The sequence below is a fragment of the Meriones unguiculatus genome, chromosome 15, assembly GCF_030254825.1.
Source record: "Meriones unguiculatus strain TT.TT164.6M chromosome 15, Bangor_MerUng_6.1, whole genome shotgun sequence".
Taxonomy (NCBI): Eukaryota; Metazoa; Chordata; class Mammalia; order Rodentia; family Muridae; genus Meriones; species Meriones unguiculatus.
Window position 1 is genome coordinate 75171392 of NC_083362.1, and position 143843 is coordinate 75315234.

The 143843-nt window shown below is 47.5% G+C and overlaps 1 protein-coding gene across 1 annotated transcript; it reads right to left on the reverse strand.

The window, feature by feature from the left end:
- Window positions 1–5653: 5653 nt before the first annotated feature.
- Window positions 5654–120533, reverse strand: Iqca1 (IQ motif containing with AAA domain 1). Its single transcript, XM_021644002.2, has 19 exons — window positions 120235–120533; window positions 111490–111808; window positions 109423–109542; window positions 106851–107042; window positions 105263–105334; window positions 95276–95481; window positions 72877–72961; window positions 67248–67382; window positions 56841–56916; window positions 50558–50664; window positions 50312–50404; window positions 47364–47431; window positions 43744–43826; window positions 37785–37892; window positions 33934–34133; window positions 21037–21123; window positions 15363–15540; window positions 11114–11352; window positions 5654–6244 (listed from the first exon to the last, which is right to left on the reverse strand). The coding sequence occupies exons 1-19, from the start codon at window positions 120243–120245 to the stop codon at window positions 6128–6130; spliced, it is 2496 nt and encodes an 831-aa protein (XP_021499677.1). The 5' UTR covers window positions 120246–120533; the 3' UTR covers window positions 5654–6127.
- Between the last annotated feature and the right edge of the window lie 23310 nt (window positions 120534–143843).

Genomic DNA, 143843 nt, shown 5'->3' on the forward strand with positions numbered 1-143843 from the left:
CACGGCGAGAGTCTGCCTGTGCCGCTGGGGGAAATGCACAGCCACGGCGAGAGTGCCTGTGCCGCTGGGGAAAATGCACAGCCACGGCAATAAGCCCCGGTGCCGCCGGTGACCTTAGCGGATGCTCCCCCAGGAGAGCGCAGGCCCTCCCTGTCGGGGCTGTGCACATGCATGCAACATAGGTGTTGCACGGCGTCCACAGCAGCAGCACACGCAGGGCCCCTCTTGGGGAGAAGACAGAGTCTCTTTAACTGAAGTAAAGATCGTAGTTGCAGTGTCTCCACGGCAGTCCTGTCCGCAATGGCGGTGGGAATGCTCCTGGGTAAGGAGAGCGAAGGGACTCAGCTGCAGTGTGGATGAGAGGAAGCCAGATAGAGGGTGCGTGTGATTGCATCTAGGTGACGTTCAGAACCAGGCGTGACTCATCTGGGCTGACGTCTCGGGTGGGGATAGACAGCATCTGAGGGAGCTGGTCCATCTGGTCCATGGGAGCCCTTTTCTCTGTCGGCCAGCATTCCATAAACATAGGAGACTTTACCCTCCCTAAGGTATTCGCATTTTGGCAAACGATTATGGGAAAGTTTCTGTTTCAAAAGAACAATGATATTTCAGGCAGATGAGGGAGTGATGTTAATTGGACTATCAGAGATCTATTACTTACCTATTATTATCACTTGTCTATCTGTCAATCATCCATCTATCTATCAACCATCTATCAATCTATTTATTACCTGTTTATTTATCTATCCGACCTCCGTTTATCTACCCTATCATGTAACTGTCTATCTTTAGTGCCATGGCTTGGAAATACTGAATTTTCTTGATTCCACAGCCTGAGAACTGCCAACACATCTTCATGTTTCTGCCTGTGGTGGAGGCTGGGTACACAGGCAGCCAGTGTCTCCCCTCCTCTTGTAGTTGGGTGTAGCTATGTCTGTGCTGGGGAGGAGACACAGATATGAAATACATTGCTATGCATCTGTCTCAGAAAGTCTTCCTCGTCCTGCTTATCTACAGGAAGGATACGATGTCCAGGGTGACCTTGGAAGGTGCTGGGCGCAGGTCCCTGAATGAACCCACAACTTAATTGGCAGAGATGTATTGATTGTATGAAACTTTGGGAGTTGATTTGTAATAGCGGAGTTGTGTTAATTTGTATGTTGTTTATCCAGTGTTGACAGCCCACTTCTCTTAGGGTCTGGAGATGTAACAGCAACATAGTCAGACTCTCCTGATTGTCTCCAGCACACCTTGGAGAGCAGAAAGCAGATAGCTAGATGTTGTGTCCAGAGGCGGCAAAGACTGGGAAAACACAGGCCAGGGTTATAACAGATTTGCTCGGTAGGGCCATGGCCAGCAAGCTGGTAGGTTCTGAGCCAGAGCAGGCAAGCATCCTGGGTGACGCAGAGACAGCCCATTTCCCCCAGCAGCCTCCTGGGGCACAGGCACAGCCTGTCCCAGATGGCCGTGTGGGTAGCTAGCAAAGATCAAAGGCAAACATTACCCCTGCTGTCTGGGATACAGGCGGCCTTGGGCTAGAGTGGGCTCCGGCGCAGACACTACAAGCCCAGGCTTATGTGAGCCGGATGCTCAGATGCTGGCGCTCAGCCCTCCAGCTGTGCACACCTTTCCCGAGTGTTGCGTCCTGGCCTTTCAGGATGACAGCCCCAGTGTGCTAGTTTATCATCCGGCGTACTGTACCACTCCTCATGGCCTGAAGAGCCAGTGCCTCAGCCCGTGGCTAAGGCCCTGCAGATCTCTTGTCCTTAGAGTGACAGGAGCTCAGAGGTTGAAGGAGCTGCCTGGAGCTGTCCCAGTCTTCCACGGATGAAGAAGAAAACAAGGCTCCCAGACCACCCAAAGCTCCAGCTGTCCGGTCAGACTCTGGTCTCAGGACTTGTGTCTCCAGCTGGCTTCTCTGATGCCCTCGCAATGTGGCCTCTATCCACGGCGCCCTCCTGCAGCTGTGGCTCCATCCTAGCCAGCCTGTGAGTGAGGTCCAGCTGGGGCAGTTCCTGCGTCAGCCCTTCCTGTGGCAGCTGGGATGTCCTGTGACTCCCACGAGGAACAGGGAGAGGATGTTTACGTAGAGTGCAATGAGTAAACAGTCAACAGGATCGGAACACCTGCCTGAGTGTCTTTCCGCATTTGCTTCATGTTTTGCTGGTTTGCTCAGCGCTGCAGTTCCCGGATGTGTACATAGTTGCACAGGCCAGAGGCATCTCCCATTAGCCCTCTGCGGAAGTGGGGGCCTTGGGTCTGAGTGTGTGCATGTACGTAAACACGTGCACATGTGTGTTTGTGTTTGTATGTCTCATCTGTGCATATATCTGTTTTTTATGTCCATGTCTGTGCACATGCCTGCAGTGGGTGGTATGTTCATGTATGTATGTGTACACAAATTCTGTGTACCTGGGTATGTGAGTGTATTTGGCTTAGTTGTGTGTGTGTGTGTGTGTGTGTGTGTGTGTGTGCATATGAGTTTATGAATGTCACATGTAGTTGCACGTGTAACCTGCACACAAGCGTGCCAAACGTGTCTGGTCTTTTGTGGGGATGTGTGCCTGTATGTATGGGTGTAGCTGCCCTGGCTTACACAGGACTCAGTCCTGCCCCGCTTGGCCCAAAGTAGAGCACAGGGATCTTCCTTGTAGCCTGCCATCTGGTCTAACTTCCTGTCCGGTTGGGGCTTGAGGAGAGGATGGGGGCAGGGCTCCAGGGATGAGGCCAGGGTATTAAAGGGTCATGTAGAGAGGTGTCCTGGACACCAGCCCCCCAAGTGGCTTCCCACTTGAAACTGATATGAAAGGCTTGAGAAGGGGCTGAGTGTGTCTGCAGGGGTCTCCAAGTTCTGTAAGCTGCCCAAGGGCTGCTCTGTAAAACGTTTCTCTGAGGGTGAGCTGCGGTTATGCCCGTATATATGGTAAAAAGCCAAGCTCCCGGGCGGGCACTCGCACCTGGGTAACTGGAAAGGCAGAGACTGGGAGAGATGACGCATTAGCCTGGAGTTTTCTCCTCATGGGCGGGGTTGGAGAAAGGAGCAAACAGGGTTTCATCTCTTGTACGGGGGGATGAGCAGGGGTCCCAAGGAAACACTCTGCAGGTCCTCTGTTCTTCTAAAAGCATGTTCCCACCCCATGCAGGTGGAGATTTGGCTGTAGCACTGTTGTTTTTGCTTCTTGGAAGCTGCTGAATGGCAGGTGACCTTGTTCTGGGCAGTCACTGACTTTCCTGCTTGCCTTAGCTTGCTTCAGTTCCCCCTCAACAGTCCCGCATGCCAAGGCCTAAGTGTGTGCTTAATAAAATGCTGCACATGTGTAGATAGAGCTAGCTTGCTTCATATGTGAACCGTCCTGGGTTTGATCCCCAGCGCTCAAACAAAAACAAAAATGCTGTGTCTAGAGCTGACGGAGCAGGCCGAGATGCCAAGTTGAAGTCAGTCAGAGTCCTTGCTCCATGTAAGCAAAATTGTCTGTCTAAGTTACTTTTAAGTTGCTGGGTCCTTAATCCTTTGGCCAACAACAGAAACAGAAGTTTCTCCGTTTGTTTGTTTCCAAGTGGAGGAACCAAGTTAAATGCCTCAGGCAATGGGAAAGTCAACCAACAAAGCCAGGGTGTGGTGGAGAGGGTCCTCCAGACCCTGGGTTCCCTTATCTCCACAAAGCCTGCCATGAGGAGGGCCCTGCTAACATCTACTCTGGTGGGCTGCATCCCTGCAACCCTAGGTGATCCCTGCATCCCCTTGGTTTCCCATGTGATTACAGAGATGTGGATTCAGGAGAGCCGACTCGTGCCCTTCACTGAGCTCTGCCAGCTGGCAGCTCCTGAGGGGTCAAGCTGGTGGCAGTAAGTCTGACCTCTCAAACCTGCCTCCAGGCTTGCCCAGAGCAGGTCTGTGCCTTCATCCATACGGCATTTCGTTAATGTTCCTGACCACTGGTCAACCCAGCAGCTTCCAGACATCACATGGGTGACAGCCCATGGAGAGATCTAGAAGACAGCTGGGCTGCAACTGAGCCTCCACAGAAAGGGACGGGACCTATGTCAGCCAGTGAATACTCCTAAGAAGGGCTGTTTCAGGTGCTTTGAGCTGCGTGTTTTGGTGCAGGGCCACCTAGGTGTTCCAAATCATACCCAGACAGCTGGCAGCTGGTTCTAGCCCACAACTGTTTCTCCCTTCTGCTTTTACTCACATCGTCCCTGATTCCCTCACAGTAAACGCTTAAAGTTTCAGGAACATCAGGGTCCTCTTATCTCAGTGGCTTAGGTCCTACAGTGATGAGAGAATGGCATAGCTTGGGCACAGTTACTCGGTGATCACCCATCACGGTGCCTGCCTCTCGGTCACAGATGCGGACACAGGCTGAGGGAAAGCCTCAAGAGCAGATTCTCTACATTAGCTTTCTCAAATTTAGGGTTTCTGAGCAGAGGTGCTTGTCAGAGGTCTGATGGTCTCTGGGGCATTTTGCGAGGAATTCTGGGATTGCTAGGCAGTGGTTTGGGAACTTGGATCTACTTTTTCACAAGTGCAGGCTGGGTGTGGAACCACCCGAGAATGCTAATTCCACTCTAATCAGATGCAATTCCATAGAATACTCCCTTAATGAGGGTTAATGACATTAATTACTGCCCCCTTCACTTAGAGCATGCTCAAGAGGGGCTAATTGCTACATGATGGCCTGGGAATAACTTCAGACCCTGGCAGAACTGCAGAGGAGAGTGTCGCCTCTCCTCACCCACCCCTTCACCCTACCCCCAACTCCCACCCCATCACATTGCTTCCTTTTTTCACAAGAGGTTTCTGTGCCTCCTGCATTCACTGTCAGGGAGAGCCCAGGCTGGGTCCTATCTGTGATTTCAGGCAAGTCCCTCAAGTTTGACAACTGTGGCTGCTCTGTGGAATATGGCAGGAGAGACTTCCCACAAGGCCTGAGTGATAGTATTCTCCTCTGTGCCCCTAACCCTGCAAAGCGGGTAACATGGAAGCCAAGGAGAGCATAGTGACTGGGCCAGAATTTTCTCCTCTAGGAATTTATCTGGGACGACTGTACTTTCTGGTGTGAACAGACCATGTCCACGGCTTAAGGGTCAGTTTGTGTCTCTGTGCCTGCTCCTTTGTGCTGCGCGGCACACAGCGACTCAGTCTGAGACACGTGTGGCTGGCTGGAGAACACTGAGCTGCTAGTCTTCCTGTGTGTCACGGGCCATGCTGCTGGCTCCCGGAGAACCTGGATGTTTGGCCTTAACTGTGTGTGCGCACATGTGTTTCTGTGTAGGTATATACAAGTGAGTGTGATGCCTTCAGAGGCCAGAGAGGGTGTTGGGTTACCTGGAGTTGGTATTAGGAATATTTGTGAGCTCTGTGGGTGCTGGTAACCTAGCCCAGGACTTCTGCAAGCATATACACACTCTCAACCATCTTTCTAGTTCCTACCCCATTTTTGTGATGTGGTTTTTGCCGAGCCTTTGGCCTACAGAGGTCAGGTAGCTTCCAGGAGCCAGTGGTCTGTGCAGTGGTCCAAATATCATGTGGGGCCACCACACACTCTCTGAGCCTCAGCTAAATGCTAGGAAACCGGCAGACTCCACAGTGAAGTTCTTGCTTAGCTCCAGCGACCAAATTACAAAGTCAGTTCAAGGATAACAGCTTTATTTCATTATGTGATATTCATTACTACAGCAAATAATTAATTTGTTAAAATATGTGCAACAAAATATACAGTGCATATGGGTTAATAAACAGCTAGCATACCAACAACACAGTTATGGTGCTCTCGTTCCAGGAGAGACCTCCCTATACGTTGTAATCTTGGCCCTAATACTGACAAGTGTGAAAATTGGGGAGAATGTGGGGCATGTGGGAAAGCAGACTTGAATTATAGACAGAATTTGCATGAGTTAAGGAACAGTGGCAAGCAGTAGAAACGGCTGTAAAGGACATCTCGCTTGGTGTTCAGCCTCCTAAAGGATAACCAAGAAAACCCAGTGGTTAGTGCAGTTCCTGAGGCGGCTGCTTGCATCTCTGCTTCTCCATGGGCTTCCCCAGGTGGGCAGGGGTGAGCCTCTCCCCGGTGAGGTGGGGGCCATCGCCATCTCAAGACGCTCAGGGTTGCTTCTGAGGAAGAAATTACTTCCTTTTCTCCTTTTTCACTTTCTTGTTTCCCTTTTCCTTTTCCTTTTCTTTGTTGCCAACCGTTAGTGACAACATTCGCTTTCTTCCCAGGGGGGTTTTGGCATACCAGTTCTGAAATGACAGGGTGTGTAAGAAATGATCAAACAACGTGAGTGTGCTGACGTAATCCTGGCGCTAAAGATGCATCTGCTAAGAAGGGGACAGTAAGTGGCCGCTAGACACTGGGCATTTGATGTGTTCGGTACAAATGTCTCCTCGCATTTCCAGCTTGTGTTTCTGTGACTTTAAACGTGACCTCTGGTGGTTAGTGGTGTTCGGGAACCACACCCAAGTCCTATGTGCAGCCCTGCCTAACTAAGAGTGCCCGAGGGCGTGGCTTTCCAGGGAAAGGAAGGCTCTGGCTCACAGGCTGGCGTTAGCAGCTCAGTTGGTAGACATGTGTGACCACAGGCGTGATCAACGTCCTTGGCGGGAGATGCTGCAGAAAACATGGCACTGATGGTATTTTATCTGAAACCTGAGATGAAGCCTGAGAAACCTTTCAACTTATGATCTTACTGATAATCTCAGCTAACGATAATACTACATGCTATTTATCAGTTTTCTCACAAGTCAGTTAAAAAAGATTCTCCCTCCCTCCTCTGCCTTTCTCTTTTTCTTATGTGTGTGTGTGTATGTGTGCACATGTGCATGCACTTGTGCATGCATGCACCCACACGCGTGTGCAGATATCCAGGGAGGCCAGCAGAGGGCACCAGATCCCTTAGAGCTGGAATAACAGAGGTTGTACATCGCTTGATGTGGATGCTGGGAACCCAGCTAGGCATGGTTTGACTTGCTCTTACCAGGTTGCTCTCTGTGAGCTGGCGGCCATTTCAGTCATTTGTGTCAAAATGTCTTTGTTTCCTCTTGTCACTTGGGTGCCAGTTTAGCTGGGTATAAGTATTAGCTAGATGATCATTTTCGCCAGCACTCTGAAGGTGTAAGTCACTGTTTTCTGGTATCTTTTGCTGTCATTGAGACACTTGGTTGCCCATGGGGTTTCTTCGGGGAAATCTGACAGCTGTTAAGCTTGGTTTGTTTTCTTGTTATTATACTTGTAGTAACTGACAAAAATAGATTTGCTCCTATTTGTCTAGCTGGCTGCCTGGAAATTATTTTTAATCTGATACCTCATGCTTTTAATTTGGGAAATCTTTGCAAGTATTACTTTAGACTTAACTTGTGGGTTTCTTCTTCTTCTGGGAATTCTGTTAATTAAAGGTCAATTCCTTTCAACTTGTCTTCTGCAGATTTGAATTTTACTTTTTATAGATTTTATCTGTTTTGTTTTTCTATGATGCCTTCTTGGGGTAATTCCTCAGGGCCAATTTCCAATTCTGTGATATACTCTTTGACCTTTAGTTTAGAGTTCATACTTCTCTTAGTTTTTGACATTTAATTAACTATTATATTTTTTTCATTTATAAGCTTTGTTTTGTAGTTTTAAAAGAAATTATCTCTTATTATTTAATTTGGTATTTTTTTCTGTTTCAAAAGTACATTTCTAGTGGAAGTCCTGTTTTCACTTATTTTCTTGGACATGCAATTATTTGTATTCAAAGCATTTTGTCATATTATTCTTTAAAAATTTTTTAAATTATTTTTTGAGATTGTAATATAATGACATCATTTACACATTTTCCCTATTTTCAAGGCTTCCTATATACCCCTCTTCCTTGCTCTTTTTCCATTTCATGGCCTCTTTTTTAATGGATTGTTGTTACATAAACACTGTATTAGAACATTTGTTCTAATGGTCTGTGGTTCTCTGTCCATCTGCAGGCTAGGCTTGGTCTCCCTATCTCTTCTTCTTCCCACCCACACAATTAGTTAGTTATGTCTAACCAACAAATAGCATATTCACTGAATTTTTACTTTAATGTTTATTTTCTTTTCAATATCAGACGTTCTATTTGGTTCTTTTTCTCAAGTGTATGTGTTCTTCCCTCTGTGATGATTCTGGCCTTTTGTAATTTAATTGTATTCAATATGTAGTGTCCCTCAGAATTTTCTGTAAGTTCTTAGTGGCTCCAGTTCTGTTACTGGTATGTTCTGGGTGACCTTGTGTTTTTCTTTGTGTGTCATAATACCTTTATTATGAACTTGTCTTCATCGAGAGTCATGTTTCTTGTAGGAACTGGATGTTCCTTGACCTTGGATGCACTTGCACATAGAATGTTTTTCTTTTTTGCTTTTGATGTGATTTCAGGGGTTTTAATGATCATGTAACTCTTTGAAACATGTTAGCATTTCAAGCTGGGATCTGGTGCCCTGGAGCAGTGGGTCCTTCACAGACCATATGACAGTAAGGTCTCTGATACCATGTAGAATGTCTTGAGCAAACTTCCTGGTGTGGCCTGAAGGCATCCCAACTCTTTGCAGGGTCCATTTTGCCTTTGCCTTAGCCAAAGGTTCCTGCACATGTGTATTATGTTCCCAAGCCTAGGCCAAGTGCATTGTTTTGCTAGTGCTTGAGAGTTACCTAAAGACCCTCCTCCTGCTCTTAGCCTTGGCTCTATTTTTATAAGTGAGGTGGTCAAGGACTTCTAGTGCTGAGTTCTTGATTGATAGACTTCGGGATTCTGTGGCATGGGGTCCAGCTAATGAACTTCACTTTGGAGTAAGCCACAGATCACAGCTCTGCTGCTCTTGGCTGAGTGCCCTGTAGAGTTACTCTTTTCTTGTATTGCTTTTCTGTCTTTACTGCTCTTTTGACAAATTGCTCAAACAAGTACTCAGAACAGCATGTTTAGCACCTCCCATGTTTAGCACACCTTCTGGAGTGGTCTTACCGGCCTAGGTCAAGGCAACAGCAGGGCTGTGTGTCTCCTGGAGGCCCCAGAGGAGAGGCTTCCACAGACCCTGCTCTTCTGGTCGGTCGGTGTTCCCTGCCCATCCATACGCTGGTGACCTTGGGCTACTTGACATACCAATGAGTACCCCTTCCGTTGCCCCTTCTAATTCCCTCTTCTGACAGCCTCATCTACTTTCAGGGTTCTGTTGGACTCACGAGAATAGTTCAGGCCAGTCTGAGGATCTTAGGGCCAGCCAACAGCAAACTTACTCTCCCTCTGCCTGGGGAGCTCTGTGTATCAAGGTCTCTTTGAGGGACTCTTATTTATCCACCACACCTCTTGATAGCTCAGTCTCTTTACCCATAAAACAGAAGGCTGTGAGGTCTAAATGATTCTATCATCTTTTGACATGTTTTTTTTCCCTCACCACATCCGAGGAAGGGGACGGAATGTTCATGAGGAGCCATGAGTTCAGTAGATGCATTCTCAGGAGCGCAGTTAGGGAAAAGTCATGGCCATTTGTGCACCATGTCAGCAAGAGTCCTCACAGGGTCTAGGAGCGCGATGATGTCATGCCCATCTGTTTAAAAATGTGTCACTAACAAGTCTATTGAACATCTATTTGGGGGTAGGCACTGTGCCTGTGCTACCCAAGGCCTGGGGAGGAGGCTAGTGGTAGGAAATGGTTCATTTTCTTTAGAGCTGAGTAGAATGACTAAATCCACCAAGAATGGTAGCAAGAGGCATGTGCATTTGTGCCCAGAGTCTAAGTCAGTCCTCAGACACCGTCACACAGACACAAATAGAGATCAATTTGCAAAGTTAAAAAAAAAACAAAAACTAAACAAAACAAAACAGGTTTAGGTTTTGACATACTAAACCACATTCCTCAAAATAAGGAGGAAAATTGGTGTTTAAGAAGGAATAAAAAAATGAAAAGGACAAATTTTAGAAAAGATTATATTGCTGGGAGATAATGAATATTTAAACTGATATGAACAGTTAAGGCACCAGAATGTTAAACAGCTAACAGGCTAGAATAAAAATCCCACCAGGCGGTGGTGGTGCACCCCTTTAGTCCCAGCACTGAGAGGCAGAGGCAGGTGGATATCTGAGTTTGAGTCCAGCCTGGTCTACACAGTAATTTCCAGGACAGCCAGGGCCACATAGAGAGCAAACCATGGGAAAACACAGATATTTATATTACAATTCACAATAGTAGCAAAAGTAGCTACAAAATAATTTTATGGTTGGGGTCACCACAACATGAGAAATTGTATTAAAGGGTCACAGCATTAGGAAGGTTGAGAACCACTGAGCTAAAGGAAAGAAAAAAGCCTTTGAGGAATGACTGTCAGCCTCAGCACTCCTGACTAGCCTTGGCCCAGCTACATGGATGACAGAAAGCATGGCCTTTCGTGCCTCCTAGAAAAGAAGGACATGGGCCAGATGGATGAGAGATCTCTAGATGTCCCCTGGATCTGAAACCTCTCATCAACAACATCAGAATGTTCCCAAACACTGGCAAACTGAATGCAGAGGAGCTGTCTCGTGTTTCTTATTGTAGGCATACAGGAGACTAAGAAAGGAAGGGCACGGTGAGGACAGGGGCCAGATAGCTTCAGCTTGAAGGATAGATAGTTCAGGCATAGTTTTCCCTATCCCAAACTTGTTCCATAATACAAAATGTGAAGTGAAAGCAAATAAAGGATGAAAGAGAGTGGGAGAGGAAGAGAGAGGGGAGGGAAGTGGAGAGTGGAGAAAAAGAGAGAGGCGGGGTTTGTTTGTGGCCGACAGGGTTGGAGACTGAACCCAGGGCCTTGTGCACTCCAGGCAAATGCTGTGTCACTGAGCATCACCCCAGCTCTGAAATCGGTGGCTTTCAGGCTATTGCTTGATCCTGCCATTCGGCTGTTACGCTATACTGTCATAGGTCACGGTCTTTCTGATATCTGGAAGACTGGAGCGCTACCTCCAAGGTGCAAATAAAATTCACAAGACAAATGCCCCGAGGCACAAAAGACTCTGTGACCTCAGAAATTTTCACTTTAGGGGTCAGAACTCAAATCCACAAAACTGGAGGGGGAGTGAGGCCATGTGACAAGTGTTCGCCTAGGATCTGGCTAGCAGGGTGTTCTGTTACCTTAAAACTCTCTTCTTCCTCTTTGTACACTGGATTCATGCTGGTCATCATGGTGATGAATTCCACGGCCGTGAGCGGTTTGTGAGCCTGCTGCCGGACTCTGCGGTCTGTGAGCACCTCTTTGATCACTTTGACGATCTGACCTTGTGTGAAGCCATCAGTGACTTTAGATAGGCAACTGATGTTCAGTGAATTGGTGACCAAACCTCCATTGCGAATAATGATTTCTTTCCACAGAACTGTCACATCCATGGTAGTGGGAAAAAACAGAGAACAAAATTACAGCAACGTCTAGCCAAGCTCTGCATTCAAAGCTGGTCTCCTGGAGAAGAATCTCAGAGACACCCACCCCAGCTGGTTTGCAATTCAAATGAGCAGACAGCTGAATCAGCTAGATGCCTCTCTGGGGACTTTACTGCCCTGTGATGCATACTGGAGACCCTCAAGTCTGTAGTCCCAACTCAGGTGCTTCATGAATTCACAAAGAAAAATGAAACTCATTCAGTTTTAATGTGGCAAATGTGAAGAAATTTAAAAACTTTCAAGATTGGAAATTCACCTTGGGCGTGTGGGAGATGAATGTCTTTCTCTTTTTAATTATAAGGGTGGTTTCTTGTATTATTGTTGTAATGGAATAAGAATATAGAGTCCAGTTTTTATCAGCTGGCGCCAGGCTCCGGTAGTAACCCCACACACTGGACCAATATGGCAAGTGTGTTTTCTGCTTTTTTCCCTGACAGCTGTCAACATGCTGGCAGACTGCAGCCAATCAGATGGGGGCTGGCGTTGGGGGACCTTTCTGTCAGAGCACAGGGATGCTGTGTAAATGAGTCCTAAGAGGCTTGAGATACTTAACTTTAGAGACAGATGGAAGTCTTGGATGATCTTCAAAATAACACCATGTCCAGTGAGCTATGTCTCAGCTGTTCAGGGAGCTTCAAGGGGGTTGCTGGGGCCTATTGTTTTCAAACTGGGCTAGGTAAGCAGCGTTCCTGTGACTGTCCCTTCATTAGGAAGGTCTGGTTTGACCCCAAAACATTTTAACTTCCTTAAGGAACACCAAAACTGCATTTTTTTTAAATGACCATTTTAATGAGCTGTGATGATTGACAGGTCAGGTCAGTCTATTCAATGACTCTGTGAATACATTCACCCAAATCTGGTCAAGATGTAAAGCTCTGCTTACTTCTGTGAGGAATAAAATGGTTGAGGGAAGGCCCATGGTCATGTCAGGGAGTAGTACAGCTCAGATGAGAATTAACCCAGTGTTCCGGCCTATTGGTCTCCTGTGTTGGGAGTATGGCCCTTGAATGAGGCAATTTACAGCAGCTTTAGAAATGATGGTTTTGGAAGCTTGTGGGGAGGCAGCTAGGGCCATAAGGACTTCCTACTGGCTCAAAACAACAGCCAACTTCCTGAAATTCTACTATATCCTTGGTGGATTTATTGGGGTTGGATCCTCAGTTCGTGCTAGTGGGAGAAGGAAGAAGGTACTGCCTTCCTTCAGGGATATACTTGGGTGACAGGGTTTTTTTCTTTACCTGGATTACTGCTGTTACTCAAATTTATTAACATTGCCTTCAAGTTTTTTAACCCTGTAAACACCAACTAGGAAACAGGAATTACCGAACAGTGTGTGTGTGTGTGTGTGTGTGTGTGTGTGTGTGTGAAACAGGGAGAAATTGCATCTAAATTCAACCACCACTGAGTTAGAAGTCAGAAATACAATTCCTAGCAAAAATGGCAGACAGCAGCCTCAGCTAGACAACAGTAGCACTTGCAAATAGTTTCTGCCCGTGCCTGTTCAATCTACAGAAAAGACCAATGGACTCCGGTGGTGGCTGTGGCGGGTGACCCTTGAGCTCCTCTCCCCGGGGCCTGGAGCTGGTATAGAAAGTCTCACTGGAGACAGGAGCTGCACAGCAGGCCCAGGACTGGCAGGTGGCTGGTGTGACCCAGGAGTGCGGATGGGGAGACATAAGCACAGGTGTGTCGGGGCTGGTGTGGGTGGGGTACCTGTCAGGACTCAAGAGTGTTCATGAGAGTAAGGGCTGTTTAAATGTGTGTGTGTGTGTACACACATACGTGTGCGCACATACATACATGCTCATGCAGGAGTCCGAGTTGGTGTCCCATGTCTTCCTCAGTTGTTCTATCCCCCACTTCATGAGACAGGGTCTCTTGATGAACCCAGCTCACTGACTTGGCTAAGCTGGCTGACAGGCAAGAGGAGATGGGAGCTGCCTCCCCAGACCTGTGCAGCTGGGGTCCAGGCTCAGGGCCTCCTGCAGGTACGGCAAGCTCTCCCCTGCCTGCCTGGGCCCTCACTCTGGGCCTGACTATGGCTTCCTCTTTTGGAAGGGAGGGCCCTCACTCTGTCGCCCAACCCACACCCCCTTCCTCTGTGGGAAAGGGTAAGATCTGGTCTCTGCCATCTGGGTTTTGATGCCCCTAACTGACCTGACCCTGGCTGGGTCTGCCTTGACGTAGTATCTTAACTTGCATTTAATCTTGAGCTTCATGGCAGAAGAGCTAAGTGATACGGTTTGGTGAGACACTGACCCTCGGAGGCCTTGAATTCCAAACAAACCTGTCACCCCTGAGCTCACCCACTGCTCTCTGGCTGGGCAGGGCCTGTGAGGAATTGTGTAATTATCAGGCCGATGCTGGGGAAGAACAGCTAGAGTGGAGCATTCATTAGGGTGGTCCAGGGAGCTTCTGAGGACCGCACCTTCGTCAGGCCAGGGGTGGTTTGTAAAGCAGGTCGATTTGGGGACTAGGAGGGAGGTAGGTGCTGAGTTATGTCCAGTGAGCCTTCCTTCGAGCCCCTGACCCCAGCTGCCTTGCTGACCTCTCTGTGCCCACCATATCCCATTCAGCTCTGTGGTGTTTGACAAGTGGTGGGGAGATGTGTTCGCACACCCCTGGGGGTTCTTGCTGCCGGGAGATAAGTGGCAGAGTAGTGGTCCAGCTGTGAATCTGCAGCCCCCACTGCAGGGCTGGAGGAAACCACCACGGTCACCGTGGAGGCAGGAGTCTTCTCCCTCTAAGACAGACGCTCTGCCACACTGATAGTGGAAGCGTCAGGGCCACTGTGGGAAACACAGACAGCATTTATGATGATGGCAAAAAATGGCCTCCAGATGAATCACCACCGGGAAAGAAATGTGTGAGGAGGATGCGCTTGGTGGGGAGGCCCTGAGCCCAGGAGAGGCATCTTCTGCCCAGGAGGGAGGGGTGCCTTCTCCACCATGATGATGAAGCCAGAAAACATTCAGTAAAGAAGCTACAGCATGAGCCGAGTTCTTGGAGATACCTGGCATTTTTGTCATAGACCCCAATTGCCTATGATGTCCCTTGGTAGCTTCCCTTTAAAGGCTGTAATTCTGTCAGACAACTGAAGCCACTCGATACAAAGTTAAGCCTAATGCTGTAGTCCCTTCAAATGAACATGCCGTCTCTTTGCAATAAAGTGATGTAAAATACGTACAATGAGAGAAAAGGAAAAGGGAGTGGGATGAGGAGGGACGGGGGTTCCCTGAGATGAACAGGCTCTTCTATTCTGTTGCGGGGGCAGGGTCCTGACTGCTGCTTGGCACTGTCCTCTCTCCTCTCTGCTCCTCACTGGTCACCTGTCTGCACAGCCTCTTCCTTTCTCCCCCTCTCTCCCTGGTCTCCTCATTTCCCCTCCTCTCTGCCCAGCTTTCTCACTGCTCGCTAGTCTTCTTTTCTGTCATGTCACCTGTGACACCCACCAACCTCCTTGCCTTTGTTTGTCTGGTCCGGCTGGCTGTGGAGGACCACTGTGGTCCTCCATGATAGACAGGCCCTGGATGGGTAGAGGTATAACAGCTCTTCCTTGCTATGCATGTAACACGGATTCTATGAAGCTGGGTAGAGTGACTATTTGCAGATAGAATGACTAGCAACCTTAGCCCTGAAGTGCCCAGGTTCCTCTAAGCCAGTGGTTTTCAGCCTTCCTACTGCTGTGATCCTTTAATACAGTTCCTCATGTTATGGTGACCCCTAATCATAAAATTATTTTGTTGATACTCCATAACTGCAATTTTGCTACTGTTCTGAATCGTAATGCGAATATCTAATATACAGGATGTTTGAAATGCAACCACTGAAGGGGTCGTGACTCCCAGGTTGAGAACCCCTGCTCTAAGCTCGCCTATTCTACTCGCCTGCGAGCATACCCTGGCGGCCAGGCTTGGTGCCTCCTGGAAAGCCTTGCAATACTTGCCATATCTGGAGGCATAGTCGGGCCTAGGAACCAGGATAATCTTCTGGTACACTCTGCAGAATGGCTGGAGCTCAGCATCAAAAGGGCGCTGTGTGGTCCCCACAATCAGGATCCTGTCATTTGGTTTCAGGAGTTTTAGCATTCTGGGAAGGTGTCTTTTTAGGCGTTTTGGTTCATTCTGGGAGGAGGAAAAAGAGGGGAAAGATTAGGCCACGTGGAGAAGAGAACTGAGAGTGGAGAAAATAAAGTGTCATGTGTGGTGACGGGCACACAAGGCTGCCTTAAGGTTCCGCTTGAAGCTTCTCTAAGTGTGTCCCTGGATGAGCCCTGGTAAGCCCCTCCTACTTGGCTGAGTTTTTCTTGTGGCAATTTCCTGCTTCTAGCCTCTGGTATTCAGACTTGGAATCAAGAAGGACAGAAAGGAAGGAAAGAAGGAAGCACCCGATGGAGGACCCAAGACCTTGACTCTCAGTGGGCCACCCCAGAAGGTTGATTTCTTTGCAGAAGGAACCACTTTGATGGACTCAAGTTTTCCTTTGCTGCTCAAGGCACCACAAGGACCCAAAGTCCTGGCTCTCATGTCACCAAGGCCTCTGCAACTGTGTCAGCAGCTCGATGGCAGCTCCAGGCTGTGACATTTCAGTGCCACATCTGCACCAAAAGGGAGAAGCTGGGGTGTGGATGGGCTCTGCTCTGGATGCCAGGAAGAAGTAGAACTGGCCCTGTTGCCATGGGCAATGCCTGCTTTGGAGTTAAGTCTGACTGGTAAAGCTAGATGAAGAGGCTGCACAGGAAGGGAACTTAGGCAGTGATGCCCACACCCAGCCTTGGTCATCATGGCTCCTGTTGATTGGTGACTAATCATATTCTTCATCTTTCCATGAACTTAATGGTCAATTGGTGTCTTCTTTGGGAAGATTTTTAGCTCCCTAGAAATAGGAGGCTTAATTATTTTGGCTGGGTCTCTTGAATTTCCACACAAGCTTTAGGGCTAGCTTTAAGTGTTTGTGAATGAGTCAGCTGCCATGTTTATGGTGACTGCACTGCACCTGTCGGTGGATATTGAGGCAGTGTCATCTGAGCTGGTGAGTTTGACAACACAAGCTAGAGCCATCTGGGAAGAGGGAACCTCAGTGGAGAAACTGCCTCCATCACATTGGCCCATGAGCACAGTGATGAGGCATCTTCTTAACTAAGCTTGACTTGGATGGTCCTAGACGATCCTAGGTCCTAGATCACCTGGGCAGGTGATCCGAATTACTGGGAAATCAGGATGAGACAGTAATGGGGACCAGGCCAGTGAGTAGTCTCGAGTCCTGCCTGAGACCTGTCCTGGCTTCCCTCAATGGACCTTTAAGATGCAATCTACCTTTCCCTTCCCCAGGTTGGTTTTGGTCAGTGGATTATCACAGCTAGCAACCGGCTCCATCTTGACAACATTAAATCTTCAACCCACACATACCTACTGAACTGAATGTCTTCTTGTCTATTTCAGTCTTTGGAATCTCTCAGTGCTTTTATAGTTTTCAGAGGGGTCTTGTGCTACTTTTGCGCCATGGTGCCTTCCAAACGCACTTTCTATGGAGTGGAGATGGGATGGTAGCAGGTTGAGAGGCGAGTGGAGAAGGGAGGGTGGCAGGTTGAGAGGCGAGTGGAGATGGGGGGGTAGCAGGTTGAGAGGCGAGTGGAGATGGGGGGGCGGCAGGTTGAGAGGCGAGTGGAGATGGGGAGGGTAGCAGGTTGAGAGGTGAGTGGAGATGGGGGGGTGGACTAGTCCTTTAAGAAGTGGAGTAGGGCAAACAAGCTTTGTAGGGTGGACAGGACAGGAGGGGCACGTGTGAGCCATGCAAAGACTGGTGGAGAAAGGATTGACCTGAGGGTTCTGGAAGGCTCAAAACAGGGACACACCCGAATAGTCCAGTTGCTATGGTGATGACGGTGCCCACTCTTCTGAAGTGGGATATTACTATTTGCATGTCCTAAAATGGCAGGGAGATCTGAAATTAAGTAGCCTGTTTGGATGACATATGTTGGCCCGAGGTGGGACACCTTCACACCTTGGAGGGGCATTGCCTTGAGTGAAGACTGAGAAAGCAGGGTGGTGTTCATCCAGTTCCCTGGCTCCCCAGTGCTCAGGCCAGTACCGTTCCATTTCAGAGCTGTTCATTCAGCACAAGGCCTGCTCATCAGTCATGCTGGGGAACGTCTCCTGATTAGCTGGCCACCTCCATCCCCCCCCCCACTGGCCTGCCAGTCCCTCACAACTGTATTACTGTGGGCAATTTCAAATTAGTGGCTAGCATCCACACGGCAATTTCAATTTGCTTTTCTGCAGTTAGCTCCACAAAACGAGCATCACAGCCAGCGCCAACAAAGCAAGCAATTCCCTGGTGGAGAACTATTGTGGCAGCAGGAAAGGCTGGGGCTAGATGAAGTAACAAAGGGTAATGATGCAGAAAATGCAGAAGCAGGAGCCCTGGTTCAGTCTTTACCTTCGTCGCTGACGTGACTGACCGGCTGGTAATGGCAACAGCATGGGGCAGGCGCCAGCAAGGGCCTACCAGGGCAGGGCTGGGGTCCACAAAGCACTATAGGCAGGGACCCCTCCCCCAGGATTGGACTTTTCTGAAAATTCTGAGGCCTATGCAGGGTTTGTTGGGGTGACATGAAGGAACAGGAGTGAGCAACAGGAGGAGGAATTTCAGGGCTTTTCATTTTTGGCTCCTAAGACAAGAGGTCTTCAAAGGCAGGTCCCAGGAGGAATCAAATCTAGTCCTAGGGGAGCTATGAGAGGATGAGAGAGCCAGAGGCCTTGATGTGGGGCAGAAGAAAAAGCCAGTTTTGCATTAAGGGTCTTCTAGCCTGTGAGTGGCACCCAGATTGAAGGTGTGCGAGGCCTCCATAGTTAGCCTGGTTCTGAGCATCCTATTACCTCTTCCCGGTTTTGTGTTCTCTCAAACCTCTGCTCTCTTTTGTGAAGGAGGACCTCCTCCCAGGGTTGCTGGGAGTTGCCCTCATGGGTTTATTGTGCCTCTTTTATCTTGCCTCTCTGTCAGAACCCTTCTTCACACCACAGAGGTGTGGCATCCCGACACAGGCTCCACATTCAAGTTTTCTCAGGGCTGGTCAAGCCTTTTCCATCTGTCACCTCATTGTGCAGAATGGGACAATGACCTTCACTGTGGGGGCCTTAATCCGAGGTAAGAAGTACTAGAGGATCTGTCACCATGGATGAGATTTCAAGGGATGTTCCTGGAATCCCCAGCCTGTCAGGTAGCCATTTTGAGCCAAGTGGCCTCGCTCTTTGTTCTGTGACTGTGGTCAGCCAGAACCTGTCCCCTCATGTTCCTGGAAGATGCTTTCTTCTCTGGGCATTTATAGCTTGGAGACCAGAGGAGTCTTTGGGATAGAGGCTGGGACCTGTGAGAAAAAGGACACTGGGCCAGGAGCTACTGAGAATGCTGTCCCTAGTCCTCTTGTCCCCTGTAGCAACTGTTGCCCTGGCTGATCCTCCCCTTCTGAACATGTGTTCACTGCTGCCGGTTCCCAAGACCTGGTGGCTTGAGGAACTTGGGTAGAGCTAGCCTCGCTTCAGCCTCAGCGTGGCAGAAAAGCATGGGGCCCTGTTCCCCTGGGTCAGGCCTGTGCTTGCTATGCCCAAGGTCCTTTGGAGCTTGCCATGCCCATGTGTGGCCCAGCACTCACTCCCTGCTGGGGGGGGGGGGGTGGATCATCCCTGGGCCTTGTGTTCAGACACAAGGGGAAGTTTTTGCTCAAATTCAATGGGATACTTTACATGGTTTGAATGATAACAGCTCCTATAGACTCATATATCTGAATACTTGGTTCCCAGTCAATAGAACTATTTGGGAAGGTTCAGGAGGTAGGGCCTTGTCAAAGGCCCTGTCTCAGTAGGCTTTGAGGTGTCAAGACTCATGCCATGCTCAGTGAGTATCTGCCTGCAGCTCCCAGATCAAGATGTGAGTTCTCAGCTATCTCTGCTGCCACGGCTTCCCTAAGCCGTCGTGGACCAGATGGAATGCTCTCTTTCATAAGGTGCCAGGGCCAAGTTGTTCTGGCACAGCAATAGAACAGTGACTTCTGGGACTTGTCTGGGTGTGATTTGTGGTCTTCAAAGCACGGAATTCTCCTGACAGTCAGGATCTTCTAACCGGTGGGAACAGAGCAAAAGCTCAATTTGTCCACTGTGAGGCTGTGCCCCCATAAGCCTCCGTATCCTACAGAGCAGACCCAGCTATGGATGGTGTTTGTGGCATCAGGAAGACAAGACTGGAAGGGTGGATGTGGGCTCTGAGGAGGTGGTTCATCTGCCCAACAATGTCCCCATCTCTGCCAGCTTCCTGCCTTGCACATTGGTTCCCATTGAGGTATCTCATCTTGCTCCCTGCACCCCCTAAAAGCAACCCCACCCCTCCTCACTGGCTTTGGATCTCTCATTTATAAGCAGGTAACATTCTCCAGAATCTCTGTGGGCTTAGGTTGCTATAGAGCTAAGGGCTCTTGGGAGAGGAAGCCAGAAAAATTTCCTGAACTCAGGCGTTCTTCTGGCTGATGATTAAATAAGTAGAGACTAAGAGAGGTCAGGTTACTTGAAAGACACACAGCCTGCCAAGGTGAATGGCAGAACCAGCCCATTCTCCTGAGTTTCACATCACCCACGCTAAAGTCCTGTGGGAGAGCAAATCGTCATGTATGTTAGCAGTACACACTATGATGACATCACATATATGACCCCGGAGTAATCATAGCCCTGCATTGCTCTTAAGACATAGGACGCCCTCCTAGGTAAATCTGTCATCAGGCAGACTGGGGCTTTTCTTCCTCAGTGTCTCAACATGGCCAGCAGAGGGCGCTAAGCCCCGGCTTCCCGGATGAAGTATAACAAATGAGTCTTCCTAAGAGGTTTTGAAATGACAGGGCAATCAGGGCTCATTTGGAGAAGCAAAGATTGAGCTTTGGGGCTTTACCCAAATCACCTCTACCTGCTGAAAATGATGTATAATACATAAGTGATTAAAATCCTCACCGATTTAATCAGAAATTCACAGCTAACCACTATTTGCTTTGGTACAAATTGGTGTGGAATAACAAGCTGGTGTATCTGTACTTTTTTTTTTTTTAAACTTGTGGGAAATTTGCTGGAGATTTGTGGGGGGAAGTGTGGGGGAGGGGAGCCATTGAAAGGAGAGAAAAGAAGGAAGGAAGCAATTGAGACTTAGCTCCCCAGAGGCTCTGAATGCAGGGCACTTAGCTTTGCTGCTGATGGCCTTTGTTCGTGAATTTCGGGCCCTTTACTATTTATTATTAGGAACAATAGGAAATAGTAATAATAACTCCATGTGTGCCTCTGGCTGTAACTGAGCAGAGTTCTGCAAGTTGTTTCTTTCCTCTGAATCATGCTTGGGCTGAAAAACCTCCTTCCTTCCTTCTTTCCCATTTTTTTTTTCTTCCAAATTATGCCTCATAAAAACCAAGGCACTGGCTTCTTTCAAATACTGACAAGCACTTAGGGCAGAGAGGGCCTACTGTGGAAGGCTCAAAGCCCGTCTCCTTTACTGCCTTGAAAAGCTAAGACTTTTTCTTGAAAGGTAGAGACGGCCCCTTGTGAGGGGCCCCCGTGGAGGAAGGGAGACTGAGAGAATGGAAGACTCACCCGCTTCTCAGCCTGCGGGACTTTTTTGTAGAAGGTTTTCTCTGTGTCTTGGATCCACACCACGGAAGGTTGAAGCTCGCGAGCCACCTGCAGAGGACAAGAGCCCGTCTAGAAGTGAAGGGGTCTCTTCCTGAGGGACACCGGCTCTCTTTCCCCCAAGGATGACTGGAGGCATCTCTGGCACCCCTCGAGGAAGGCAGGTTCTTGAGGTCACCTGTCCACCTGCCCCATCGCAGTATCACCCATCTTAGTACCAGTCCGGGTAGTGGGGCCGTGAGATGGCCTCCACACCCACAGATTTGCCTTAATGGACACATTCCTGGATCAGTGCCCAGAGCCCCAGCGTGGTCTGGTTTGTCAGAAAGCACTAGTTTTCAGCTGAAAGTGAATGGGTTTTAATCACAGCCTACTCACAGTTCCCAGGTTCATTCAAGTTTGTTTGCTACGAGAAAACAGTTTTCATCACAGGCTCCCATGATGCTCTTTGTTCGCCTCTGTCCACCTGTGCTTTGTGACTGAGGCGCCTCTGCAGGCTGGTGGCTCTGAGCCTTTCTAGAGTGAGCAGAGGATTCATGGCAGAGCTGGGACTGGACTTAACCAAGGCATGTGAATAATAGCCACACACCTAACAATCTCTTCAAAGCACCCACCTAGGAGTGGAGTTCACGTATTTTTGCAACAATTTGCGCTTTGTGTGAAATTGTGGTGGGTAAAGGCCATATCAGCCACAGCATATATGCAGTGTTAGGAATTCTTATGTACACATTTCTTAGAACATTGCTGAGGCAATTTCATTTACTCAGTGGCTGACGGAAAGTTCACTAGGGGCACGGTGGCCGAGTCTGTCTCCTTGGCGTTATGTGCCGTGTGAGAAAGTAGATTAGGTGTCTTCCGAGACAAAGTGGATGTTGACTGAGCTTGATCCAACACCTGGTCAGATGCAGCTGTGTCCTCCCAGTGCGCTGGGGACACTAAACTGTTTATTGACAGGGTCCCTGAGGGTCTGTGGGGCTCTGAGCGGCACAGCTGCAAAAGGGCAGAGGCAGGATGGAGGCCAGTGAAGAGTAGGAAGCATGCTACACCTATGGATTCCCCAGCCTACACCAAGGGCAGTTCCAGGGTCCCTGCCTCAGGAGAACCAAATGCTGGCTCTGGAGAAGAATGGTGGAGGATAAAGACCCAAACACTCTCTGCTGATCTGCTTATCCCACAAACCTAGTGCGGTCCCTCTCTCTCTCTCTCTCTCTCTCTCTCTCTCTCTCTCCCTCTCCATGAACACTGCTTCTTTCATTAAGCCCTACCCCAGACCACTGTGACTCTGAACTTAGGGTAACCTCCATCTGTGTGTACTTTATTTTGGTCTGGCCTCCCGTGGTTTATTTTTGGTACCAGAATCCAAATAGATGTTTTCTCTTTCCTAGATTTTGATCACCAGAAAAGAAAAGAGAGATCAAAAGAATTCAGTGAAGAGGCTTAGGAAGGTGGCTCAGCCAATAAGTGCTTGCTGTGCAAGAGTGAGGACCTGAGCTTAGATCCCCAGCACCCAGGTGAAAAGACAGCATGGTGATGTATGTATCCCAGTGCTAGGAGCTAGAGACAGAAGGACCTCTGGGGCTTGTTGGCTAACCAGTCCAACCACAGCTGCCAGATTCCAGCTTCAGTGAGAGAGAACTTGTCTTTAAAAAATAAGGTGGCTCCTGTTCCCTCCAGATCTTTCTGTCTCCCCCTTCTTTCATAAGATTCCCTGCACTCTGCCCAAAGTTTAGCTATGAGTCTCAGCATCTGTTTTGATACCCTGCTGGGTAGAATCTTTCAGAGGCCCTCTGTGGTAGGCTCCTGTCTTGCTTCTTGTTTTCTCTCTCTTCCGATGTCCATCCCATTTGCCTTTCTGAATGAAGCTTGAACATCTTACCCAGGGTCCTCCTTCTTGATTAGCTTCTTTAGGTGTACAGATTTCAGTATGATTATCCTATATTCTATGTCTAATATCCACTTATAAGTGAGTATACTCCACAAGGAGAGCAACAGAACCAAACAATCTGGGCACAGGAGTCTTTTGTGAGACTGATAATCCAAACAAGGACCATGCATGGAGATAACTTAGAATCCCTGCACAGATGTAGCCGATGGCAGCTCACTGTCCAAGAGGGTTCCCCAGTAATGGGAACAGGGACCGTCTCTGACATGAACTCAGGGGCTGGCTCTTTGATCACCTCCACAGAGGAAGACAATGAAGCCAGTCCTGATGAGACCTGATAAGCTAGGGTCAGATGGAAGAGGAGGAGAACCTTCCCTATCATTTGATTGGGGGGGGCATAGGAGAAAAAGAGGGAGGGAGGGTGGGAGTGGGAGGGGATGGAGGAGGGGGCTACGGCTGAGATACAAAGTGAATAAACTATAATTAATAAAAATAAAATTAAATAAAAAAAATAAGGTAGCAAATGATTGAAGAAGATAATCAGTGTTGACCTCTGGCCTCCACATACACATGGACAGATAAGTACTTTCACACACATGCACCCACACCTTTTAGTCTGTCCTAGTAACAGATTAAAACAGTTTGTGTCTGGCCTGGCCCTTCTCATACAACACCCTGCTCCCTAAATCCCAATCCCATTCATTGCCAGTGTCTCCAACTCTGGTGCGACTTTTCATGGATGCTAGTGAAGGTGAGGCTGCCCAGTGTGGGCTGAAAAAGCTCAAGCCAGTTATCTGAGGAGTGACCAGCACAAACCAGGCCACTACCCCAAAGCTGTCACCCGTGCCATGGACATATGCCAGGATAAAGGGACACTCTCTTTCCTTCCCTGTCCCTCATCTGTCGTCTTTTATTTAATAAAACCAGTGGCCAGAGATGTCAAAGCAACTTCTTAAATGTCTCTCCAGGGTCTCCAGGGAAGGTTATATATGCCCTGCAGCTAGAAGGCTGAGGCCAGCGATCCCACCCCAGTCCTGCAGTGTGAAATCCATCATGTTTAGGCACCAAACTCTTTGCTGGGACGGCGAGGACTCAGAGAAAGCCACAGAACAGTGCTGTCTCCCTGATACCACCTCCCTCTGTCTGTCCCTTCCTGGCTAGGAAGGAATGAGAAGGGGCAGACAAAGAGAGACAGTAGCCGGGAGTGCTGGCTGCAGCTTGTGCTTAGAATTTTACTCCACCGTGCGTGTATGTGCTGGTCGGTGGAAGGCGCACGAAGGAAGGAGCCAAGAGGAGCCAGAGGAGGATGCAGCCTCCTCTCCCACAGGATGGCAACTTTCCTTAGGATGGCCAGTGGTTTTCAACCCATGAGTCTTGACCCCTTGGATGTTGAACCACCCTTTCACAGGGGTCTCCTAGGACCACTAGAAAACACAGAGATTTACATTTTCATTCATAACAGTAACAAAATTACCTTATGAAGCAGCAACAAAAATAATTTTATGATCTTGGTCACCACACCATGGGACATTATATTGAGGTCACAGCATTAGGAATAGATGTCCTGGCTGGGGAAGGACACTTAGGGGATAGTGAGTCTAAAGGGGACCAGATGAGGGAGGAAATGATGAGGTCAGCTTGGGCCACCATGAGCTTGACTGACATCAGAAAAGACCAATGGTCCAGGAGGGAGATTATCCAGGAATGGTGTGGAGAGTCTGCAAGGGGAGAAAAGGGTTGGATAGAGTCCAAGCAATCTTCCAAGAAGCCACTGGTGAAGGAAGATGGGGTCTGGGGGGCCAAGCCATCTTGGAAGCAGGTGTAAGACAGAACAGGAACAGTTGGCCACTGGCAATGCTGGTCAGGAAGCCGAGTAGCTAGATGTCACCGGTGGCCCTTGGCAGGAGTGTAGGGGGCAGAAGGCAGGTGGCAGGTTCCTAAAGTGTGCATGGACACAGTCAAGAAGACAAAGGACTATGTGCAAATAGTGCATCAGGTGAGGGGGGGGGGTGTATCTAGGCAGCTTTGTGCATCTGGGACTTAGAGCAAGAAGACCACAGAGGTGGTGTGCGACCAGGTGGGAAAACCAGAAAAGGCAACCCTGGAGGGAGACAAGGGTAGGGCGAAGGAGAGAGAACTGCTACTGTCGGACAGTGTGACAAGAGAGAGACTAGGAGGTAGACTCCCTGTAGGCAGGCAGATAAGGAGATGGGCCACAGCTAGGTAATGAATTGACAAATTGCCAAGATGGCCAGCTTCTCCCTCACTCTCCTGACTTGAGACAAAGCCTGGCAGCTTACGGCAAAGGCCTTGCAGGATTTTGTCTCCCACCAGCAGCAGGCTGCCCATCCTCCAAACAGGAAATACACTTCTCTAAGGTCATGATACCACAAGGAGCTGCCATTCATGGCTATAACCTTATTTGAAGCCATACAGACGGCTTCTGACCTCTTAGGCCTACAAGATGGGCATTTTGGGAGCACACGGTTGATATTCCCCTTAGAATAACTTCTGGAGGGATAGGGCCTGGTGGAAGCCACACATAGGTTGTGTTGTTTTAAAGTCACAGCTTCCTCCCAGAAGCTCTATCTGTCCGTCCGTCCCATCCCCCATCCCCGCAGTGAACAGGTAGGGACCACCACAAGGGAACTAAAAGTATGTACATGCTGGGTCATTAATTTGTCACCTGTTAAAAGTGTGGCATTTTCTTTGTCCAGGTCCTCATCGTCTTTCAAAGCTTTGTTACAAACAGCAGCTTAGGCCACAAGGCCAGAATGTTTACAGAATGGAGACTGACAAAGGCAGCAGAGAACTGTGTGTTTAGTTCAATACCAGCATTGCTGTATTCCAGATAATACCTCTGGGATGGAGATTATGCTAAATAACAGTCACCCAGCTCACCTTGAAAAAGGAAAGCTGCTATGGTATATAAGAATGGCCCCCATAGGCTCGTATATTTGAATGCTTAGTCAGCAGGGAGTGATACTATTTGAGAAGGATTAGAAGGATTAGGAGTGGCCTTACTGGAGGGAGTGTCACTGGGGGTGGGCTTTGAGGTTTCAAAAGCCCATGCCACGCCCAGTCTCTTTCTCAAAGTTCTTTTCAACTTTCTTCTACAGTACTTGTTGACATTCAGTGTCATGCTAGTACTTAGCCTGAGATGGAGTTTATTACCCACATTGGGCTGTATTCCCAACAACCTGTATTCTCAGGTTGTTCCCTGAGTCTGGGAACAACCAGGTCCAGTATGCCAGGGCTGCTACTGGCTTCACAGTAGCCCCAGTCACTGCGTGAATTCTGTTTAAAAGTGTGGCTCTTTGCAAGATCCTGCAGATAGCATACGGGAGCTGGAGCGGCACAGAATGCTAGACAGCTATCTGTTTTCACATCCTATCTGTGCCCTTCCCTGTCTTAACTGGGGCCACCTCAGACCTGCACACAGGCTGGTTGATCATCTCAAAAATGTGTTGCCTAAAATGCTAGCCCAGGGCTAACCTGGCCAGTTGCCTGCTAGAGTGGCTACCCTCCCTCCACCACAAACTTGATCACTGATGCTCAGTGAGCCATCTTAGGGCCAGAACATCTGGGTAAGAGGACATTGGCCTCAGGGCCCAGCAGTTCCTTGATGAAGTTGACCGTTGGCTGACCCACCAGGTACAAGGACAGGCTGTTTCCACCCAAAAGAAGATCTTTTAAAGCCACCATGATGATTACCAAACACTAGCCAGCTCCCCACTCGGCAAACGGAGCAGTCGGGTGACCTGGCCCAGCGCTGACTCCTTTGGCATGAGCTGAGGAAGGCTGAACGGCTGGAATGGCTGGCCTCATGGCTGCCATTTTCAGGTCTTAAGAACTGGACACTCACGGTTACTGGAGGCTCTCCCTGCTTGTACCTCAGCCTTCTAAAGCTTCACCTGTGTAATTATCTCTCTCCCTTGGTGGCTCTGTTTACCAACAGTAAGTAATGGGCCTGTTATACCATATGCTTTTGTGTGTGTGTGAGAGAATTAACAAAAAAAAAAAAAAGATTTGACAATTTGCTAATGAAAAACGATCTCTTTTGCTCTTTTAATTTTCACTTAGTTATGGAGAAGCTTCATTTAAATTATGCAGATAGTTTGAGGTCATGGCCAATTAAATGTAATTGAAGCTCTAAAGTCGTGCGGGATAATTCACTCTGTGGCCAGCAGAGGGCTCTTCAGTTCCATCAAATATCAAATGTCCCTGTCAAGCACTGACCAAGGGGGAGCTTCCTCAAAACAAGGAGGCTTCTACCACTGAGTTCTTTTGAGTCCCCGCGCACACTGCCCAGTGGTCATCATAGGGGTCAGATCTCAGGGCACACCGTTACAACATGCTTACATCACATACATTACAGACACAGGCCTGGGTATTTTAGGACACTCTCCCACAGGTCCCACTTCACTGGGTATGGAGGACCTCAGGAAAACAGCAACAAAATCCAACGACTGCTTTCTAAACTGTTACCTCAGTTTACCAAGCTGGAAAGGACCACTCACACTCATTTCCTTCACTCGTTCTCTCGTTATTCAATGAATACTGGTAGAACTAATGCCTTTGGGAGGAGGGAAGGAACCTTCCATGGCAGGGACCCTCCCTGCCTGCAGATATGCAGTGCCCTGGGCCTGTGTGTGAGGTGCTGCCATGCTGGGGAGGAGTGGAAGGGTTTAGGTATTATTGGGGGTTCACATTCTAAGTCTACTCTACTAACTGGGGGTCTATTAGAATACGATGTGAGAACATTTCCTTCTGCACCCCCTTCATTTTAACATTTTACTGTTAGTTGCTGTCTTCTTGCGTTACCTTTTATACAATCAAGGAAGCAATTTCAAGTTCTAGCAAGAGGCTAACTTAGTTTTGAAACTGAAAAGGATAACCAACAAAAAGAACAGAGGTATCCTAAAACTGGGAGCCTAGCTGATGAAAAGGAGATAAACTGAGGTAGGGGAGAGGGGAAGAGGGACTAGGACGCAGGGACTCACGAGAAGGGCTGCTCGTTCTGATGGGCAGTGTATTGGGGGCAGGCCAGTGCTAACAGGAGCGGACACAGTGGCGCTGCTGCTGTGTGGAAGGGGAGGAGCCCAGGTGGAGGGGTGCTGTGCTCACACACGCAGTGACCGGGCGCTGAGAGTCCTGCCCTCCCATCCTCTGCCCTGCTCCACGAGGGCTGAAGGGCTCACCGCAGGCTGCCCCAATGCGGGGGGAACTTGGGAAGAACAGGGTGTATGTGGGCTGAGTACTCAGGCACACTTAACTCTGCAGGGCGGGTTTAACCACCCAATACCTCATCTTCCCCTAAGTGTCTCCAGGGTGGGGAAGCACCCTGTCCAAGCCTGGCCACCGGCCTGCCGCTCTCCCCACATATAATCAGTGGCCTCCATCCCATGCTCAGGGACTCGAGGTCCATACTGTGCTCCCTCACGCCCTGCCGGCAGTCTGATGCTCTCTCTCTCTCTCTCTCTCTCTCTCGCTCTCTCTCTCTCTCTGGAGCCCCACTCATCCTTGGAGGGCAGTTAAAACTAGTGCCCCCGTGGAGACACTGGCTGCCTTTTTCCATCTGCTGTAACTCCCTTCTCACAGAGCCTACACCGATGAGGCTCTGTGACCAAGGGACCCTTTCATTCTTTTGTTTTCTTTTTTCTAAGCTGCTATGTCCTCAGTTTGGGGTGGACTTTCCCATGGTTCGTTCGGCCTGGGCTCCTTCCTGGATGTTCTCTCCTTTGTCTCTGTCCTCTCAGGACTAAACATTGAAAGCTCAGGTAGTGGAAGGCAAGACAGAGATCCCTCTGGCTACCCAGATGCCCACCACTAAAGAGTATGATGAAGTACGGCCTTAGAGTGATGACACGAACTGTGGGTCCTGGACTGTGGCACATGCGCACTGTGGGATGCTGATGGTGGGAACTATATGTGTGTGGGGAAGAGCACAGAGAACTCTCCACACATCCTGCTTAAACCTGCTGTTGGCTTAAGACTGCTATAAACAAAGTACGTGCATGAAAAGATTTAGGGATCCACCTGTACCCCATCCCTCAATTTGAAACCGCCTATACCACACTGTGCAAGGTGACCTTGGCCTTCGTATAGATACCCTTTTAGGATTTATGCTCAGTGTCCAGGTCTCTTGGTTTTCACACATGATGCTGTACCAAGACAGTAGTTTCTTTCCTTCTTTCCCCCTTTCCCTCTCCTGCTTCTCTTTCCATCCTCACTCTCACACTGTATGTGTGTGTGTGTGTGTGTGTGTGTGTGTGTGAGAGAGAGAGAGAGAGAGAGAGAGAGAGAATATGCATGTGTGCATGTGGTGCCAGAGATCAACCTTAGATGGCATTCCCTGGGTTCATCCTCTTTGTCTCTTGAGACAGGGCTTCTTCTCACTAAGACCTGGGGCTCGCTGATGAGGCTAAGCTGGGCAGATCAGTGAGCCCCAGGGAACCTCCTGTCTATACCTTCCTGGCACTGAATAACCAGCTGGCTTTTCTTGTGGGCGCTTGGGATGGAAATTAAGTCTTCATAATGATTGGCAAGCACTTTACTGATGAAGCCACCTTCCCAGTGAACGCCTTCCTTTCTTCATTTAGCCAGCTCCGTTTTGAGGTCAGCTGTGGCCTGTGTCACATATATGTCACAGTCTTCACAGAGTGGTCGTGATACCACCACAAGCAACAGCAGTGTCCTGGGGTTATTCAACAGTTGTTCTCAGGAGCTGTGGGGCAGAGCTGTCCGGCTTCTCTTGGGACTGTGGCGTAAGCCTTGGACACCAGCACATCTGAGCATGGGTCCTCACCTGGGTAAGGAACTGGGCACAAGGGCTTTGTGCATCCTTTGCTTGCTGGCTGCAGGCTAGTGTGGCTGCACTAGATGTGACAAATCCTCCCTCCCCCCTGCAGAGCAGCCATCGTAGCCCCCTTCTCCTAGGACCTCACTCTGGTGCTAGCCCTTGGCTGGGTCACTGCAGGAGGAGGAAGAACAGAGCCACTGGGCCATCAGGAAAGAGCCAACATCTCCCCTGAGGGCAGGTGCAGGCTGGTGGGTTCTGCTTCACTTGTTCTTTGAACTCTGATTTCCCTTGAGTCTCTAAGGAGAAGCTTGAAGAGTCAGGATCTTTCTTATGAGAAGAGGGAAGTGGGAGGAACAGTCGGAGAGCTTAGAAAGATGAGAATCTCGTGAGAGCAAGTTCAGAGGACTCCATGGCTGGAATGCTCCCAGCTGATGCTTTGGCCCAAGGGTCCTGGCCCGCTAGAGGCCCAGATGCAGCCAACACCATGGCTTTGGAGTCAGGCCTGGCTTTAGGTCTACAATCCAGTGCTCTAGTTCTCGGGGTATGACTTTCCACCTTATTGGATTTGGGCACAATTAGAGAGAACAGTATGTATAACTCCTTTGTGTGTGCCTCATTTCTGGTTAGATATCTCCAAAAGTCGCTTTCAGATTCCTGCCTCTGACTTACTGTCATAAGAGTCCAAAGAGTGTGCCTTCGGAGTCTGGGGACATAGCCCTTCTGCCCAAGCGTACGTATTCAGTGTCCCCCATACATGAAAGCAACCAATTGTTCTGCCTGCCTGCCTGCCTGCCTGCTTAAAACAGAAATGTACTGTTAGAAATTCTTGGGGCTCCCAGTCTGAGATCAAGGCACCTGCAGAGTTGGGTCCTGCTTAGGACTCCCCCATGCCTTTCTCCTAGTTCTGTCCCCTCAGGTTTTCCTTGGTTCCTTGAAGGTAAATGTTCTCCCTGTTTCTCGCCCCTTCCACCCCATCTCCTGGTGTTTCAGTTCTCCCTGTCTACACCAGGAGCTGGAGGTACAAGGAAAGTCTAATTGATCAGATGAGTAATTTCTAATATTTCCTAAAGGTAATATCTTTTTCTCCATCTTACCCCAATTGGACAGAGAATCTGAAATAACAGTTGCTCCCATTTATACTGAAAATGTCTTAAAGAAACCCCTTACCCTACTATCATGTGTAAAACCCAAGAATCCTTCAGGAGCAATGAAAATCGACTTGAATCTATGGTTGTGAAACAAATCAGAGGTTTGTTGTCCACCCAGTTTTCAGGGTGGTGTGGGAGACTGAGCGCCCCCAGCTGGCCAAGAGAGCATAGGGGTTGCAGCTTCTCTCCAAAGGGTAATTAAGGCATAGGGATTAGTCACATGAGGCATGCTGGGTAATAAGATCTTGCTGTTTTGCTGATATTCACCTTGAGCAAATCCCGCAGAGCCAGCCTTGCTGCCCTTGAGCCTGTGACCTGACTCCTATACCCTCCGGCTTTCTGGATGCTAGTGGGCCACGCCCTCAGGCTTCCTGCTCTCCACTCGCCAAAGGGGGCTCCTAATCCTGCCTTCCTCTGGTTAATTAAATGCAGATAGCTGCTCTGTCAGTCATGCCGAAGCACAGTGGCCTCTTGGAGCAGTTTTTAATTGAATGACTCTCACTCCTGAGACTTCTGGGTCTTTCATTAATCAGCTACATACACAACAAAGGTGAAACTTAATGAGGTGTGTGTCAGGCACCCTAGGTGGATGATGTGTTGTTCTACATTTTAATATCATGACATCTAGCATTTCCTGTCCACACAATGGCAGGCTGTGATAATTCTAGTAAGTGTACGATAAGTGTAAGATTGCTTATCCGTTATCAAGACAAGGGCTCTCGCTCTCCTAGAGCCACACCAGGAGCCATGTTTTGAGTGAAGTGACCCGGGCATGTGTGTATTCATAGCTCAGGTTATGAAACCTGGAGGCCCAGCTGGACTTTGTGGTGTCACAGGGCACGAAGACCCAGCAAAGTCACTATTCCCACACTTTGTGCCCTGCTCACAGGCTGCTGTGAGAAGTGAATGCGGTCTTCATTTCCTATTTGTTGCTGTGAGAAAATATCAGGGGCTAGAAGCAAAAGGGTGTTGGGTTTTATTGTTGTTGTTTTGGTTTCTTTTGAGACAGGGTTTCTCTGTGTAGCCTTGGCTGTCATGGACTCACTTTGTAGACCAGTCTTGCCGTAAGCTCGCAGAGATTTGCTGGCCTCTGCCTCCCAAGTGCTGGGATTAAAGGGGTGCACCACCACTGCAAAGTAGGGGTGGAGTTTAGCTCAGTGGTCAAGTGCTTACTTAGCAAGTGGAAGCTCTGGGTTTGGACTTCAGCTGGGGGCAACATAGAGCAGGAAAAAAATATTTGGTGTAGGCTTCTAGGCTGCAGTCCATTATAGCAGGAAAGTGGAGAGCAGAGGGGAATGAGTGCATGCTGCTTTCTCGCTTGCTCATGTTCAGCTTCATCTCTTTATTAGAGTTCAGGACTCCTGCCTAGTAAATGGTGCTGCCCACAGTGGACTATAACTTTCTACATCGATTAACAAGCCATACAATCCCCATAGACCAACCTGATCTAGATAGTTCCTCTTTGAGACTCCCTTCCCAGGTGATTCTATGTTGAATCAAGTTGACAGTTCAAACTAACCGGCACAAACACCCAAGCAGTGTGCACGAGACTGTCTGGGGGTGGACAGGCGCTCGGGAACTGCTGATGCTCACCATTCATGCATGGTGAGGACCAGGAAAAACAAACAACTCCAATAAACCCAGAGGCCGATATCCTATGGAAGCTAAGCAGTGAGGGGCTGGCGAGCTGGCTCAGCTGGTGACGTGATTGCTGAGTAAGCCTGGAGACCCGAGTTTGATCCCTGGGTGTTCCCACTGAAAACAGCTGGGCATTGGTGTGGGCTTCTAATGCTAAGGCTGGGGAGCTGGAGACAGGCAGCTCTCTGGTGCTTGCTGGCCAGCCAGGCTGGCCTACTTGGTGAGTGTGGACCAGTGCGAGGCCCTGCCTCTTAAAGCAATGTGGACGGTATCTGAAGAATGACACCCAAGGTTGACCTCTGGCTTTCACATGCACTCACACACCTACATGCTTAGCCCTACTTACATAAGTGCGTCCCACACATGTAAACAAAAACACATACCCACTCACTCATCCATCTACACAAAGTAGACAAGGTCCTGAGGAGATTTTTTGCGAGAGGAGTCATAGAAGCAGAGCACACCGGATAGGCGCCTGTTAATAGCGTTGTGCCGTAGGGTTCCTTGTGACAGTTATGAAAGAAGGGGAGAGCAACAGTCTCCAGGGTGCGATGTGAGAGGTGGCTGAGGGATCAAAACCCCCTGCTGTCTTCACTCACCTGAGACATACTGGTCAGCACCCCTAGGTGACCACTTCCGCCCCTGTTTCAGTGACCCCTCTATCCCCATACTTTCCAGCTCTGAGAAGACAGGCTTGGCCGGTGCCCAGCCCGGAGAGTGTGTGCGGCCACAGTTGTTTCTATAGTTAAAGCTGACACTGTAACAACTACATGTGGGCTGACCAGCGGGGGATAACCTCACGCTACTCAGCCAGATCGAAATTACGTCTTGTAAAATCTTCATATCACATACAAAAGATTCGTATCTGAGTTCTTTAGGACCCGGTCTGGTGATGGGACCCAGAGGGGCTGTTGGGAACTTAACTAAGGTCACAGAGCTGGCAGTGCGTTTGCTCCTCTGAGATGCTGCCTGACCCTGTGTCATCCTTGTCTGTTACCCTCCTGTGCTGGCTTAGCTCCCTGTCAGCTCCTCCTTCAGCCCAGCTGGAAGAGGCTGCGCTCAGAGAGTGATGGGGTGTCGTAATTTATACCACATGAGAAACAATGCAAGCTGATTAGGACAGTGAGACGAGCTGAGGAAGTAAAACGTGGGTTTGATTTTCCAGGAGACAGACAGGCATCTCAGCAAGGAGCCCTGAGGCCACAGGAGTCAGGTCTGGGCAGCACAGTAGGGTGTTTATGCTCCACAGAAGCTGTTTCTAATTGTGGGAGGTTCAGCCAGATGTGAAAATGAGTTAACTTCCAGGAGGATGCAAAGGGATTTCAACACAAACGTGTCTGAGGGTCCAGGAAAGTGACCTGCAGGAAGAGGGAGAGAGCCACAGCGCGTACCTTGAAGACCAAGTGCAGCATCATCTGTAGGCCGTTTTTGCCAGGGTACTTTCCGGCGATGTTTGAGGCAGACAGGTTGAAGAGGTTAGCGCCTGTTTCTGTGCAGATGGCGTGGACCAGCATTTTCTTCCCTACCCCTGGGGGACCAGCCAACAGCAGAGACTTCACCAAGGGAGCTTTCTCGTGCACTTCTGCGGACCCTGGGAAAGACAGAGGCCAGTGCTCTTGGGTGCTGCCAAGAGAAGCAGAGGCCCCTATGCTAGGGTGCCTCGGGCTGAGGCTGCACTGTGGGAAGGGGTCTCTGTGGCCATGATGAACACATGTCAAGCTCAAGGCTCACCTTCTGCCGGAAGAGGCTCTGGGGCCTCTGGGTTCCTCCACGGCAGCTTTTCTCCCCTGGTCCTGCCTTTTTTTTTTTTTTTTTTTTTTTTTTAAGTAAACTCATAATTTTAAAGAACATTCCTGCAATAGCTTACTCAAACTTGCTTTTTTTTTTTTTTTCCTTTTGGGTGGTGGTAGTTGTGGGGTTTCTCTATCTGTCAACAGCCTCACTAAATCCTCTGACAGCTTGGGAACGGAATGTGGAGAGACAGACAATGAAGTCGGCTAAGACGTGTTCATATTCCTAGAACCTTCTTTTCTACTCTGTATTGAAGTGTGTGAGACAGAGGGAAAGGCCAGGGCCTGGGGGCAAAGCTGGAGGTCTTCCTCCGGAGCTGGCCCCAGACTGTCAGGAGCGAAGGCCGCCTGACACTTGGCAGTAAAGCAGCTTGGATTATCATTGTTCCTATGTCCTCGCCCACACAGTCTGTACCTCAGGCCAGGTGTTCTCTAACACGGGGCCAGGGCTGGGGTGGCAGAACAGAGTGGGTACTCAGCAGGTACAAGATGCATAGAATTCAGTGCCTGTCAGTGTGGTGAGGACAGCAGCTGTCCTCAAGGGGCTCTGGTTTTGGTGACCCTGGGTGCCTATGTCTTGGCTATTAATATGTGATTATAATGATAATATTATTAATAATAAAATCTAAGACAGAGTCTCATCCCAGGATGGCCTGATCCTTTTCCTCTGCCTTTCTAATGTTAGGATCACGACCATGTGCCATCATGCCTGGCTCAATACAATTTATCCTTTCCTTTCAACTGAAAAGATACAGGGAATTGAGTGACAGCCAGAAACATGTTTTATAGTTGTTTACCATTCTCCATATTCTTTTGAATGACACATACAAGTGTGCATTGTTTGTGGTTATTGGGGGCTACGGCAACATGACACAATGAAGGACGTACTATTTTTGGTGGCTGGAGAAAGAGGCCTTTCTTCCTTTTTCATACTTGGCTATGGAAGGATGCTTTGGGGTGGCCCTGGCAAGCCCTGCATGCTCCTGTGGCTGAGTTTTAAATGTGGAAAAGTCTTGAGAAGGAACTGAGCCCTGAGAAGGTGAACCTGCAGTGGAAAACCAGGATGTGGCCGAGCCTCAGAGCTCCCATGGGGAGGCAAAAGTGCTTAAACTCAAGAGCCATAGATGTTGGGGAAGCTAAAATTCAGCTAGGGGCCTCAGCTGGACCCTGAGAGAAGGGGACGTCTGTGTGAGACTTTGGAGAAGGTGAGCCCAGGAGCAGTGTGTGAGAAGGATCTCAGTGATGGAGGCACAGTGGCCAATCAGCTTGGTCTTAAAGGAACAGTGAGGTGTCAGGAGACAGGCAGTGATGGGGCAGGTGGGGGAGACTGGAGACAGTAAGTAGTTGGGTGTCTGAAGGTTGGATGGGAACTGTAGCTTGCCAAGATTGCTTGCCAGGGCCAGGGGTGGGAGAGGTCTGGGAAGGGGTGGCAGAAGGAAAGGACAGCATGGTGAGTGGGATCTGGACAAGGGACAGAGGTCTGGGAAAGTGTGCCAGATGTGAATGTCGGATGTCACTTTTCTAGGCAGGGATCACCCAAACCGCTCAGAGGTGAAGAGGGTGGTCCAGGGAAGGTCCCTGTGCTTGGGACACAGCTAACCCAGGAATCTAGGAGGTTTCACTCAAATGGAATGGCCTAGAGATTCGGGACACTTCTAGTAGCTTTGGCCGTAGCATCTGTCTAATGTCTGGAGGACTGCCGAGTAACAGAGGGCTCATGTTCTTGGTCCTGACTCCATTTCTGCCCTCCCTAACTTGAATACCATCTGGAGGTAATGGTAGGGCTCTGGAGGGTTAAGTAACCAGAGAAGTAAACCTTTAAGACAATGACCCACATCTACTCAAGAAAGCACCCTCCCCAGACCCTCTCACCCCTCCCCCATCTTCCAGGGCCTTATTGAACTTGTCCTGGACGTTCTCTTATACCCTGAGGGGTTTAGGGAGCCTCAACCTGATAGTAGTCACATAGGGTGGGGCTCTATTTCATGACCATCTGTGGAAACTGGCCTACACGGGCTCCTGCCAGTGGCCACCACTGAAGTGATCGGAACAGTAGGTGCTCCCTAAGACTTTGCCTCTTTCCTTTTGTAACAGGACACCACTTTCCTGAGGCTTCCCCTGTGAATACAGGGAGGCAAGCTGCGGCCTCAGGAATTGTGCTGGCAGCAGCCAGCATCTCCCCAGGTTGCTTTTACTTGCAGCTGGAGGTGACATGTGAAATTTAGATGAACTGCCGGAAGGCATATCTGTGCACACAGCTCATCCGCTCTACTCGTGTCTGCATTCCTGACAGGTGACATAAAACTCTCTCAAGAGAACAAACTCTCCAGCTGAGTCTGTGGCCAGGAGGGCTTGGCAGCTGTTAATGACAGCACAGGGTAGGGAGTGGAGAGGGATGGGGATAGGGTGGGGTGGGGTAATAGGGGATGTGCGAGGGGCCCTCCATGACAAAGGGGTGAGGGGAGATAGGAGCGGGGCAGGATGCTTCCGGAAGGAAGGCTTATGAAGCAGAATGGAACACCATGCATGCCAGAGACTTGCAAGCCAAGGGAACAACTGTAGCATACACTCAAGCAGGATGAGTTCCTTACACGCCCACCGGCTCCTTGCCTTTTGTGTCCCATCGTGTTACAATAAGGTGTGAGGCTCCATGTGTCTTGTTAAGTTGGCTCTGTGGATACTACATATTGAGCTTGTTGACATTAAATCATGTGCTCCAATATGTTCTATCTGTATGAGATGCAATATGAAATTTAGTACCTGAACATATACACTGCTCCCAAATTACATTTACTACTTCTGATGTAATGTCAAGGACGGGATTTAAGGCTTTCTTGCCAACAGGCTTAAGTTCTTAAGTCAAAGCGGGACAGAGTTATTGAGGCAGATGAAACAAGGAGTCATTTCTAGTTTCATTTCTAGAGTGGCTGGCAGAGCTCTGCCCCCCAGAGGCAGCCACCAGGCAGAGGGAAGGAAGGAAGGGGCTACATGCTTTCCTGCATCCCTAGACACACCCTAGAGCTGTGTCTGAAGAACTGTGATGGAACTCTTTTTCAGCAGTGAGAGGGGATTTTAGGAGAGACCAGGAGAGCTGGGGGAGGGGAGAGGTCGCTTGATATCCAGAAAAGATAGTCCACCATTTTCAAAGAGCTCTCTGCTCAGGGCCCAGCCACAGAATGAGTGAGTGCAGGCACGCAGCCATCTTAGCACTTGGGCTCAGCTCAAGGACCACCTCTCTCCAGCTGATTGCTGTAATGCAAACCAGACCCAAAGATGGTGCTGAAGCTCCTTTCCCACCATGCCTTTCTATGCTGGGCGGGCACTATGGAAGTGAGACAAGGCTTCTTAGTCTCAGCTGGGAAAGCGAAAAGTAATTTTGGTGTCAAAAGGAACTACCATCAAAGCGAGAGGGGAGGCTGCTGTCCCAGCTTGAGGGAACAGTCAGGTCTTACCCAAAGGCAAGATTCCATAGAGGGTGATGAGCTGTCTGACATCCAGGAGAGAGGGCATGGGCTCTATGGCTACCTGGCGCAGAGTCGTCCCCAGGTAGCTGTACTCACCTGGGGAGGAAGGAAACATGGATGAGTGAGTGGGGGAACCAAGCTGGTCTGAAAAAGATCAGAGAACACTAGTGCAGCATGGAAGAGCCACCATGAAGGGCATGTCTGTCCTAGTCACTGAACTACCAATCGGACACAGCCTAGAGTCACCCGAGAACAAAGTCTTGATCAAGGAATTGCCCAGTGAATTGACCTGTGAACATGTCTTTGGGAAACTGTGTAGACTATTAGTTGCTGTAGGAAGCCCATGGCGGGCAGCACCATCCCTAGACAGGTGGCCAGGGGCTGTTTAAAGAAAGCGAGCTGAGCATGGTGAGTAAGCGAACAAAAGCCAGAACAGCAAGCAGCAAGCAGCCTTCCTCCATGGTCCTGTTTTGAGTTCCTGCCCTGGCTTCTGTCAGTGATGACCTGTGACCTGGAAGTGTAAACCAAATAATCTCTTTCTTCCCCAAGTAGCTTTTGGCCAGAGGGTTTTTTAAAATCTTTTTTGTCACAGCCACAGAATGAATCCACCTTTTCTTAGATAAGGCTTGAAGAGAAACCAGGCAAGAAAGCATAGGTATGCCAGATCTAATGAAAGGCAAATTACATTAACTGTTAAATAATCTCCCGTGTGGTGGGTTGATCCTCAGCTTTGTAGTGCAGAGCTCCCCCCACCCCCACCCCCAAAAAAGGCTTGGGCTGTGCAAAGTGAGATAAAGTCTTGAGTGACATACCAAGAAGCTGAAATGTTACAGGATTTTCTTTAGACTCTAAAAGATTATGTCTAATATTGGCAGAAAGTTTCATAATAAATTATTTAAGATCCATGCGGGATGTGTGCCCCAGCAGTGCAGTGTGAAAGGAAGGGTCTGAGTCTAACCCAGGATAAATAGAAACATCTCCGGTTGAGGGTAATATTAATTTACATTTTTATCATTTTTAAAGGGTTACCAAAGGAATAATATGGAAATAAATCTCTACAGGTTTAATTAAAGATATCAAAGGGCTTAATTGTAACTAGCCATAAATCCGAAGTGTTATTTTCTAACTCATTTAGATAAGGTCACCAAGAAAATTAGTTTGGCTGTCTCCATTTGTCACAGGATGGACCTTTATGTACTGCTCTGAGTCCTGTGATCTGTTTCTGAAAGGGTACTGAGAGAGAATACTCCCAGAGTGAGGCAGGGCATTTGATTGTCCCTACAGATGCTTTCTTTCCTACTTCAGGTGCGCACTGACCTCACTGATTGTGTGTGTGTGTGTGGGGGGGGATTGTCAGACACAAAGAGCGCATTCCTGTGTGAAATGCTGAAGATACCCAATGCTTATAGCATTTCCAAACGTGAGGGAAATTAGAGAGACTGGTGCTGTCTTGTGCAGGGCAGCCTTCCAAATTCTCAGCATTAAAAAAAGAAGTCCTTGGCAAGGACGGCGGTATTGGTCGGCGGAATGAATGATAGTGGACACTTCCATTACGGATCCAGAGACTCCTGCGTTTTAACAAGCAGGTAATAAATAGCAGAATGGTTAATTTAGCCTCTACCAGAAGAGAAAGAGACCCTGTAGCAACCGTTAAATCTAGCGCTTACTGCCAGTAAACATGACATTAGAGGGGCTGTGAAAGTGACCTCAATTTTCTTGCTTATGTAAATGCATATTAATATCCAGGCGGACCATATTTTCTGTAACCTAGCAGATTTTATTTAAACAAATTATATTAAATTAAATTAGTGGGTGTTGGTTCTGATAGAGAGAAGGATCCAACTGGCCTGGGCTGTTTGCCAAGTTACGAGTCTCACTCTGAAAGCATGTCTCCGTGTTTTACGACTGACCAGAATGGGAGCCATTATCCCTTTCCCATCCACAGAGTCGGAGCACAGAAAGTTCTGGTTCCCCTGCACAAGCACGAGGTCTTCCAGAAGGGGGACAGAAGATGAAAGAAGAAGAGAGGGTATTTGAGATAGAGGGTGTGAAAAAGGGCTGGAAAATGCAGGGCAAGGAAAGAAATGGGACGCTTGGCGGGCTGAACTGGTCCAGTCTGTCTGTTGGAGTCTTAACAGAGTCCTTACCATGTGCCCTTACCTGGAAGACACTTTTAGACCATGGGACCACCAGGTGCCTGAATATTAGCAGGATCCCTACCCTTCTAGGAAAGGGGAAATTGGATAGAGAGAAAGTCACACTGGGGGAGGCTAGGATCCAAACTTGCTGGAAGTGTTGAAGTGTGCTTGTGATTGGCGTGAGCTCCCCAGTTTCCAAAAAGAGTGCAAAGATCAAGCGACCCGAGAACATCTCCAGGTGAACTCTATTGCAAGATCATGCCTGTGTGCAGTGCTGGCATTTGCCACAGCTCTAGGACTGGAGTTTTGGAAGTGTGTGGACATCTCCAAGCTTTAGCTGAGGCGATGAGCACCGAGGAGAAGGTGACGGCATTAAGAGGGCTTTGGTCCATTTCTCAGAGCCGTGGTGTGCCAAGGTCACTCGGGAAAATCTCCAGTTGTTTGTAGGTGACTGGCTCTCTGGGTGCTCTGAGCAGATGTGATGGGGGAGGAAGGGGCTGCAGAGCACCCTAAAGACAACAGCCCTTCTCATGGCCACACCCTGAGCCTACCAATGAAGGTGACAACAGCGTTGGCAGAGGGGTAGCAGAGCAGCACTCAATGAAGGGCTGAGAATTTGGGGTGTGACTCACTCAGTGTTGACATCCATTCATTGAGGCTGCTGCTGCTGTCATTTCCATTGCATAGAAGAAGAGATGGAGGCATTGGAAGAACCGAAAAAGGACAGGGATTCCGGGAGGCAGAAGTAGACCAGCCTTGCCAATCCAAGCACTGAGACATCCAGCCCTAACACTGTGGCAAAGGAGTCTGAATGCGAGAAGTGCCCAGAATGCTTTGCATGTGAACCTGGAAGCTTGCAGCCCCTAGGGGTGGGGCATGGGCTCATTGTGTTTGAGCAGCATCGACCTCGAAGTGGTTGCAGAGCCAAATTAGAAGGTTTGTTTCTTGTGTACCTGAGATCTGGCCAGCAGCCTGCTGCTGGGCTTCTGGGCACAGGACCAGTGCTTGGAGCTGAGCATCTGCACAGGGGCAGAGCTGAGAGCGGGGAGGGCAGCCCTCACCTGCTGTGGTGGAGATGCTGCCTGGAGTTTTAAGGCAGCCACAACAGGAGAGGGAGTGTGTGGTTTGCTCCCAAAGCTCAGCCTAGCGTTGTTGAGCACTCCCTGCTGGACCTGCCGTTGTGTCTCTGGTCTTTGAAACGTGTGGGCTGTGCAGCCTGCTGCACACGAGGTCTCTGCTCTCTCCCATTTGGAGGAGGAGTCCTAGAGACCTGGCCCACACACTTGCTCTCCTGTCCATGCACAGGAAAATCAGGCACTGAGGAGGCGTCTCTCACAGGACATGAGTCACCCAGGGCCAGGGGGAAGGGAGGTGCACCTCTGTGTGAAAATGCTAAGGAAACCAAGAAAATAAAGTCAAAACCAGTGATCCCAAGGAGGAGTGAGAGCTGATCATTTTCACTCTCACTGCTGGGTGATGCTGAGAACGAAGCTCTCGCCAGTGGTGGGCAGCGGGTGCTTGAGAGTATCTCACATTTACTTGGCCACCACTCCCCTAACGTGGGCAGTCTGCTTGGCTTTCCAATGTGGGACACCTGCAGACTTGAGGTGGTCTGTCTTCAAACCAGAAATGACCTGGGGAGGTAATGACTGATATCAAAGTACTATCCAAAGCCCCCTCCAGCTGGGTGGCTGCTTTAGGCCCAGTCAGAGGCTGGGAAGTGAAGGACTGGACTATAAAATTGCCTTCTATGTTGTCCAGCTCTACTGGCGGGGGGGGGGGGAGGGAGGGGGTGGGTGGGGATGAGTTGGATGAGTTGGTAAACCAGAGCTGGGGATATGGCACAGAGGGTGAAGAGCTTGCCGAGCCGTTGTGAGGGATTGAGTCTGTGGAGGCTCAGTGCTGTGTGTCTGCTGGGGAGGCAGCTGCGGGAGGGTGTGGGGACTTCATTATCTAGCCCGCCACATCTGTGAGCTCCAGGTTCAATGGGAGACCCTGTCTCGAGAGATAAGGTGGAGGGCAACAGTGGGAGACACCAGATGTCAACCTCAGCTCTCCACACACCTGTGGGCATACTCGCACGTAAACAAGCATGTACATATGCTAACACACGTGCAGAATTTAAAACTTGAGAGTAAGTCATGAGGTGGCAGTATAATGCGGAAGCATGTGAGACCAGAGCACAGGAGAGGAGCCCATAATCAAAACTCAACAGCCAGGCTCAGCTTGGGAGCAAATGAAGGTTAGGCGAGGCTCGCCTGCGGGTACAGGCCTGTCCTGTGACCCGAGAGATGAAGAGGTAAGGGCATCTGGGTGGCAAAAATTCACCAGCATATTCTCAGGCGTTTGTAGGGAAGATGCTCGTATACCCTCTACAGCCCCCGGCCCCACCGCAGAAACTGTTCGCCAGCCGCAAGGGGAGAAGGAAGCTCTCCAAGGAGCTCTGAGGACAGCGCCTTCACCACACTGTTCACCTTAAACGCCCCCAGGTAGGACAAAGAGGTGATTCCAGCGGGAGACCCGAGGGCACAGTAATGCTTGCATTTGGCCTACGGAAACCGCGGAACTGGGACGAAACCCAGCGGAGGGGCAGCCTGTAGAGTAACCCAGATCCTTGGGAAAGGAGAAGTCTCCTGACCCGCTTGGAGCAGGAGGCGCTGCTTAGGTCTGTTTTTGTCAACCTGACAAAGCCAGAGAGAGGAGACCTCAGCTGGGAAAACGCCTCCATCAGATTGGCCTAAGGCCACGCTTGCAGGGCCCTTCCTTGATTAGTAATTGGTGGGAAGGGCCCGGTCTACTGCCGGTGCTGCCACCCCTAGGCAGGGTTATGTAAGAAAGCAGCTCGAGCAAACCACAGGGAGCAAGACAGTGAGCAGCACTTCTCCAGGGCCTCTGCCCTAGGTCCTGCTCTAGGTCCTGCCTTCAGGTCCCCGACTTGCGTTCCCGCCCTGACTTCCATCGTCGTCGTAGGATTGTGACCTTGATGTAAATAAATAAAGCCAAATAAATCCTTTCCTCCCTCAGGGGCTTCTGGTCGTGGGGTTTATCACAGCAAAGGAAGCGTGACTAAGACAGAAGTGATGGTATTCTAGACAGGAGTGGCAGCAGACAGAGCTCCACAGCTACGCGTGTGCCCTACGGGTCTCGGGGCCGGGGAAGACTAGCAGCTGTGAAGCCTACATTCAGGACAGGTGGAGACGCACGCCACACACACGGCAGGCAACAGCGCTGCTCGAATTTTTCTGAGGGTGACTGTCCTCCACCACAGGGATGTTTTCTTTGCCAGAGGAAGCACAACATCTCCATCAGGGCGCAGAACTGTGAGTGATTCCAAGCAGTGGGCATGTTCTTAGGTCAGCATAGATAAATTTTCATTTAAAAAAAAATCATAGAAGCCCTTAGCTGAAGACTGTAGTCACAACCGTCCCACTCTGCCCTCCACCTCCCACCTCGCCCCACCCCCAAGTTCTCTGGGAAGAACGCCCCGTGAAAGGCCCTTGCACCGTGGAAGCACCCGGGGCACTGTGTCTGGACACAAACGCATGAACCATTCATTTCCCCCATCAGGTTGTGCCAGAAAGAACTGGCCCAGGAATTCTGCTAATGCTGGAAAACCAGCTTCTGCCATGATAAGGGACTGGTTTTATTCAGGGAGCCCCTTTGTTCACAGCACCCCCTGAGGTTGTTAAAATCAATTTGCAAGCAGCCACTGTGACCAGGCTTCTGTTAGAAAAGAGACACAAGTGAAATGTATTTCTAGCACCCATGGCACCACATGACAGAGGCAGGACTGTTGGGGTGTACTTTACCGATATAATCAGAGAGGTTGACCTTCACAGCCTGGATCAGCAAGCCTTCTTCAACCAGCTCCTTGTACAGGGACTCAATGGTCCTGGGGACGAAGCACATCGCCTCTGTCAGCACACACTAACACAACTTAGACCTTGACTGCGCTGACATATGCTTTCTTGTATGCAAATAAATGCCTTTTTGAAATATTTCTACAATTTGGGGATAAATTAGGCTTTTTGAAAACGGTATTTTCAGCCAACCATGTAGATACTGGATGTTTCCCATTACCAAGAATTATATTTGTGAGCATCGGAGACCAACTATGACTCCATCAGTCTTTGTGATGGTCCAGATATGAACTAGAAATTACCCAATGATAGCAATACAAGAGGCCTAGAATTTTATATTCAGTTAGCATCTGCGAGCTGTAGCTCATTAGCCTTCATGAAACTTCTGTTTCTTTTCAACTTGATAGTATTGTGGTTAACATATACAAAGAGCAAGGGTGGCTTATACTGGAGATAATTTGTCTGTCTGTCTGTCTGTCTGTCTGTCTGTCTGTTTTTCTCTCTCTGTGTGTATGTGAGAGACATAGTCTCTCACGAATCTGGAGCTTCCTGATTTGCAGCCTAGCCGAGCTGGAGTATGTCCCAGTCCTGAAGATAATTCTTTGTTTTGTTTTGCTTGAGACAGGGTCTCAAACAAAAGGTGTCTGGGAAGCACACCCTGTGAAAGGGTCGTGTACTATGGAAGCACCAGGTGCTCTGGTTGTCCTGGAACTCACTATGTAGACCAGTCTGGCCTTGAACTTACAAAGCTCTGTCTGCCTTTGCCTCCTGAGTACTGGGACTAAAGGTGTTTGCTACCTCTCCTGGCTGAAGATAATTCTCATATGGAGACAAATTGTTCAAAGCTGTGTGTGTGTGTGCCTATGTGTGTATGCGTGTGCATGTGTTCTGTGTTGTATATACATGCCTAAACAACAACAACAATAACAAAACACATCTCAAAGAGGGGAATGGGCATACAGCCAGGACACGGATAATCTATAACAGCTGAAAATGGTCAACATAGGATTCTATTTAATGAATGAAATCCCCAATGATATTAGCTGGGGTTTGGTCCATAGAAATCCAGTAAGTTCAGCTTGAGTCTTATTCAATTATCCTTTGGGATAGTTTATCCTTCCTTTTTCTCTATCCTTCCCTCCTATTCTTGTCTTTGTTTTATGTTGAAAGTAAAAAATATAACTGTATTTAAAAAGCTTTCTCACTGAACAGTGATTTTAATGAGCATGATTAAAATGATTGAAAAAGACCCAAGAATGTTGTTAGAGTCAAGCCACATTCCACCAGGATGGTATTAGTTCAGAGCCCCTAGGCCTCAGTTGTTGGGATCTGTGTTTGCCAATTATATTTAAAAATCATACCTTCTGTTGACAGCTGAAGGTTTGATTACTATGATAGTTGGAATGGCAGTACCCGAACAATGTCATAGAAACAGCCAGTGTACAATTTCCACAGGAATGCGTGTTTAATATAAACATGTAATGTAGGCATAGAATATTAACATGAAATTGAAAAAAAACTCGAACATGATGAAAATATAGGAATTTCCAAACCCAAGCTTGTATTTGGATTTCTTTTCATAGTTAAGTGAGCTTTTGATATGGAAAAAAATAAATCCAACTTGAAAATGGCCTTAAGGTCTAATGAACAAATACTGGTTTAGAAGTTACTTAGTTTGATGAGAGAAACAGAAGTTGTCTTGTGGTATTACTGTAGAGCTAACAGGAGCCGGGAGGCTGGTCTTTAGGATTAAAGCTGAAGGGCTGAGGTGGCTATCGGTGGGTTTGTATTTCTGAACATTGAAATGAATGGAAAAGATGGGTCTTTTCACCAGAAAGCTCTGTTCTAGTTGGCTTTGATCTTCCACTTGATAAGCTTAAGAGTCATCGGAGAAGAGAGTCTCAACTGAAGGGTCATCTAGATCAGACTGACTTGTAGGTTTGCCTGTAGGGGACTGTCTTTATTATTAATTGATGTGGGAGAACCCAGCCCACTGTGGGCGGCACAATTCCTTAGGTAGGTGGTCCTATACTGTATGAAAGCTGCCTGAGTGTGAGTCAGTGAAGGAGCCAGCTAGCAATCAGCATACTCCACAGTCCCTGCTGTACTCCTTGGGTGGAGGTGATGCTGTGTGGAACGGCAAGCAGGCTCACCTGTGAGTTCTTGTCCCGACTTCCCTCAGTAATAGACTCTGACCTGGAGTTTTTAGCTACAATAGCCCTCTTCTCTCCTAAATTGCTTTTGGTCAGAGCGTTTTTTTTTGTTTTGTTTTGTTTTGGTTTTTGTTTTTAATTACAGTATCAGAAAGGAAACTAAAACGAACTGCTTCTGACTTATTTATGACAGATTCAAGTACAAGGAAATATCCCAGGACACCTTCATTGTCTATCAATCATTGTCCACTGTCTATATGCGGGCATGCTGGTCATCACCATTGTATTTGGTGATACTTTCAGTGCAAAGGAATGGGGATGAATGCTTTTAACTAGGAGCAGGGTCCTATCTGGAGACCCAGCGTTAGCTCTCCGTTTCTCATTACTCCACTGTTTGGAATTAAGGCAAGAACGAAGGAGGAAAACACTATGCAAAGCTTCTGAAACACCTGTGACTCCGCGGTCTGCCTCAGCAGACCCTCCTCAACATAACCGCGTGTCTCTGTCCTGGGCAGTTTTAACATTCAAGCAGTGACAGATGTCTGTCTTTCCAAGAATGGGGGCATTGGAGTCTTCAAATGCACCTGAGGAGCCCTATAGGCACCAGGCAGTCACACAATGTGACCTCAGGGCGGGGCTGCTTCCAAGAACGCACCAGCTGTGGGATACTTTGGCTGTCTCAGGGTGAGTGCAGAGGGACTCTGAGAAAATTCAGGTGGGCTTCTTTTCAATGAATGTCGCTCATGTCTACTATGAGCAAAATCCATGGTAAGGGAAGGATGCTTCAGAATGATGCCTGGCAGCGTGTTAACTGAACTCACCGACGAGGTGATTGTCCAAATGCCTGCGTGCTGAGTTTACAAAACACAAGCATTTCAGGCCATCTATAATTTGGGCTAATGAAACTCAAGGATTGCAAACAAGCCCTCGGAGACTCAGCTGCATTGCATCTCTGTAGCAGCTCTCCCACGAGGCAGGGAGAAGTGCCCATGGGACAGGGTGAGGCTGCAAAGGAAGCGAGGCTCTCTCAGCCAATAGGAGCTCAAGCTTGCATGTTCTGAAGTTTCATGATGTTATTTTTTATGCCCTTTTTAATAAACATTACCTAACCCTTGACTTCCATATAAGTATTAGAATTTTCAGAGCTTACGGGAACTCAGATGTAATGGGCAGCTTTACCTCCAGGCAGGTAGTTTTGTTGTACATTTTTTTTTTTCTTCCAATCTAGAGTCTGTGTAGGGTAGTTTCCCCCTGTGCCCACCACGCCCCACACTCTGTCCGGGAAGGTCGTGGTAGGGCTGAAAGTGGCTGCCTCACCCTGGGCTGCTCCAGAACTTAGGGTGCATCTCTGCATTTCTTATTTTCTCTGCTCTCTACTCCCCACATCTGTTACCCCCAAACAAACCCACTCCTCACCTGTCAGCCGTCAGGTCTCTATCCTTTTTTCCCCGTTTCCCTTTCCTGCCCTTCTTCCCTTTACCTTGCTGAAAGAAAATGGAAATAAGCAATGATTTTGTTAAAACAAGCGAGCACATAAGTCCTCAAGGCCTTTTCTCTCCTTTGAATTGCTTTTGCAAAAATCAGTTTATTTGTGCACAGGGCTACCTGGGCCCTCTATCCTTTCCATCTACCTGTCTGCTTGTCAGTCTGTCTGCCTGCCAATCTGTACGTCTGTATCCTCTTATGAACACAGCATAATGTTAAGACAGCTGTGCTGTGTGGAGGTAAATTCCTTCTATACCTAACTTGTTGAGAGTTTTTCTCGTGAAAGAATATTCAACTATGTCACATACTTTCCCCATGTTTCTGAAATGACATGGACCAAAGCAGTTGATATAACAATGAATGATTCAGACTTTTTAATTCCGTTCCGTCAATGCAGTGGGGCGCACAGACCTATCTGTGTGAGTTGAACCATCCTTGCACTGTACAGTCCTGGAGCAAAATCTACTTAAGTGCTGGCAAATTCAGCTTGCTAGTGTTTTGTTGGTGATATGTCTGTGCATTAGTGAGGAGTGTTGACACCTCGTTCTTTTTTTGTGGTGTCTTTTTCTGGTTCTGGCTTAGAAGTCTTCCCTCCTCTATTATTGTTGTAATTTTATTTTATTTTTTAAATTAATTAATTTTTTTACTAACTTTTTTTCTCTTCCACTTTCCCTGGAGTCCAGAGTGTCATACTCTGAAATACTCATGTAGTTTATAGAGACCAATCCCTATAGGAGCTTGGCTTAACAATTCATCCATTCAATATTAGACATTGCGGGTTTTCTCTGAGCCAGAGGAGGTTACTAATTCCTTCGGTTACTCATTCCTACATTGTTGCCCTGAAGTATAAGAAATATATTAACACGGTCTCATCAGCAAATGTAACACCTGCTAGTTATGAAGCATAAATAGGACACAGCACAGAGTCCATGTATACACAGAGACAAAAGCCACTATGGGGTTTCCAGACGACTCCTGGAGGAAGGCTCTCGTTTCTTCCTGGGAGATAGAGATGCCATTGGAGAATGTGAATGAGGAGTGTCCAAATCAGACTGTGTTCAGGAGGATACCACTCAGGATGTTGGGTAAGTTCTAAGCTGCCATCTCCAGTAGGTGCTGGAAACTGTCACATGCTGTGCTGTCCTTCCCTTTGTGTCCCGTTCGGGCTAATGCTCTCTCTATGAGACTCCTTGTAACCAGCTAAGCTTTAGCTCGCCCTGAAGGTCATCCTCAGGTCACCAGGGCTTGGGTCAGCCTGTGCAAATTCTTCTAGCTACAGAATTGTCAGCAATCTCTTGAGAGCACCTGACACCTGTTGTGACACAGGCATCTGGCAGGTGCTAGACTACAGGAAGTGAGATGGGGTCAGAGGAGTGATGTAAGACTGATGTGACCTTGGTCATGGCTGTCGAGGTAGAGGAAACCAGGCACCTGAGAGGAGCTTACAGCCACCTCCAATATGTAGTACCTACTGTGATCAGCTTAGTTTCCATGTCTGGTCACGAACACACCCCCTTTTCACAGATAAGACATGCATGGAGCTGAAAAGTGGTATGAAGAGATGTTCCTGTAAAGGAGAGAGGACTGCACCAGGCCAGTGAGTTGTATCTTCATAACAGAGCTCTGAGACAGTCTGACTTCAGAGCTGTCACACGGCCTTATGTGCAGCACAAAATGGACCAAGACAGGTATCCTAAGACTGTGTGTCCCCTGCAATGCCGAGACTCAACACAGTGAAGCTGAGCTTGTGAGTCATAGGCAGGGTGGCCTAGTGTCTCCAAACCACCGTTCTCTGTGCCTTTGATACCGCCACCGAGCAAGAAGCTTGGATTTATTTCTCTTTTGAGCATTCTGGCCCAGTTGCAGGGCTGAAGCGTAGAATGAAGGTGGAGACAGGAGGCTAAAGGAATAAACTACACACCCTTAAGTCCAGCTGGCTGTTTAAACCACCATGGGATGGATCTGTGGCAATTTAAGAGTTGACTCATCAGGTTCCTTTCAATCTGATTCTCCCACTCACAAGCCCTGCTTGCTGGTACTGGCTTTCACTATAGGAGCAGATGGGAGAAGACGGATTGGGGGGCATTTGTTCTGGCCTTCTGGTGGTACCCGTCCTCTGTAGGGCTTGGGTGATAGTAACCTGTAATGGAGGTCCTGGGAAGATTCTCTCAGATGGCAGGGTTATTCCCACTTAAAGGTCATACAGTTGAGCACTGGGTGGTGAACAGTGAAGTCAGCCAAAGCAGGGATGCTGGTCAGTGTTCTCTTGCTGTGAAGAGACACCATGACCAAGGCAACTCTTATAAAAGAAAGCATCCAATTGGCGCTTGCTTACAGCTTCAGTGGTTTAGTTCATTATCATGACAGGGAACATGATGGCACACAGGCAGACATGATCCTGGAGCAGCATCTGAGAATTCTATATCCACATCTACAGTCTGCAGAAGAGAGAGCCCCTGGGCCTGCTTGGACTTCTGAAAGCTCAAAGCCCACCCCCAAGTGACACATTTCCTTCAGTAAGGTCATACCTCCCAATCCTTTCCAAGCAGCACCATTCTTGATGAACAAGCATGGAAATATATGAGCCTATGGGGGCCATCTTTTGATTGTTTTTTTCAAGACAGGGTTTCTCTGTGTAGCATTGTCTATCCTGAACTCACTTTGTAGACCAGGCTGGCCTTGAACTCACAGAGATCTGCCTGCCTCTGCCTTTCTGAGTGCTGGGATTATAGGCATGCCACACCACACCTGGCTGGGGGGGGGAGGGGCATCCTTATTGACACCACCACACAATGGGGGACATCCTGGGTGCAACCAGCCACCCAAGAGGCCCTGCTGCCGGCGGCTAAATCCGCCATCTAGGCTTGTTAAGTACGTACCTTCTTCGCTTTCTTTGCCTTGCCTGGCAGTTCAATCTCTTTGTTCACAGCTAGCTTAAGGTTTTTCAGCTCTTGTCTCATCAGTTCATCAACCTAGGAGTAAATACACCGCTTTTAGGTGGCTTCACGTGCCTTGTGTTTCCTTGGGGGTAAATTCTTGGATCATGCATCAGTTTGGAAACTGAAGAAAAGTGTAATCATTGCAGCAAATGGCTTTTCCCCTCCTGGATGTAAATGTGGGCATACCTGCACCCTTATCTCCGACTCTAATTCTCTCCGCTTTTCCTCCTTGATAATTTCTGGGTCATAGTCCTGAGGGAAGTTCCAAGATTCATCTTTATGCAGCCACATGTCTGTACTCCACAAAGACAGAGAAAAAGGAAATTAAAAAAAACATGTTCAATATCTAGGTTAACGAGAGCTGTAATCTCAACACACGCCAATCTTTCCTGTTTCTGGAGCAGAAATTTGAATAAAGCAGCAAGAGGGCGATGGGATTTATAGACCTGCCATGTGCTATCCTAACAAAAGAGAGAAATGTAAAGTGAAAACAAAGATATGTTAGTGATGACCGTTTTGTTTTTCTGGGGAAGTCCGAGACAAGACCCCTTGGGAAAGAAGAGCTTCATTAAGACATGGACACAAGGTCTAGTTTCTAAAGTGTGTGTCAGGTGTGCAAGCTACAGACATCACACCAGTGGCTACATGGTCATTTGTGGGAAAGCAGTGGATGCCAGCATGGTCCGCTTTCCTTCCTAGTCAAACTCTGAGGTCAGCAGATGTTAGCTGGGACAGAACCTGGTAGATTTCGGCACCAGCAAGGGTTCTCACACACCTCACCTTAGCCTGAGCGAGCTCAGCTGGGTGATTATCAGAGGACCCATCTTCCCACACCATAGTCTCCACACCAAGATATGTGGGTAAGCCTGCGAGTGATTACAGAGGGAGGCAAGTGCTTGAAAAGGCACAATGTGGACTTGTAAGAATCAGGAAAAAAAAAACCCTCATATTTCAAACTGGTGCATTTTTCATAGACCCAGTTCTTCCATGTGTCCTCCCCTAGACAGGGCACAGGGTGGGCGCGGGGCGGGGGAGGAGGAGACGAGTGGTACCAATGGAAGAAAGTTAGTTTGAAGGTGATAAAATTGTTGAGAATGAAGTTCATGGTGTAGCATCATTTGGTCTAGCAGGGAACAAGTCTGGCAAAAAAAAAAAAAAAAAAAAGATGTCTCTGGAGCTTCACTGACCAACAACTTCTTATAGAAAACTATCCCACACTTGACAATGTGGTTTTCATTTAATGGCATGTGTCTTCTGGTAGACGCTCCAGAGACACCCTAAAAGCAACACAGGCTATGACCATTATTTTTGGTTGCCCATCGTAACTATATGGTTAAGACTCTATTGTTAAAGCCATATAGAAATAAAGCTGAAGTTTCCTCTAGCTTTCACAGAGCTAGATGGTACTATGTAGCTTTGGGGGAAGAAAAGTCACAAATGGTCTTACCCAGAGTTGAACTTTGCAAGCTGCAAGGCGAGATGTGCCCACTGGCGAACCAGTGGCATTGCTATTGTGAGACCAACCACTTTCTGATTGGCTTTGAGGACTGCTCCACAGGAAGAAATTCATGCTTGAAACTGTAAGCCTGATTAAAACCATGGCTATGGAAGTCATAGGCCCTATGGGACTCTGCCACTGTTGTCTTGATAATGGACGTGTCAAACCGCCTCCTAAACAGTTATGTCTATACCCATAGATTCGTGGTGGTGAGAGAAGCTTTTGTCTGAATGGGAAGCTGTTAGCAAAGTGCTAAGAATAAGTGACTGCTGAGTGCTCATCTCTCAATATCTAAATCAATCCCACCAAGGCTCAGGGAACATTATGGGAAAAGGGGAGGAAAGAATGTAAGAGCAGGAAGACGGGGCCGACAGAGAGGAAATTCTTGCTTCTGGACATGATATGACCATTGCGCCCATGAATTCTCGGCAGCTATGTTCACCTGTGCACAATCAAGGCAGGGAGCTTTTCAGCATGGGTGGGGAGGTGGCTCACTAAACCTCACTCCCAACCAGGAGCTACCGGAAGTGCATGGCTGCTGGGGCTGTCATGTTTCTTCGGGGTACTGCTGCTGTGGCCACGCATGCTCTGGTGGATGCTCCCACAGCGGGTGTGTGGGGAGCACTAATTGGACTCAGCAGAATATGAAAAAAAAAAAAAAAAGAGAGACTGTGAAGGTGGGAGGGGTTCCTGCTGAGGGAAGTAGGGAGAGTGGGAGGGAGAGGTGGGTCGAGATGATCAAAATACATTGAATACATATATGAAAGCATCAAGGAATAAATAAAAACATTCTTAGTAAGCTCATTTTCTGAAGTACACATTCTTCTAAAATGTAGAACAGTTTAAATGCAGCGCTTATAGATGCCTCTTTTTTGAGACATGTTCTCAATGACTTAGAGGTCTTCTATTTTAGCCTTCTAAGTTGCCACGACTGACTGCCATGTCTGGCTCACTGGATTCCTTCTCTGTGTTAAAAAAAAAAAAAAATCTTGTTTTCCCCTGACAATAGAAAAAAGAGCTTCAATATGTTATAAAGTGTCATTTACTAATGATAACTTCCCAGCTTGCAGGATTGGTAAGTTTTCAGCCACCACAAAGTTTACCTGTTACATTAAGACATCAGGGGCCAAAGTTGTTTTGCTATTTACAGGGACTCACTTCTTAGCATTGCTAGAGAGACTCTGAGAACAAGGCTTTCAACAGTAGCAGAAGGAGTGTGGAATATTTAACAAGGAGGGACCACAGCACAAGTATCCCCCTAAGAGTCACAGTAACAGGCTCACACACTGGAGCTAAGCTTCACAACAGGGCTCCCCACAAGAAGCCGTCTGATTTCCCCTCTACAAGGTCTCAATGGGCTGATTTTTCCATCGAAAAGTTGCTTTCTCATGACACTTCTGCCAGGGCACTTTTCAATCCCTTCAGGAATTTCATGGGCATTTGTAAATGCAGGAAGCTGTTTGGGACCCTCAGAGGCCACTCACTGCCCTCACTCTCCCGAAGCCAGAAAGAGCTTTTTATCCCTAGGCTGTGAAAAGCAGGCCAGGGCCCTTTCACATGGAAGGGAAGGGGAGGGTGGTTCGGTGAAGAGGGCTGGGAGGGGCCTTAATCTCAGTGATTAAAATGCTAATGTATTATTGAAGAAGGCAAACCTTTGATTTTAATGAAAAGGATTCTAAGATGAAGAGAGCCCTCTTTAAGTTATTGCAGACCTGGGAGATGATAGCCAAGGCTTCCAACTAGCAGACACTTGAGGCTTCTTTCTGCTTCTTGGATTTCTGTGGGTGTTGCAGGTTGCAAGACCCAGCTTCCTATGGGAATACCAAATCTCCCCCCACCACATACACAAATTCGTTTTTGCTTTTTGTCGAAAAGAAACATGCCCACAACTGCTTGCACTCATGTTTAAAAATGACAGTGAAAACTGACTCTGTGCCATCTGCCTCAGTCTGATGTGTTCATTTCTCTATTCATTCCTTCCCAAAGGAAGTAAATTCCGTGTTAATTATGGTGCTGCTGGCTTGATCAGTCTCAGACCAGGCCTCACTTCCAGAGCACGTAGGTGACAGGTCCTGCCCTGTGGGACTTGGGCCCCACTGTGGGAAGCCACACACCCACTACTTGGCATCTGAGCTGAGTACAGAGGGGCGAGGAGGGTTCAGGTGGGGAGAAGACCCACAGCTCTGCAGCAGCCCAAAGGAAGGCAATCCTGGCACTAGGGCTGAAGGGACAAGCCTGGGAGCAAGGGGAGCAGGGGGCATGCTGCTGCTGTGGGAGTGTGCTGCGCATGCCAGGGGAAGACAAGTGAATATGTGGCCTCAGGAGCGCCTTCAGCTCCCGCACAGATTGCTCTCTCAGCTCTGCACAGTGCGCGCCTTGATTCCTCGGTACATTCTGATGGGAGCTTCCGAGTGCCTAGAGTTATGAGGGAGGCGTACCTCCACCATTTGTCCTCCTCTGCCCCCCTTTTCTCTGCATAGTTGTGGGAAAAGGGAAGGGAGGAGTCAGCTCTTCTGGTTTCTGAGGGTGAATGCGTGCACACGGCCCTACACACCTGAAGTCCTTCCTGCTCAGGAAATCTTGGATGGTGGTGCCACCAAGGTGAGGAAGAGGAGTCAAGAGTGGGGCTGGCAGTGAGCAGAGGCCAGGGAGGGCCCATGGTGGTTGTGAGGGCGTGGAGGGCTCCCAGCAGAGGGCCCAGGAGAAAATGAATGTGGCATTACTGGGCTCCTCTGTGTGGAAACCATCCTGAAGGCTGGTGGGAGGCAAAAAACGCACAGCACAATCAGGTTGGTGGAAAGGCCCCAAACCAAGACTGCAGTGCAGTGTCTCGCCAATCATCGTTGTTGTATACGCACACACACACAGGGACATCAATAGAACCGTGTTTAGGCCTGGACTTGCCGAGTGGGTTGCCAAAGGTCCTGCCTGCTCAGGGCACGCCTCTGCTTTCCTCCTAATTCACGTAACTACCCAGCGTGCGCCCTCCCCATCTGCCAATCCAACATACAATGCCCTGCGGGCATATCGAGGACTCACATATTTGTTTCCAGATCAATATTGCACCAGACATGGCGGAGACAATCAGAGTTTGCCAAGTGCATATGCGAATGGGTGGATGTTTTTGGTGGCAGCTGTTGTTCACTGCATGCAAACGTGAATGAAGCCTCAGACTGTAAAGGGCAGGCTTCCCAACGGTCCATTGTGACAAGGGACTGTGTTCATTTCCTGATTCCTCTGAAGACTGCATGACACGGGCTTAGAAAATAATTGTCTTTGCATGCTTTGGGCACCTGGTAAATGTTAGTTGATCCTTTTGATGTCCTTCCTCCTCAATGGACTGAGGTGCTATATGCTAGCAGAGTCTCAGTCACTTCTGGCTTCTCCCAGAGCACCCTGTGCGGCCCTACCTCTGGAGGGCTCTAAGAGGGTTCCTGCTAGAATATACTTAGCAAATGAACTTGTAACTATAGTGAACTTGTTGTTAAGGATATAACTCAATTTACTGGGATAAACACTTTGAATCAACATTAAATTATCTATATATCTATCTACCTATCTATCTCTTATTTATTTGATCCGCTGCTGTCCAGATCAGACTTAGATTGGGAAGGAAGTCCATGATTAACTGACGTTTGATAATGTTCCCCTTTACATCCTTATTACATTTCCCAGGAATTTCCACAACACACTAGGGCCCAGGGCCTCACTGGCCAACCATCCTTTAAGGGTTATCCCGAGGGCACAGTGAGGCTAAGAAGCTGGATAACAGTCCTGACAAATTTGAATGGAGATGAGAGAAAGGGCGGAGCCCATCCGTTGTCACCCTGCCAGGTTCTGGCCACACTAATGGGACTGAACCACGGACAGAGCAATTGTCAGAGCTGAGACTGGCGTTTGTCTGAGAGGATTAAGATTTGTGCCTGTGGATCTCATTTCCATAATGCAATTCCTTTCTTCCTGCCACTACGCAAGAGCATGGTCAGCTGAGGTGCACAAAACTGGGGAAGATTCTAGAACATTTCTAGCCTGCGTGTGTCTCTGTCCTCATTTTCCTAGTTTCATTTCTGTTACTGTGACAACTACCCTGATTGAAAAAACCAGGGTTTATTGGGCTACAGTGCCCCGCTGTAGGGAAGGAGCTCCTCCTTGACAGGCAGGAGCTCAGCTGAATGGCCACGTCACTCCCACAGTCAACAGCAGGGAGAAACAAATCACCCATGCTGCCTTCTTGCTGTCACCAAGCTCACCATCTCAGCTTCTATATGGTCCAGGGCCTCAAATGGTACCACCCACAGCGGGCTGGGCTTCCCACATCAACAGAAGACAGTCCCTCAGAGACATGCTCAGAGGCTGACCCCATCTAGACAGTTCTTTGAGATTCTCTCCCAGGTGGTTTTGGGTTGTGTCAAGTTGAAAATGAAAAACTAACTGTGATGGTTACTCTATTTTCAATTAATTAATTAATAATTAACTAATTAATTTACCAACTTATCATAAGCTAGAGTCATCTGGAGAGAGAGAGTCTTAGTTTAAAAACAATGCCTCCATCAGACTGGCCTGTAACCAAGTCTCTGAGGGCACTTTCTTGGTTGATGACTAATGTGGGAGGGTCCAGCTCACTGTGGGCGGGGCTACCACTGGGCAGGTGGTTCTATAAGAAAGCAAGTTGAAGCAGCTATCAGCAACAAGTTAGTAAGCAGTGTTTCTACAGAGTCCAGGTTCTTGACTTGAGTGCCTACCCTGACATCCCTTCACGGCAGACTGCAAGCTGAAAGAAGCCCTGTCTTTCCCAAGTTGTTTTTGTTAAACTAGGACAGTAGCTACCACACCAACTTATGCTTTGAGGAAGCATAAGTTGCTGGAGATGGACAGGTTTTGGCTGAATTAAGGCCTGTCTACCCACTGGAGCTTGGCCACACATGGCAGACAGGGTGACCCCTTGAGTACCAGGCATTCTATGAGACTGACCTTTGTATGAGCTGTTTCCTTCCTCCATCAATTTAAAGAAAAAACTTGGTGACATTTTCCATTCATCATCTTCTTCCTGTTCAGAGCAGAAGAATATTCTTGTTAGTTACAGGTGCAATTTATCTGTTAAGACCAGACCAAAAGGCGCAGAGGTTGTGTCTGACAGGGCTGGGGATCTTGCCCTGTCCACCAGGGAAGTTCCACAGCTGGTACTGGAAGCAAGGGTGGCCAGGCTACTGAGGCGTCTGTAGGACAGGCACTTCTCTGCATGGTGGCTCTCCAATCTCTGTGTCCACAGCCCTGGACACCACATGACCTTTGTGCCACCAATCCTGACTGCTCCCCCCCCCCCCTGTTTTCATACACAAATGGTGCCAAGCCACAGGTCCTGATTCCAGCACTTCCTGAGGTCTTACTCTCTTCTTATCTCGGTCATCTGATAGGACCCTTGCTCATATACTGTCCGACTCAGGGCCTCCCTCTATGTCCTTCCTGAAGGGACTCAGGCACAGATACGATCAATCTTAAGACTCCCTTCAACTGATGCCCTAGGACATCTGTCCTAAAGTTCCTTGTTGACTTTGTCCCCATAGGACAAAGTGCCACCCTGTAGCAGGCTGCAAGCAGCCCTCCCAGCCCTGTCCCCCGCCCCCAGGCCACTTCCTTGCTCTGACATTGCTGCAGCCACGTGGAGGAGGATGCTGTCTTGCACACAGTGGCATGCTCTCTCCTTGCCTCCTCCTTTATCCGGCTCCTTTTTCTGGCCACTAATGCTTTCTGTCCCCCAGGAACCTCCCACCAGCAGCCAGCTTTACATCCCAGCGCTGGCTGGATTTGCCCACATTCTCATGAGTCTTCCTTCCTGTGAGAGCCCTCCACTTCCCGGCAGACAGAGGGCCATAAATAGTGCTGTCCCTTGGTCTTGGAGCTGGCATTTCTGCCTATCACAAACACTTATTGGGTGAAAGAAGATTATAAAACATGCATTCTCAGCCCATAGGTGAATAAATATTGTGCTCCCTTCCACCCACGGGAAAGAACGAGGCACCAACACCTGCTACAAGGATGCCCTGAGTTAGCAAGTGAGCGAGACACAAAGACCACATTCCAGAAGGCCCCACTTAAGAGAACTGCTCAAACTCTATCTAGTTAGACCCCAGTCAGTTTCTGACCCTAGTTGAGCCCCGTGCTCTGCTTGGCAAAGCTGGGGCCCTCCTCCCACAGGCTTTTGCTAGACTGCAGGTGCTGGGAGTTCCCTGCTCACTAGAAGAGACAGCTGAAGCAAGAGGTGCAGGCTTCTGTGCAGATGCCCAGGGGCCTAGAGAAGGGGTCCCAGGACCACAGCTTGGCAGGCAGGTAAGGAAGCCTTTCAGAGCCAGGAAAGAATTTGGTCCCTGAAGTACCGGAGCACAGAGCAGAGTTGCCGCTAATCGGTGGGGCTGATATTAAAGTAAAGCTCACGGGTTGAGGAGCCCGCCCAGGGGGCAGGGTTACTCAGGGTTGGCCACTGTCCTGCCCTTGGGTACTGAGACACCTCGGCAAGAGACAAAACCCACAAACAGCAGCAGGGATAGCTGGTGCTCAGGGGCAGAAGTCCTGCCTGTGTCCAGAGAGAGTGACCACACTCTCATCTGTTACCAGCCCCTTTTCATCCTTTCCCCTCCCTTCATGTGTCTGTTATTTTAATTTCCTCATAACCATCTCCTTCACCTTCATTTGTTCCTCCTTTCTCCTCCCACTGGCCTCTTCCTTAATTCAAATAACCACCTTCTACTCCATATACTTTTAAAACAGTCTAATTTCTTCATATCAGAGAAAACACACAGCACTCATCTCTCATCTCTTGTCTGGGTTATTTTGCTTCGCATGATGATCTGAGGTTCCATTTGTTTCCTGTCAATGGCACACTATTGTAATTTACAGACAAGCAAAACTTTGTTGTGTGTGTGGTCCACATTTTCTTTCTCTAGTCTGTGGATGGACACGTAGGCTGATTACTGTCTTGGTTGCTATGAAGGTACTTCTGTGAACATGGATGTGCAGGGATCCTTTTGGTGACATAGACTTAGAGCCTTTCAAATGTAGGTATAGGGGTGGCGGAGCCAGACAGTTCTCTTTCAGACATTTGTGAAGGAACTTACATTAGTGTTTATATCATTTTTATCTTTGCTTGTTTCTGTTTTATTATTATTGTTATTATTTATTTATTTATTTTTGGAGAGGGTCTCACTATGTAGCTATTGGTGCCAGGAACTATCACCAGCCTGACCTTGAGCTCACAGAGATCTGCCTGCCTGTGCCTTAAGGCTTGCACCATGATGTCTGGCTTTTTTTTTTTTTTTTTTGTATTCTTGATGAAAGCCATTCTACACATGGTATTCAGTTTTCTTAGCACTACTTGAAGACACTGTCTCTTCTCCAGTTCCTGTTTTTGGTTCCTTTGTAAAATATTTGGTGATTGTAGCTTCGTGGGTGTATTTGTAGGGCTTCTTGTCTGTTCATCTGTTCCACTGCTCAACATGCCTGTCTGTGCCAGTGCCACCCTGTTTTGGTTACTGTGGATTTACGGTACAGTTTGAAGTTGGTTATGGTGATGGCTCCAGCAACATAGCAATATTCTTTTTGTTTAGGACTACTTTGGATGTTTGGGCCTTTGTGCTTCTGTGTGGGTTTTAGGACTTTTGTTTGTTTGTTTGTTTATGTGAAGAATGTCAGTGGAATTTTGAGTGGGATTACACTAACTCTGTAGACTGCTTTGGGTGATAGAGCCATTTCAGGCATGGATTCTGCATTTGTGGTCTTCCTATTTTCTATCTCCTTGGCTTTTGGAGTTCCTTTTGAGAGGCATGATGTTTGCAGGCACGTGTGTGTGTGTGTGTGTGTGTGTGTGTGTGTGCAGGTGACAGACATTTATGTATATGTAGAGGACAGAGATTGACAGTGGATGTCTTCCTTAATTGCTTTCATCTTAGTTTTGAGACAGGGTTTCTTTCTGAGCCTGGAGTGCTCTGGTTTGGCAAGGCTAGCTGGCCAACAGGGCCAGGAACCCTCCTGTCTCTGCCTCCCATTGTGCTTGGCTTTCCCCCCACCCCTTCAAGACAGGGTCTCTCTGTGTAGCCCTGGCTACACTGGAACTCTAGACCAGACTGGCTTTAAACCTACAGAGCTCTACCTACCTCGGCCTCCCAAGTGCTGGGATTAAAGGTGTGTGTCACACCCCCACCATGGCTTTTTTTCCCCCCTCTTAATGTGGATTCTGGAGCCTTTCATTTTTATCTCAGTATGTACATTATGGATTATCGTTTTTGATCTCTAGCTCAAGTCCTGGAGTCTGGCACACTTGTGGTCATTTTTAGTTTTGTTTGCTTTACTGCTGTTGGAGTACAGTGTGTCCTTAATCTTGTCCTCCATCCCTGAGAGTCTCTCTTTAGCTTGATCTAGTCTACTGTTGATATTTTTGTTTTGATTTATTGAGGTTTTCATTTCTAAAATTTTAGTTTCGCTTTCTTTCTCTCTTTTATTTTTCTTTAAAACCTTTATTTTCTCTCTGAATTTTTTATCCAGGCTTCTGGCTTTCTCATCTACTTCCTCTCTTCAGTCATATGTATTTTTGGAGTTGCTGGTGCCTTCTAGCCAGTGTTTTGCATTCTTGGCGTTTTATCGATCTCAGCGTATTTGGATTATTTTCCAAAGGGCTGTGACCTTTTGGAGTGGTCCTACTCTCTTGCTTTTTTTAGGTTCTTACATTTCTGGGTTGCAGTTTGTGCACCTGTTGGGGCAAAAAGCTCTTCTAGAGTTATTTGTAGGGGTCTCAGTGAGGAGCCTATGCTTGAGGGCCCACTCCCTGCACGTCTCAGAGAGGAGGAAAGAAAATCCTGCAATCAACCGAAAACAAACCACACCTAGGCAGCCATGGAAATCAAGTCAAATCATTTCCAACAGTGATTACATTACTAATGACCATGGAACTATGGGGGTCAGAGAACAGGAAGAGGAGTAGAAGGAGTAAAAAAAGGGGAATGAGCAGGAGGAGGAGAGGAAAAGGATCATCAGGTGGATGAGGAGGAACAGGAGGAAAGAGGAGAGAAAGAGGAGAATGAGCAAGAAGAAAAGGAGGAGGATGGGTCAGGAGGAAGAGAGGAAGAGGAAGAGAGGAGGAGGAAGTGGAGGAGGGAGGAGTGGGGTATGGAAGAGGGTTGGGAGGAGGAACAGAAGAAAAATCAAGAGGAGGAAGAAGAGGAAGAAGAGACGGAGGAGGAGGAGAGGATTCCAGGGAAGGGACACAAGTGGTGTTGCAGAGCCATGACAGGAGAGAGAAATGTGGGTGAGTCGTCTGTTTAAACAATGAAAAGTTCATCCATGTTCACATGAAACAGTAGGACACAGATATACAGATGTGTGTAGGAGAAGGCAGGGAAGAAAGCGAGAGATGCACACAGACACGCAGACAGGAAAAAAAGCCAAGCAGAGAGGAAGGGCCTTGGAAGGCCCCAGACCTTGGTCTCGGCCTAAGGGCAGGGCAGCAGAGGCAGGATTGGCCACTGGGACCCTGCTTTGGCTGGAACAGACACAGTGGCGCTGTGGGAGAGGCCTTTCCCACTGATAGAAATCTGTTTCTCTATACACATCACAGGCTATCAGCATGCTTGTTCTCCCTACTCTGGGCCCAGGACCCTCATGGCAACATTGCCGTCTCGCACATGCTTCCTGCTCTGTCTGAAACCAGTGGATAGCTTTGTATGCAACAGGTGTTTGAGGCAGGAACATAAAAGCAAAACTAGAGGCCTCTTTTTATTTCTACAATAAAGCTCAAGTTCTCAGGGGCAAAACCCGCTGTGAGACTGGTTTGGGAAACATCTAATCCTGCTGATTTTAAAGAGAGAACACTAGACATTCCCATGACATAACAGAGCCCAGCCTTCCATGCAGTAATGACATAATCAGCAGTTATATGAGCTGCCTTCTCACTGAAGGGTAAAGGGCAGCTCGGAGCTTCTGCTTCCTCCTCCAAGTGCATTTCTTTCTTCCGCCTCACTGATACATCACTTCTTTGGAGTATTGTAGGATTTTCTTCAGGAAGTTTGACTCTGCCGTCGTAGTCCTAGGGTCATTGATTTCCTCTGAATCTTTGCTTGTAGGGCCACAGAAGTGCACTGCACTAGGTCATGCCATTGTTTTTCTGACAGAAACTTTCCAGCCATGCCCCTGCTGTTCTTAGCTGAGCCAAGAAGCTGGAGATTGTTGTGAACAGAGAAAAGCAAAGCCCTGGCTGCTGTGGGCAAATGAGTGTCATGCACACAGCTCGCTCAGGCTCAGCATCGAGCTGGGAAGGCTAAGGCCGGGTGGGTGAGAAGTGAGAACCTGGGTCTTGGTTGCATACACACACACACACACACACATCTTCAGAGGAGATGGATGAAGGAGCTAACTCATGGATCTGAGTTCTTAGCCACTTCCATGCCAGGCCAGGGAGGCCATCCTTCTTGTCTCTTGCATTTTGCATGCCACTTCTTCCTCCCATCTCATGTTGTCACTGATGACTTTAATAAGCTTGGTTTGGGTGCCCAGTGAGCCCGGTGCTCCCAGTGAGGGTGTGAGCCTACACAAGCCCTATCCTTGCATTTCTTCAGATCTGTTCAGTCAGGGCCTGCTTAGTGTACTCACTGTCTGCCGATGCCAGAGAGCAGGATCTGGCTCCCGAAGGCATTCACAGTACCCTCTGGATCTTCCTGCTGCCTCGCAGCAAAGCCACACACCCCATTAATTCCACAAATGACACCACCACACACAGCACTGTGCAAAACACAAAACTCCAAGGACAAGGGTCACCCTCATTGTTCTTAACAGAAGGAACTTTTCATTGTTCTCTGAACGTGTGCTCACTGTCCTTGAATGCTAAGGAGTTACGGGTTTTACAGTTGAAAAGGTGCAGCAAGTCACTTCTGATTCTTACCTTGTTGTTGGTTGGTGTGACTAAACTTCATTTGCCCCGCCCCACCCTCACTTCATACCCTGACTGTGTGAATGCTTAGGTCTCTCCTCGAATAGCTGAGGGACAGAAGGCAACATTCTCTTATCTTCTCATAGACCGACACAGTTGGGCAGTGAAATACAGTCCTCCTAGTGCTGGGTTTCGTCTTTGTCATAGGCCATTTCTGCCTCTCACCGGTCTTATCTGAAGGTATATGTGATGGCTGTTAATCTTTGTTGCCAACTTAATGACATTTAGAGTCACCACGGAGACAAACCTTTGGATGGGACTATGAGACAGAAGAGGCCGAGCAGGAGGGCCACACTCTGGGTGTGGATAGTGCCATGGCCGGGGCCTAATTGTTCAATACAGAGCTCCTCCTTGTGCCAAGAGACTAGAGAGAAGATTGTGGCTAGTCATGGTGGGTGACACCATCAACCAAGAGCTCTCAGAGCTGGTGGTGTAGTGTCCGGGCACAAAGAGCTGCCCAGTGGCACTCTGGTCATGTTCTGGTCCAGTCAGAGCACTCACAACAATTCACAATGCTGTACAGTGTGGTTTCTGCAAAGTGGGGGGAATTGTAGGCTGGGCCCCTTCCTTGTTTTCCTCCCTGAAGGTAGCATGAGAACCATGAGAGCCACAGCCAGACAAACGACATTACTTGCTGCTGACAGCATGTTTGCAGAAGTGATCGCGCATTGGCAGAAAATGTCCTGGCTTCAGGGTTCCCTCACAGAAGTATCCTATCCCAGAGGTAACCCCTCATGAAGCTGTCTATAATGAAGAATCCGCTCGTTGAGGTATCCCCCGTGAAGGGGTCCCCCATAGAGGTCTCTTCCATGGAGGTAGCCACTAATTTAGATATCCCCCATGGATGTATGGGAGCAGGAATGCACTGCTTGAAATCTTAAACAGTTTAGACGACAAACTAAAAATCCATTGAAAAGTAATTTTTAAACTAGGAAATGGTGAGATTCCATTATATATTCTATACTCTGTTCTGTGAGAGCGTCTCTATGGATCTTCCAGCCACAGCTTGCCATTTCCCGACTAAATCCTCCGTGTCAGGCCGTTCACACTGCAAGGGGCTTTGAATTTGGTGGAGTCCAACTTGTTGCATTTACAAGGGGCTCTACTCTTCCTCCTCCCCAACACACACCATTTTCTTCTGTATGTGTAGTAGTCATGTCTATGTATAGAACACGTGTGTGTGTGTGTGTGTGTGTTTGTGTGTGTGTGTGTGTGTAGGGGATGCGTGTGCGTGCACGTGAGGCCTGAGGTTGACGTGTAATCATCCTGGATTACCTCTCAATCCAACTTAGAGCTCACTGATATCATGTCTCACCAACCAGCTTGCTCTGGGTTCCCCTGTGTCTCCTTTTGAAGCTGGACTGACAGGTATTCTGCTAAGCCCAGCTGGCACTTATGTGGGTCCTGGGGATCTGAACTCTGGTTCTCACACTTCTGTGGTAAGTGCTTGATGAGAGAGCATCTCCTTAGTCCTAAACTCAACTTTAAAAGTTATTTATTTATTTTTTTATTTATGAGTGTTTTGTCTGTCTGTCTGTATGCATGTATGTATGTGTACCGTGTGTGTATGGTGCCTATGAAGGTCAAAAGAGGGCGACTCCCTAGAACTGAAGCTACAGATGGTTGTGACACTATGATTGCTGGGAATTGAAACTGGGTCCTTTGGAAAAGCAGCTCATGCTTACACATTGAGCCATTACTCCAGCCCCTGGATTCTACTCCCCCCTCCCTCCCAGACAGGGTTTCTCTGTAGTCCTAGCTATCTTGGAACTCTCTCTGTAGACAATGCTGACCTTGAACTCACAGAGATCTACCTGCCTCTGCCTCCCAGCTGCTGGGATTACAGGCATGAACCACCATTACCCGGTGTCACCTGTGTTTTAAGACAGGGTCTCTCATTGCCCCGGGACTCACCAAATGGCCAGGCTTGAGCACCAGGGACCCCAGAGAAGCACCCGCTTCCGCTTTTCACAATGGGAGCACAAGTTTATGCTGCATAAAATAGTGAGGTGAATAATGTTTTCTAAAATTCTTATATGAAAATTTAAATTTAGAAGCTCAGATGTGGATTTGTTTTGGGTTTTGTTTTCTCTTCCATTAGCTCCAAAAGGAAGACCAAATTTCCTGTGTGGTTCTTGTTTCTTGTCTAAAAGCTCAATGTGGTGTCTTGAGATGGATCCAGGGACAGAAGAAAAATGTTCCTATTTTCAACATTTCATGATTTTGCTGAGATTCTGATGAAGGGATCAAATGACCTACAGGTGTTTTATTTTAGAACACTCTCCTTTTTTATTTGAAATTTTCCATCACTTGAGAATTTCATACATGTATATAATGTATTTTGAGCAAATCTATCCCACATGTTCTCCCCATCCATGTCTTTTTTGTTTTTTGGGTTTTTTTTTTTTTTCCCCAAATCCACTGGGTCTGCTTATATGTGCATGGGCCACATCCTTAAAGAAAATGGAATCTCCCTTGATGGTCTGCAGCCATCTTGTGGCAATAATTCCTCAGCTAGAGGAATGGCTTTACAAGCTCCTCCCTAGTCCACGCTGGCATTTTGGCTGGCTTGGTCCTGTGCAGGCCTTCTGCCTGCAGTCACGGCCATTGGGAGATCATGTGTGCAACAGCCCTGTCTTCTCTGGTAAATACTGTTTCACTGCAGACATCTGTTTCCTCTGCCTGTTATTATCTTCCTGCCCCACGATCCATGGTGTTCTTATGTGAAAACACAGAGATCCAAGGAAAGTTCCACCCTTCCCTCATCCACTGGCCCAGCAGTGATGGGGTCGTCAAATGCTAGCCAAAAGTCCAGCTGTTCAGATCAGTACTCTGTGCCTGTGCGGTTTTTTTCTTCTCAGTGATGACTCTTTCTGACAATCTCATGGACCTACAGGATGTTCAGCTCTCCGCGTGTGTGATGTTTCAGGAAGAGCATGACTTTTACTAATAGTAGTTAGTGAAAAAGGTAATCGATCATTATTGATATGAAGTCTCTCCAGGTTTCTGAGTGACAACTTCCAACGACTTTGTGAGGGTCAAGGCGGGCAAGCCAGTGCCCATACAAGTATAGTGGAACTCTTCCCCCATCCCTACCTGGCCTTCTAACCAGGATGGATGATGTGCTTGAGGATGAGGACTTGGAGTACTGACCTGAGATAGCATCAAACGCAAACAACCCACCTCCACTCCCAATCGCGCCCTGCATGGGACGTGTGTCAAGGCGCCAACTCTGTGTCCTGTGGGTAACAAGCAATTACCTCCAAAGAGGCAGCAAGATATGTTTGATGGTCAGCTTTAATTGTCAATTGGACACACTCTAGCATCACCTGGGTAGAGAGTCTCAATAGGACATTGTCCAGATGAGGTTGGCCTGTGGGCTTATCTATGGGGATTGTCTGGATGACATTAATTGATGTGGGAGGACCAGCCCACGGTGTGCTGCAGCATTCTTTAGACAGGGCTCCTGAGCTGTAAAAAGTGAAGGAATGAAGCTGAACACAAGCAAGCAGGCAAGCAAGATGTACGCATTCATTTCTCTCTGCTCTTGCCTAGGTGTGAGCAGCTGCCCCAAGCTTCTGCTGCCGTGACAGCCGGCTGTGATGGACTGTAGCTGGGGTTGTGAGCCACAACAAACCCTTTCTCACCTAAGCTGCTCTTTTCTTTCCTCCAGGGTATCTCATTATAGCAACAGAAACGAAACTAAGACAGCATGTAATTAAAACAAAACAGGAGCTGGCAAAATAAGGCAGGGCTAATATATTTTACCCAGCTATCTCCTGGGCTAAATGCTAGTTGCTTACACTTTATTGGTGGTTTCTGAAAGTGCTGTTAAGGCACCATCAGTGTCAGTGTTTTAGTTTAGTTAGTTTGTTTGTTTGTTATTGCTTAGTTATTTTATTTTATTTTTTTTGAGACAGGGTTTCTCTGTGTAACAGCTCTGGCTACCCTAAACTCACTTTGTAGATCAGGCTGGTCTCGACCTCACAGGAATGAGCCTGCCTCTGCCTCCCTAGTGCTGGAACTAAAGGCATGCCCCACTGCACTGGCTAAGTTCAGTTTTATGCTGAATTCAAATGAGCACATTTGGGCTAACAAAGACAGGGGTATTTTCACTTCACAGTGGCTTCTTGATTTGACAAACAGCTTGTCTTGAAGAAAGACAAGTGGGGTGACTTATTTTGGGGGAAATAATTATGTAAATTATATAAACTGACAGTTGTCCTAATAGGTACTTATGAAATGAAGACGAGGTTGTGACTGAACGCTGGTCAACATAAAACAAAATGAAGTCTGAAGCTGCCGATGGTGACCTTAGCAGCTTTCAAGGTTACTCCTTGACCTGAGAACTGAGCAAAGCCAGAGTGAAGCAAAAGAGAATTCTAAAAAAGTTACACACTCTTTACCTTCGATTTTTCTTTTTGGAAGCCTCTCTTCTCATCAATTTTGCGTCTTTGGACCCTAGTCTCCCTTTCTTCTTTTTTCTTTTTCTTTTTGAGTTTCTCTTCCTCCTCTTGGTTAGCTAGGATATCTTCGACAACCTATGGAAAAAGACCAAAACAATCATAGCACCTCAAACACACTGATAAGGAGGATCGGTTCCCCATCCTGTCTGGCTCTGTCCCTGCTCTGCTCTCCTGCTGGAAGGCACCCGAGAGACTGGATGGAGGTCAGACACCTCTCTCCATATCTCCATACTTTTTAGGGGTTGCATTGGCCCTAGAAGAGGCCACGCTTCCTTCAGCCGGCCAGTCACGGCAGGGCATGCCAACCCTCCAGTAATCCAAGCTCAGGACTGCTCTGTTTTCTCCTGGGACCCATGCGTGTGTGAGAGACACATGTGTCCTTGCACACAGAAGCTGGAGCTTTCCAAGCCCTTGCTCACCTTGGTAGGCTCCTAGTAAATAACCCTTTAATACCTAGCCAGGCTGGGTGTCCTCAGTTATCTGTTTTCTCTCCAAAGCATAGAGCGGTCACCCTCACACTCTCCTCTTTAAGGCTCCAACAAATAATAATATACTGTCAGGATTTGTTTTTTTATCAGTTACATCTCTAGACCAATGTTTGGCAGAGCTGGGGGCTTGTGACACGGATCACTCCTACCCAGGAGAGCCCCCGCCCCTGCCCTCATGGCCTATATTGTTCATATATTCTGTATGTAGGACACATCTGCAGGAGATGATCCCTTGCCTATTCCAGTCTGTGTCTTTGCCCTTTGTCCTGTCTGAGAGTGCGCAGTAGCTTTAATAATGGCGGCATAACGACCATTCTTGTATGTTTCTACCGTTAGTGGAACTGTTTCTCATGAACTTAATTAGGCATGACATTGGGTTTCAAACGAAGATGGAAATACATTGTTAGGCTAAAGGGTAGATATATTTTAATTTTATTGATTTCATTTTTATTGAGAATTTCATGCATGCATATTAATGTGTTTTGATCAAGTCCACCTCCTATTCTCTCTCTCTCCAATTTCTCTCCTATCCTCCTACCACTATTCCCTCCAAGCTTTATGTGTTTTCTTTTAAAAACAAACAAACAGACATCAGACAGACAGACTGACGCTGTCTTCACTTAGTGTTTCCTGTGTGTGCATGGGAGGGTATAGGACCATCTGCTGGAGCATGGGCAGCCTTCTCGGGGCCACATTACTGAAGAAAACTGACTCTCCCTTCAGCAGCAGCCATCAAGTGCATGTTGCTCTTTAGCTAGAGATGTGATTTCCTGAGCCCCTTCTCTGCCCAGGGTGGGATTTTGAGCTTGTTCAGGTCTTATATCTGCACTCATAAGTGCTCTGATTTGCTGTGGTGTCCAACAAATAATATTTCTTTGTGGACATGCAGTTCCTACTGCTCTTATAATCTTTCTATCCCTCTTCCTCAATTAAGCAGATTATTACTCTGTCCATTTAGCAGAATAATAGTAGTAGGTTTTCCCTATGCCCTAGGATCCATCCAGCCATTGGATTAGGGCGCAATTAACAGTACCAGGCACAGGCTCTGTCTCACGGAACAGACTTTCGATCTAATCAGGAAGTATTTGGCTACTTCCAGAACATTCATGGCTCTTGCAGCAGAGGGCATATTTTGCCAGGTGGTCAGTACAGTGGTTCATGGGGTTCACAGCTCGGCGATTGCTGACTACTTCTCTCTCTCTCAGTATTGTAAACGGAACCTTCTGGTACTATGAACATGGGGCAGTAAGTATGAAGCTCCCAAGTTAGTACCAGCTTGATTTCTCCATATCCTGTGACTCAAGTGTGTATTATCTGCAGGGTAACCAAGAGCATTAGAAATGACTTACAGTGTTTGAGGGTGTTTTTGGAACCATACTTGACCAACAACTCAAAAGAGGATTTTTTTTTTTTTTTTAGTATCAAGAAGAGACACTGACTTTGGAGTCTCCATATCCATGTGATGAATTCATGTTTTTTTTTTTTTTTTGGGGGGGGGATCAATTCCCACGATGTGGTGCATTCACACATACCTTAAACTCAAAATGTTGTTGCATTCTGAAATAAGTGCTGTTTTTATTGCTGTGGTTTACCTCTTAAGTGTGCTGATAGTTTTAGTGTCAGTATTCCACCCTCCCCCACTCTAGCAGTCCTGGGAATTGAACTTGAGGCTTGGTGCATGCCCTTGCATCTGTTCACACATGGCCCAGTCAGGAAGCTAAGGCCCTGCCTCCATCTCTAGACAGGCAGGTCCAAACTGCAGACACAGTCCGTGGTGGAATGTAGCCTGTAATCACTGGTCTTTTCTCACTTTCCATCATCTGTCATTTAACGCTAAGCTTCCCTGTGGTCCCCTTTGCTTTATCGGAATGTATTAACCAGATGCCCTCAGGGTTGTTTTTAGTTTGACTAGAGTCAGCTCCTCCCTTTCATGTTTCTTGTGAACAACTGAGACATTCCACCAACATTCTTAATCCTGTAATCACTGCCCTCTAAACTGCAATGAAGCATGTTTGGCTGCTCGCCCTCCTCTGACTTTCAAGACCCTGCATGTTCCTGAAGATTTATCTGCAGGGCAAGACCTAAACAGAAAGAGAGGAAGAAAGAAAGAAAAGAAAGAAAGAAAGAAAGAAAGAAAGAAAGAAAGAAGGAAGGAAGGAAGGAAGGAAGGAAGGAAGGAGAGAGAAAGAGAGAGAGAAAGAAAGAAAGAGAAAGAAAGAAAGAAAGAAAGAAAGAAAGAAAGAAAGAACGAACAACACCGAGTTAACGTGATGATTCCTCAGGACGGGGTTACAGTATTGGGGAGCGGGGCAGAGTGTGGTCTACAGGGAGGAGAAAATTGTTGGTCTCTGATGGCATGAGTGTGTCGGGTTAGAGAGGAACCCTGCGCCTCAGCACACAGACCAGAGGACCCACAGTGGGGAGTCTGGCTTCGGGCTGAGGTGAGGTCTCTGACCCTGACCGTATGAGTGGGTTCTCCAGTGCACATGCACCGGCACTTAGCTCCTCATATGACACGAGGTGCCAGGGTGGGAGCTGGAGAGATGGCTCAGCAGTTAAGAGCTCTGGTTGATTTTGTAGAGGTTCAGTGGCCAGCACCCACATGGTGGCTCACAATTACCAGTAACTCCAGTTCCAGAAGATCCAATGCCCTCTTTGAACCACCACATATACCAGACACACATGTGGACTTACATACGTGCATGCAAAATATTCATATACATAAATTAACCTTAAGAAACAAAACAACAATAACCTCTTTGCCCCCCACAAAACCCTGGAGGGCTGGGGATGTCGTCCAGCTGGAAGAGTGCTTGTCTAGCATGCATGAAGTCCTGGCCCTGGGTTCTACCTTGAGCACCACATACAGGCATGTGGTACATGCCTTTATGTAGAGCACTTAGGGAGTAGAGTCGGGAGGATCTGAATTTCAAGGTTGCCCTTGATACATAATGAGGCTAGCCTAGGCTACAGAGACTATTTTCACACACACACACACACACACACACACACACACACACACACACACACACTTTGGTGTTCTTCATCCATGCTACAAATAAGGCAGTCATGACCACGTTTTACAGTCACCTGTGGCAGTGGTCATGAGGTGTGGTAGTCTGGTCAGATCCACACAGCCCCATCACTCACATACCATCGTGGCTGCCTTCTGGCTATCATGGTGGTGCTTTACAGAGGTGGCAGAGAGTATGCATGCCCCATCTAAGGGCCTTATAATTAGGTCCCATATGAAAGAGCCTGCCATTTCTAACTTCAACTGCCTTGTTATTTTCTTTAGTATAAATTCTTCAGACGGTGTCTCTCAGGCGAAGAATGGCCACATTCTGGATGTCAGCTCGGTCTGTGCCTCTTTAAAAAATGCCATGCTAATGAATTCACCTGGCCATAGTGTTTGAGAGTTACACTCTCCTACATGTACACCAGGCTGGTTTTCTAACTAAATTAAAGTTTAGTTAGAAATAAATAGCTGTGTGGATAAAGAGACACAGCAAAACTGTTTTATACTGAAAGTTTTTTGCGAGTAATTAAAACTTTTTTTCTTTAAAATAAAAGTTCTGTTTATTTGTTGTCTTTTCAACTGAGATGTTCAGATAATTTACTATTTTCTAAGGGCTCTAAATATGAACAAACTGCTCATCAGAGATGCTGCAAGCATTTCCCTTAGTTTTTCATGACTCTAACTTCACTCATGGTGCTATTTTTACGGCCTGATTTTTATGTTGTCAGTTACGGCAGTCAGTTTTCTTTATGATTTTTGCCTACTGTAATGTTTCCAAAGTTATCCCCCACCCTTTTGATTATTAAAGATTCTAGAAATTCCTTCTGTCAACTTGTGGTCTAATAGTTTTTACATGTAGGTATTTAATGCAAAAGGAATTTATCTTGTAAGATAGGGGTGGCTAAGGAAATACTGAATTATACCCCAAAGCCTGGTTATCCCTTTACCTGCTGGTCCATTCTCCCTACTTTGAAAGGACCCATCAGGATGACTGACTTCTAATTTGTGTCGGAATTGGCTTCTGAACATTTTATTCTAAAGTCAGCCTCTGTGGTTAGAATTTAAGAACAACAATTTATTAGCTGTGAGTTTGCCCAAGCTGCTTGATCTTCACAGGATTAATTTGCATGTACTTTGCAGAGCAGCTGGCACAGAACATTTTCTCAGCGAGCGAGTGTGCCACTCTTGATGCTCTCTTCTGCCTATTCTTTCTGTAATTCTGTGTTATCGCCACCATTACAAATTCTTTTATTAAAAACCTTCTCAGAGATTTCCATGTATTCTTCCATAAAAATATGTTTGTCTGTATAAAAATTTGTTTTTGGTCAAAACTTATCAAGGATGGTGGCTAATGGACAAAGTATACTTGTATTTTATTGAGTCTTCAGGGAAATGATCCATCAATTTCTTTTGTAATAAAGGCTTTCCTTGCCTTCCCAGTAAAGTTGTTCCCATGTAATTCTGGACAACTGTGTGTCTGTCAATGTGATCTCATGTTGAGATTACAGCATCTTCTAGGAAGTTAACCCATAATGTGAAATAATAAAATATCACTTAAAGCATCTAGAACTCTGTTTTAAGATCTTACTGCATTTTCTAGAGTTGCCAAGGAAATACTAACTAATGTATCTGACAGAAGTCACCTTGGAGCTAGAGAGAGCAGCTTGAGATGTGAGGAGACAGGAGAAAGCAGCCTGAGGGGGACCTGAGAGCGCATGCTGGAGATCTGAAAGAAGGGGGAGTAAACTGCTAGAATTGGGGGCCTGGTGACGGGGAGGAAGGAAGGGGGAGAAGCTCCAGGACCCAGAACTCAGACTGCTTAGAAGTGACAAGAAAAATGGCTTTATATGTCATCACAGCTTTTTTCAAAGACTAGACAGGAGAAAGAATGAATTGATTATGAAACTAAAGAAAATGTGAAGTGATATTCACCCTGAAACCTGTCATGTAAGTAATCCTAGGGAAACAATGGCGATGCAACACACTGTTAATTCATTCACATTCAAGTGTAAGGAAATGTGACGTGCTTTAACCACTTTTTATTTCTCACACATTTCTTTACCTGTTCTGGGGTCTTGTTGGTAAAAATGACAGCTGAGCCCCCTTCTTCCTCATTGGGGTATTCTGGAAATGTACCTGTTAGGTTCCTGCAGGAAGAAAGAATGTGAGATGAGTCTTTTGGTAGTGCTCACCTTGCCAGCCCGTCTAAGTTTGTATCAGTAAGTGGTGGCTCTTCAGGGTGAGGCTCCCTGTACCCACGGCGGGGCAGGGTCTCTGAGCAACAGAGGAAACAGGCCTGAGGTTTCCTGCCTGGGGGACATGTTAGTCTGAGGTGGACATCTCTCTCTCAGACAGATTCTATTTTTCTTCCTGTGTCTTTTTTCCCTTTTAATATCAAGATGCTTTGTGGTTTAGTTTCAGCAAAGACAGAAGCACAAATCCTTCCTTCCTGTTTAAAACACAGGGTAAACACAGGACTTTGAAACTGAACAGAAGGGTGGAGTTGTACAAATGGCACATCCACCAAGTGCCTGAACATTCACATATGCTTTAGGTTTTAGGAAGTTTGGGGCCTCGTGTTTGATGGGTTCAGCAAGTATTTCTTCTGTAGCCACATAATTTCTCCACAGAGAAATCAGGCTGTGGAATTTAGTGTGAGGAATTACCGAAGGGAGATGTGGTCATTATTCATAAGAGAAATAGAGTTTGACATAAGTGTTGCACTTATTCCATGGGTAAGAAAAATAGACTAGCTGCTGAATTAGTGTCTTTCCTTACCAAAAGTAGAGAGCCCAAGGCCTGGAGGAGGTGTCCATGCTTAACTGCTTCTCAAACTCTTGTCTCAAGAGTTTGTCTTTTCACGCTTAACAATTTTCAAAGACCTCTAAAGGTTTCTGCTTATGTAAGCTACACCATTAAAACTCAGAAAATTCTAAAATATGTATTTTTCAGTTTACTTAGAAATAATGAATCCATTATTAGAGGAAGAAAGTAACCATCAATCTTTCTAGCTGTGAATACTTTGAACTATAATAATCAGAGCTTAGCAAGACATGACCATGGCTACAATATTGGACAAGTGTCATGGAGTAATCTACCATATTCTGATTGGATTTAAGTCCCACTTCACAAGTTGGAAACTCATACCTGGCACCATTTTTTAGGCCACAGACCTACAGTAGACGGGTCATAGGTCTTAAGGAAGAATTTACTACTATTACTCTTCTAAATGGAAACAGTGTTAAGCCAACTCCTAAGAACTCATTGATATAACTCATAGATTAGAACGTGTCTCAACTATCATCAGAGAAGCTTCTATTGGAGTAGATTTTGATGGTGCTGGCTAGTTTTCTGACAAGTTGAGACAAGTTTGAGTCATCAGAGAAGTGGAAACACTCATTGAGAAAAGGCCTCCACAAGATCAGGCTGCAGGCAGACCTGTAGGGCATTTTCTTAATTAGCTATTGATTAAGAAGTACCTAGCCTGGGTTGTATATGAAAATGCCAAGCAAGCAAGTAAGCAGCACCCCTCCATGGCCTCTGCATCAGCTCCTGCCTCCAGGTTCTGGTTCTATTTGAGTTCCTGTCCTGACTTCCTTCAGTGATATACTATGGTAGGAAGCGTAAGCCAAATAAACCCTTTTCCCCAACTTGCTTTTGCTTGTAGTGTTTCATCACAGGAAATAGTAACTTTAACTAGGACAATGATGAGCCTAGAGACCCATAACTGGTCAAAGCAAAGAGAGTAAGAGACTGCAGATTTCTCAGCCCTAAATTGGTCATTTAAATCATACTGTTTCCTCCCAAGGTTCAGGAATCACTGTGAAAGCAGGGACAAAAGAGTAAGGCCCAGATGCAGTAGATAACTGCAAGGAAAGAGTGTCTTCTGGAAGGCCACACATCCACAAATACGTGGGCAGCACAAGTGGCCTTGAGGAGTAGAAGGAAACAAAGAGAAAAAGTCAGGTGGGTAGGAAAAGGGTTATGGACCTAGTAAGAGTTGGGGAGGAGGTGGATATGATCAAAACACATTGTACAAATCCTCAAAGAACTAAAACTTAAAAGTAAAAGCAAATAAACAAACAAAACCCAACCAATCATATGTTGCTACATATAGATAATTGCATAAACAATAAATACAGTTTCTATGGAAGCCTGTTAGAGTCTGCTTTAAGGAAAGCTTGCTGATGCTCCGCTCCGCTTCCATGCTCCAGTGTGCTGCAATGTGCTGTGCTCATTGACAGCTCGGGAAGGAAAGCCGGCCTCACATGCACCTGTGAGTGTGACGGAGTGCGCTGACAGTCATCCAGACAGCTTCGGTCATCCTGCTTCCCAGCGGCAGATGCCATGTGGCCAGCTGCCTCAGTTACCACCCTCAGGCCGTCCCTGCCCTCTTAGACTGTGCCCTCAGACTGTGAGTCAAGACAGACCCTTTCTGCCATGAGTTGCTTTTGCCTGGTCTTTTATCGCCATAGGGAAAGCAGCAAGAACAGTTGCTAACCCCTGTGGGCAGTTGCAGTCACCGATGCCAGCGACCGCACTGGCCAAGACCGGGAAGGCTGAGCCCTGGGAGCACTCCATCTCAGGGTGACCGCCCCCAGCTTCACTTCTCCAGCCTGGCACATGATAGCTGTATCTGGACTGGAGGTTGTGACAGTCTTCCTGCCCTGCCCACTCACAGGCCTTCTGCAGCCTCCTTTGCAGGTGACACCATCAGATGACTCTTTCCCTATATTGTCAACCTGTTTTTTTTCTCGGGCTCATAACAAATTTAGTGTCCCCCTCCCATGTGATTTCTCATTGTATGTATTTATATGTGTCTGTATGAGTATATGCTGTATGTGGGTCCTTGAAAGCCAGAGGTGTTAGACCCCCTGTAGCTGGAGTAACAGGAGGTTGGTGCTGGGATTTCTGGGAACTGAACTCAGGTCTTTTGGAAGAGCAATACAAACTCTTTTATTTATTTGTTTGTTTGTTTTGAGACAGGGTTTTTCTGTGTAGTCTTGACTGTCCTGGACTCACTTTATAGACCAGGCTGGCCTCAAACTCATAGAGATCCACCTGCCTCTGCCTCCCTGAGAGCTAGGTTTACAAGCATGTGCCACTCTGCCCACCTGAGCAATACATTCTGTTAACCTAAACTGCTGAGCCATCTCTTCAGCCTCGTGACGTACATGAAAAAAAAAAAAAACAAGTTTACATAATCCCATTTTGCATGTTACCTCTTAATTTTGCAATGTATCAACTTCCATAGTAAGAGTTAATATTTAATATTCCATAGTATTTTTGTAAAATAATACTAAATGTGTTTATCTTGATTGTACTTTACTTCTTGTAATTTAGGTTCTGTGTGTGCCTCTGAGCATTCTCATATCCCATGGATATGAGAGCTGCAGGGCAGAGGCACTGATAATCCTTTAAGAGGGAACTGAGAATGTTATTTATGTTCCCATGGTAATTTTGGCATAAACAGCTGGGGCTTGGCAGCTGTGACTGCAGGTGATGCCCTCCTGGAGCCTCCCAGAAGGAACTGAAGACCCCAAATTATAGTGTCAGGACCCCAAATTATACAGTGTCAGGACCCCAAATTATACAGTGTCAGCACCAAGGCACTTTTGATTAACAGTGGAAAACAAAGTGTCTGTCTCAGGGAATCCTGTTCCTCTGGTTCCCATCCCCCATGGCACACTCTCTCCACAGTCCTGGATTCTATGGATAGTGGAAGCTGCCTTCTTACCTGGACACATGAATCTGTAGTTATACCACCCACAGAACCAGGAAGCCATAGGCCAGTACCTGGACTACTCATCTGTGCTTCAGATTAAAGCACTGAATGTGGGGACCATTTGATGGGCACTTGCTCTTTACAAACTCCCACGGCCAGGTACCCCATCCATCACCGAATGCCACCTTCCTGTCACCTTCAGGCACACTTCTGTCCCTAAGGGACTAGCTTTGCTCTTCCTGCTCTGGCCTTCTCAGGAGCCAGTCAGTCTTCCTGGGGTTCTTTCCCCTTTCTTCCACCCTTCCTTCACTTCCCCTCCCCCACCTCTCAGCTGCAGCACTGTGAATCCTGCAGCCCCTCCTCTGGCATGCTCACTTTCCTTAGCGCTCACCCCGAGAACTCGAGAACTCGAGAACTCGGCTGAGAGAACTGTCCACATCCACCGCCCCACTGAGATAGTTCTCACAGGTGTGGGGTGTTGACCCCCACCCCCACCCCAGAGAGGCTTACACTAAAGTCCTAACCTCACGATATGGAGATGCTTGCAGCTGTGCTTGGTTAAGATAGGGCTCCACCTAGCATTCCCCAGAAAGAACCAACCTGCTGACACTCTGGGCTTCGGGCCCAGAACCCAGAAGATGCATTCCTGCTGCTCAGCCACCCAGACTTAGGACGTAACTGTGGCATCCAGGGCCTAGCATTGTAGTATACGGCTTATGGCCTAGCATGGGTTTGCTGTCTTCTAACGGACCTTTTATCATCGCGCTGTGTCTCAGGGTTTTTATTGCTGTGATTAAACACCATGCTCTTAAGCAACTCGGGGAAGAAAGGGTTTATTTTAGCTTATAGTTCCAAACCACAGTCCATCGCTGAGGTGAGGGAGGGCAGGAACTTATGCAGGACAGGAACCTAGAGGCAGGAGCAGATTTGGAGGCTGGGGAGGGGTGCTGCCTACTTGCTTACTACTCTTAGTTGGCTTGGCCTGATTACCGAGGATCAGAAGCCAGAAATGGCACCACCCACAGTGATTTGGGACCTTCCATATCAATCATCAATCAAGAAAATGCACCACAGTCTTGCCCACTGGCTAATTGGATGGGATAATTTTCTAAATTGAAGTTCCCTCCTCCCAAATGACTCTAGCTTCTGTCAGGTTGACATAAAACCCACCAGCAGCTGCTGTTTTGCAGCTGGAGGATCCAGCTCTATTTCTGGAAGGGTCCTTGCCTCAGTTTCCATGCAATGTACCCCGTGGTCTCCTTTTCTCTTGCGGAGTACTTTCTCTGTTCCACAGAAACAGCTAGTCACATACAGGACAGGCCTAGTCTCTGTCCCCTTCTTGATGGGGACACTCTGTGGGTTCTCTTTTTCCTCACACACATCTGCAAGCCAGTCCTCTCTGCCAGCTCCTTTCCCACCCCTTACCTGTGAGCCTGAAGGCCCAGGGCTCAATCTTAGGGCTCCTCATTCTGTCTGTCCACCCTCCCACCCTGTCGTCTCACCAGCTTTCACAATCTGACTTGCCATCCCTGTGCTCAGCTCTTTTATGTTGACTCCAGTTTTCACCTCTCCCTGGCTCTCACCCATCCCTGGCACTGATCTCCTACATCCAGCTGTCCACCAAAACACCAAGAAGCACAGCAGTTCAGAAACGAAATGTCTGCCGCTCCAGCCTTCTTGCCACTCTGCATCCAAACTTTTCCTCCTCCTATTGCAGGGAATAGACACTCTTATTTATTTATTTAGTCAGTCACTCCGGGGAGTGCTCCAGGGAGCACTGCCTCGAGTCAGTCTCAGCTGTCTCTTTCCCATTGGTTCCACCTTCCAGTATGTCTTGGGGGTGGCTGGTAAGCATCACTGCATTAGGCCCAGGACATGCCACCAAGTGCTTGCATTATAGCATGAGCTGGTGTCTTAGTGTTCTGGGCCCTTAGCCCAGGTGGCAGGCGAGTGACCCTTTTTAAAGCATGAGTCATGCTATGTCATTTATTTGCTCAAAGGTCACCAGTTCTTTCAGAACAAACCTTTTGCCCCTATCATTAGGCTAAGCCTTGCTCCAGCTCACTAGGAGCAAATGATACCAGGGCCCCTATTTTTCTTAAAGCTCAACTGGTTTGGGCCCCAAGTTACACGGTTTCTCCAGTGACCCTGGCCCCGTGTGATGTGCAAACAGGCTCCCTCACCCTGTCTCCTATACTGTTTCCTACATGTCTAGTTCTGGCCACCCTGGCTGCCTGCCCGGTCCTGTTCTCTTGATTGGAAAAAATGCACCAAACGGCGGATTTCTTCCTTCATTTTAAATCTGCCCAAATGTTAAAGCATCGACAGGTCCTGGGTAACTACACTGTATAACATAAACTGACCAAATATAATAATTTTTCTCTCGTTTTACAACCGAAGAACTGGTAGAGGCACATATCTGTGGAACGAAGAAGGGGGAACATCAAATTGTTTGGGGGATGCTAACCTGTGGTCTGGAGAATAGTTTAATAAAAGCAAGAATCTTTTCTATTTAAAATAAACTTTGAGGCATAATTTTCTGCATAGTTCCAAGACGTTCAATATGCTAAGATTGTACATAATTATTAAAATTATAGCTTTCTTTCAACTATGATTCCAAAGCCTTGATTATCTTTAAACTTGCACTGTCTTGCTGACATACAGCATGCTAGAATGCCAGTGCAAAATTCTGCCTCCTCCCCACCTCCCCGCCCATTTCCATTCACCCTCAAATTGCTGCAACAGGCACAGTCAGCGAAGGCTCTTCAAGTGAGCCTGAAAACCACCAGGTGGTACAATCATTGCAGAAAGCTTTGTGGGAAATAGCCAAAGTCCTGTGTGTGAGATCTACCAGCTCACCCTTGTCTATACAACAAAGCATGGGTGTGGAGGGGGGGAGAGGAAGGGAGGGGAAAAACGAGGAGAGAGGCAGCTGTCAGGGAACAGAAAGCTTGAAAATAGATGCTGTCATGGTAAAGCATAAGTCAATACTTAGTCACCTACAAGCAAACACAGGTATTTCATAGGGATGGTGTTTTCTAAAGCAAACTTCAACTTTGAGGGGTATTTATTAGTTGCATGTGTTCATATGTGTGCATGTGTGTACTCATGTATGTGGAGGCCAGAGGACAACCACAGGTGTTGTAACAGGATCTCCGACGGGCCTGGAACTCACTTAGTATGTTGGCTGGCCAGGGAGCCCCAGAGATCGCCTGTATCTTTCCCATTTGGCTTTGGTTCCTGAGCTTGCCAGGGGCAAACACTGTACTGAGTGAGCTATCTGCCCAGCCTATGATATTTAACTTTTATCAAGACAAATGTTAATTTCCAAAGAGAAAATCTTTATTTATTCTTTAGTGGGCTGCCTGAACTGGATTGGGAAAATGAAAACACGACCTTATAGAGACTGTTTGATATTTTTAGCAGGATGAATGTCACCTCTCCATCACTGAGTCCAAATCATGCCTAGAATATGAAAATCACAGCCCAGAAAGCACTGGAGCCAGCCAAGGGGCAGCCTGGAGCGTTATTCCTGCTGAAAGCCAGACTCCAGCTATCTAAGCTGTGGTGGCCTGAAGCTTCGTGGGGAAAGCTCTGGACAATAAGTAGCTTTTGACATTTCCTTTTCTTGTTCTAGCATCAGTCACAGGGCTTGACTGAATGCTTTGATGCCCAGCTTTTCCAGCCCCACTCCTCCATGTGACTGTGGCCTCAGGGCCTGGCTTTCAACCCCTGTCTTGGCTCTCTCAGCTATGGCAGTGTCTTGTCTCAGACAAGAACCCCTGGCCAGACACTATGGAGCCCAGTTCTGCTTCTCACTCCAGCTAGGCCAGCAGGCCTGTCCATGTCTCTCTTCCTACAGGGGATTTTATACCATGTATATTTGTGTAGCATTTGCCTGGCTTCTGGAAGACTTGGACAGTAAATGCTGTTACCCTGTCCTGTGCATTAAAGATCACTCCCCTGTGCCTCTCAGCTCCAAGGTAGAGGCTGGAGACTCTGAACTCCTGTGGGGATGCAGTAGCCAGCTTGTCCTGTCCTTCCCTGTCCAGACCAACGCAGCCTGCCTCAGCCACTTCAGGTTACAGCCTTTAGGCATCTCTGCTGACCATGATAGCCTATTCTACCACATCAGACGCTCTGCGCAAGAAACACTTTCCAAGATTTCAGCTCTCATGTTTTTAAGTGATGAGAACAGAGGTATGCTGTCCAACCACCACATTCTTCCTCCCAGGATGCTGGAAATGCACTGACCACCTGTTAGCTCCTGAAGTGATGATGTGGCTCTTAGCGGGACAGACCCGGCCATGGGCACCATCGCCATGGCCTTGCTTTTGCTTGAGAGCAAAGAGGAGATCCCCTGTGCCTATGTCCTCAGGGCCTGGAGACAAGTCTGCAGCAAGGCGGCTGAGCTCTTAAATCTGCTTCAGTATTGCTTTCTTTAACACAGCAAGTAGGAACAGTGTGTCAAATGAAATAAATCACAGAGCAAGACGTTTATAATCAAGTAGCTGTCGTACTTGGTTGGTCTCTTTCCTTTCTTAGAGTCTTATTACTAAACAGACCTCATAATTTTTGCAGTGCGTTTTTCCAATTTTATTTAAAAGTATTTATGCTTTTTTGGTGTCTCTTCCAGGACATTAAATTCTCTGTTTCTGTTACCAGTCATCTCTAACAATGTAGTTACTGTAACTGTATTTTTCTGTTCTGGATCCATTTTAAAAATGCATTTATCAGAAATTACTTTTTCTATCTATGTCTGTCAGCTCCAGGGCCCCCCTCTCAGTTCATTGATCCATGCATATGCTTTTTTATTAGCACTAAGCAGTTATCTTATTTTTCTTTATAATGTACTTTAGAATACATGGACATTTGTTCTTCCTCATTGTTTTTAGTTTCTTATTTTAATCCTAATGACTTTAATAATTATATTTCACATTCAACAAATAATCCTGTTGGGATTTTAATTGAAACTGTGTTATCCCTATAAATCTCCTGGGGCTGATTCATCGTCTTTTCATTTAGCCAGAAGCAGAGTCCATCTTTCTATCTATTTCAGTGGTTCTTTTGCTTCTTCTGACCATCATCGATGGCTCTCATTTTAGACAGCTCTGACACTTCCCTTGCATATACTGTCCATCAATACTTAACAGTATGTTTTCCCTTTTTCTGTAAGACATTTATTCTTGTTATCTCTCCATTGTACTGTCCTGGATATCAACACTCACTCAAATGGCACCAGTCATGGATAGGTAGGGACAAAGGCTGTCCTCATCGCCTGCGAAGCATGTCTCCATTGAGAATACAGCATCTGTGATTCATTCATTCATTCATCCTGCATCTGTTAGTTCACAATAGGTTCATTGAGTATGTGTGGTGTTCTAGACAATCTCTGTGGCCCTGAGAAAAATCAGCAGGGAGAAAAGATAATATTCTCCGTACAGCTAGCTTATATCTTGTCCTGCTTAAACTAATGCCATTACAGTTTATGCAGTTTAGATTTTCAGGTAAGAAATGGGCAGTTAACTTGTTCAAATGCTTTCTTTGCACAAGAGAAGTGATTGATCATCTGGCTTCACGGTTGGGAATAATTAATGTCCAACTTCCCTACCATGTAACTGTATTTGTAAGGACAAATACTAGCATTCTAACTGTGCCTCTCTTGGAAAGGCCAAAGTGCTTTTGAAGCAACTAAATGACTCACAGAAATTCTGAATGTACCAACAAGTAGGAAGTGAGCAATCAGAACCAAACAGGATGGCACAGACACCTCGGAAACCCATTCAGTCCTGCATAGTAAGAAATGACCACCTTGAGCCCAGCCCACTCCTGCCATCTTCGCCATTGCCTGTACAATGAAAAACAAAACACTAGGGACAATTCTGAGAGCACCATGGTGTGGGCAGGCTCTCCTGAGCTCGGGTTTCCGTGAAGGAGAGGAAACCACATAGTCTTTGCCAAAGGGGGGTGTGCTCCTGTGTGCCTGAGAGTCCAGGATGCATTCTCACAACTGTTCGGTAAACCACACTCGCCTCCAGGGCCTTCAGCGGGGCTGTTCCAGCTGTGCTTGTGAGTGTGTGAGTATGTCTGTGTGTGAGTCTGTGTGTGTGCATATGTGCACGTGTTAACATGGGTGTGTACACAAAGTGCATGTGTGTATGTGTGCGTGTATTGATTGTATGTGTGTGCATGTATATGAATATTGTTTATGCATGTGTATGTGTGTGTATTGGAGATTGAACCCAGAGCTGTGGCGGTGTGTACATTAGGACATACATCTCTATGACTGAACTCCATCCTCAACTGTAAAATGTTTTCTCTTTTGTTTGTTTTGTTTTGAGAGCAGGGCTTACTAAATTGCTCAGGTTGGCCTTGAACTCACTCTGTAGAGCAGACTGGTCTTGAATTTTGGATCCTCTGGTTTCAGCACTGACTCCCCTCCCCCCATCCTGCTCCTTAATAGCTGGGATCACAGGACTGTGCCACCAGCTCCCTCTCTGCTGTAGGACTTTAAAGGATGGCTAGAGCGCCAGGTGTGGTGGCACATTAATAATAGAGTACAGAGGAAGGAATGCCCGGGAAGCACACTGCCCATGGAGACAATAAACTGAGCTTAAAACAAACGTCCTACCGGATCACGGGACAGTTAGAAGGCTGGATATATATAAACAGGTTTGACTGGAAATGAGGAAAGCTATAGGTAGCTGTCACTGGCTATAGATGCAATGGGGACCACGTAGGAAACCCCCCTTGGAGTGGCCTGAGAGAGGGCTCAGCAGGGAACTCCCCCTACTGCAACTCCCAGCCGAGCCTGGCAGTGTGGGCTCAACCCCTGGAACCCAAGGGAAGACAGAAGGAGGGAACTTTCTCCACAAAGCTGTTCTCTGACTTCTGTCTTTGTGCACACACACAAATAACAACAGTAAATTAAGTTTAAAAAAGCTCCACTGGGACTGGGGCATTTCCATCTTTGTAAAACCTTAGGTTTGTTGTTTTAAAAATAGAACCTTGTGCCTGCTAAGCAATTTTGGTATTTCCTTTGACTTCTGGACACTCTGCAATTTACATGTGACAAATGACGGGGGCAATGTTAACCTCTTATAAAATTTATTCACTGACTAATGTTGTCTTTCTCCCCAAAAATATGATGGGCATTGAGTGCTGTTTTCCTGTTCTTTTATCTGGGCAAGCTGAAGGGAAACACTCGGCCTTGTATTTTTATGTTCACAAACGGGAGGTGTGACACCCTTGGTAAAGTTAGTGCCTATTAAAAATTTATGGATATTGTCAAAAATTTCTCATACAAATGTGCAAATGGGCAGTCTGGAGTTCACAGTGATTTAGAAAGCAGAACTTCTCAAATGATAAATTTCCCCCTGAGGCCCGGCACCAAGCTTCGACAGGCCTCACCGTCTCAGACACACAGGACAGAGATTTATCTGTGTTTCATCAAGTATGAAAAATATATGGATGGAGGGGTTTCCGGCCGATCCCCCCCAGTCATCCAGCCACCTCCATTAATGTCAGCGGTCCCATAAATTTCTCCTGAGTTCTAAAGTAAGCAGCTTGTGCCACTGCACAGAAGCCTCCAAAGGTGTCACTTGCTGCCTATAAATTCACAGGCGCTCAATAAAGGCAATGGGCTACACATGGGCTTGATTACATGGCCTCCTTGGGACACCAGTGGACCTGAGTGCAGAGGAGACTGAGACCAGCCTCTTGACCCCAGAGTGCTGGAGAGGACTGATCTAGTCACAGACACCTTGCCTATTAGTGGACGCTGTTAACTGCTACCAGTCAAGATCAAGGCTTCCTTCTTTGGCTCAAGAGTCTAACCTTGAACTCTGCTCATGTTTGAATGTGACAAGTTCCTCCCAACCCCGTACAAGCCATCCTGCCCTTCCCTTTACATTTTAATTAAAAGAAACAATACACTGGGGACAGCATGAGAGCCTATCCTGGTTTGCTCCTCCGTTGAGAAAGTGACAAGTAGGTCTTATTTTTTTTTTGCTTTCCTGTCTCAAATGACATGTGTGTAGGAGAACTAACACTCAGGGCAGAGCTGACCCTGTGAGGATGAAAGGTCTTCATTGTCATCCATTTCCTTTCAGACAACGGCTCCAAACCTAGCCAGCGTCTTCCATGTCCCTTCCTCATCAGAAGGAGCTTCATCTGTCCTGTCCTTTTCCAACGCTCTGCCTTTGTTTGATCAAGTGGCAAGTGAGCGCCTCTATATTTATAAAGCACGATGGTGTGTGGCTGTTTCTGCCCAAGCAGTGTTTACACAAAACCACAGGGTGCAGAAATGAAGCGCTTCCGTCTGTTCAGAACTGGAAGACCCTTTGTGCAAAAACCCGTTCTGTGTTCTGTCGTCTCAGTGCTCAGTTCCCTCAAGGCGGTGGCCCCATTGCCACGAATTTCCTGTCACACACACTGCAGGAGACATACGTGGATGTGAGGTCTCCCACATCTAAAGCTAAGACTGGCTCCCACTTCTTTGGGGACAGAAGGCATGCAAAGGGAGGTGGTAACTGCAGACAGCGGCCACCATGCTCCTGAGAGGCCACTATCATGGGGAAGACTGCTCTGTCCTTTCAGTCTGTGGGGTACACGGAGAGTTCAAAGGGCCCAAGGCTTTTGCCTGGACCTGCTTATGGGTCTAGACAAAGGGAACTAGCCTACTACGTCTCCTGAAGAGCCTAAAGTCTTTCACGGAGCTCTAGAACCTGGATCGGGGACCACGGGAACCCTTAGGTGCTGGGTGCTCTTAATTTAATTTGCCGTGATGAGCCATATCAAAGCATGGGATTTCACAGGGGCTTTGCACCCGCCCCAGACCTCAGTGAAGAGTGCCCATTCTCTGTGAATAACAGTGCTCCCACCTATCCCTTCTCACAGCCCCTGTTCAACCTCACGTATTTTCCAGGAGAGCAATGGCAGAGTGGAAGGCAATTCAGCTTCTCACTGAAGTAACCCATACGTGTGTTTGTATCTCCTCTGCTGACCGCAGCTACTTCCAAAATGCACAAAGAATTCACAATAATGAGCCCTGGACTCATCTCTCCATGTGTGACCATCCCCCTGCCTTCCTTAAATGTCTGTTTCATTTTGAATGTAACTCAGCATCCCTGCAGAAAATACAGAAAACATAAAGAAAGTAACAAATACAGCTTTGTCCCAGCCATCCAAAGGGTATCTGATAGGAGCAGGCTGGTGGGCTTCTTTTGACATCATTGAAAGTTCTCAGAAGGAAGCTCTGCCCTTCCTTTCCTGGGAGACCCACCCTGCATCTCCACAGCACCCACATTTCTAAAGGTCTCTCCCTGCATCTGCGTTCTCCATCTGCTAGCCACTAGGCAGACTTCTAGCCAAGTTGCCTAACTTTCACAAGTCGGCAGTGTCTCGTGTGAAATACATGGGGCAATCCATCGCCAACTTCCTCCTCCTCTTTTCTCCTCACCCTCTTCTTTCTCTCTTGGTGGCTCTCTCTTTTCCTTTTAACTACACTGCAGGAAGCAGCTGAGGGAAGAGGAAGAGTCAGGAATGAGTAAAGACCTGGGCTCCTAGGTAATACCTACTGAGCCCTATGGTGCTGTTGTGGTTTGAACATGGAATATTCTCCACAGGCTTATGTGTCTGAACACTCATCCCGCCTGTGGTTTAGAAGGGTTAGAACTTTTAAAAGGTGGTGCACCGTGAGAGAAAATAGTTGATGAGTGTGGGCCTTAGGTTTGGTAGCCTGGCCCTGCTTCCTGTCTGCTCTCCACATCCTGATGGCAAACTCCCTTACTCTCCCACTCCCAAGCCTTCCCTATCACGATTGACTATGCTGCTCCTTAAACTGAAAGTCAAAATAAGCCCTTCCTCCTTCAGGTCCATTCTTGCCAGCCGGCAAATTTCTGTTCCAGCGTGACCTTCTTGGGGCCAAAGCATGGAGAGTCTGCACTGACAAGTAGGTTCTAGAGTTCCCAGTGTATGATGGAAGGGAAAAGACAGCCCTGCACCCCAGGTCTCCCAGCCCTAAAAATACCAATGCTTAATGCATAGAACTATGCACTGAGATGTAGGGTAGGACAGACTTAACCTCATTTAAATTACACCTTAATTTTAAAAACACAAACAAAAAATATGGATATCCACCATCCTTTTGTACAACAGTGGTGGATATTTCTCAGTCCTTTGTGGCTTAGAGTTGAAGACACTCAGGCCAAGCGCCTTGCTGCTGGAGCCCTTGAGAGGGAGAGATTCTGGCATGGTGGCTAATAGGGACTGTCAACTTGACAGGATCTGGAATCATCTAGGAGACCAGCTTCTGGGCATGTCTGCAAGGGAGTTTCTAGGCCAGGTTAACTGAGCTGAGACCCTCAATGGCTTGAGATCCTGGACTGAATACAAAGGAGGAAGTGAGCTGAGCACCAGCATTTGTCTTTCATTGTCTCCTGACCGTGGATGCAGTGCGACCAGCTGCCTCACGCTCCTGCCACTGTGTCTTTCTTACCCCACGATGGACAGTGATCTCTCAAACCAGAAGCCACAACAAATCCTTCCTTCCCTGAATGGCTTTTGTTAGGCATCTTGTCACAGCAATGCGGAAAGTAAGTGATGTAGTGGGTGTGAGGGATCAACATTGTGTGAGAATTCCAGCCGAGAACTCAGAGAAGGCCCCTCAGAACTTCTGGGGTGTGTTAGGTATGACCCAGGAATTACTTAGCACTTAAAACTTAGATCTCCCCAATCTCTACATCCCTAATTTCAACTTCATGGGTGATCTACCATTATTATGAATAGGGGTGGATTGTTAATCTAATATACTATGTAAAGAATTCAAGGTGACGGTTGGCGGAATTAAAACGAGACCCACAGCTGGGAGGACAGTGCTGATTGCTTCAATGGCTGCCGCTTCTGTTGTGTGGGCTAATTGCGCTGGTTGTTGTGTAAGGTGTACAAGTGGAATAATGTGGAAGACTAAAGAACTAATTAGAGAGAGGCTTATTAGGGGATGCTTATGAGCGCCTGGCACAGACCTGGTCCTTTCTAGCGGAGCAGGAGGCAGGCGGGCTCATCTGAGGGGCATATGGTAGGACCCAATTAGTGAGTTGGACCCAAAGGCTCTGGTGGTCCAGGCAGGCAGCACAAGGGTGACACTGGGGAATATAGGCTTCCATTCCCTCAGGCTAGTGTCAAAACCAAGGTTTGGCTGCACCCTGGTAAGAGCAAGTTTCTGTTTCCAGCCTGACCCTTGAAGGGCCAAAGCATGGTGACTTTGCATTGATAGGTTGTTTTTGCATTAAGGGAGCAAGAAGACAGGGCCCTGAACCCAAGGTCTCCCAGACTTAAGAATATCAAAGCTTAATGCACAGAACTGTGCACTAAGATGGGGGTGGGGAGCAGACTGAGCTTCACTTAAACTGTTCTTTAATTTTTAAAACACAACCCCCTCCCAAATGACCAAAATCTCAGGAGATTCTTCAGGAAAAAATGCACATCTATGGGGATCCCAGACAAGTTGCACCCCTGTCTTGGGGCCTGAGCACATTCCACACTTGCTGTTTTGGGCCACAATCCTTTTATGACCCCTCTCCCATCTGGGCTGACTCCTCCCTCTCAGACCTTCCTCTCTACCACCCTCAGCAGCCTCCTTTGTAGGTTGGTAGGCAGCATTATGACTAAGAGGCCCCAAAATGTGCCTATGGCTGTGGAAGTCAGGATGCTAGACCCCAGAACGAAACATAGGGTGCCAAGAATATAACAAATGTTCAGAACTGTATGTTGTGTGTCTGATGGAGTACCATGGCTTTACATTTTTTTGATGGTGTCATATTTATTAACCCATCTATCCTGTTCATAGAGTAGGCATTAAGACTCTCCCTACCACCAACATACATTTAGATGAGGGAACAGAAGCAGAGAGGGGAGGTATGGCTGAAGGTCACAAAGACTTAAGTGGTAGAGTAGAGATTAGAACCCACACAGCCTCTACTCTAGGGCCTCAACTCCCAAAGAGTGTGAGAGCCCGTGCGCATATGCTGCATTCACAGCGCATTTGTTTGTTGTATATGCAGGCTGCATCACTGCCTCATAACACTAACAGGCAGTGGTGGTAGCTACATCTCCAGCCGCATGGCCACACTGCTGAGGCCCAGCTCCTCCACAGTCATTTCCTTCCACCTTCACAGTGACTATTGTGTCTGCTGGGAAAACAACATAAGCCTATCTACAACTCATAGCACTGTTGGGTTTGAATGCAAATTCTCACCTATAGACTCATGTGTTTGACTTCTTGGTCCCCAGCTGGTGGCACTAAAGGTTGTGGAACCTTTAAGACATGGAGCATCAGTGAAAGATGTGCAGAACTTGGGGTCGGCCTCCAGGGTTCAGAGTCCTGCTGCGTTTCATTTTCACTTCCTGCTTCTTGACTGCAGGCACAATGTGTCTAGCCATGTCCAAGGGTCTACTGCCACGTCTACCCTGCCATGATGGATGTACCCCCCCCCCAAACTGTGAATCAAGGAGATTTTCTTCTCTTAAGTTACTTCTTGTTAGGTCCTTGGTCATAGCACCGAGAATAGTAACATGGGAGTCTGCTGAAATGTGCCTAGAGAGATCTGCAGGCTGATCTGACTCCCACACCGTAGCTCCCTTTGAAAGGTTCTCTGGAAGTCACAGCACTTTTAAACAAGGTGTGAGTTAGTTTTAACTGTAGACTTGCTACAACCTAGAATAATCTGAGAAGAAAGCCTCAGGGGAGGAATTGCCCCGTAGGGTGGTTTGTGGGCCTGGCTCTGGGGCATTGCCTTAATTATTACCTGACTCAAGCCTACTGCCGGGGACATCATTCCTCAGGCTGGACCCTGAAGGAGTGAAGAGAACGCAGCAGAAGTTTAGAAAGAGCAGAAGCAGGAGTTTCCCTCTCCTCTCTCTCTCCCCCACCACCATCACCACACCCAGCTGCATTATTTCTCTTTGTTCTTGAGTGTTTATGATATTATCAATTACTTCAAGCTCCTGCTTCAGTGACTTCTCTGCGATAGTGGACTGTCACCTGGGATTACAACAGACATAAAACCTCTCCTCTGCCATGCTGCTTTTGTCAGGATGCTTAATCACAGCAACAGAAACGAAACTGAGTGAGTAAGTAAGTCATGAACCACAGGAGTCAGAGGCACCATAAGACTTCCAGACGACTTGGGATTCTCATTTGTAAAGGCCTTAAGACCCAGAGTTGTCCAGTTCTCTGGTGATGAAGGCTACTTACACGGTGCTGATGCGGGTGGCCAGGACGGCGAAAGGCTATTGCACGTTGAGTGATGACAGTCCCAGTTCCACAGACTGGCTCCGAGTGCTGCAGCCTAGCTGGGGCTTCAAGGTTCTGCTTTATCTGTGTGTTGGATGAACCTACGGCTGAGATCTCTCCATGAGGCTTTGGGATGAAGTTCACAGTGGAGTCTTGAATCTTAACACAGTGGTGGTGGTCTCAGGTGAAGACACAAGAACAAGTTCTTCCTGGGAACATCTACACAGCTGTGCTTCTCAATATGGTAGCCACTAGGAACGAGTGGTCACCTAAGCCTACATTCACATGAAATGAAAGCTAAGCTGCTGCTTAGCTATGTCCCTTAAATGTACTGTGAGTCGGAGAGCAAGCTAAGTGGAAAATGCATTTAATATACTTGCTCTGCCGATCGTCCCAGCTTGACCACACAGCACACCACAGATTGCCCTTGAGGTCACAGGGCTGACAGGGACTTGTGCCCTGCTCTCTACTCCCTGCACTACTCATTACTGCTCCCCATCAAGGACCAGACCACGTCGCTCCAGCCCAGGACAAGGCCCGTGTTTAAACTGGGAAACCTGTTTCCGTTCCATGTGCCCTGCTTTGCACACTGTATAGTTGAGCCTTTGTAAGTTGGAGCCAGCTCACGTCGCCAGACTAAGCTGACATCTGCAGCTGTGCTAGATGGCGGTCTGGAACATTTCCAGAGCAGCAGAGAGTCAGTCCTGTTGGATGGTAATATCTAGACCAACCTGAAGTCCTGACGCTGCCAGTCCTTACTGTGCTGCCGGTGGGTGGAAGGATGCAGTGTCATATCCCAGGGCTGTGGGTGTGTGCTGGGCTGAACAGTGGACTCCAAAGACCCTGTGTCCTCACCCCTGCAGCCTGTGACACCGTACATGGAAGATGTGATTGAACACTTGGGAGGGTTCTCTGCATCATCTGGTGTTCCCTCCCCGTTGTCCTCAATACCTTGCAGAATGTGCAGAGTGGTCAGAGACACACTGAAGGGAGAACAAGGCGACCATTGGTGTATGGAGAGACTTAGACGCATCAGCCAAGGAGTGGCAGCAGCCATCAGGAGATGGAGGAGATAGTGACTGAATTATCCTTAAGAGTTTCTAGAGGGCACAGCTCTATCCTTTTGCCTCAGACCTCCAGTTTCCAGTTCAGTCACCAAGAAGCAGCGATTTAATATGGTAATGATAGCAAACCAACATAAAGACCAAGTGAGTTCATGTGTAAAGCCATCTTGACACAGAATAAGTATTCAGGAAATAACTGTCTTCCCCTCTTCCCCAGATGCACACCTGAGGTACCCAGGCACTAAGATGGCTACAATTACAAGTGAGGCCCTGGGAGTTACAGTGGGGGAACCCCACATCTGAGTTCTGACCCTGGGGCTAGGAGGAGGGATGAAGGCCAAGCCCAGGAAGTTGGTTCTTGCTTGACGAACCTTGACCAACAACTGAAGCAGCCTCTAGCTAGTTATACTTCGCAGACTGAGATCTTTGACGAAAGCTGCTGCTTCATATCACCCACACTCCGCCAAGGATGATGCACACTCTGCACAAGATCCAGAGATGCAAGGCACCGAGGCCTCCCTTGGCATGATAATGACAGTCATTGTTTTAACCATCATACATCAAGAGCTTAAAGATCATATATATATGTATATGTATATATATATATATATATAATCACATTGAAAATGAAACATCCAACACTATAGCACAGAAAAGCAAATAAAATGACAGAGCAGCTCAGAGATGAAGAACAACAAACAGACAATTCAAATAAGTTGGGGACGCACACTCGTAATCCAAGCACTCAGCAGGCTGAGATAGGAATACACCGAATTCAAGGCTATCCTGGGCTGCATAGTTAGAGCATGTCTCAAAGCAAAAACAAAAGTGAAATTGTTCCCCAACCGCTAAATAATTAAATTAATACAGATTCCAAGATCACCTGATAACCTTTCTTTTTTTATCAGCTCTGCAAAATATTAAAAAGATTATAATCAGTGTGTTAACTAGTGCACCCATGCAATTGAATGCCAAGCATTCATTTAAAAAATATTTTGGAAAGGATTACAAGGCCGTGGGAAAGTTCAAGGCTAAAGTTTTAAACATTAGCAAAAATATGAATAACTAAAACTAATTAAAATATATATTGGACAGAAAAGAGACAGGAAGGAACTTCACCAAAAATGTTCACAGTAGCTGTCTCTGTGTGCTAAAACTATACACAGGCCAACTTCCCTTCATTAAACTCTCCCTTGACTGAATAGCTGTGATTTTGAAGTTTAACTTTTCAGTGGTGGGGGGTAGGGATAGAATAAGACTGAAAACAACCAGAGATCATTATATCCATGTATGAAACTGCCAGGTAGATATTTTTTTAATTATCTAATATAGCTTAAAAAGCAAATAATCAAAGCACGGTGTCACACATCTGTGACCCAGCCCTTGGGAGGACAGTGTTGCCCTAGGCAGCATGGTGGGTTGGAGCCCTAGGCCAGCCTATGCATACTGACCAGATGAGCTGTGAGTGAGCGTCTGAGGGCTTCTTACAATCGCCTGACCAGCCCCTGTGCATCTTTTTGGGATTTATTCTGAGAACTGAGCGTGTTTCATACTTCAAAAGACAATATTTGCTTTTATTTGCCTTTGATTTAAAACAGCAAGGAACAGGCTCTTTATCAAAGTCCATCAGACGACTTTAATGCAATTATGAAAATAAATTTACCCTCGACCTTACATTACTTCAAAAAGAGGAATTTTTATGCCTTTGTGAATTCTGCCCAGTGTATCCATGAGGGGGGCCACTGACCAGCTCCCAAACGGTGGGGTCGGGGACACAGGGAGGAAGTGTCCTTGGAGGACCCACCAGCTGCAGTTTCAAAACTCATAAATGCTGGAATAACTGGTCACTTCCAGACTGACAGCCAGGGCCTCCCACGACTCAGGTAGGGAAAACAACTCATACAGTTGCCATGCTACCCAATTCTGCATCGGGAACGAGAGTCAAGCATGTGATGAAGACGCCTCATTGAGCTACTTTCCTAAAACTTGAGTACCTTCAATATTTTAAATCTTTGGGAGCAGATTGCCTTTCCCCACCTCTCACGTATTTTCAACTGTTTTTTAAATCATAAATACTATACTTACTGAAACAAAAGAATTCTCACAGAAGATCGATTCTACAGCAATCCCTCTCCCTGGAACCCACCTGGAGGCAAACTTCCGAAGCCTTTCCACATGTGCACAAAAAGCTTAGGGTGTTCCATGTGCTCTGAGCACAGCAGGTCCCTTGTCTGTACCTCTGTCCTCTGTGGTTTTGGGTTCCATGACCTGATGTCAACTATGATCTGAAAACACTAAGTGCAGAATTCCAGAATAAACAGCCCCTGCTTTTATACCGTGTACCATTTGGAGTCGTGTGATAAGACACTGTGCTGTGCTAGCCCATGCATGTGCTCTACACAACAACAACAACAACAACAACAACACACATACACACACACACATTATCTAGAAGCCTCCAGGTGTCCAGTCATAGGGAGGCTTGGCTATCCAGATGTGTATGTGTGTGTGTGTGTTGTGTGTACCCCCGTGATAGACATGCAACTGTGCATTCACAAAACACGTAATTTCTCGCCACATGACCCAATATTAAGGTGATAATTAACAGGTGTCTGTGTATGCCCACAGTCTAGTCACTCTTCACCCAGGAACAGCTCTGGGTGTTTAAAGCTTGGACCCTCTATGTAGGCAGGATCCATAAGGAGAGATATCATGCAAGAGTCTTGTGAAGGGACATCTGAACTGGTCACATATCTATGTAGAAAAGACAGTTAACCCACTTAACGACTATTTTAAATCAGAACTGACAAGTGCAACTTTCCCTTATGCTATGAGCAGGTTGGTTTGAGAACAAGGCTAGAAGACTGGGTTTTGGTATTATGAGAAATAGCAAAATATGTGACTTTTCAGAACTAACACACTGCCATATTGCTGGTGCACTACCTGTCTTGTGGCATTCTAACAGCTTGACTTGAGGTATAACTGACAGGTGATAAACCTTTCAGATTTCAAGAGTGGAATTTGATAAGTTTTGACAAATGTGCACATTTGTGCAACCGTCACCAGGAGAGAAGCTAGGGAGAGTGTCAGGAAGAAAAGAGGGGTGTGTGCCTGTCTATATTCTCTTCCCCCAGGAAAAGCCCACCCTGTCTCCTAAGATGAGTTCAGAATTCTCCATCAAGATTCTCATTTAAATGCCCCTCCAAGGAAAAAGAAAGTTCACACAGTCAATGTTGAACTTGAGAAAAATAATTAAATGTGTGGAAATGTCATTTATCGGAAAGAATAGAATAGAATCCTCTCATCTGAAGCATGTGTGTGCCATGCCTAACACCCACTGTGAAGTTTTGGGATAAAGTTTGACTATCATTTGGGGAGCGAGTATTTGATTTTCATGTCAGCACAGGGAGGTGGAGAACGGTTGTGGACAGGGCTTGGCTGTCCAGCTGCTGGAACAAGCCCCGACCCTCCTGCCAGTTGTCACCTGGGAGCCTGTCTATGTCCCTTGCTCTGCCGGCCTCTACAGCCTGACACACACACACTCCCTCTCTTTCTGGTGTGATTTTATTTAAAGAAGAAATCTGATTTTTCTATGTCTATTCAGTTCTCATGTCCCAATGAGCTGACGTGCGGGTGTTTTGAGTGTCTCAGAGCCTAATGTTGGGGTGATACAAAACCTGGCCTGGGACGAGATGTCTGAATCTCCTTCCTCAGCACCTGACTATGACGGAGCACCCTTATTTCTTCCCCCTTGAGATAAAACACACTGTAAGACTGCTCCAGCAAACAAGCCTTAGACCAGTTAGTATTTCATTTAAAAGCAATAAGAAGTCCAATATAAAAATAGGCCTGGGGCCTTGGCCTGAGAACCTCTAGTGACCCACCACTTTAGGGAGTCCTAGGTCCCAGAATTTGGTACTGTGGAGGGCCAGGGACTGAGAGCCTGAAGCAGTGGGTTGCTGGTTCTCAAGGGAAAGGCAGTCAGACCTGGTTATTTCCAGTTCCTGGGGCTTTAGAATCACTTGGCCATTCAGTTTCCTACCTATCACATTCTATTGCATGTGGTCACAGGGCCATGCATGGGCCATATTTCCATATTTAGAAAACACACAGAGGCCAAGAAGCAATTTAATTAAAACCGTTTCTGAATCATTAGTGTTGGATATCTGACTTTTTAAAACCTCACGTCTCCCTGCTGGATGCCTTAGTGTTTAAGAACATAAGCCAGGCTCATGTTTATAATCCCAGGACTCCAGAGTGGAAGCAAGGGGCTTTCTTTAAGTTCAAACAATGAGACCTTGTCTCAAAAAATAACAAAGCAAGCAAACAACAACAAAGGTGCCGAATGAGCTGAGCCACCCCAGAGGACAGTGCTCACCTGCATTCGATGAACCACTGTCGGATCTGGTCTTGAAGGTGCTCCTTGATTCCCAAGCCTTCCATCGCCTTCAGTTCCTCCTTGATGCTTACTAAGGCTTTCTTGTAGTTTTCTTCATGCTTTTTCTGCACCTCATTGCGCAGGCACTGCACCTTTTCAGACTGGACGATGGCGGCACTGATGTCGTTGAAGTAAGGGGGTGGTTTCTGAAAACAAACGCCCAAAAGTTGAGACTCTCTAAGTCACAGGACTAGGGGAAAACATTAGTAGTAAATCAAATGTGTTGTCTTTGGGGGTGCCTCGCCACAGACACATAAAAAATGCATCTAGAGCACAAGATTAGAGCCAGTATGAGCACCCGAAGAACTCATTCACTGTGATGGAGAGAGACCACACACACCACTGTCCACACAGAGGTGGGTGATAGCTCAGAAAAGGCATATTCAGACCCGAAGCAGTGAGGTTATCAACAACTCTGAACCTCTTAGGTAAAACAAATCTTTTATATTTTAAATTGCTCATCTCAGACACTGTGTTATCATGACAGAAAACTAGGACATTCAGGAAGCCTAAAAAGGCCTCCCACACTTCAAAAACTAATACTTCCTGAATTCTCTTGATCAGTGGGAAGAAAGAGAATGTGCAGGAGAGATGTGTTTGTCACAAAGCCGAAAGGAGTTGTATTCTGGTTATTTTTATTTATTTAATTAATTTTTTATTTATTCCCTTTATATCCTAATCGGAGGCCCTCCCTCCTCTCCTCCCAGTCCCACTCTCCATCCCTCTACCTGATAACCCCCTTCTCTACTCCTCAGATAAGGGGAGAACCACTCCAACCCACACTAACATATCAAGTTGCATCAGGACTGAAAGCATCCTCTTTCACTGAGGCTTATCCAGAGGCAGCCCCACCAGGGGGAAGTGATTGAAAAGCAGGCAACAGAATCCATGTCAGAGACAGCCCCCTCCCCTTTCTAGAGGACCCACATGAAGACAAAGCTGCCCATCAGCTATTTATTTGTAGGGGCTTAGGTCAAGTCCATGCATGGTCCTTGGTGGGTGGACCAGTCTCTGCGAAGGCCCCTGGGCCCAGGTTAGTTGGATCTGTTGGTCATCTTGTGGCGTGCCCATCCCCTCCAGGTCATGATAGTCTTCCTCCAACTCTTCCACAAGACTCCCTGTGCTCTGCCCAATGTTTGGCTGTGAGTCGATGTCCTAAAAATCAACTCTGACAATCAACTCTCAACTCTCTAAAGAAAGGCATTGTGTAGCCTAATTCAGACATACATCCCAACACATCTTAAAGAATGTTCTCCTTCCAGATCTGTCAATCAACAAAGCAGAAAGTAGTCAGTGTGGAGCATCTCCCTGGCCTCAGCCCTGAGCCATGCTCAGCATCTATACGGGTGTAGACAGTCAGACCTCAAATGATCTTAGGATAACACTCAGTTCTTCTGAAGCCCCAAGGGAGCAAAATCAGGTAGATTAGCCCATACCTCTATGCAACAATCTAGGCAAGTACCATGATGGAGACTTGGATGGAGTGAAGTAAAGGGGGTTGGAGTGGGGAAGGAGCCAAGCCTGGTGTTTATAATCCCCCAGAGCAGTAATACAAGAGCAGGAGGACAACGTTCCTGTGCAGGGGAAGAGCCTGGCCTCTAGAGGCATCCAGAGGTTCTACTAAGGCTCTCAGGTCAAAGACAGAGTGACTGGGTACCAAAGCCAGCCTTTCACGGGTCTTGAGAACCAAAGGACATTTTTGGGAAATTTGCATTTTGGTGTTAAACACAGGTATTTTTAAACGTAGCATTATATGAAATAATTTAAGTCAATTATGTTGGGAACCGACGTTATCACTACTGAGAACACATTCCTTCCGAGTTCTTTTCCTGCCACCTGCTCTCTTGCAGTGATTTACCCTGTTGTCTGTCCGGCAATGCCTACCGCATTACTTTGAGTAACTTCTTAACTGCCTGGGGGAGTTCTGGCCAGTCCCAGGCAGTGTGTCAATGGGTTTGGTGCGGATGTCCCAGCACAGCCAGGCAGGTCAAAGGGCAGAATTCTAGGAATTCTGTACCCGGGCCACTGGGTCAAAAAAGCTCCCGTGTGTGTGTGTGTGTGTGTGTGTGTGTGTGTGTGTGAGTGTGTGTGTCTGTGTGCGTGCTTAGGTGTGTGGAGGGCAGAGGCTGACATTCAGTATCTTTCTGGAGTCTCTCATCTAAACCCAGAACACACAGATTTTGGCCATTCCAGCTAGGCAGCCTGCTCCTGACATCTATCTTCACCTCCTGAGAGCTGGGAGTACAGGTAGGTCACCACGTCCACCTAGCATTTATGTGGGAGGCTGGGGGCTCTGAACTCCAGTTCTCATGTTTGCACAGCGCATACTTAGACACACTGAGCCATCTCTCCAGCCCCTGTTAAAGCATCTTACAGGCTGATTCAATCATCTCAAAGCTTGGTTGTACTCTGTCTCACAAGCCCTTCCACCGTGTCTCCTCAGTGGTGCTCATGTCCATCTTTGGAAGAAATGAGAGCACAGAGGCTCCCATTGGACAGATGTGAAAGTAGAGGTCTCATGCCAGTGAAGATGGCCGTAGCAAGCTACAAGCTCCTGCCATTCCATGTTGAGTCGCTCCGTGCTGTGTTTTCAGATGGCAGCATTCATGCATGCATGTTCCTCCATATAGATTTTCTCTTGCAAGAATACATCTGGGTCATTTGTAACTCCCTCCTTTTGATGTTTTTTGCATTTGGAGGCTCTAATAAATTTACATCCTATGCTAACGAGCATCCTGTCCTCTGGGCACAAACATCTTTTCTTCTTTAGCGACTCCAGTCACATGAATTCAAATTTGTTAACTGGCCACATAAACAGCAACTCATTTAAAAATAAATTAGGGATATTAAAAGGAGAGGGGGAACATGACAACATACGACGTACTGAAATGCATGGGCTGTAGATTAATGCATCTTAATGAAGGCTCCCCATGTGAGCAAACCATTACATTTGCCAGCGCTCCACAGTTAATGACCCGGAACGGAATAACGAAACCTACATTTCCAGCGAGGTCCTCTGTCAGCAAAACACACACACATTAATAATTGATGTTGCTGTAGAGATGCGATGTGAAGTGACGCTTCCTGAGTTTGGGGAGAGGCAAGACTCCACTTCTGTTAATGTTGATGCTTAGCTAATGCTTGACAGGCTTTGGATTTAAAACCCCTTATTGAAGAAAAAACAGTCTTTATAAAAATCTTCTCAGTGGGTCAGTCCTAAGTAGACTGGGAATTATGATCTTCCAAAGGACTTCTGTCTCAGCGTGGTGGTTGTTACCCAAAGGGGAGGAATAGATCTGAGGCAGCAGCCCTGTCATACCAGCTTTCCTAGGGCCTGCACTTGTGCCCTGGCACTTGGGGATAGGTGCTTGGAAGGGCTGCCTTGGCATCCAGGGCTCTGATTTCTTATGACGAAGACCTCAGGTTGTAGAACATCTAACTCTTCATTGGGTCCCATTGAGATTGTACCAAGTGGTGAGGGTTCCATCATTTCATAATCACCTGTTTGTATGCAGCTGGGGTCACACCTACTCTGTATGAAGACAGGCAGACGGAGAAGCCAGGGACTATAGGGGAGACGTCATTTTTCTTTGGTCCCCTGGGCTGAACAAGTTCAGTGTGAATCTTTAAGATCCACCATTTTGGCAAGTGCCAATCTGTTAAACAGTAAGAATGTTTTCTAAGCCATCAGAATTAATTTCTTTAAGAATTAAGTTTGTTTTTTAAGTGCTTACTGAAGAACCTGTGACAGGCTTGGGTGCTGGTGAGCTTTCAAATTGTTAGTGGCTGAGGCTGAATGTGTGCCCTTGTGCTGTCACAGCTTCAAGTCAGCACTATGAGGCAAGTTTAAGTGGTCTACAAATATGAGCACAATCATTCTTTGAGCAGAGAGAGGGCTACTGTGTTCATCTTATACACGTGGAAAAGAAGGCATGGAGATATCAAGGGCCTCGTCCAGGGTCACACAGGTAGGACCCATAGAAACACTCTTATTCTCTGTGTTTGACCTCTCTTTTTGCTGAATTTTAGACTTAATCTATTTTGTCTAAAAAAAAGAGTTTCTTACAGATGTTGCAGATCATACATTGAAAGCAGTGTGCATTTGAACTTGGTGGCTATTGCTGAACTGCTTTGCATGGTTTTACACAAGCAAGGCACCCTTTCTTTTGAGTCAGTGACAGTGCTGTTTCAAGACTTTATAGTGACATAAACCTTCCTGGTCCCTCTCTAACTTAAATGGGTTAAAACACAAACAAAGAAAAAACTGGCTAGCATTTTAATAACCATGTCTGAGTTGCAAATGATGTTGGTATCTAACCTGGGATCTTCAGCTGTCTGAAGAGCATAACAGAGTAGGCTTGGCCAGTGCTCACTGTGCTGGGAGCTGGACAGTTTACATGATTTGCTCTGTATGGGAGGACATGGTAGCACCGGGCCCAGGAGGCCTTAGCTCTGCCCGCGGTCCATGCAGCACTGAAGGCTCCTGTGAGGTAGGTGAAGGCGTACCACCCACCCGAGGGAGCCCCTGAGGGCCTTCTGGGGACAGAGGATGAAGGCGGAAACAAAGAAAAGAGTTATTTTGTCATTTAGTGTCTGATGACCTAAAAATCTAGAACCATAATTAGGCAGATTAACAACAAGAAGAAATAATATACACGTATACACACACACAGAGACACATATATTAAGAAGACTTGAAATCAAACTAAGGTATGTCGGGTCAGGCAACTGAATGGTAAAATCCTAGTTAATAGAAAAGATGGGTGGTTTCACCATTTCTCCAATGCCTTTCAAGTGTTTGTTTCTTTTTTGAAACAAAGGCTCACACTGTAGCCCAGGCTGGCCTAGAACTTTCCATATCGCTCAGGCTGGCCTGGAACTTGTGAGAGACCTCATTTTCAATGTCCAGGATTGCAGGCATGGGAGATGATGCTTGACTGAAGTCGGCTTTTGAAATCACGAAGCGCTTCAGGGCAGCCTTCTCACCAGAGGGCATGGGAAGCTAGCGGGCAGCCTGCTGACTCTGTAGGCTTTGCTCTGACAGAAGATGCCAGTGCCTCGGGGAATCTCCAGATGGCCCTTTTGCAGCCAGGTGAGGAAGCATTGAACCAGACTCAGCCTCACGAACTTTTCCAGACCAAATTTTGACAGGCCAGTTTTCAGCGCACAGATTTAGTAAGGTGAGACAAGAAGGGCCTGGGTATACAGGATTTTGAGGTCTCTCATGTGAGTGTTTTATATAAGAGCTTATTTTGAAGCATTTTTGTGTTTTTGTACATGAACTTTCTGGCCTTGTTCTTTGTAAAGATCACTCAACTGTCATTACATCTTCTCACTTCCCCGGATGACATAAACAAGGTTCCTTGGAGGACCTGTTTTCTACCTCACCATCCAGAAAAAGCCTCTCCCTTTGAGCTCTTAGGTTGTTCTGCTTGCTGCTCTGTGATAGAGGCAGTACTGTGCTGGCCTATCAAAGAGCAGAGAGGGTGTGTGAGACCCAGGGGCCTGCTCCTGGCAAGTACAGAGCTGGGCTTTGAACCAAGTCTGTCTGCCTCTAAGGTACATGTTGCCAACCAGAGGCCGCAGAGGGGCCCGGCAATCGCAGGAGAAATGCCTGTGGCTGTACACTGCCCCTGCTGGGACACGGAGGGACAAACAACTCTTCTGATGGGAAAAGATACAGCAGGGGCTCCAAGAGCCGCACTCCCAGGGTAGCCCAGCCTGTGCTGGGGTTAATAAGAATAAAATTCTAATTTATTAGCCCCAAAGCTATGGAGGAAATAGCCTGTTTGATGGTAGTGTCTTAAAGTGAACAGGTTTACAGTGCTTTCAGGACTCTGACGATGTTTGTAGAAGCCACAGGACTGTCCCTTTAATAAGTGACCCCAGAGTTCCTCATTACAATGCAAACGGCACTCGATGGCTTCAGGGTAACGTAAAATATGCAGGGCCTGACTGCAGGACGGATGGCTCTGAGGGGTCCACAGAAGAGAATGGATTGTGTTCATTAAGTTTCCTTTTACTGGATCCAGGCCATTGGCTCTGCCAATTAAAATAGCCGTACATGATTTTTAGACCACTATTTATTTTCCTCTGTAGACTTCATAATCTAAATATTTAAAATGGCAATATCAAAAGAATAATTTATATGCCAATGATTAAGGGAAGCATTAGGTTGGGGTGGAAGGCAGGGCGATGGCCTTGCTCTGATTTCGCACTCAGGACCTGGATCGCCACTCCAGGAAGGGTGGCAGGCATGTATGAAGATGGGCGCGCAGCTGGGAAGGACTAAACCGCCGGCCCTTCCATTGACATTATGGACCGAGGAGAACAAATGGAAAACTGAAATTTGAAATGAGGAGGCAACACCCTCGTCAATGACAGAGCGGAAAATACATTCAATTGAAAACATGCCATTGGTTTGGGATAGTGGACTTTTTTTTTTTTTTTTATGGTCATCAGCCAGCAAACTGCAGATAACATTCTTTCAAAAATTGAATCCATGGATTTCTCAGTGGTTAAAATTTCAATAGAACATGTAACATCAAGAGGCGTCATACTGGGCAAAAAAGCATGCAGAGAAAGTCGCATGGAACACACAGCAGGGGAGCTGTTCTCTTCATGTTGTGCAAAGTGTACTGTGGAGAAGTTCTCTTTTGAGCCCAGCACACAGAAATTAGAGAGGAAAGCAGAAAGTCTGAGTTACACAGGAATGCTCCATCTCTTAATGGGACCAGGGTAGGCAGTCAAGACTGAAGGGTGAATGGAACCATCTTAGGCAATTACTTGGTATTCTGTACTTAAAACAAAACAAAACAAAACAAAAAAACAACCAGGTGATACCAGCAATTGGAGGCTGAATTATGTTAAACAGAAGTTTATTCAAATAGATGCTATTGAGTCACAAGTTTGACTACTGTGGAATTTCACTTGTCTCTTAAATGCACGCCGTGAATCTTAGGTTGCTAATTTGATTTTTAAAGTAAAATCAAACGATGTAACTAGTTTGCTAACTAGCTTATTTTTGCATGTGCTTGTATGTGGGGAGTTGGGGGGCGTGTTCGTAGGTATGTAGGCACACCTGTGCATTTGGGTAATATGCGTGGTGCACGAGTGTGGAGGCCAGGGGCTGACAGGTCTCCCCTGATTGCCCTTCACTGCGTACTTGGAGGCAGGCTCTCTGACGTGAACCAGATTTGACTGGTTTAGGCAGTGGGCTCCCCCCAGGGGTCCTTTCTCTCTGCCCCCCTGCACACTGGGACTATAGCAGTCTCAACAGACAGAAGGACTGCCCACATCAGACTGGCCTGTGGCCGTGTCTGTGAGGGATGGCCGCGGTTGATGATTGATAAGGGAAGCCCAGCCCATTGCCAGTAGGTGACATTTCAGTTGTCACGTCGATGTAACCATCTATGTACCATCCATGGCTCATTCAAGTTTTAGTTTATATTTTTCACCTGAAGTCCATAGACAAAATTTGTTTCTCCTGTTTTTTTGTTTTTTTTTTTTTCTTTCTCTGTTTTGTCCCATTGTTTATTGTCCTTTTTCCACATGTCATTTTTTGGGACGGTAGTTAGAAACTGCTTATGATTTATTTTTCAACCATACTTCAAAAGCACATTTTTACAAAAGGCCCAGTTCCTCTCTGCATGAACATTCAGCAACAGCAGCCCTTCACCCGTGTACGCAGGCCAGCGGAGCGGGGAGGGGGCAGCCTGGGGTGTGCGGAGAAGGCGCTTTGCTGAGCGCTGGGGCAGGCCTCGGTTCACACCCCGCTGTTGTCTGCACCGCCCCAACTACGACACAAACGGTGTACGACCGAGGCCACTTCCTGTTGGTCATTCACTCTGCCTCTCAAGTGAACACCAATCATTTAAACAGAAACGTCATATCCAGAGTCTGACTCTAGCTGAGCCTCTGAGACTGATGAAGGGAGCAGGGTGTGGAAATTTTACTTCTTCTCCTTCATGGCCAAATGCTCCAGGAAGCAAGGTCCAGCCAGGCCGGCTTGCTGTGTTCTGGGCAGAGGTAGTCAGCCACACAGGCCGTCATTATCTACTGTGTACACAGTACCACCTGAGCCACCTCCCCTGCACTGACTCGGGTCTGCGTTGGGCAAACGCCACTGTCCTTGGTGCCCAGTTCTCCTGGGCCCTGCCTAAACACAGAAGCTGGAGAATCAGCTGAGCCTCTGCTACTGTGATTGGCTCCACTGAGGTTTCTTATGGCTTCTGTGAGTTTTGATATTTATATTTCCCTGAACAATCATCTCTGCTCAGTGTCTTCTAATTTATGACCACACAGGTTCAAGACATGGTCTAATAGTGTTGTTTTTTGTTGTTGTTTTGCCTGTTAGTGTCTGTGGTTATTTATGGTTATTTATGGTATATTTATATTCCTGTTTCTTCTTTTCTTGCTTGGCCTCACCAGCGCTCTTCAGGCAGTTAGTTCTCTTCGGAGACCCAGTCCTACCCTGCCAGCACTGCTGTTTACAGGGTTTTAATCTGAGGGCACCAATAGCCCCCAGCAGAGCAGCAGGCTCCTGGTGCCCCTGAATGACGCATTGCTGCGCAGCCTGGTGGGACTCTGCTATTCTTAGTGTAAACAAAAATTAACGGACATAACCTCAACAAGTGAGGCCCCTTCAGGAGTGGTCACATCTCTGGCGATGCTAACACCGGAGTTGACCTCCTGGGCTCTGAAGGGATGTCATGAGAGGTCTTCTGAGCTTCCGAGGGGGTGGGGGTGGGGGTGGGGAGAGGGGTTTCAGCTGAGGAAGAGGGGCTACCCTGGGGAGGCATGGGCTGTGTTCAGGACTCATGAGCTCTGCTCAGAGGCTCTGTACTCCATGCACAAAAAATGCTGAGGACCCCTTGGGCAGACTCCAAGGCAGTAGTTCTCAACCTTCCCAGTGCTGCGTCCCTATAATGCAGTTCCTCATGTTGTGGTGACTCCAGTCATAAAATTATTTTGTTGCTACCTAACTGGAATTTTGCTACTGTTATGAATCATAATGTAAATATCTGTGTTTTCTGTTGGTCTTAGGTGAGGCCTGTAAAAGGGTCATTCAACCTGCAAAGGGACTGTGACCCACAGGCTGTGAAATGCTGCTCTAAGGGGATTCTGGTGCCCTGCCTTCCGGTCCATAAATTCTGCTGTCACCCTTCTTTGGGAACCTGTTACTTACTTTTAACTAACAATAGGGCAATGGGGAAGGGACCTTTTTGCTTGCTGTCCCTGGGGAAGCAAGTTGCGACCTGGAAGACTGTAGGGTCCATTACTCCAAGTGCTGGGCTATCTCCGGCTGAGATCTGGCAGAGGACTGACGGTGTTGGTCTGGCTGTCCAGAAGGAGGGATGCTACCACTGGCCACATGGCCTCAAAAGCAGAACCTTCCCCACCCGAGCCTCATATGAGAACCCATCCCCAACTAGTACAATAGTGGCCATGTGACACCCAGGCAGGGAACTGAGCTGTGCCAGCTCTAGCTCAGATTCCTGAGCCACGGGACCCGTGACATAACACAGGTGGCTACGTAAGCTGCCGTTTTGTGTAGACACCACCACACAGTGGTACATAACAAGTGCACCCTTGTATCCAGTGCCTTGCTGATCACTGTGGAAATGGGCCCTTCAACACCATCTGGCCCAAACCAATTCCATTCTCACCAGCAAGACGCTCATGAAGCCAAGGGCTCTGCTGACACCCGGCAGGTGTGGGCTCTTTCCACCTCTGCAGCCTGTCTCCCATTAGGTGCGTTTTGCATTTTGCAGAGTCATGTGAGGTGCTCTCCCCCACCTCACGGGTCCCCTGTAGACTTCCACACAGTCAGACACTTCCATTCTCTCAGTCACCTGTTCTGTTTTCACTCTTCAGGAACCCGAGGGAGAAGACACACACTCTCTGCTCTCTAAATGCCGAACTCACCATGCCCAGAAACACCATCTCGTCTTCCCGAGCCTTCAGCGTCTTCCTGTTCTGGTTGAAACCTCGCCACACCTGCAAAGGCATCGTCACTCCTGTAAGAAGTCCTGGAGAAGCTGCCCATACTGAGCACGGTGTCAACCGACTCGAGCCTACATATGTGAGTATCACTGGGATCATTTTTTAAAATAACAAGCAACAGCTTTCTTTTTTTTTTTTTTGTTCTTTTTTTGTTTCTTTTTTCTTTTTATTTATTCTTTTCTCATACAATACACCCTGCCTGCATCTTCCTCTCCCTCCACTCCTCTTAGCTCCTTCCCCCTCCTCCGCTCTGCTCCTCCCTAGATCCACTGATATTTCATTCCCCTTTAGAAAGAGCAGGCCTCCCAGGGATAGCAACCAAACACAATGAACAGCAAGACTAGGCACGAACCCTAAGCTGGAGGAGCCCACTGTGTTCTTAAGGTCTTGCTGATGCTACACTGACGAGAGTTTTACCTAGTGTATGTCTGTGTAGTACATGGGTGTCAACGGCCACGGAGGCCAGAGGAAAGCATCAGATCCCTGGGGACTGAAGTTACAGGTGGTTGCAAGCTGCCATGTACGTGCTGAGAACTGAACCCAGGTCCTGTGGAAGAGGAGCCAGTGCTCTTAACCACTGAACCACCTCTGCAGCTCCCACAGCCAGTGGTTTTAAAGAAGGAATCTTTACTTTTACTCGGGATTCTTTAAGAGAAACTTCGAGAAGTCAGAAGAGTGAGGCTAGACCCAAGGACAGTACTTCATGGCTATACAATCAAAACCTTCCAGAGTACTGTGGGAAGTATAGCTCAGGCACTTCCAAAATTAACGGTACAACTAACAGCTTGCTTAGGGCGATGAGGCCACAGAGGCAGTAAGAAAGAAAGGAATCTGCCTGTCCTTCCCACTGCTTTCTTCCGTGTCTACCCATGAACAGTTGAGACAGTGTCCTGCCCCTCAAGCTCCAAGGTATGTCCCTATCCTTATTTTCTTTCAAATTTAATTCTGATTTGTGCTACATGACTGCAGTCTTCATTTTCCCACAAGCAACCTTGCCCTCCATTAGGAAAAAGACAGAGTGTATTACTAGTAACACTGAGATGAAAAATTGGTCCCCAAGGGCCCCTCGAGAGTGAACACTGAGGTTCTGGCCCTTAGGCATGGTGGCTGGAATGTGCTAAGTGGTGAGTTTGTCTTTAAGTCCCCAAGAGTGGCTCCTAGCCTTTCCTTTCTGCAACTCTCTCAGCATGGATGCGGGTTTTTAAAAACATCTCATTATGGATCTACATCCTCACTATATCCAGCAACATTCTTTCCAACAATTACTGGTGCCCTTTTGGAAGTCTTTGAACACAGTGTTCTGCATCTTAAACTTCCTAGCTTACAACAAACAAAATAAAAACAAGACCATGTTTTTCCGGGGTAAGCCAGTAAATCTTTGTGGGGTTTACTAACTCAACCCAGCTCTCCTATAGGTAGGGCTTCGCGTTTTGAATTTCACGCTCAGCCCCAAGGCTGCAGCGCGTTGCCTGACCCCTCCCGCCCCTGCTCCCGCCACGTCGGTCCATACTTTCTGAATCTGGAGGGCTGCCACTCCGGTGTCTGCGGCTTTGCGTCCCAGCAGCTTGATCTCCTTGGCTCTGCACTCCTGAAGGTAGATCTGCTTCATGAACATGGCCCTGAGGCGGCCCTGCCTCGCCCGCTCTGCCACCTGGATCAGTTTAACGGCCTCTTCCAGTGGTATGGCCTTTGCAGCAAATTTCTGAAAAAATGAAAAAGTAAAAAAAAAAAAATTAGACAAATCAATATTTATACATGTGAATTGGACCCACGAGATGACTCAGCAAGGAAGGATGCTTGCTGCCAACTGTGGGCCATCACCCTGACTTAAGGACAGTGTCTTAGTTTGCTTTTCTGTTGCTGTGATGAATAGCATGATTAAAAGCAACCTGGAGAGGAAAGCTTCTTTTATTCTTTCACTTTATAAGTTACAGTTCACCATCAAGGGAGGCCAAAGGAGGAGTTCAAGACAGGAGTTTGAAGCAAACACCACAAAGGCATGCTGTTTACTGGCTGTTCTCAGGCTTACCTTTAGCTATCTTTATATACAGCTTAGGCCTATCTGCTCAGGGATGGTACCGCCCACAGTGGGCTGGGATCTCCTTACCAGCTAGCAAACTAGGAAATGCCCCATACTACTGAGAGAGAGAGAACTGGTTTCTTCCAGGAGCAAATTCCCAAATAAGATGACCAATTCCGGGTGGTCATCTTGGGAAACATTTACACACGAGCAATGTTAAGAGAATTTAGTGGGTCTTATATGCATGTATGAATGTGTGTGTATATATATGTGTGTGTGTATGTGCATGTGTGTGTAATGCATTATATATATTATCTACAGCATTATCAATAATATATATACACTATTTTGCATATACTGCATATAGTTAAATAGTAAATATAATGTATATGTATATACATGCAACAATAGTAATTAAAGAAGAGATCATAAATTTGGAATGGGCTGGTGGCATCATAGGAAGTTTGTGGAGTGTGGTGTAAACACAGGGCTCGTGTACAAGTTTCTCACAAACCAAACAAACAAAGAGCCTTCTTGAAAAAAAAAGCCCTCAGAGACATGTCCACAGACCAATCTGATGGAGGCAATTTAATTTCTCACTTGAGGTTTCCTCCTCCCAGGTGTGAAAAATCGATGAACAAGGTTAGCTCTCACACGCCTGGCCACTATCCTCTCAAACAGAATGCTAATTCTCACCGCAGCAGCTTAGCTCCACGGAGACTTAGACTGGAGGTGACCAGAAATGTCAACCAGGCGTATCGATTAATGCTGGAAATTCCATGGTTTGCTTAATGGGAGGAATAGCAATGGAAACCCTGCCTCTGAGAAGAAGACTTCAGTGTTTTCAAGTAGAAGGCTGAAGCCAGTTGTAGACTGGCCACTGGCTTGGATGTTAAACCAATCAGAACTAGTTACTCCTATGTGTGAGAAGGTGGAGGCTACGGAGGTGACTCAGTCACTCTCAAGGTTGAGGTACTGAGTTTGGATTTCCAGCACTCAGCTAAAAAGCTGGGTGTGACAGTGTGGATGTGGGGTGCACTGAGGCATAGCCAGGAGGACCCTGGCGGCTGACCAGTCTAGCTCAACTGCTGAGGCTCCAGGTGTGGTGAGAGAGCTTGTATCGGAAAGTAAGGCAGAAAATGGCTGAGGAATACAGTCAACACACAAGTGCACACACATCACCTGCATGCACACGGACACTACATACACACACGCATTCATGCACGCACACACATACGCTCACACACATTCACACATGCACTCACACATGCACACAAATAGCCAAACATAATGAAATGGGGGTTCATGTTGCAGACTGTGAGGTCTCCGGTGGGATATGTAGCAAAAAAGCTAGGGGAGTGGTGTGTGCCATTTTTAGGGGTACAGAGTCCTGAGAGGCGCCATGGAGACCTGAGGGGGATCAGGGGGAGGCTACTGTTGTCCTGAAAGCAAGGAAGAACATGACGGTACATGACGGTGACAGTGTGTCCCTGCGTGGGTAGGGGTACATTTGTTGCCACTCTTGCTCTACATGGGATCCGGAGGGTTGACCTCAGCTCCTCACATTCATGTAATTAACTCTTTACTCACTGAGCCATCTCCCAAGCTTTTCTAGCTTTCTCAAAGACGTTCTTTTCCAAGAGAGAGTCTGTTCTTCCAGGCAATCCGAATGCCGCTCAGAACTCATAACAGGCTAGGGAACAACTGAGCATGCTCAGGAAGTTTGGAGCTTGTGAATTCTGATTTTAGTGGGTTCAGTGTTTTACTTTACAAGGTGAATTAGAGATAAAGAAGCAAAACCAGCTAGTTACTTGCTCATTCTTATGGACCCGATGTAACCTACAAAGCATTATCATTTGTTCTTTGTTTCTTGTAAAGTAATCATAATGAATCACTAACAACCACCCAAAAGTTATGCTATCCCTTACAGACATCATATAGCAAGCTGGGAAGGGAGGTGCCTTTCTGAACTTGAAAACAGAGTGAATGTTTCTCACACAGTTGGGGCATGGAAGATTAGGTTAGACAGACAGTGAAAAACATGTGTTTAAGTGATACAAACCGAATCGGCAAGGTTCAGGCCACATTCGCTTAAGATCCGAGAGAGGATCTTCTCTCTTTCTTTTATGACTTCCAACCTCTCCTTCACAAAATACCTGGGGATGGGGACGTCCAGCTGTTGCTGAGGAAGAGAGAACAGATGGGAGACTGTTCTGTTAGGCTCCCAAGACTCAAACCCATCCAGAATTATGGTAGGATGAGGCTTGCTTGGGGGTGGGACTAGAGAGAAGGTTCGGGGGTTAGAGGGCTTGTGGTACAAGGATGAAGATCTGAGTTCAAGGCCAAGTGGTGACATACATAAGCATTCTGAGGAACTCACAGGACCAAAAGCAGGTGTGGGGATGAAGATGGCTTGCTCTTCCTCTCTAGCTTTCTTTCTGGCTCTAGTTCTACTTCCTCTGTTCTTTTGAGCTTCCAGCTGACCAAAGCTTCAAGGACTGCCAGCTTGGGAGGTCAGTTAAGACCAGAGACAAGCATCATCAGTTTCTGGCTTCAGATTCTCTCAGGGAGAGTCTGCCTGGCACAACATCCCCAGTGTCCCGATCTTTGTGATGGGGACTTTAGTCCTACCATACAAACAGTGGGGTGCTGGCCAGAAAAACAGTGAGGAGTGTGGACTTTTTAAGAGTGGCCAAGTGCAGAGGACGCTGGCTGGCATGTTCCACCCCAAATGCAGGGATATTCCCCAGACTTGCTTCTCTGCCAGGACACTGTTATGGTCCCTTCATGTCAAAGGCATCATATGGCTTGTCCATCAGTTCTAAGGCTGGTGGAAAATACCGTTTAGCCACCCTACAATGTAGATTTCCTGGGTGATGTCTGTTCCCCTGGCACCCCTCTCTCAGCTGTGCTAAACTGGTTTCTCACAGCAGCAGCATTTCCTAGTTATGAGGAAGGTGCTCAGCTGAAGTCCAGGGAAGAATGACTAGCAGGGAAAATGGAGGGATCCTAGGATGTGAGTCTCCAAACCTCTTTGGTCTGTAACCATTAAATAGCCTTGAAATTAGATTTAGATATTGCATGCCACCTTACTAATTAAATTTAGGAATATAATTCAATAAGTAGCTATTTCACATTTGGCGCAGTCTGTCCTCGCTTTTCTGACCCCACACGGGTGAGCTAAGCACACCTGACTGAATCCTGGGGTTTAACTGTTGCTCTTCTAACTGTGAAATGCACATGCAACTTCTGGAATGTTCTGACTCATTCCAGTTACTCTCTGTAGTCTAATCTGATGTGATCAGACAACAATACGGGAAGAGTCTCCCCCAGAATGAGAAATGACCTTTAGCAAAGTCAGAATATTTTCAAGGTGAGGAGACATTAAGCTCTGTAAAAAGACATTTTGTCTTTTTAACTTTACTTGAGGGAAATATCCTTTAAAAATCAACAATGAGCTCATAGGGCCTACAGCTGGAAGAAATGAAGTGTCTAGTAGCCCTTGGGAGCCCAGTTATCCAGGATATTAGAGACTCCTCAAACAAATGTCTGTCAGCAAGGAGGGAAAAGCTCAGTGGCACAGCCTGACTGACCACAGGAGGTGTCTCAGCCGACAGGTGGCGAGGGAGGCTCCCTGGGCAATAAGGAGGAGTGCTTCCTTCTGTGGTACTCAAGGAGCAAAGGCCATAGCTATAAACCTCTAGGACCAAGCCATCCAAAACTACCATCCAAGTGACGGTGGGAGAATAGAAGGCAGAAGGGCTTTTTGGACCCAGAGAGTTGGGGGCATAGCCCAGAGAAAATGGGAGACTTTGGGCTATGGGGTATTTGTGAGAAGGTCAGTCTACTCCATCTTGACCATCTCGACAGTGCGATGTCCCTGTGGTAACAGGACCTCAGTGTCAAACAGACCCAAGAGCAGTGCAGTGATTGGTCTACATAAACAAGGAAGCAACCAAATCCTATGTCATGATGATGAGATTTAAATGAAGAGAGTGGTCGGGCTTTTTAGGTCTACAAGGTTGTCACATTTAAACCTGGATAAGAAGCCTGCAGATAACTGGACACAACCCTATGCACTTTACTTACAATAAAAGCCTAATAAGGTAAGCAATAACAGAACACTTACGGGAGCCAACTTCAGGTCCTGCAAGATATCATCAAAATAATGGAACTCTGTCATTTCCAACTCTACCATCTCATTCTTCAGTTCCAGAATGCGACCCATCACTGCATCTAGGATCTTGCGGATCAGCAAGCGTTTCTGTGGATGGACTATCTGGTCGTAGACGTTTTCCATGTTCCTGAAGATCTGCACATACTTTATGTAGAAGGTGGCTAACATCTGAAAGACTATGACCTTATTTCTCTGGGGTTCAGTCATCTTCTCATTGTCAAGCAGAGAATTGAGGGCTTCTTGGGTCTGGTGCCACATTTTATTATACATTCTGGGGGAAGATACAGAGTTTAGACAACCTCATGGATGAATTTTAGCCCACTGGGCACATGCATTAGCCATCTGGCATCACAAAACAGAATACACAGGCAGGAGGGAGCTCAGGATGTGGTAAATGGCTGGAAGGCTCTTTGGACAACGTACGGTGTTTTGACATGCTTGTGGTTTCTTTGTTGTTTATTTGTTTTTTGCACGACCCTTGCTATGATTATTATACAGTTTTAAAAGCCTCTTTATAAATAATATGATTGCTCTTCAGCATGTCTGTGAAGCCAGAGTTACTATACTAATTTGAATAATAAAGTAATTCATATCCAGAACAATTAACTAATTCAAATGTATATATGTACATTTATAGATATATATCTATATGATAGAGAGTGCACGTTGAAACTACCATTTGGAAAAGTAATTCCACGAAAAGTTAGATGCAGGCAGACTCTGTGGATAAACTATATCTCAGAGAAGCTTATGACTATGTATCAAGTTTGATTGTAGTAATGTAATTTTTTTCTATATTTGGGAAAAATTCAGGGGTATGGGTATCTTAGGTGAGTGCAGAGCCATTAGAATATGTCCTTAGATTACTGATGCGTGTATAGCTGTGTGGAGGCGAAAGGTCAACCTCCAGTGTCATTTCTCAGGATACAACTACCTTGTTTCTCAAGACAAGGTCTCACTGGCCTTGGAATTCCTCCAGTGGGCTAGACTTGTTGAAAAAGGGACCCCCCCACACTTCTCAGCTTTCCCAGTGCTGGGATTATAAGAGTAAGACATCATACTCAGATTTTTTTTTATTGAATAGTTGAAGTCTGTCTGCCTCGAAGACTTTATTGGCAGAACTATCTCTCCAGCTCCAGTATTAAAAAAAAAAAAAAACCCAATAATAATAATCGTGAAAGTCTGAGGCTGATGGCTCAGTGCTTAAGAGCATTAGTTGCTCTTACAGAGGACCTGGGTTCAGTTCCAGCACCCACATGGCAGCTCACAGTCGTCTGTAACTCCATTTCCAGAAGCTCTGATGCCCCTTCTGTCCTCAGTGGACACTGCATGCAAATGGTATGTATACATACGTTACACAAAGACAAAACACTAACACATGTAAAATTTAAAAATGAAATATTAAAAATAGCCAAAGTCTGGAGATAGCCTACCAGTGAGAGGCAAATAAGTGCAGTGTAATGACCAAACTGTTTCACACAGCTCTATGAATGAACCAATCGTAGCTAAAGACAGTTGCCATCCTTAGAATCTGAGCATATTAGCATATGAAAAGCCAGGGTTTGGTGGGGTCTGCCCTGCTGGGTTCTCTGGCCTCACTTTACCTGGAGGCTTCTATACAACCAGAAGCTCATTGGATGAGTGTGTGGAATGTGGACTGTTCTATGCCCTCCCTGGGGTGGGGCAGCTGAATGTTAGTGATCTCGTTCACCAAAGGGCACCACACTATGCCCTCTCTGTCTCCTTTGTCGATAGTTCTATCATTGGATTTACTCAACATGCCTGATCAGATGGTAATAATTATGGTTGAGATTTTCCCTTCCCAAATTTAAGAACCGAGACTGAAACCAGCTGGAGGTCCTGGGTGTCTGGGCAGAGGCTTCACTGAGAGAGTGGTGGCCCTGTTTCCTGAGTGAGAAAGCGGAGCATGAAGCCTTTGACTCCCTTGTGGCTTCAGCCTAGACAACCCCCAGGCGCTGCAGTCTCCAGTGACCTGTTTGCATGTGTCATTTTGTGCTGGACCTGGAGTTGCTGGCTTCCTGCCTTCTGGAGTGCAGAAGGGATGGGGCTGGGAGTCACATGACCTGATACAGCTCTACAGTGGAATCTCCTTTCCAGCCCCTTCAGAAGCACCCAGGTTTCCCATCTTTCCGGGGCCTGGATCTGGCCCGGCTCACTGCCTGCCTCACAGCCCCTCTCCATCCCCCTCTTTAGTTTTCCTGATGGCTCCTGTCAGATGTTCAGGTGCTCTTTGTCTTGGTGAGTTCATAGCCTTTCAAGTCCTTACTGACGCTTGAGAAACACCTCAGGGAGCACTGGGGGTGAGTACTCATATTCAACCACCTTAATGTCAGAAATAAGCTCCACCTCCAGGTTTCCCTGACACCTCCAATCCGCCCTCTCACTCCTCATAATTGCTGCTCTACAATCTGCACCAATAAGCTGCAGTGGCCACTGACTGATGCCTGCATGGCCGGTGCTGCTTCCAGCTTCCTGGACCAAAGTTAGATGTGTCTCTTGATGTGAGAAGGTTTTCAGTGACGTGGCTATAGTTATAGTGATAGGATGGTGATGATGGTGGTGATAGTGATGATTGTGATCGCGATGACTATGGTGATGATGGTCATGATAGTGAAGATGGTGGTTGATGGTGATGGTTGTCATGAGAATAATGATGATGACTGTGATAATGGTGATAGAAATGGTGACTAGATATGAATGATTGCTCTGGTTTACATATGAGGAAACCAAAACACTCAGAAGCTATTGTTCAAGTTACAGATTCCAGCAGGCTTCATGTCTTGGTGTTCTGGCTCCTGGGCTCATTGTCTGCTCTCTCTAAACTTTATGCTTCCTGTTTGCAAAGAAGCAAGCAAACATGAGCAGTTACTGGGAACAGATGTGATGTCACTGTGTGTTGGGGGTTGGTCTGGTACTATGTATACAAATGCTAGCTACTGGCCCCCAAGATCTGTTTGTAGTCCAGAGGAGTACATCCTCAAGTACACCAAATGATGCTGTAAACTTTGCTCCCCAAATAGCTCTGATTGGTTAATAAAGCTGCTGACATTCGATTACTGGTCAAAAGAAAAGTAGGTGAAGCTTCAGTTCCCAGGCTGGGGGGGTCTCAGGTAGGGACCATAAGGCTGGGAGAGAAGAGAGAGAAAGGAGGAGAAGGAGAAGAAAGGAGAGAGAAAGAAAAAGATTGAGAGAGAAGACATGGCCTGATAGAGTGGACCCAGCACAGACAGGACCCTTATTGCTAAGTAATGGGGAGCAGAGCTGGAGGTAACCAGACTCGCTTAGAAAACTAGTTTAAGTCATACTTGCTCAGGCTTATTTAAATAAATTTTTATGTCCCTGTCTCAATTATTGGAGGGCTAGCAGGGTAGTAGAGCCTTCAAGAGTTAAATAAATGTTCAGTTTTAATTGTGAGAAGCAAGTACAGTGTGAATCCCAGATCAGAGCTTTTCCTCCTCCCAAGCCATTGAGGTAGGATGCTGAGTGTGGCATTTAGCACTGCATCTGCCCTGAGCGCAAGTACCGCACTTCCCAAAGCTCAACAACAGTCGGAGGGTCCTGCTAATGAAAAAGTGCTCCATTAGGTAGCTTCTCCCCAAACAGAACAGGATTGCCAAGAAATCAGAGCTCCTATTACCACAGGATCTTACTCCCGGCATACTTGGTGGTTAATGGTAGGTCTTTCTAACCAGAGGCAGTGACTGTCCACAGGAGAGCAAGGACCGTAGAAGCAATGTATACCTGCTCAAAGCACCTGCTATGCCCAACTTTCTGTATCTTTGTGTTCATGCCTCAGAAAGATAAGCAATAGGGGAGGACAGGGGAAATCACAGATGATGAAGTCAAAGATGGCGTGGGGCCCTAACAGAAGCTGCTGCTGCCAGCCATCTTCTGGCAGATGAACAGAAAACAGACCAGAACAGAGAACAGAAAGTCATGATGGTAAAGCGTAAAGAGAAGGAGGTTATGCTGCCAAAACCCATACTCTCAGAATCTGAGAAAAGCACAATTTAAGATGGCCACTGGCCTGAAAGAACACAGGCAGAGCACATGAGCAGGCTCCAAGCCAGTGGCATCAAACACAGAAACAGGGACAAACTAGGTTGGGGTTTGGGGACTAAGCCGACAAACACGGTGACAGGGGAAGAGCTCAAGCTGATTTTGTTGAGAACTCAGATCTGAAACTCCACTTAAGAAACCAAACGCAGCCAGAAGGAAAGCATGGTCTCTAAACCAAGGCAGGGTGAATCCAGGAATGGCTGAATCTCTGCATTCAGGAGCACCTGAGCACACACAGCCACGGACTGACAAAACTGCCAAGGTAGTCACAGGCATTTGAAAAAATACCCAGCAAACCAATAGCCCACTCTTGAGCGAAGAGGCCCTGTGCACATAAGAGTGATGGCTGCTACAGGATGCTAAATCCAGAGACCACTGCATCCTTACCTGGAAAACACAAACAACATGACCTTGGAAATTAAAAGTAAAAAAGGAAGGAGTTGACAAAAAAGAAATTTAATCCTGATGTTTGTAAATGGCTTAACTGCCAAATGCAAGGAAGTCATAACAGTAAATGATGTCAATTAAGACAGCAAGGTTATAGGGCTCAGGCAACACCTACATAAATGAAGGTCAGAGAAAAAAATAAAGAGAAATTCCAGCTATATCTCAGTTCAAATAAAGGGCATTGAAGAGTTTTGGGTGCTACATGGATCTTGATGAAGAAAAATTCTAGAATGCAGAAGTTGAGAACAAACACAAGGCAAGATCTCCTCCTGCCCAAACATACAAAACATAAAAACAGGGAAATCTGGAGGCTGTTATATAAATTTAATATGAGCAAGAACCCAGGAACTGAGAGGAAATATCATAATTTTAATGTGGGGATGGAATAAACAGTGAAGATAAAAGGCGACTGTCTTGGCAAAATGTCTATTTCCATAGAAAACCGTGACCAAAACCGCTTAGAATTTAGCTTGAGGCTCATGGTTCTGGAGGGTTAGAGTCCATGACCATCGTGGTGGAGGGTGTGGCTGAGGGAAGGGTGGTGTGGCACTGGAGCAGTAGCCAAGAGTTTACACCTTATCAGTAAGTAGAAAGTAGAGGGGATAGCTGGGAATGGCATGGGCTTTCGAAAGTTCAAAGCCACCCCCAGCGACGTGCCTCCTTCAACACGGCCGTGCCTCTCAACCCTTCCCAAACAGTTCCACCAACTGAGAACAAATATTCAAATATAAGCCTATGGGGGGGGGGGGGGCATTCTTATTTAAACAACCACAGCAACTTATCCTTCAAATTGCTTTTCCCTGTGGCAAGCACTGTAAGGAGGCTGCCCCCTTAGAGTGTGGGTAAGCAGCTTGACCCCACTAAGACACACGTGTATCAACTGACTCAGGCTTCCATCATGGGACACCCCAGATGCCCCAGTGGAACAGAAATGCAGGGGCACTGAATGCTATAATGCAGCTGGGCAGGCTCATGTAGAGTCTATGTCCTCCACAGAGTCTATGCCCTCATGCACCCACTGCAGACAGGGTTAGAGCAGTAGGGGCCTTTCAAGGGCATGGAAGACTGGCCATAGCTAAACTATTCAAAGACACTCTTAGTGGCTGGAGCCTCACAGTTCCTCCCTCTGGGCTGAAGCCTCTTTCTTCCTCACCTGTACCTTTCAAGGACCCTGCCAGCATGGTTCTAGGTGAACCCTATCTTGACCTGATTTCTTCACTACTGAAGATGGCTTCATCTTTTTCTGACAGAGCTGTTCCTTGGAGACTGTGGCTTCCTGCATTAATCCTTTCCATGTATCTATAGCCACACCCCACCACTCTTGCCTGCCAGGGACCTCACTACTATATCGCTACCTCACCAGCCTGTGGCATGCTGGCATGCTGGCTTGCTGGCCTCCCCCATTGACCTAGTGTGGCATGAGCCCACATACCATCCCTGTGGCCTCCAGTCCTTTTGCTCATGTGGAACCCATGATGATGATGTGAGATGAGGGACACAGCAAGACACTAACCAAGAGCATCATGGAGACACACTTCACAGACTACCAGGAGCCTTGTCTTCAGCCCTGTCTCTCTTTAGCGTATTCACAGTGCCTACAACCATCACCGCAGCCCAGTTTCAGAACGTTTCCACCACTCCAAGAGAATCCTGCCTAGTGAGTCTCTCCTGAGTCTGCCTCCTCGCAGCCTTTGGTGGCCACGAACACCAAGTTTGCCTGTGTTGGCCTCATCCAGACAGCCCCACAGACAGCTCCACTGACACACGTATCCTGAGGGAAACATCATGACTGGGAAATGGTGCGCCCCAGCAGCACAGCACCCTGAAGAGAGTTGTTTCCGTCTTTATCAGAGTTTACCAGGCCGAGCATCTAGAATACCGGGCATAAGTCATTAGCCCGGGAGATGTTCCACTTTCCAAACTCATAGGTATGACATTTACTGAATTCCAAAGGCTTTTATATCTCCATGAAGCAGAGTGATCGTAAGCCACACTGTCAGATGTTTGGGCTGTTCGTAAGTGGAGTCTGTCCTAAGTCACTTTGTGAATGGCTTCCTTTGCTCATACCATGTGGCAAGGTCACTCTTATAGCAAAAGCCAGGACTTCTTTTGGTTTAATGCCAGAGAACCTGTGATGCTCTGGGTACATCCTTATGTGGCTTATCCACCACCCATCAAGGCACCCCTGGAGCATTTCTGCCCTGTCCTGAACATGCTGCTACAGCAGCCACATAATTCTTTGTGTGGATGTGGGATTTCTTCTCTGGTTGTGGCCAGGTGGGGGTCAAAGGGGAGAGTGCAGTAATAGTGAAGGTGTCCTTCCTCTCAGGGTATCTAGATACTGGCAGACCAGACCATTTCCTGTGCTCACGAATCTTTAGGAGCGGTTCCCTGTCCCTGAGAGGGCTCTGAGGGGCTGGGTCACAGGGATGATGGTGTGGAGAACTTGGATGTCTATCAGCCCTGAGACTGCCTAGTGGTTTAAAAGGTCTGTGGTGGATTTCAGGCTTGAGTACATAACCGAGGAACATAACAGATTCTGAAGTCAGGGTAGCAATGGGTGAGGGCTGAGAAAGACCACATGGCTATTCTACGGTGTGATGGATTCTTGCTGCTACTGGCCGCTGGGGAGTGACCATGAGCTGAGCTTCCTTGGGAAGTCTAAGTGTGTGAATGGGAATTATCTTCCACCAGTGACAGTAGGGAAGCCTTCCCTCTTCCCACTGGGTCTGTAGTCGCCTCTTCCTGCATGCTCCCACCACCTTCCTGCTCTGACAGAGACCTGGCTCACGTGTGTGTGTTGGGAGTGTAAGTTGCTGTGTGGGGGACACTCTTTAATGTGTGGCCCCCTTCTACAGGGAACCCATCTGTCCTGGCTGTGTGCTGTTCCTGGGGTCTCCTGACTATGCATACCGCTTCTGGGCCCTCTCTCTTCCCAGCTCCTAGCTCTGAGTCCCATGTCCAGAGTGGCTGACATTACTTGCCCCTATGTTTACATGTTATCTTTCTTAGTACCATTCTCTCAGAACGGCACTCTACTTTGCCTTCCCTCCAGATGTTTGGCACCAACCTCCTCCTGCCTTCCTGTTTTATCCTGATTCCCTCACCACTGGGCATTCTTTTCATAGCAAAGTGTTTTTACATCTGAGACTCTGTCTCCCCTGTCCTCTGCTATGGTGACTGCCCCATTCCTTTCCACTGTGGGAAACTTTCAGTGCTTCTCTGCATTAGTTCCCTCCGCTGTCTCCAGAGTGATCTTTCGGGGCCATCGCTCCTCTGTCAAATGTAAGCACGGGCCTTAGACTTCTAATTTGGCTTCCATTCCTGCCTCCCCACAGGCTCACCCCAGCAGCGCTGGATAGAGCCTTGCCCACGCCATTTCCCATGGAGGGAGGGGCTTTGGTTCCTTTGTTGTGTTAGCTCTTCTCCCTGCTGACCTGGGCTTGCCCTTTTACCTACCCTTTTTTCCAGGTCTCCTATAGGCCATCCCGTGTTTACACTATCCAGTTCCTACTTCATCTCCATGAAGCTAAGACCCGATGTTCAACAGACTGCCTTCCAACAGTCTGCTCTCCTCATCTCTCCACACCCCATTCCTCACCCCATGCCTCCCTGCGCCGGGCACCTCCAGGCTTAGGTTTCCTGGAAGACCGTGCTGGGAAGCTGCGGCTGGAGCTTTGGTTTGCAGCTGCCACATAAGGACACTGAGCTGCTACCCTGCCTTGTGCGATTCGGAAACAGACCTCGGAGCTACAGCTTTACAGGGTGGCTGAGACCATGGCTGGGGCCCGGAACTTACTCCAGCCAAGCCAGACCACATACCCACAACGTGGAGTCACTACAGAGCCAAGTACACCAGAAGGTGACAGGGACACATTCAGCAATGGCCTGGGGGCTGGGCTGGGAAGCAGAGCACCGACGCTTCCCCCAGAAAAGCCACCTCAGTCACCCATGGCATGGGATGGAGGCCTGGAGGTCTTCCCCTGGGCGAGGCGGTAAACTGCCTAGTGTTCCTTGCCTCCAGGACACAGATAATGGATCCTGAGGCATATTGGACTTGGTGAAAGAAAAAGGAGGCGTGAGGAGGGAGAGAGGAGGAGGGGAAAAGGTAGGCACTCAAAGGAGGCAGAAGCGCCCCAGCCTAAGGCAGTGTGGTAACCTTCCACTTACAAGTTCGACATGGCTGGTCCCTTTCCGGCTTTCTCTCACCCACTGGGAAACTTTTCCTTGTCCCTCTGAACGCTGCCCTGCTGCCGAGGTCGGGGGAACCCCAGAGGTTCCCAGAGGTTGGGGGTTCCTCTAGAGGGAGGGACAGGGACGGAGGACAGCCTGTCTCTTGGGGCAGGGAAGGGCTCGGAACCTGCCGTCACCCTCCCGGGAGCGCAGGCACAGACTAGGGTTCCCTCGCTCTGTTTGCTGCCTCGGGCCTGGAACCTCACTTCACCCCCAAGAGCGGCTCCAGACGGCCCTAGCAACGGGGACTCTACGCCTGCGCAGTGCAGGCACTCGCTTCCCGTTTCCGTGGCAACTGTGTGGTTGGTCTAGGAGAGGAACTGGGGGCGGGGCAGGTTCCGGTAGGCTCTCTGAGTCCTGCTGGCCGAGGCCCGAGCTGGCAGTGCCTGGGGTCTTGGACAAGGACCTTGCTGACGGCAGACTTCAGTCTTCCCATGTTCAGAGTAGGCGCAGAAGTCACTCGTTCGTCCTGCACTCGGGCAAGCACAGAAGCCGGCGCTCCATACAGGGAGGTGCCCTGTGTACGAGCGGTTAGCAACCTACAAGGAGGCTTTCTTTCCTGCTCCTCTTTCTTCGCCCTTGGTTAATGTTGAGAAATACTGGCAAACTTTAGAGTCTACAGTTCCCTTAGGGGCATGTCTTGAACCTACACAATGGAGAGAGACGGGGTGGGGTGGGGTGTAGTTAGGTGAGGAGCTGTGTTGAAGAGGAGAGAGGGTAATAGTAGGAGGAGGAGAGCCAGTGCAGGAAGCAACAGACAGCGGCCGCAGAGCTCTACCACCATTGCTGAGGGAGGGAGCAGAGGTGGCGTGAATCTCCAACTAGAAGCTGCAGTAGAGAAAGGATTTATGCCCAGCCTAGTTCCCGAACTCCTTCTGGGGAAAGCAGCCACGGGTCCCAGGGATGCTCTTTGATGAACAAGAATCGAAAGAGTTCCACAGGGAAAGGAATTAGGAAAAGCTGAGAAAGACTAGACACAAATCAGTGTCTTCTCACCTAGAGGAGACTATAGCTATAGTGACTGTCGTTGGGTAAAACTGAGACCTGGGGATGGTTAAGAAGGATCAGCTCATGTTGGGGGGGGGTGTCGGGGAGCTTCTGGGGCTGGGGCGATGGTTCAGTTGCAGCAGAAATATGAGAATCTGAGTTCTGACCAAAGAACCTATGTGAAAATGCAGATTCTGTGGCACATATCTATGATCCCTGTGGAGACAAGACCTGGGGCACACTGCCAGCCAAACTAGTCTGTTCCATGAGCTCCAGGCTCAGGGAGAGACTGTGCCTCAAAAGATAAGGTGAAGAGCAGTCGAAGAAGAAACCTGATCTTGATTCTGGCCTCTATATGCATGGACACACACACATACCACACAACACAGGAAAATACAAAGAGACATTTCTAAGATGAAATAATTGCATTAAAAAAATCTTACCGTGTTCTGGGAGGACAGACAGAGAACAAAAACCACCAGAAGCTATGCTGGCTCGTGGGGAACAAGTGCCTTCAATGCCCAATAGAAATTGTAAAGCCCCTGAGGGAGAGTGGGGCCCAAGTTAATAGTCTCAAATACGAAGGCCCCCAGGACCTTAATTAGCATGTTAACAAAGGCAAGTGGACATCTTAGGTGAGTAAGACCCCACAGCTTAACCATCAGAGGGTGCTTAAACTTTTTTGATTCACCTGCACTCCCAGGCAGAGGTAGAAGAAACCCCTCAGTAAGCACTTAGCTGGCAGAGGGCAGGGCCAGCTGCTGGAAATGGCCAATAAGAGTCACGTGAGCTCATCTAGAAAGCAAGTTGCTTGATGGTGGCGTTCAGATAGTGCTTAATAATAATAATAACAATAACAACAATAAACCTGTAGGTAGAGATGGTGGCTCAGCCTTCAGTCTGGTGCTAGCACCTCAAGTATACATACTCTTGTGGCCATCGACTCCCTGGACAGATATGTGAGGTGGAAACTGAGAGCCAGAGGGCCTGCGCAGCTAGTTACAAGGCCACACTGGAATGGACACTGGGGAATTCAGAGACTGCATGCCGTTTCCACCTTGTACAGACTACACCTTGCCTGATGATATTCTCGAGAAGACAGAGGACTACCTACCAGGTCCTAAACAGTGCTGATGAGTGACAAATGGCAAAAGGTCTCTGTGTGTTGGCACCTACACTCGCCTTGCTTAAAATTTTGGGTTTCTGTAAGACCAAAACAATGGGTTCCCAGCCACTTATCCATCAGGGAAACCCGACACTCCTAGCTGAGTGGACAAAGCAAAAAGTCCACTTTGTCCTCAGCCTTTAGTAATGTACTCAGCTTCGGCATCTGGCTGCCGAGCTCATTGGGAAGGGATTTTTCTCCTTGGTGTCTGTGGAGCTGCCATCTGAAGAGTCATATGTGGGCAGCAGACAGAGACCCTTTGCTGGTGTGAATGGCTGTGTTGAGTTTGGCAAGTGACCATCCAGGCGCTGCAGGCTGTCCCTTCAAAAGGACACTTCCTTGAGAGTGAACAGGTCCTGAGGTGGCTGTGGAAAGACACTGGAGCTATGCCTACATCTGAGCTTAAAGGTGACCTCTGACTGCGTATCAGCAGCTCAGAGGCAGAGGGTCAGAGCAGAGCCCAGGCATTCCTGGAAGCCTAGGAGTGGCTGTGACCCTGGGGGATTAACCCTCTCCTTGGATCAAGGTTCCTTGGCTGTCCTCTCTCCAGGGCTGCCTGGGAACTGCTTGCCTCCTTATGTTCAGGGTTTGTTCCTTGAGTCCTGGGTGCAGGGTTTTCTGCCTTGATATATGCGATTTCTGGGAAATGGACAGATGTTAGGGAAGGAGGCGAGGAGGAAACTGGGGTCTTGAGAACTAGTACCCACAGGGTTCTGCTAGACTGGATAGTGGTGGTGCGTCGGCCATGGTGGCAAGCAAAGGCTCTGCTGGCCCTTGGAGCATGAGTCATCCCTGAGTCCAGGCTCCTGAGCACCCGCATCAGACTTACTGGCAACAGGGGCATACAGAACCCTGCCATTCCTCTTCCTGAATGCAAGCTCAGCTGGCCCCTGTCCAGCCTGGGCAACAGGAGCAATTTCTGTGCCAACTCCTATGCCAGTCTCCCTTAAGCCTTCCTGACTGCAGTTCATTGGTAGATTGTGGTGACTTTCCTCCATCTTTGTCCTTTAAACAGAAAACAAGGACGGCTGGGTGGCTGCTGTACCCTGGTGTTTCATGGGGTGCTCATGGACAGGGGACTCTATCAGCTTGAATGTCTTATGCCACAGAGTGGTTCATTATCCTATCAGGGTCCCTGCAGTCTCTCGAATCTAACTAATGCCACTGATAAAAATGCTCCCCCTGCCAAAGCTGAGGAGCCTTCAGCACATCTCAGCAAAAAGGCACAGTCACTGTCAATCAATAGTCAGCAAGCCTGCCCTGACCCTGCTACCCAGTCTTCAGCTGTTTCTGAGATGAGGACAGTGGCAGGTGCTGCTGACACATGGCTCAGTCTTTGTATTCACAGCATCATTCTTCCCCAACAGGCCAGAAGCATGGGCTTGGATTGTACTGTTGCACTGGTGTGCTTGTGGGGAACCCAGGACAGTGGCGCTTGGCATCTCTGCTTCTTTATCTATAAACTCAGAAATCATTTTAATGATCTGCACCTCGTCCTGGGATCATAGGAAGTTCACAGGCCTCAACTCAACCTTATCACTGAGACATTACTTCTCTGCTGTAATTCTCCATGACACCACAATAATCCTGTCAGAGCAAGAATTTGGCTCCCCAGGCACACCTGAGTGTCTCCACTCCAGCCTAGACTTTATCTGTCTTGACTCCAGAGATAACTCATGTTGTAAGGGACAGCTGGACCGTTTCCTGCCACCAGGGCAGGCACAGCACCACTGTCCAGTGAGACCCCATGGGGGCTTTGGAAACCTCCTCTTAAGTCCCCAGTATCCTCCTTGTCTCCTTCCCAAACATCTGTCTATTTCTCAGAAATAACAAGACTATCAAGGCAGAAAAACTAAACCAGGGACCAGGAGTGCTGAGGTTTTTTCTTCTCTACAAGAATACTTTAGCACCTGTGATCTGCTGTGCTGGACATCTGAGGCCCATGTCACCATTCTAGCTTGTCATTCTAGAAATTTCCTCGCATATGACCAGTACTTCTTCTGCAGGCACTACATTTTGTCTGAAACAACAGATGCCTTATTCCATGTAAAATGTGAATGTCTTTTTGAACAGCCTCCCGACCAGACTACCAGGCCTCTGGGAAAATTCATCTTCCTTGTCCTTTCGACATATACTAAATCAATAGGACAAATATTGACTGGTGCTTCCTCCTTGTACGGAAGTACAGTACTAGACTCAGTGCTGTGCTGAGTACTCCACTCAGTACTCTGCTTAGCACAGTACTCTGTGCATCCACGGAGAAGGGAGCTCTGATAGGAACTCAGCCTTCAGGAGGAGAGAGAGAAAGACAAAAGCAGGGTATGACCAGGTCCCCTCATGCAGAGTCCTCTGGAATGGTAGAAGAGAGAGGGTCTCTTTGCCCTGAGGACAGCAGATGGCTTTGGACAGCAGGGGAAACCAGCTGGCTCTGGAGAGTTTGCTCTGAGGAAATGAGAGCATTTTCGATGGAGGAAACAGCATGAACTAAGGCATGGATGTGGAGGTGGGCGCTACGCTCGGTGGTACGCAGAGCTTCCAGGTGGCACGGAAACAGGGTTGTCACTGCGGAGCAGGGCCGCAGGCGGCATCTGAGCTGTGGGCAAGGACACTGTGCTGACGCACGTATCTGCTCCAGAACCGGTGGTGTGCTATATGGGTGGGGGAATTTGCATGAATGAGGGGCAGGGACAATGAAAAGACAGGAAGCTGTGTGTGTGTGTGTGTGTGTGTGTGGTGTGTGTGTGTGTGTGTGTGTGTGTGTGTGTGTGTGTGTGTATAAATAGAACATACTTTCTACATGCTACGGAGTAACCTGCAGCCATGAAAAGGAATGAAGGTCAGACACAAGTCAAACATCTGTGAGCCTGGAGACTACTGCACAGTCGAGATAACCTGGATACACAAGGACACTGTCTGACTGCTCTTAATATGAGGAACCAGAACAGGTAAACCCTCAAAGGACGGTTAGAGGTGACACAGACAAGGGACGGGCCCAGGGAAGGGTGAGAGGGCTTTATTAGGCATAAGACATAAGGCAATATTTTGAAACCACAGAGACATGGGACTTCATCCAATGTTGTGGAACTGTACATCTATAATGATTAAAAATGACAACTTTAAAATGTTTATTTTTACTGTGTTTATATGTCCATTTGCCTACATGTGTTTCTGTGTACAACATATGAGCCAAGCTCATGGAGGCCAGAATAGGGTGTTGAACCCTCTGGGACCTGAGTTACAGATGGTTGTGAGCTGCTTTGTGGGTGCTGGGAATCAAACCTAGGTCCTCTGGAAAAGCAGCCAGTGCTCTTAACCACTGAGCCATCTCTTTATCTCCCAAATTACTTGACTTTAAAACTGTATCAGGAAGCACCTTTTAAATACAGACTACCCTTCTCTCTCTGTCCAGAACTCTCTGCACACAGATGCCCTTCCTGAGTGCTGTGGTGACAAGGCTTGACCCCTGAGGAAATGATGGACCTAAGCCACAGTATGCGCGTCCAGTAACTCTGGGAAGTTTTCTGTAAGATTGCAGATAGGTGCCGGGAACACCATGTGTCACTTGTCTTTGAGGACAGCAGGGAGCTGTGTCCTTCCTTTTCTCTGTTGCAACATCACACATTTCCTGCAACATCCCTGGCATGTGGAACTTGCTCATTATTCTGCACAGCATGGGGCATAGCTTATTCTTCCTTAGCACTTTATAATATTTGCTATTAGAAAGAAAGTCTTGTGACAGGAAGACATGTTATAAACTAGATGTGTAATTAACAGGAATAAAATGCCCAGCCCCTTTTCTTCAATCTTGAATTGATGCCAGTAACACCTTTAAGCCCCAGTCTGCCTCTACAGAGTAAGAGACTCCTTCATGTCACTCAGTGCAGATGGTGGTGTGTCTCTTGATAGTTTTTTTTTTAAGGGATTTATTTTAATTTTATGTGTGTAGGTTTTGTGTCTCTGTGTGGACATTTGCATGTGAGTGCAGTGCCTCAGGAGGCCAGAAGAGGGCATCAGACCTTCTGGAGCTGGAATTATGGATAGTAATTATGCTCTGCGTAGCATTGGAGTTGGAATTGAGCTTGGGTACTCCGAAAGAACAGCATATACTCTTAATTGCTGAGTCACAGCTCCCCTCCTCTGTGTGTGTGTGTTAAAACTGCTGTGTGGTGGAGAAACTGGGCAGCATGGCCTTGTGCATTTATATTGGAGTGACCACCTGACCCTCATGGTTTAGAAGATGAACTCTGTACCAGTTACTGAAAAGAGAGAAAGGTTTACATGACTCCCGGTTTCAGAGGTGTGTGCCCATCATGGTGGGGACCTTGTGGTGAAACAGAACTGCTTGCTCATAGCATCCAGGAGGCAGAGAGAAGTCCAGGGGTAAATGGTCCTTCAAGGACCCACAACCAGTCACCTGCTTCTAGTAGCTGCTCCTAACTTCCTAAAATTCCCACAACCTCTCAGAACCAGTGATACCAGCCAGACCCCATCTTTGCAATACAGGAACCACTGGGACAGAGGGACACTTTCACAGACAAAGTCTGCCAGACTCCTCTGAAAACCAGGGCTGTGGTATCCTCAGCAGCTTTCCTCGCCACCCTCACTGAATCCGGGCAGAATGAGAGGAGTCTGTTGAGATGAGTTTACTCGGCCTGAGCGGAGTCTGGAGTGCCGGAGTCGAACGGTACTTCAGGATCCAGTCATTTGATGGGCACTTCAAGGGCCAGCGAAAAGAAAGCCGGAGTCTCCAGTCGACTTTGATTCTGTCCAGCTCGCTGCTCAGGTAGGCCGCAGAAAGAGAAGTGCACCGGGCTAGATGAAAGCCGAGGTACCGAGGTTCACTTAGAATTGGAAGGCCCCGCTCCTCCGAACCGAGATGTAAAACACACTTCTGTGCCTCTGAGTGGGAAATGTCATTCTTCAGAGAGGAATGTTTCAAGATGACAGCTATGAAGCTGTCTGCTGTCGTGGGCCACTTTTATGTCAGGCATCAAGTCCATACAGAAGGAGCAGAGGAGAGCTGGGTGTGCTATGTTTGCGTCTGCGTCTGGACCCAAGTAACACCTGCCTTTCCCTCTTATGGATTTCTTCAGTCATACGTTGATGGGACTTCTACCAGAATCACAGGAAAGACAATCACAGATTTCATGTCAGCCTCCGAGGTCCCCCAGGGAGTTGCAGTTTGTAACAGGCTTCGGACTCCTCCAGCAGCTATGGGGATTAAATGGATATTGCATGGAAGACACCGAATGCAAATGTGAACCTGCTCCGGCTTGGAGTTAGGTAGGTCCATAAGCTATGTGGAGCCTAAGGTTCTACTCAGAATCAACAGCATTCATACTCTGGAGTTGCCGGAAACATCTGGCTCACAGGTGTGCATGTGTGCAACCCTGTATGTGGAGGCCTGAGGTCAAGGTAGTCTTCCTCAATGACTCTCCCTCCACCTTGTTCACTGAAGCAGGTATCTTAGTTGAGCCCAGAGCTCATCTATGCAATCAGCCTAGCTAGCCAGCTCGCTCCGGGGATCCGCTGGGTCCTAGTTTACTCATCACGACCAAAAGCAACTTGAGGAGGAAAAGGTTTATTTGGCTTGCCGTCTCTCACCAAGGAAAACCAAGGCCAGGAATTCAAGGCAAGAACCCAGGAGGCAGAAACTGAAGCAGGGAGCCAGAGGAATGCCGCTTACTGGCTGGCCTGATTACCTTTCTTATGCTACCAGGGACTGCCTGCCCATGGGTGGCACCACCCACCTCTCCTGCATCCAATAAAATGCCCCACAGACATGCCCACGGGGCCATCTGATAGAAGCAGTTTTCCTGTTGAGAGCCCCTCCTCGCAGGTATGTCTAGGTCGCCTACCATGACCTCCTGGTATTCGCAGCTGTCCTCAAGGCTCTAGCTTGTAGAGCAAGCACTGTAACCCCAGAGCCACCTCTCAAGCCCTGAGGAGTAGCTAAATATGTTGGGGCATATGCCAGGCATCCAGTGTCTGCTCTGCACAGGTCTTCAGATGAGGGGCTCTGCACAGGCATCCCTGGGAACAGCTGTCCTTGGAACCCTGACAGGCCAGGTCATTCCCAGGTTGCACAGTTCGGCTGCCAATCTTGGCTTCTCTCCAGTTGTCACCATTGTGCCTCCAAGCATCATGTATCCTGGAAATGAGTCTGATTTGGTCGACTTCGTTGAGCGGAAGCTGTTGAACTAAAAGAGGTTCAAGTGACAGAACACAGCATTCTGGACAGAGTTTCCTGGGGGAGGGGGGGAAGGGAGGAGGCTCCCACAGACTCCACAGCTAAATTATGTCAAATAAAGTTAACTTCCCATAGGAAATGAGTGTGTACCTGTGAGTGTATGTGAGAGTGTGTGTGTGTCAGAGAGAGAGAGAGAGAGAGAGAGAGAGAGAGAGAGAGAGAGCATCTGTTTTCTAAGCCACTTCTGTTACCTATAAATAAAGCTGGCCCTCGTGAGAACGGAGTGGAAAGGCTCTCCACAGCCCAGGATGTTGTTTTTATTATTGTCCGTTTCTTCACAAACACCGAGGCAGCCTAACCCTGAGCAGAGGTCATTTCTCATTGTTTTAACACCTGCTCTTTTCAAAAAAGGAACACAACTTCCCCCAAGCCATTGAGAAATCCAGCCTGCCTTCCCCACTCTGACGGCCTCCCATATTTCACTCCTGATAAAAACTTCCGAGTAAACAACACGTGTCCATCCAGTTTCTGTTGGTTTGTTTTGGGTTTTCACGTCCCGTCTCTTGCAATATCATTTTCACAAGGCTTACAATAAGACAATGGGCTTGGTACCCACTGCATGGAGCTAATTGCAAACAACAGCTGGCCTTTTCATAAAACAAAGTGACACAGTTAGTCACCCATGAGATGGAGGAGACAGGGATTACCAACAGCCCACCAACATAAGCCAGGCACAGCTGAAGGGGGGGGGGGCAGCTACTTGGCTTATCGTCTATCACATTAAAGTGTCAGGATTTGTAGAAACATCTTAGTTTAGAGACAGGAGGCTGGAAGACTGACTGTGTTTATGGCCTCTGCCACGGGCTGCCTCCCAGGCTGGACTTCCTGTTCAGCACTTCCTAGACTTAGCCTTGCTCCAGAGCAGGGCAAGGACAGTGCAGGCCTATACCCCCCGAAAGCCGGCCTTTATCTGTGCACTTCCCAGCATCTCATGGTCTCAGGGCTCAGACAATGCAGCCTGCCTGGGCTGTGGAGGAGTACAAACAACAAAAGGAAAACATTCTGGGGTTGCTCCTGCCTCAGCATCTCAGTTTGTTGTATCCTTCTCACGCCAAAGGCACGGTCTCACACTTTGTAGTCATTCATCTTGACAGTGAGATGTAGACAAAAGCAATCAGAGGGACAGCATTTCAGAAGACAGCTCATGAGGGCTGCAGAGATGGCTCAGTGGTTACACTTGCTGTTCTTGCAGAGAACCAAGTTCAGTTGCCAGCACCTACATGAGGGAGCTCACAAAAGCCTGTGGGTCCTGTTCCAAGGGATCAGATACCTCACCAGCACCTACATGTATGTGCACATACCCACACACAGACATACAGGCATACATGTAATTAAAAACATAAAACTAAATCTTATAAAACAAAACAGCTCAGTAAAACCAAGTTTATGAGGAAAATGGCAGTCTGGGGCTGCCACCATGGGGTTCTCTGCACTGCTCAGCTGCCTGCTTTCAGAATCAGAAGGTTGTTTTTTTTTTTTTTGTTTGTTTTGTTTTGTTTTGTTTTTTGTTTGTTTGTTGTTGTTTTTTTTCCCGGTGTTCTTATGAAGGATAATTGCTCTGTAATTTCTTTTAACTGTATCCTGTTTTGTTATCAGGTTATGTTGGCTTCATAAGATGGGATGTGCTCTTATATTTTCTGAGAATTTAATGTAAGGTCGGTATTATGTCTTTATGCTTGATGGAAACCAGCTGGGTCTGGAATTTTATTTGTGGAAGGATTTCAATGAAGAAACGTCAATATGGCTTATAGTCCAGCATGGTCCAAGCTTCCTGTTTCTTTCAGGTCTGTTTCAGTAGGTTATATTTTGCATCATTTCATGCAAGTTGTGGGAATTCTTTTATTCAATTGCTCACGAGAGCTGACACGGTCACTTTAATATCTATAGGCTTGGTGGTGACCCCACGCAATCTCTAACATCAGTGGGGTCTGAGGTGATTCCACCGCATCTCTCTAATATCACTGGGTGTTAATTGTGCATGCTGTCTCTTTAATGCTTGTAGGGTCTGTGATGGCCAGCCTCCCCCTGCACCCTTGCCACGCCTGACATGTGAAATGGCTGCTCAGTTTCTTTTTATTTGTCTGTGACTAATCTTTCTAGGAGTTTATCATCCTTTTCAGCATATGTGGAGGCTGCCCCTGGTTGATTAACTTTTTTGATTAATTATCTTGCTTTAGTTATCCACTGTCGCATAACAAATGATCCCCCTGTCTCAAGTCACTCAAACAACATGTTATGCATACCAGCATATTGGTCCTGAGTTCTGTGGTCAGGAATGGGTACAGCTCGGATGTCCCTGCCCAAGGACTGCTCACAGGCTGAGAAGTGAAGGGGTTGGTGGCACAGAGGCAGCATCCAATCACCTGACCGGAGGTGGGGGGGAGGAGCAGCTTCCAGGCTGACTCATGGAGCTGTCAGCAAGGTGGGGATCCTGTCCTCTGAGTTCTTGGCTTAAAGAATTTAGAGTTCTATGTTGGCATAGGCTGGAAGAAGGTCCTTTGGTTCCTGTCCACAGCGGGAGCGAGGGACATGCTGCAGACTGGTCACAGCATGGTGACTAACTCCAGTATGAGCAAGTAGGATGGAGCGAAGAGGAACAGTAGGGGAAAGGGAGGCCAGAGAGAGTTGGCCACTTTGCCTCCTAGAAGCCACATCTCTTACCTGTTTTGCTCTTCTCTCAAGTTCCATGCTTCCTCTTACCTAAAAGAGCCTGAAAAACAGAAAGGCCACAGATTTGGTTCATTCCATGATTTCTGTAGTAAGAGGGCTGGTCTGACAACAGCTGCAGATTAGGGCAGAATTATTAGTATTTAGTAGTAATTAGAATTGGTGTTAATATTTTGATTAGTAATCCCCTTAGTCTTTTAGGTTCTTTCTCATGGATAGATTGTACCTTTGTACAAAATTCCTTATTGATGCTCCCTACCTTGGAATTGTGTTCTAGCTTCTCTTCTCTTCATGTTTTGGCCATGTCTAGATCTAATGAAACAATCAACATGGTAGCATGGGTTCTTTAATAACCAAGGGAGTTCTTCCCCATCCCTGGCTCTGATGGCTTTTCTGTACTTGTAACTGATGGAGCTTGGGTAGTTGTCACACAAAGGGAGTGGGTCACGAAACCCTGTACTGTAGAGTCAGGGCTTAACAATGGATACTCAAAACCAAATACACTTACGTTGCTTACTTATTCTGTGTGTGTGTGTGTGTGTGTGTGTGAGAGAGAGAGAGAGAGAGAGAGAGAGAGAGAGAGAGAGAGAGAGAGAGAGAGCACTTGCAGGGTTGATTCTGTGTGGGTTCCTGGGGTTGAACTCACATTATCAGACTTGGATACAAGTGCCTTTAGCAGCTGAGCCATGTTGCTTGTCCTCCACCTTATATTCTGAGGCTTTCACGGATTCCATAGCTCACCTCTATAGCTAGGCAGGCTGGCCAGCAAGGTTCAGGGATTCTTCTGTTTCTGCCTCCCTAGCCTTGGGGTTATAGGCACACAGCAGCATATGTGGAAGTTCTGGAATCTCAACTCAGGTCCTCATGTTTTCAGCACTTTACCCACTGACGCACACTTCCTCAGCCCTTAATTCACTTAACTTTTAGACCTATCATCCTCCTGCTACTGTTACTCATCACGAATGCACCTTCTAGTTCAGTGCTGCACATCAGTCTAGACACTGCCATGACCATGGCTTCCTTTTGGAACTGACACCATCATCCCTGTTCCTTGAGGAAGACCATGAAATGAACAAGGAAAAGTGAGGGAACCCTAAGACAAGATGACAGGAGGAGAGGCATGTGGGAAGTGCATAGGGTCACCTACTTGGATATATGTCACCCTCTGTGCATTCCTGTGCAGTGCTTATCATACAACTTCTGACTCTTAGAGAGAGTGTGATGTCCTCTCAGATTCCAACACAAGGGTCAGGTTGGGTCAGTACACACACTGTGCTATGGCCTCTTGGGACAATCATTTTTTTATATCTATGGTTGTGAGCCTAGCCTTTAATGGCTGAGCCATCTCTCCAGCCTGGGACAATCATTTTCTAAACCAAACACTTAGGTTTATTCATAGAAAATATGGACTTCTGTGACAACGATGAAATCCTGTCACCACAGGAACAGCAGGAAGACTGCACTTGCTACTCTTTCTGCTTATGCCATGACTTCGGCTGGATCAGAGATGGCAGGGAATAGATGGGTGCCACTGAGGGTGGTTTGGAGGCCCTATTGCTGCCATGTGGGGTAGCAGGTACAGATTTAAGTAGAGGTAAACAGAGACAGTAAATGGCCACATGTGAAGAAAAAGCCTCAAAGAAAAGGAGGACAAATGGGCAGAGCCTGTGGAAGATGTACTGCCTGTGATTGTGTCACAGCTCTGAGCTGGGTGCCCTGCTCATTCTGTTGGCTGAACCCAGGTGCCTTCCCAAAGCTCTGGACCCCTTTGTGAGTGTGCTTTGGTGATTGATAGAGGCCATCTATGGGCTCCTCAATGCTGTCTTTGGCGATTGACAGAGGCATCTATGGGCTCCTCAATGCTGTCTTTGGCGATTGACAGAGGCATCTATGGGCTCCTCAGTGCTGTCTTTGGCGATTGACAGAGGCATCTATGGGCTCCTCAGTGCTGTCTTTGGCTTTCTGGTCCTGCACCTACTATTTCAGTTTACCACTCTAAAGCTGCTGGGGTCCTCTGCACTCAGCTTGAGTTTCCCCAAAGAATGTCTACCCCGTCCCCTAGCCATGACCTCCCGAGGTAGACACAAACCGAGTTTGGGGTGTGACAAGTCTTCCGAGAGAAACAAGTAGGGTAGAGACCATCAGCACCCCAAAGCCTGCTAGCTCAGCCCTCTGAGAACTGGTGAGAGGCAGCAGCTTCGGTCATAAAATAAATACCTGGGTGGGTAAGCATCCATCTTGTGGGTGAAGGAATTATTAGTGGTATGCTGGCTGGGCATGAATTTGTACTGAGTTAAGAAACATTATTGATGGCGCCTCTCATTCCTCAGGTTCACAGAGCCATACCTGGTACTGACATGTAAACACACCAGGCCTGTTTTCAATAACCGTCATTAGACCCTGAACTCCCTCTGTTCAGGGCTTTGGACACTGCACTTAAGACAGACCTGGCAGCACGAATTCCAGCAATACAGGGTACTTGAAATGTCAAGCTGTTTATCACACCAGAGCTGTTTCTTATCTTCGTGGTGAACGATTGACCAAGACAGGCCCCAGAGCTTGCCTGGGACCTGTCCCCACATGGAAGCCTCCTGCCTTGAGAACGGAATTCCAGCTCCATTTCTCCTGGACCCAACTGAGCCTGGGTACTTCAAAGAGGGTTATGGCTGAGCTCTACCCACGTTGCAGATCTCACTGGGTCACTTGACTCAGATTCCACGTCCCTTGTCCCTAGGTGACCTTTAAAAGGTCAGAGGCATCCCTATTCTGCAGTGATGTTTCTTCCTGGCCTGGGTTCTTCCTCAGCTACTTCTACCACAATTGTTTATGGTTTTAGGTTGTAAATGTCAGGGGGAGAAACAGCATAAGTTGACTAGCTGTTTACTGGCTGGCGGCCCCTGGAAGCCGGGGCTGATGAAATCTCTGAACTGGGTGCAGGGCCTACTATCTTTCTCTCTGTTGGCATCTCGTTCTCGGTAAAGGATTCACAGTGCCTATCTTGAATTTCAGCAACTCTCACCTACAAGTCTGATATCCTCTGCCTCCTGAGTCCCTGGATTTATAGTCCTACATCACCATAGTCAGCTGGAAGATTTCTCAGTCCATTAATATGGAGATGGAGGGTATAAGAGCTTCCCCAGGCTACCCCAAACAACAGGAGCAAAGTCAAGACTTACGTTGGGAGAACCCAACCTCTTAAGCTATGGCCTCTAATGTGGGGGTTGCAGAGCATTTGGCAACAGGAAAAAGGTTCCTGAGTAGACAACCATGAAAAGTTAATTCAGATTCAAGTGCACAGTGACTCTGAGGGGTTGTGGCTGAACTCACCTGTACAGAATCACACAGCTACACTGCAGCTTTGGTTCCGAACACCACACACACTGGTTGCACTTTGTGGACTCTCAGGCCACATGACACAAGCAAGCAGTGAAACACCTGGGCATAAACTCGAGAGAGACTGGCATATTGCTAATTGCAGGGGTTTTACTGTACACACTGTCTCCTGTTCCTGTAGAGATGTGATGGCTTGACTATGGAAAGCCAAGGTGGGTACTAATGCTCTACCATCCTTCCTCAGTATATACTAATGGAGTCTGTCCATCGTTACCCTGGATTGGGTTACATGTTTGATTCTAAAAACTGTTTTTGAGTTATGGACTTGAACTAAATTTAAAAAAATCCTTAAATGAATTTTGGCTTGAAAGTGGAGATTCAGAACAATTTCTGAAGAAGGCCTAAATATATTTCTGCCATTTTGTGCCCTGCGTTTATGTGAAGCAGTCTTCTTCACATCAGTGGCTACAAAACACCAGTCCGAACTGAAAAGCAATGAAGATGCTTTGCCCTTGGGCCAATCAACCGTGAGCAAAAATAAATATTTCTTCTTTTAAGCTCTTCATGTCAGGTATTCTGTCACAGTGACTAAAAGCTAACACAAGAGATAAAATATATGACTACAGTTCAAGGTCAGGGCTCCAGAAGATCTGGGACAAGAAGCAGGTGGCTGCTGCTGATCCCACTCTCTACAGCTGTGAACCTCAAACTCTTTGCGAATGGGCCTGTGGGTGTCTCTCCTCCACACCAGACTTCAAATCATAAGCCTGAGAGCTTCTCCATCCTTTGCTTAGGATAAGTAGTAGGAACGGTCTCATGTCCTGACACTCTGGGCTGATAAGGAAACACCTGAAGTTGTAAGAAAGGGGACATGTCACTTGCCAGGTTTAAACTGCTCATCATTTTTAAATAAGGTGGGATTGGTTTTGTAAATTATTTGTGTGTGTGTGTTTGTGTGTTCATGTGTGTATGTAAGATGTGTGCAAATGGAGTCATGAGTGCCACGGAGTGTGGGGAGGTCAGAGGACAACACTGTGGAGCTGGTCTTTCTTCCATTTTTACATGGATACCAGGCATTGAACTCGGGTCCCCAGGCCTACACAGTGAGTAAGTTACCTGCTGATCATCCTGTGAGCCCAGGGGTGCAATGATTTTGATCCATCACATCTTCATACATACATCATTGTCTATTTTTATTCAGAAATGCTGAGCTGATCCATTTTCCTAGGACTCTTCTCTGAAGGGTTTCTGTTTTATAGAATGTTTTCTGGATCTTCAACAATGATACTAAATGAAACCCTTATAGCAGAAGTGGAGTCTGGCTTTTTCATGAGACCAAATGTAACTGGTGAATAAAAACTAGTCTATGAGCAAGAATGATACTGCATAGGAAGGCCTGGAATATTTATGGAGGAAGGCAATAGAATCAACACTGTCAGTGTTAGACTCAGCTCTGAAATCCCTGTAATGGAGGAATGGACTCAAGGAACGGTGGACCAGACGTTCTGCAGACCAGCTAAAATGCACCTATGCAGCATGGGAAGTGGAGATGTGGCCCTTGGTGGCCCATCAAGTCAGGCACAGAAAGAGCTCATAAAGAACATAATAAGTCACCCCAGGAGACGGCTCAGTCTGTAAGGTGCTTGCAGAGCAAGCAAGAGGAGCACCAGAACCCAGGTGAGAATGCTAGCGGGGTGTACACACTTGCAGAACCTACTCTGTGGCACCAGAGAGAAGTGGATCCCTGGGCCGGCTGGTCAGGCAGTCTATCCTAATTTGTAAACTCCAGGTTCAGGAAAGCCTCTCTTTTGAAAAAAAATAATTGGCTGAAATAAATAAATAAAACAAGGTGGAGGACACGTGAGGGATTCCACCAAAGGCTAGCTCTGTCCTCCGCACACATGCTCACATTCACTTCACCCACACACTCAAACACACACACAGTTAATAACAAAGAGACATGTTATGTCAACATCTGAGTAAATTGATGAGAAACACATAACTCGGAAGAGTCTGTAAATGGGCAGAATTATTGTTAAACATTTCCAAAAGAGTCCGTTCAATTAGTAAATAACACGGGAAATGTTCACTCATATGTATAAGCAGGAGATGTAATTAGTCCCCTCTCAGGGGAAATGACTAGGAATATTCACCTCTGGAATTTATCCTAAAGGGAAAAACCTGTCTGTGCAAATTTACTTTCAGTGAGAATGTGGCATTGAATGCTATTAGGACATTATTCACAGGGAACTGCAGATGAAATGCCCAGAATGCAGAGCAGCTCAGAGGAGAGCAGGTTCTGGGATGTGGGGTCATCCTCAGACATCCACAGATGAAAGGGAGCAGAGCACCCAGCAAGGCTTGCCTTTCCTTCTTCCTCCATGTGGACTCTGAATGACTCATGGGTGGGCCACATCCAGGAGCAGGGTGATGACAGCTCATCTGAAGAGAGACAAGGTCATCAGAAAACCCACAGGGAAGCCATTTGTGGTGTCAAACGACACATGCCTCTAAGCCCAGCACTCCAGAAAGTAGAGGCAGGTGGATGTCTGTGAGTGGGAGGCCAGCCTGGTCTACAAAGGACAGCCAAGGCCAAACAAGGCTACACAAGGAAACCCTGTCTTGAAAAAATAAAAAAAAAACCAAAACCAATAAGAAGAAGCAGAAGAAAGAAAACTTATGGGAACTATGGAGGGCATGAAGATACCCTAAACTTGGACAGGCAGAGTAATCTGAGTTTTTCTTCCAACACACACACACACACACACACACACACACACACACACACACACACCACAAGGCACACATACACATACATACAGAGACATACACAGAGACACATACATACGCAGACATAGAGACACATACATATACACAGAGATAGACATACACATATATACTTTTCACCTCCTAGCTCAGTTCCTAAGTTTAAAGAAATTACTATTTTATTTTTACTTTTTTCGATTCATCCATCTTTATGCGCCTAGCATGTGTAACAGTTCAGACAATTAAATAGCTGTGGTTAGTTTCTGTCAACTCGACACAAACTAGGGTCATCTGCGAGGGAAGAAACTCAACTGAGAAATTGCTTCCATCAGACTGACCTGACAGCAGGTCTGAGGGACACTTTTTTTAAATGATGGCTGTGGGAGGGACCAGCCCACTGTGGGCGGTGCTATCCTGGCTGGTGATCCTGGATCATCTGAGAAAGCAGGCGGTACAAGCTGTGGAGATTAAGCTAGCAAACAGCCTTCTTCCATGGCCTCTGCTTCTGTTTCTGCACCCATGCTCCTGCTTCTGCCCTGACCTTCCTGGATGAAGCCTTTCAAGCCCCAGGTTGCTTTTGGACACAGTATTTTCCACAATAGAAAGCAGATTAAGACAGCTGACATCTCTGCAGCTCTCACCACTTTGACGTGTTGGGCATTTTGCATTTTGTGGTGGTCGTTCAGAAATGGGCCTGTAGGCTCATTTGCCTGACAGTGCTCGGGAATAACAAGGGAAGCTCCTCCACTCCAGCCGGGTCTGGCACCTCTTCTTGATTTTCTGCATGGCTCTCCCAGGGAGGACTAGTCCATCCTGCTCTGCAAGGTTGACTTACTGGTTTCTACAGAATAATAGGGTTTCATTCTCTTTATGGCAGAGAAGTATTCCATTATGCAGATATGCCACATTCTCATTATCAATTCATCCAGGGGTTTGGCTCTCCCCTTTTCCACAATTTGATGTCTGCTGTCTGTCTATGGGCATATGTCTACAACCCAGCTCTGGCCATGCAGCTGCCTATCACTCGGGCAGGGTGCAGTGGGCACTGTACGCAGGCTGAGATATGAGGGTTGGCACTGTTGTTGCATATACCCTCTTATCTTGTTGTCACCAGTATTGTCTTCATTATCTCCTTTCTGAAGGTGAAGAGCTCTTCTCCTTTGCTCCCCAGTCTGTTTGTGAGCTCTTCAGAGCCACATCTGTTGTTGATAATTTAAAGTATGGGCTGATAATGCTTATTATTAGCCCTATAATTTTTATGGTAGTGTTATCCAACCTGTTATCATAATCAGTGAAACACACATACACCCGATAGATTTTAGAATAGCCTTATTGCACCAGGGGCAAGGCAGATTTTACCTCCTAAGCTACCTTTCCCTTCCATTTTCCCTTCCCTTCCCCCATCCACACCATCTGTTCTAATAACTTCTATGTAGGCTACCTCCCATCCATAATCTCAAAATACTCGCTGATGTTCTTCATCTGGGCTGCCTTCTTCCATCCACGTTGAACTGGCCGTGGGCTCTCTCCAGGCTAACCAACTGTAGCTCCTCTCTTCCTCCCCCTTCCAGTATCTATCTCTTTCCCAAGATCCTTTTCTCCTCCAGAGAACCTTGGCCACTGATGGAAGCCTTTTACAATTTTTAAATCTTGTCTAACAGTGAAGCCAGGATTATAGCTGAAGGTAGACAGGAAAGTTACCTGAACTGTGGGGCTGTTGCAACAATGGCACCCGACAGTTCTGGAGAGCCTGCTATACATCCTGTATCATGCCACACATAGCATCACTGATGCTTCACTGAGGTTCCTAAGGCGGCTACTCTTAACATCTCTCATAGGACACAGACTCAGAGACGTGTAGTTTCTTTTATAAGAGACACAGTGGTGTAAGGGGTTTGGCCACCCACTGCCTGCTCCAAATCTCTTCAAAGCTTAGGTCACATAGGGTGGACCCTGGCCATGGATCATGTGATGGTGGATTTCACCATCCAAGTTCTAGGGCATCATCTGCAGAGATGAAGAACACGGGAGTCAAAGGTTAGTCTACCAGTCCTAAGCATGAGGAGCCAGTGAGCCACAGTCATAGCTGTGAGGAATTGTCCTGAGGTTGGTTTTGCAGAGCACAAGTTGGTTAACCTGAATGAGTAGAGGAGGCAATGTCTGAGCCTGCTGAGCCTGTTGGTCTAAATGTCCCTGGCTAGCCGCCCGCTCTTATAGGCAGCAAGTTTGTAATTTTAGTGTAGTGTCCTCACATTGCCTGAAGCAAAATTTTTTTTTTAACTCTGCTTCTGCTCTGCTCTTTTAACGTGCATTCCACCCCATAGCTCTGAGCCCATCTTGGGACAAACAATTAGACAGCCCGCCTTTCCCTAAATTCACAGTGCACAACCAGCCACTCCCAATATTTATGGCCATGGGCTTTGGCTTGGCTTTTTATTCTGTTATCTTTTTGTTAGCATTACTTAATGACTCAAAATTAGTCATTTTCTGAAGAGACCCAGAGGGCGGGGACAGGTATAGAAATTCAACCAAGTGGTCATCCCCTCTCTCCCATTCTGCACTCTCCCCCAGACTTGTGACCTCCTCCTCCAGTGTAGCCTTGCTTCCTTTCCAGTGTGCATTCATGCTCCTTCACACGCCCAGAGCGCTTCTGTAATGCATTTGGCGTTGGCAGCCAGCATCTTCCTTCTCCTTCTCCTTCTGTTGACAGGTAGGAAACTAAAAATAGCCTCTGAAGAATGTGCTATTGTGGAAAGGCAGTTCTCTAAAAAATATCAAACTGTTAAAAACTATTCCTAGAGAAAACTCTTAGCAGGTTTTGAGCCAAAGGCCTCTCTTGTTGTTTCTCTTCCTTAGTGTGATAATATAAACAGATCAGGTTTCCTGACCCATTGCAAGTTGGCTGGTTTGGGGCCACATCATCCCAACTGGATTGGACTTCTTGGAAAGTTTCTGGCGTTGACTGGCAGGTTCGGTTTCTAACTGGATTCTCTGTGGTTAAGCTCGCCTGGGAGAGTGACCCATAGATCCTTCAGCTGTCCCCAGAAGGGGATGCTCAGAATAGCAACTTACGAAAGGCAGCAGAGTGGTGAGTATTTTCACAACGCAAAACTGCATGAAATGTGATCAGGATGGCCCAGAGATCTGGCTCTGCATCACAGGGGAGCTATGCCCCTCCCTGGGTGCAGGCCACCATCACAACCTTTGAGGGACAGCAAGGTGGAGACGACCCATTGAGAAAACCCAGTATGTGAAGGAGTTGGTTGCATGCTCAAGCGGACCTGAGCAGGGCTGGGTCTGTGCTTGAGAAGTGGACAGAGTGAGGCCAGGCCTCCAGGACCTCTTGGCCAGTCCGTGCCAAGTCTTTTGTGGTGCATGTGAGGGTCATCGTGTATGGAGGTGCTGCCTCCATACACGCTGTCAGCTGTTATGTGGGGCTGCAAATATCTCAAAATCATTCCTGGTTTTGTCTGACTTGGAAGTGTAGCTGAGCATCCTGCCAAGCCTGGCCTCCCTAGCTCAGAGCAGCGGTGGACTGGGCACGCTGAGCCTGGCTGCCCAAAGCTGTAAGAATCCTTCTCACACTATCGGATTTTTCCTGCTTTGGCTCTGAGACGTGGAGCTTGCTTCTGCAGTAGTCAGAATTTGTTACTGTCCTGGTTGGATGGAGAGATGCTCATGAAATTAGTGGAGCAGGTTTCCAGGTATGTCTTGAAGGCATTTTCAGAGATATACCTGCTCTGATGTGGGTGGCACTGTCCTGTAGGCTGGGGGCCTGGTTGGAATGGAGGTGGAAGAGAAAGGCAGGCAACATGGGAAAGCTCCTTGCTCTTCTTCTTGACGGGGTATCTCTGCTGTCTTTCAGGGTGGGCCTCTGACTCCAGCCCCTTCAGCCTTTTAATGCAGACTCACACCGGTGACTAGGGAGCTTCCAGGCCTTCCGCCTTGGACCAGGACTGCACCAATAGTGCCTTAATTCTGGGGCTTCTGGCTTCTAGAACTGAAAAGCTGTCGTTCCTAGCCTCTGGGCAGGCGGGCACTCATTCTAAGACTGCCCAGCCTCCACTGCGCGAGCCAATCCAAGAGCACACATCCTCTTTCATAACTACATGCAGTTGTTCAGTTCCTCTAGAGAATCTGGCCTCCCTGTTAGTGAGCAGCACTCTAGAGTGTTAGAACATTGCAGTTTGTCACTCACCTCCGGATGGGCCTTTGGGTGGTATTCTGTCCTTACCATCTCTTAAAATTGCACTTCTTTGAGGATTTATGTTTGTATGTGTGTTATGTGTGACTGTGTGTCAGGGTATGCATGAACGTGTGCGCCCACGCATGTAGAGACCAGAGGGCTCCACAGCTGGGCTCCACACCTTGATTATTATTCCTCAGGTGCCATCTACTGTGTTCTCTTTGTGTGTGTGTGTGTGTGTGTGCATATGTACCTCTGTATGAGATGAGGTACACAAGAATGTGCACACCTGTGTGTGTGTGTGTGTGTGTGTGTGTGTGTGTATTCCAGAGCCCATCTGACTGTCATCCATTGGATGACATCCACCTTGTTTGTTGCTGTATACTGGGAGAGCTACATGCACATCTGTGCACGTGTAGGTCGGAGGCAGACATGGCTGCACTCCTGAATCTCCTGTTTCTGAGGCAGGTTCTCCCATTGAACCTGGAACTCACTGGCTCAGCTGGACTGGCTGGCCAGCAAGCCCTGGGGGACCCTCCTGTCTCTGCCTGCCAGTGCCAGAGTTACAGGAGTACCCCCCCCACACCTGGATCTTTACACTTGGGGTTTACATGGGTTCTAGAGACCCAAACGAAGGCCCTTAAGCTTGCACAGCAGGTGCCACTGCCCCAGTCCCTACTTCCTGTTTTCGACAAGCTCTTCCACTGCCCTAGAACTCGCAGATGAAGCAGGTAGGCTGGCCAACCCCAGGGCCGCACTAGTCTCGTCCCCTCAGTGCTGGGGCTACAAGTGAGCATTTTTTTTCATAGGTTCTGGGGACTGGACTCACGTCCTGCGCTTTCACAGCAGATAAGCCCTTCCCCAGCTGAGCCATCTCCCAGTCTCCCAAGCCCATGTTTCTATGATTTTTGATGTCAAAAGTCTATTTTTTATTTTTTTGAACAATGTTTTCCTTTTTGTTGAGCAGTACCTAAGAATAGAATTGCTGGACCTTCTGATGAGTTATGTTAATAAGAAAGAGCCCAGTGTTTTTCCAAACAAGTGGGCATACCTCTTGTGCCCCATGCCCACCAGCCCTTGCCACCCGACTGTGGCTCTGTTTGTGACTCTCTGTCCCGACACGGGAATCGCCTCATGTGCTCGGTAGCTACTCACACACCTAACAGAACGGTGTTCCCAAGCCTCTTGCTCATTTTGTTATTGTCGTTGTATGATTTGTCTTGTTAACGGTCACGTGCATGCCAGTCTCTGTGGTCGGCCCTGCTCTGTTGGTGATGGCCTGTCTCTGAGTCATGCCACGTAGTGTTTTGCAGCCTTGTAGGGAGTTGTTAAATCACAGTAGCAGTCATAGAAGAGGACCTCGGGCAGAACCCAGGCTAAAAGCCCACAGCTCCTGACTGGCGCCTCTCTGCTCACACTTGTATGTTGTTTACCGGGTCCACCGCTCCCGTCTCTATCTGCTCCTGCACGTTTTCTCTGTAATTACTTCTTTTTGCATTATAAGGCATAACAATAGAAATGTTTTAATATTTGTTTAATTCCTTAAGCTTTTCTTTTAGCTTTCAGCGTTTTTCTGCGTTTACCACTAAAATGCTATCCGACCGACGAATGCAGGGCTTGCCGCCTTTTTCCTCTCCCACAAAGCGAGCTGTAAGTGAAACCTCCTTTGTTTAACACCCTCCCACAATTCCCCTCAGATTTCTCGGCCATTCTGTGAACCAGCTTTATGCTGGTGTGTCACATTAATTGGGGCCCCATTGCAGGGGCTTGACTTAGGGTTTGAGGGGAGACTGCACATCCTGGCAGGAAGGTGTGTGTGTGTGTGGGGGGGGCTCACAGTAGTGGCAGAGGCAACATGAAGCACCTGGCTATATCATGTTGACATAGCTAGCAGAGGGTTTGGATGGGGCCAGGGCCAGGGCGTGACCCAAAAGGTCTTCCCAATTTTCTCAGGGTAGGCTCCACCTCCTGAAGAGCCTACTACTTTCTGAAATCTCTCTGTCTGTCAGGGTCAAGTGTTCAAATGTTGAAGCCATAGCTATATTTGATACCTGACTGAGCAGCACAGTTTGCTGAATCCTGGCTTTCAGCAGAGATCTGCTGCCCTGTGTTGCAAGATTCAGTACAGTACCATGTATACAGTAGGCGCTTCATGCTTCCAGGGAGAATGCACACGTAAGCAGTGAGACAGT

What these genes read in the sequence shown, in the direction of transcription:
- Iqca1 (XM_021644002.2), bottom strand. An exon ending in TCCAAAAAGAAAAATCGAAG is followed by an intron (nt 56,917 to 67,247) that starts GTAAAGAGTGTG and finishes TGCTCTGAACAG; the next exon opens with GAAGAAGATGATGAATGGAA. An exon ending in AGGCAAAGAAAGCGAAGAAG is followed by an intron (nt 47,432 to 50,311) that starts GTACGTACTTAA and finishes ATTTTCTTTCAG; the next exon opens with CAAGGTAAAGGGAAGAAGGG.